The sequence below is a fragment of the Anoplolepis gracilipes genome, chromosome 2 (genome assembly GCF_047496725.1).
Source record: "Anoplolepis gracilipes chromosome 2, ASM4749672v1, whole genome shotgun sequence".
In the NCBI taxonomy this organism is placed as follows: domain Eukaryota; kingdom Metazoa; phylum Arthropoda; class Insecta; order Hymenoptera; family Formicidae; genus Anoplolepis; species Anoplolepis gracilipes.
In genome coordinates this window covers 9,332,932-9,477,110 of record NC_132971.1, presented here as the reverse complement: position 1 = coordinate 9,477,110, position 144,179 = coordinate 9,332,932, and the positions used below count along the sequence as shown (strand labels likewise).

The window sequence follows — 144,179 nt, the reverse complement described above, 5'->3', positions numbered from 1 at the left end:
AACAACAAGCTGAATTAGAAGTTATGATGCAACAATTACAAAATAAAGAAAGGCTCGTTAGGGAACAACACGCTGCTCTAACTATACAGTAAAAGAAATTTGAAATTTCTAAGGAAAGAAGCAGAGCAAAACGCTGCTGTCGATATAAATAGCCTCAGTTCGATATTAAGCTTATTACGACAAGAAGTATCCTCATTAAAAACTTTACCAAATCAATTAAATAATTTAGAACAAAAGGTATCTGAGATGCGACAACAGGGCGAATCTAATTTACACGTACAAGATTATATAAGAAATTTGCCACCCCAGGAGACTATTAACCCCTTACCCGGCAATATAAATATCTCCTCAACTTCCAAACTTCCAATTGACAATACCAATCCGCCTCTTCCATCTGCCTCAAGAAATACCTCTTTGAACATGGACCATATTCAATTGGCTTCACCCATTCGTATTAAAGACATAATCGATTCCATTCCCAAATATGACGGTCTTAAAATGTCCGTATTCCAATTCTGTAAAACGTGCGAACGGGCGTTAAATTTAATTCCTTCATGGCAAGAAGAATATTTGTTACCATTAATAATAAATAAGTTACAAGGACATGCTTACGCGGCAATAGAAGGAATAGAATACCATAATTTAACCGATCTGACTAATCGATTGAAGAAGGTTTTTGGTCCTAATAAGTCGGTTGATCAATATTGCGAGGAACTTGCTAACGTTTATATGAAATCAAATGAAAATATTTTCGACTATATTGAAAGAATTAAAGAATTAAGATCCGCGATCATAGACGGTGAAATCACCATTCACGGTAATATGAGTGAACAGCTTCGCTCTAACATTGAGGCAAGAGCTCTAGAAAGCTTTATCAACGGCCTTCCGCCCGATTTATTGATTCGTGTAAAGCTAGAAGGATATTACAGTTTGGAAGACGCAAACGTTGGAGCTATTCAATTAAGCAAAACCTTAGAAACCGAAAATCATCGTAAGAGAATTGCTTTTCTTACACGACCTGTTCTTACCCCTCGTGCAGACCTTACCTATAGTCCTCGTCTTCTTCAGAACCCTTCGCGTAGCCCAACAGCTTCTCCCATTTCCGCCCCCAGAGTACACGACACGCGTAATAACGTCGCACCTTTTATTAAACTATTAGTTCCTGGACAACCTGGTCCAAATTTTCCCACTGAAAAAATATGTCGTTATTGCAAAACTCCTGGACATTTGATTACAGAATGCCGGAAATTAGCTTATAGGAAATCACTCACCGGGGGGATATGAACCCTTCTAATCAATCTCCTGACAATCAGGGAAACGGTCAGAGCGCTCCGGTACAAGGAGGCATTCGCCGGGACGCTGCTCAACAGGAACGCCCAAACCCCTCTCGAGTCGTGTGATTCGTAGATACAGAAAATCAAAACCTGGAAACACAAAAGTAAATAAACATCGGCTCATAGCAAGCACTTGCGCTCCTATTATTACTTTGTCGTCTCCGGATCTAAAGGACACATGCATCTTTATGAGAGATTCCGGTTCTGATTTAAATTTAATTAAGAAACAATACGTTAATTCTAATATTTTTCCGGATAAAAGAAATATTCAATCATTGCAAGGAATAGCATCCAAACCCATTAACACTTTAGGTGCAATTTATATATCAGTACTAGGAAAACAAACGGAATTTCACATAGTTTCCAACGACATACTTTTCTCACAACACGGTATTCTTGGTAATCCGTTTTTAAAAAATAGAAATGCAAATGTTGATTTTAAAACAAAACACCTACTACTTGAAAATACTTCGATTCCATTCGATGAAGTGGAATATATTAACATTAAACCAAGAACAGTCACCCCTTTCTTCATTAAAATCACGAATCCTGAAATAAAAACGGGATATCTTCCATTAATAACTTCCATCAAAGGAATATATCTTGGAGACGCGATAGTTTCTAATAATATTCATGGCAAAGCTTGCTTGCTTTTTTTTAATACTAATGATAAAAAGTATAACATAGAAATACCTTCATTAACTCTGCAGGAATTTGACACCATTGATACCCAAGAGAATCCATATTCCTCTTGTGGTGCCGACGGAACCCGAGGGTTATCCAAGGCCACAGTTCGTTGTGTCTTTGATCCTGATTCTTCTTACCAATCCTCTTCTTCTCCTGAGGAAGACGAAGATGATTTTCCTACGTCTCATGGAGACTTTTGCAGTGTTGTTGGTTCCCGAGGGCATCAGACGAACATGAACCATCCTTCAATTCAAAATTTGTCTCAGTTAGGCGAGATCATTTTTGAAACACCGCAGAGAGCGCGGAACTTACCCTAAAACTCCTAAGGTTGGAATATTTAAATGAAGAAGAAAGGAATAATCTTCAAACACTGGTTTATAATAATCTAGACAAGATTCCACTTGCCTAATGATAAATTGGGAACCACTCATGTAACCCATCATTCTATTTATACCACGGCAACGATGGGAAATGCAAAGGCACGCAGTATTCCGACCATTATGGAACATGGGACGACGTTGTCGTGCAAGCTGTCACCAGAATATCTTTGAAATCAGCGTATGTGAAACTAAATACTGGAAAAATAATGTTAAAATCAGGAACCATTTGTACACTCAGTGAAGGATTTTGCATCGATTTAGAGAATGGATGTACCTATTGGGATGCCTACCTCTTCGTGTAATTTTCATCAATACGACGTTCTATATGAAGGAGCTGCTATTAAAACCACGGATGATACCAGTGAAGGAAAATCACCTATTGTATACAGCCTGACAACACAAGACATAATCTTTGCTCTGACAAGAACACGGTAACTGCCACTGTGCGGAAACACGCTTCTTCGTACAGAGCATCCCAAACTATTTATACTGGAAACTAAAAAGGGAGACGCTTTCGCCGAAAGAGGAACAATCCCAATTGACAATCTTGATATTTTTGCATGTATAAACTCGAAGTTTGTATATGTAGAGAAACACATACGACATCAAATGACATCTCTTTACCACAATGTCATTCAACAGAAATGCGAGCTGGAAAAAGATGTAATAACTAACACCTTATCATTTGCCACATTACAGCCTGACGAATTCGCTTATCGACTAATAAAAGGACCAGGATACATGGCTGTCACTGCAGGAGAAGCAATTCATGTAATAAAATGTATTCCCATTGACGCCATAATCCGGAGAACAAAAGAATGTTACGCCGAGCTCCCTGTAACAGTAAGGAACGCTTCACTATTTCTAACGCCAAAATCAAGGATACTCACCAAATTCGGAACTCAAAAGGAATGTAGCTTTGAACTACCAACACTCTACCGCATAGATGATACATGGATCCAGCTCACCCCTGATCCACAAGTCATACAATTACCTCCACAACGATTACATACGATGACCTCTTTGAGTTGGAAATACCTCACCCCAGGTCCATTAGCCATTAGTGGAATATATACTAAAAAGTATATAGAAAAGTTACGAGATTATATTATGTTTCCTGCAGAGAAACCGGCACTTCTAAATCTCATAGCCCGTGGGATGACAGGACAAGCTGTCGTACGGAGAAGTCTCTATATACAGTCTGCTAGATGAGGAATCACTCCAGGAAATAGCTTTGAATACTGTCTCAAGAATTTGGGGCGGATTTGTAACCTTCGGATCCGCAACGGCCGAAATTCTAAGTATTCCTAATTATACGACTCATTAAATTGACTATCGACACAGCAATCCATGGAAACGCCCTTCACGCCGTGTACGGATGCAGTCTGCACCTGCTAAGCGCTGTATGGAGCTCTCTCACACACCTCTTACTTCACTTAGCACGAGGACCCGTGAATCAACAAAGAATAGAGCCAGAAGAAGATCAATCTCCCCTGGAGACTCCAATGAATCCCTCACCAGTAACACCAACAGCACCCAAAATCGAGTCAACTATCGTTAATGCAATAGTGGTAAATACAACCACCCCTATTCCCATTGTTTACACTGACCTTCGAGAGCGATTGAACGATATAGAACAAATCCTTTCGATAACATCGGGAATTCGTTCTTAAATAAGGGGGGAGATGTGACGTCCCGCCAAAAATTTCAAATTAAAATTTTCAAAATATAAACGTACCGCTAGAAATATGAACACAAGGTATGAAATATACGTATATCTCTCAAATTCGCGCAATAAAATATTTAATCGAGCAAAATATTATATAGCTATTAAATTGGATATTATTTGCTTACATAGTGTTAACAGAATAATACTGACCCTTATCAGTAAAGAAAATCATATAATTGCAACCATTAGACTACTTTACCATTTGACTCTCTAAATAAGAGTTGAAATTTTCTCTATTAAAATATATAGGAATATATGTTACTATAATATCAGAATCGCTAAAATCCAATAAATAAATTATGCAAACGTAACAATAATACTTTTAAAACCATTATATTAGTATGTCAATACCAAATCATACTAAAAATTGCTTTATCAATTATAAATTTTGCATTTTCTTAATTATTATAATGAAAAAAAATTAGAAAAAGAAAGAAAAATTATTTAGTAAAGCATACCTCAAGAGGAATGCACACATTATATATAAAAGGTTGGACAGAGTTAAAAAGGGTTGAGGCGCCTCTAATCAAACACCCGCATCCTCTAACCCCCCTAGGTGTCCCTTCTCCAGGGTCGCGGGGGTGCAGGTGCGGACACCTGCACCCCATTGCACCGCGATCCAGCGTCTTCGGACGCCCGATGCCGCCCGCGCGGAAGAAGGGTCCTCCCTCCTTCGACCCTTAACGGGCCAAAGGACGGAGGACCTAGCGGGGACGGGTCCCGGTCGAATGCAAAAGCGACCCCGGGGCTCATCCATAACCGCAGCGTGGACCACCGTTAAGTTTTAGTGGATATGCCCGACCATACTAATTGGTCGGGTGAGTCCCACATACCCTCTGGGAGTCCCCGCTCCCAGAGGGATGCGTAAAGCATTTTCCAACGTAAAAAAAGGGTTGAGGCGCCTCAACCCCTTTTTCTCATATTAATTCCATAATAAAATGTAAATCTACATGGAAGACTCTTTTCTCAGTGTAGCCAATAAAGAATTAATAATTTGAAAGCATAATATAACAAGCATTACTGTACACACACACACACACATATATATATATACAGATAGGTATACCTACATTATATATATATTATATATATATATATATATATATATATATATTATATATATATATATATATATTGTTACGTCCTGAGCGGTCGCGAGTGAGGTGCGGTTACGGTGTACACGGATCGCGGTGGCCGAGCGGTAAACCTGTCACGATCAGCGTAGCGGTGCACCGGAAACTAGAGGTCGGGACGTAATGGATAATATGGAGGATGTGAAGTGAGTAGACAATGAGTACAGATTGTTTACGTATACTAATTTTTATGTATTTATCATTATTTTATATTAAACATATATGTACAGTTATATTATATTTTTCAAGACGATTAGACAACTAATTCATGGACGGTTATCGGGAGGCGAATTGATAGGTGCTTCAGCGGACGACAAGATGCATACTCGCCCGAAGAAAGCCTGGGAGGAAATGATCCTCGGTTGCGTAATCCCGAAGTCTATCAACGGCGGGGGCACGGGCCACAGACGGTATTCGATGGGTGGTAAGGGCCTATGTGAGGAAGCGGCGACCCCGCTACTGGATACCGGTGGAGTGACGGCGTCGTGTAGCTGGTCAGGGGTTGATGACTCCGATGTATGGGTTCCCGGTGGAGGGTAAGTGAAATACCCGACGGATGCTGGGCTCTGACTACCTGGTGGCGACGCAGCTGTTCGGACCGTCAGGTAGGAGCCGCCTTGGTATAGTGACCGGATGAGGCGCTTCAATTGGTGAGCACGCCCTGCTCGACGTGACCGACCCATGACGCAGCTAAGAAGGTAAGCGAAATCATAATCAACGCCATAGTTGAATACGCGGAGAGGTATAGACTGGGGTTAGCAATAGTAACGCGAGTGATGAAAAGGGAAAAAGAAAAAGAAAAGAGAAGAAAAAAAAAAACATATCCGTTAAAGTAAATTGCTAAACGAGTTGACTTTACCTTATCTGACGGGTTGCGGGGACAGGGTGAGCCTTAATGAGTTTATTTTAATTTAATATTTATTCTATATTTTAGATCAAGAAGAGCGATCGGAGGAATTGTGAGAGACGCCCTGAGAGAGGCGCGGTTCGTGGACTGAGAGGAGGCAGATCGCCCTGACAGAGGCGCGCTGCACGCTAGGAGGCGGAATGCCTTGAAAGAGGCGCTCCTCGGAGAAGAGAGTCGTTCGCCCTGAGAGAGGCGTGCGACGTAGATAGGGGTAGTCCGGCTCTGAAGGAGGCGCACTACGAAGGATGAAGGCAGAGCCGCCCTGGAAGAGGCGCACTGCTAGAAGGGACGTAGAATCGCTCTGAAAGAGGCGCACTACGTAGGAAGGATGTAGGTCGCCCTGGAGGAGGCGCCCTACGGTGTAGGTAAGAATGGTTATCGCTCTCTGTCTAATGACATTCCCTATGAAGACGTCCGAATAAAATATTAATCTCTTCGATTATAAGTTACAGATATCTGAGGCTCTGGGTATGTCAAGGCGGACGTCGCGGACCTTGCCACTGGTGAGCGGATAAGGAAAAAGAAAAGAAAAAAAAAGAAGAAAGAAAGAAAAAAAAATAAAAGGAGAAGCTATAAGGAATACAAGAACGCCCTGGAGGAGGCGCGCGTCGCCGCTGGATGAAAGAGAGAGCCCGACGTAGGCTTGAAGGAAGGATGACCTCGTCAGATAAGTAGCACTAATTTGCCCGATAATTTCAATATTAAAATTAGAATAGAAAGCTTGTCTTTATATTTACAGGTATGGACTCGAGAGGTTAACGGAGAGAAGAATTGACACCGAAAAGATGACCGACGCCCGGAATGGACAGGGGCCGCGAACTGACACAAGTATGTATATTTCGAGTAATTACACGTAGACAATATGATTAATGATTACACGAATATATCTTAATAATTACGACTACGTACTCACTTCACTAAATTGTTATGTGTTACAGGAACCACTGGGGAACACACTGTCACGCGGGTGTACACGAAAATGTGGATCTACAATATTAGTATTACAACATTAGTTAATAGAACTTTCCTTTGACTATGATTTCGCGCGCAGACTGGTTCCGGACGCGTAAACGATATTATAGATAGGCGGCATTAATAATTGCTTGGAGAGGAAAAGATATAACACTTATATAGTTGATAGGAATAATTTACTGCGAGTGAAAATTAAGATAAAATGTCTTTAAGAGTGATAGATAGAAATCGATATGTATTGTGAGCGCCGTGGAAATCGAAAAAGAGACAGGAAGTATAATAGTGACAGTGGATACAATTAATCAAGAATAAATTTATACGACGGTAAACGTAAGAAACTGAAGGCTAATTAATAGTGTTCGCGATATGCTAGTCTCGAAGTCTCTCTGAGTTAATGATTTCGTGTGAATAATACCGAGTAATGAACTAGAAAACACTGATTCGAAGATACAATATTAATTACACCGTGCGAAAATTTGCCAGAGCGTATGTATGATCGAATGTTATAAGGATAACCGATTATTAAGTCGTATGAATGACTGTCTGTACGTACAATGAATTTACTGGGTACTGTATGAATCGAGTATTGACTGCTGATCGAATACTGATTATGCGAAAACTGAATGGTCGAAACGAACCGTACAACAGATTTTACTGTCGGGCGAAAGCCGAATACTCAATATGATCCGAACTGTCTAATGATCTGAACTGTCTGGGCGAGAACTGAATACTCTGTATCTTGAGCACACGGTGCTCCCGTTTATATACCCGTGGTCTCTGAGGGCTCCCACCTTCTGAATTATAGCGCGCGCAACGTGGTCCGATCCTGGTCATGCTTGTTTGTCACGGGTATCACGCGCCGGGCAATAGTAAGCGGTCACGGTGTTTGTCTGAAATTTTCACGTGATCCGGCGGTTCCTGAATGTTCTAGAAGCTTCGGGACTAGCATTATAATATAATATCTATATCGTTATTTCTAGATATACCGCAATTATTACTAGCGTTACGATAACTTATCTGATTAATTACTTATCGCCGCATTGTATTATAGCGTTGTACTTAAATAATCGTAGAGATACGAGAGCATTTCGCTAATTAACTTATTAATTAACAATTATCTATGATGTCGCATAATGTTATTCGTGGATTACAAGGTGTAAATTAGTCTACAGACGTTAAACTCGCTATTATATAACTATATGTATGTATGTATATCATTATAACTAGTAGTAAAAGGTTTATATATTTATATATATATATATATATATAAGTAATAATGGTATAAATGCACATGTAATATGCCATGATATATTTACAATGAATGGATGAGGAGTGTGTAAGTGTGTATAAATGCATAAATTTAAGACAAGTTTATATTGTGAGAGGTTGAGTGTGTAATTTAAATGATACGCATGGAATATGTATGAATTAGCTATAAGATCCGAGACTATTGCGTTACCATGTATATGATACATTGATTATGTGTATGTTAATATATGAATATGCCTGTAATAAGTTTATAATAGGTTTATTGAGAGTGCTTCGTTTGTGCGTACTAATGCGTCACTATGTATATAAATTATTTATAGAGTGTGTGTATTTGCATGTTACTGGGTGGATAATATGTCTATAATAGTCAGATACTGATTAAACATTGTGTAGATGATAAGTTTATAACGCGCGTACTTTTGTATCACCGGGGATAACTATTGTTATATAATTTTATGGTGTGTTTGTTAAGGAGCGTGTATCCATGTAATTATTTCTGGGTGTTCATTATGCGTTTATACTTGGTTTATGTAGTGTATGATGTGTGTATTATCGTACCACCGTATATATAGGTATGGTCATTTTGTTTATTATGCATATGTATATTGTAATTATCATTCATCCTCAATAAAATGATAAAGAAGTTTTTGAGAATATTATCACGTTCAAGTTATTTCAGACACCTTGTATAAGTAAGAGTTAATTAAGTAATTGTATATATTTGAGTGTGACTATTTAACTTTAGTTATCTTCCAGAGCTTTATTCGTTTTAAACTCTTTATGGGGTATTTATATTGTTTTCACTATAATATGTATATATATATTTATCATGAGTAGTTCGTTTTAATTATTATTGGTTTTAATTGATCACTTAAATATTGTCTGAGCCTCGAGGAGTTCTTGTCAGGTTATTATAATTTGCCTTTAAAACATCTGTGGATCATGATTTCTGCAGCGAGTCGCATATATATATATATATATATGTATATGTGCATGCACCAAGTTATCTCCATGGTTGATATATGAAATAATTATAAATGATAGCTGACCGGATTTTTATTGGCAAACCAAATTGGATTCATAGTAAGGAATTATTATGCAGATGATGGGTTTGATCGAATCTTTTATTATTGTTAAAATTTGAATTTACTGAAATCACTGCGCTACGGTGGAATATGAGTAAAATTGACAAGTTATTATATTTGGGTGACAGAATCGTTAGACATGTACGTTATTGTGGTATTAATTCGGCTTTGGGATATAAAACTGCATTTAATAGTGAAGGCATAATTATATATTGGAGGTGCGGATTAAAATAAATAAATTATTAAAGTTGAAAATATGAGGTGTTCCTGAAGTAAAATGGGTCTATAACAATGTGCGCTTAACTTTTTATGGCGGGGCTGTAGCCCTATAAGTTGCTACCTTTTTTGGTTCCTTATTAAGACGCCAGAAAATATTTAATTAAGGTCACTGGGAGGGTTTTTTATGTGATGTTTAAATCGTTAAAAATTGGGTGCTTTTCGATGTTGCGACAACTTTTGATATATTGAGAAAAGTGATTTAGACTGTGCATAGGAAGTTGCAATTGCACATACGAGTTACTTGGCTTGCTCAGTTTTAATAATTAATGAAAGTTCATATACAGGGTGTCCCGAAAGTACCGATCGGAGTTTATTATATGAAGTTTATGGAATTTAACCAAATGAATCGGTCGGTTGTTAAACACTATTTTATACTAATGTTTGGATAATATGACAATGTTAGTTTATATACCGGGTGTCAATTTATTAAGGTGAACATGTATCGGGAGTTGTATTTCCGCTTATTCGCAATTACGATCTCTTTCCTTGCGTGATTTTAGCTTGTTATATAGATTTACTTTATATTTCTGTTATACCGGGTGGTGGTTAATTCTCGATGCGTGTGTCTATGGTGATGTGTACGTGTATGTTTAGTAAGAGTGATGACGATGAGGTGGAGTGAACATTGGTTTATATTATCGCTATTACTTAATTTACGTTATTCTATTGACACGTACTTAATATTATGTTTCCCTTTTATTTTTCAGGTACTGCAACTAGAGTGACAAAACTAAATGGGTAATAAAATTAAGATGTTCGACCGACTTGGTGGGTCCTTTTTCTTCCCTTTTTCAGGTGCTGAGGAGGCGGACCAGAAGGTGATATACCGGGTGGCCGGAAAATAGGTAAGAATTTTCATTGGACAACTAATTAATTATTTTCCTTCATTTTTAGATAGGTGATAGGGGAGAACCAGTGATGGGGATAAAACAAGAAAAGAGAAGAAAAAGAAGAGAAAGAGAAAAAAAAAAGGATGTTCTAGCCGGAAACATAATAAAAGGTATTTATCGGCTTAATCTATTTTTGATAACAACTATATATATATATATATATATAAAAAGAAAAATGAAAATAAAAGAATTTTATAGGTGCTTAACGCTTACTATGTCTACTTAACAGGTGACGTATGGAGTCAACGGACGGCGACTGGTGTCAAGCGGAGGCGCTGGACGTGACAATATATATATATATATATATATATATATATATATATATATATGTTTATGAAAAGAACTAATCTCCTATGGTAAAGAAAATATAAGGAGCCAAGAGAAAATCATAATTTCATAAATGACAGTAACAAATTGTGAAAATTGAATTATAATAATAACCTCTTCCATATAGATGCTATAATAAAAGTAAAATGTCAATAAGAAATATGTGATACAACAAGAGAGGAAACTAAAAGAAATCCAAATATGAAAATGTAATTATTAAGTAAAAAGAAAATAATTAATGATGTCACGTCCAGCGCCTCCGCTTGACACCAGTCGCCGTCCGTTGACTCCATACGTCACCTGTTAAGTAGACATAGTAAGCGTTAAGCACCTATAAAATTCTTTTATTTTCTTTTTTCTTTTTATATATATAGTTGTTATCAAAAATAGATTAAGCCGATAAATACCTTTTATTATGTTTCCGGCTAGAACATCCTTTTTTTTTCTCTTTCTCTTCTTTTTCTTCTCTTTTCTTGTTTTATCCCCATCACTGGTTCTTCCCTATCACCTACCTAAAAATGAAGGAAAATAATTAATTAGTTGTCCAATGAAAATTCTTACCTATTTTCCGGCCACCCGGTATATCACCTTCTGGTCCGCCTCCTCAGCACCTGAAAAAGGGAAGAGAAAGGACCCACCAAGTCGGTCGAACATCTTAATTTTATTACCCATTTAGTTTTGTCACTCTAGTTGCAGTACCTGAAAAATAAAAGGGAAACATAATATTAAGTACGTGTCAATAGAATAACGTAAATTAAGTAATAGCGATAATATAAACCAATGTTCACTCCACCTCATCGTCATCACTCTTACTAAACATACACATCACCATAGACACACGCATCGAGAATTAACCACCACCCGGTATAACAGAAATATAAAGTAAATCTATATAACAAGCTAAAATCACGCAAGGAAAGAGATCGTAATTGCGAATAAGCGGAAATACAACTCCCGATACATGTTCACCTTAATAAATTGACACCCGGTATATATAAACTAACATTGTCATATTATCCAAACATTAGTATAAAATAGTGTTTAACAACCGACCGATTCATTTGGTTAAATTCCATAAACTTCATATAATAAACTCCGATCGGTACTTTCGGGACACCCTGTATATGAACTTTCATTAATTATTAAAACTGAGCAAGCCAAGTAACTCGTATGTGCAATTGCAACTTCCTATGCACAGTCTAAATCACTTTTCTCAATATATCAAAAGTTGTCGCAACATCGAAAAGCACCCAATTTTTAACGATTTAAACATCACATAAAAAACCCTCTCAGTGACCTTAATTAAATATTTTCTGGCGTCTTGACTAATAAGGAACCAAAAAAGGTAGCAACTTATAGGGCTACAGTCCCGCCATAAAAAGTTAAGCGCACATTGTTATAGACCCATTTTACTTCAGGAACACCTCATATTTTCAACTTTAATAATTTATTTATTTTAATCCGCACCTCCAATATATAATTATGCCTTCAATATTAAATGCAGTTTTATATCCCAAAGCCGAATTAATACCACAATAACGTACATGTCTAACGATTCTGTCACCCAAATATAATAACTTGTCAATTTTACTCATATTCCACCGTAGCGCAGTGATTTCAGTAAATTCAAATTTTAACAATAATAAAAGATTCGATCAAACCCATCATCTGCATAATAATTCCTTACCATGAATCCAATTTGGTTTGCCAATAAAAATCCGGTCAGCTATCATTTATAATTATTTCATATATCAACCATGGAGATAACTTGGTGCATGCACATATACATATATATATATATATGCGACTCGCTGCAGAAATCATGATCCACAGATGTTTTAAAGGCAAATTATAATAACCTGACAAGAACTCCTCGAGGCTCAGACAATATTTAAGTGATCAATTAAAACCAATAATAATTAAAACGAACTACTCATGATAAATATATATATACATATTATAGTGAAAACAATATAAATACCCCATAAAGAGTTTAAAACGAATAAAGCTCTGGAAGATAACTAAAGTTAAATAGTCACACTCAAATATATACAATTACTTAATTAACTCTTACTTATACAAGGTGTCTGAAATAACTTGAACGTGATAATATTCTCAAAAACTTCTTTATCATTTTATTGAGGATGAATGATAATTACAATATACATATGCATAATAAACAAAATGACCATACCTATATATACGGTAGTACAATAATACACACATCATACACTACATAAACCAAGTATAACGCATAATGAACACCCAGAAATAATTACATAGATACACGCTCCTTAACAAACACACTATAAAATTATATAACAATAGTCACCTAATATACCCGGTGATACAAAAGTACGCGCGTTATAAACTTATCATCTACACAATGTTTAATCAGTATCTGACTATTATAGACATATTATCCACCCAGTAACACGCAAATACACACACCCTATAAATAATTTATATACATAGTGACGCATTAGTACGCACAAACGAAGCACTCTCAATAAACCTATTATAAACTTATTACAGGCATATTCATATATTAACATAAACATAATCAATGTATCGTATACATGGTAACGCAATAGTTTCGGATCTTATAGCTAATTCATACATATTCCATGCGTATCATTTAAATTACACACTCAACCTCTCACAATATAAACTTGTCTTAAATTTATGCATTTGAACACACTTACACACTCCTCATCCATTCATTGTAAATATATCATGGCATATTACATGTGCATTTATACCATTATTACTTATATATATATATATAAATATATAAACCTTTTACTACTAGTTATAATGATATACATACATACATATAGTTATATAATAGCGAGTTTAACGTCTGTAGACTAATTTACACCTTGTAATCCACGAATAACATTATGCGACATCATAGATAATTGTTAATTAATAAGTTAATTAGCGAAATGCTCTCGTATCTCTACGATTATTTAAGTACAACGCTATAATACAATGCGGCGATAAGTAATTAATCAGATAAGTTATCGTAACGCTAGTAATAATTGCGGTATATCTAGAAATAACGATATAGATATTATATTATAATGCTAGTCCCGAAGCTTCTAGAACATTCAGGAACCGCCGGATCACGTGAAAATTTCAGACAAACACCGTGACCGCTTACTATTGCCCGGCGCGTGATACCCGTGACAAACAAGCATGACCAGGATCGGACCACGTTGCGCGCGCTATAATTCAGAAGGTGGGAGCCCTCAGAGACCACGGGTATATAAACGGGAGCACCGTGTGCTCAAGATACAGAGTATTCAGTTCTCGCCCAGACAGTTCAGATCATTAGACAGTTCGGATCATATTGAGTATTCGGCTTTCGCCCGACAGTAAAATCTGTTGTACGGTTCGTTTCGACCATTCAGTTTTCGCATAATCAGTATTCGATCAGCAGTCAATACTCGATTCATACAGTACCCAGTAAATTCATTGTACGTACAGACAGTCATTCATACGACTTAATAATCGGTTATCCTTATAACATTCGATCATACATACGCTCTCGCAAATTTTCGCACGGTGTAATTAATATTGTATCTTCGAATCAGTGTTTTCTAGTTCATTACTCGGTATTATTCACACGAAATCATTAACTCAGAGAGACTTCGAGACTAGCATATCGCGAACACTATTAATTAGCCTTCAGTTTCTTACGTTTACCGTCGTATAAATTTATTCTTGATTAATTGTATCCACTGTCACTATTATACTTCCTTTCTCTTTTTCGATTTCCACGGCGCTCACAATACATATCGATTTCTATCTATCACTCTTAAAGACATTTTATCTTAATTTTCACTCGCAGTAAATTATTCCTATCAACTATATAAGTGTTATATCTTTTCCTCTCCAAGCAATTATTAATGCCGCCTATCTATAATATCGTTTACGCGTCCGGAACCAGTCTGCGCGCGAAATCATAGTCAAAGGAAAGTTCTATTAACTAATGTTGTAATACTAATATTGTAGATCCACATTTTCGTGTACACCCGCGTGACAGTGTGTTCCCCAGTGGTTCCTGTAACACATAACAATTTAGTGAAGTGAGTACGTAGTCGTAATTATTAAGATATATTCGTGTAATCATTAATCATATTGTCTACGTATAATTACTCGAAATATACATACTTGTGTCAGTTCGCGGCCCCTGTCCATTCCGGGCGTCGGTCATCTTTTCGGTGTCAATTCTTCTCTCCGTTAACCTCTCGAGTCCATACCTGTAAATATAAAGACAAGCTTTCTATTCTAATTTTAATATTGAAATTATCGGGCAAATTAGTGCTACTTATCTGACGAGGTCATCCTTCCTTCAAGCCTACGTCGGGCTCTCTCTTTCATCCAGCGGCGACGCGCGCCTCCTCCAGGGCGTTCTTGTATTCCTTATAGCTTCTCCTTTTATTTTTTTTTCTTTCTTTCTTCTTTTTTTTTCTTTTCTTTTTCCTTATCCGCTCACCAGTGGCAAGGTCCGCGACGTCCGCCTTGACATACCCAGAGCCTCAGATATCTGTAACTTATAATCGAAGAGATTAATATTTTATTCGGACGTCTTCATAGGGAATGTCATTAGACAGAGAGCGATAACCATTCTTACCTACACCGTAGGGCGCCTCCTCCAGGGCGACCTACATCCTTCCTACGTAGTGTGCCTCTTTCAGAGCGATTCTACGTCCCTTCTAGCAGTGCGCCTTTTCCAGGGCGGCTCTGCCTTCACCCTTCGTAGTGCGCCTCCTTCAGAGCCGGACTACCCCTATCTACGTCGCACGCCTCTCTCAGGGCGAACGACTCTCTTCTCCGAGGAGCGCCTCTTTCAGGGCATTCCGCCTCCTAGCGTGCAGCGCGCCTCTGTCAGGGCGATCTGCCTCCTCTCAGTCCACGAACCGCGCCTCTCTCAGGGCGTCTCTCACAATTCCTCCGATCGCTCTTCTTGATCTAAAATATAGAATAAATATTAAATTAAAATAAACTCATTAAGGCTCACCCTGTCCCCGCAACCCGTCAGATAAGGTAAAGTCAACTCGTTTAGCAATTTACTTTAACGCATATGTTTTTTTTCTCTTTTCTTTTTCTTTTTCCTTTTTCATCACTCGCGTTACTATTGCTAACCCCAGTCTATACCTCTCCGCGTATTCAATTATGGCGTTGATTATGATTTCGCTTACCTTCTTAGCTGCGTCATGGGTCGGTCACGTCGAGCAGGGCGTGCTCACCAATTGAAGCGCCTCATCCGGTCACTATACCAAGGCGGCTCCTACCTGACGGTCCGAACAGCTGCGTCGTCACCAGGTAGTCAGAGCCCAGCATCCGTCGGGTATTTCACTTACCCTCCACCGGGAACCCATACATCGGAGTCATCAACCCCTGACCAGCTACACGACGCCGTCACTCCACCGGCATCCAGTAGCGGGGTCGCCGCTTCCTCACATAGGCCCTTACCACCCATCGAATACCGTCCGTGGCCCGTGCCCCCGCCGTTGATAGACTTCGGGATTACGCAACCGAGGATCATTTCCTCCCAGGCTTTCTTCGGGCGAGTATGCATCTTGTCGTCCGCTGAAGCCCCTATCAATTCGCCTCCCGATAACCGTCCATGAATTAGTTGTCTAATCGTCTTGAAAAATATAATATAACTGTACATATATGTTTAATATAAAACAATGATAAATACATAAAAATTAGTATACGTAAACAATCTGTACTCATTGTCTACTCACTTCACATCCTCCCTATTATCCATTACGTCCCGACCTCTAGTTTCCGGTGCACCGCTACGCTGATCGTGACAGGTTTACCGCTCGGCCACCGCGATCCGCGTACACCAACCACCGTAACCGCACCTCACTCTCGAACGCTCAGGACGTAACAATGATAAGATATAATAATTACAAGAATGAATATTAACTTTTATTATAGTAAAAATAATAAGCCTCTCTTGCTGTAAAATGAATTATAATATAAGAGTACGAAATTATTTTATAAGACAAAGAGTCTCTCATTTTCGTATCAAAAAAATCAATAATTGGATGACAGACAGATTGGAGAAAGACTCGATGAAACCGAATATTATTCTTATCTATCGACGCAGAGATTCGACGAAGCTAAATATTATAACAACTCGCTTTTGAAATTTACCGCTAGATACTAACTTATAAACTTTGCAATTTTCATCGAACCTATTAAGATTATGAAGAGCTCGCCGCTTCTGACGTCTTCGAAGGCGGAGAATTCCCTCACCAGGATCCAAAAATCCATCTCCATCCGAACGAAGTAGTCAACCCGAGAAATCTTGGGTCCACCGGATGCCTGGAGGGAGGCGACCCTGCAGTGGGGACGGACCGAAGGAAGTCAGTCGATCTTGCGGACGAAGTCAGTCGAAATTCAGCAGTCATATTAAACCATCGCAATAAGAAAGTCGTCTCCGAGTCTTTATTCACTGCGTCCTAAAATCAATTTTAACCTTTTGCGGACGACGACTTTTTCGGCAGAGTGAGATAACAGGACGAGGCGATTTTTGCAGATGTGTCGAGTGTCTTACAGGGTACAATAAAATAATCTTATATACAAATTATTTTACAAAAACGTTATATTTTGATAGTTTATCTATATTTACACCTTTAAGAATATAACTTTGCAAAAATTACGATTTGTATTTTAGTTTCGTATGATAATTTATAAAACATTGACCAAGATGCATTCTTGGCTTATCTGGACATGTATCGCAGTATTAGGTCGTCTCATGTCTTCCGCCTGCTTTGTTTCGACTAGAACAAACTTTGCAATCCTTCTTTGTGCCAGTAAGAATTATATGGAGCTTTCCGTTTAGCCGAATTTCGTCAGAATTAGAGGTCGATCTTGAAGCTCGATCTCGCGATTGTCGAAAATCTCCTTTCAATTGGTTTACCAAAATTTTTCGAAAGTGCAAATGTGTAAGTGGCTGATCGTTTCTCTGCCTTTTTACTTGTTTGTAGAGAATATACGAATTAATTAAACAAATTTCCAATCCCTAAAAAAATAGTTTGCGCTACCACTTCAGGGACTTCCTCATAAGCAGTATGTCGAGCCATACTGATCTGCCAGATCAACGCCGCCCATGAATTTGGTATAATTTATGATAGCATTGGGTTTTCTAACCACAGTTTGAACACCATGCCGGAGTATTCGTTCAACGGTACTCATTTCTGCATTATGATAATTTGTCAATAGCGTGACGATCCTCTTATCTTTCCACGCCAGAATCACATTATTATTTCTACGATAGGCTACCATTGATTTTCCTTTTGGAAGTTGTCGTTTTTTTATTGCATCTGGCAACTCTTTTCTATTAGTTAGTATTGTCCCAGTCAAATGACACTTCAGTTTATGTAATTCATTAGCTAAAATGTAACTAGTGTAATCGATCTGTAAACATGTGATGTCCCTGCGCACCTGGAAATTTATTCAATAACATTGTATATAAGTGTGAGGGGATTCTTGTCGATACTGGAAGGTCCGGTCTTATCAATGTTTCTGTTGTAAGGCTGCCATAGTAAGGTAAAATTCCACAAATATAACCCGTATTGGAATCTGCCAGTGTATAAATTCGAATGCCCCATTTATTTGGTTTCTGTGGGTTATATGTAATGAATGAAATTCGACCTTTGAATTTTACGACAGATTCGTCGACACAAATTTCTTCGCTGGGTGTAAAATGATTCAAAAGTCTTGAGTTTATATAATCAAGGTAGCTAGTTATGAGCTGTAAACGTGATGTAGTGTTGCTACCATGTGCCGATACTATTTGTACATGTAACATCCAAAAAATTTGGGTAAATCGATCTCTTGTAAAGGTGTTCGCATAAAATGGAATGTGGCTTATTGGGTCTGTTGACCAATATTCTTTCATATTGGCCAGTGGCATTGTCCCCATATTTACAATCACTGCGATAAACGCCCAAAATTCTTCCTTCGTGACATTGTATCATGTTTGCCAAAGCGACCGTGATGATAGCGCCCTTCCCTCTAATTTTTTTGCAGCATAGTTGTTTGTATCTGTTATTATTTGATCGACTAGCTCGGTAAAGAACATGTTGAAAAAATGCAAAGGTTTTTTCACATTGGAGGATACCTGTGGCCCTGCAGGTCTTTCGCCGGGTGTGAATTTTATTCTGGGTGGTATTTCCCTGGACTCATCACAAGCTGTCCATTCTGATTTATCAGAGGTTTGTGGGGCATCACTGTCACTTTTGGATTCGCTATCTATTACTCTGATTTTTCGGCTTTTTACACCCACTACTATGTCATCATCTTCATCGCTTCTGTCACTTTCTATCCCACTAATTTTTTTATGAATACAATCGATTTCGTCTTGGATCGTATCAAAACAAAATTGGTCTTCACTAGAGCTAATTTCACTTATGAAATCCATTTTTGTCGGGGTTTAAACAAAATCACTCTATACAAAACCTTTCCAAGAACCAATAGTGCGTTCCTATCGGTTGGAGGTAACGAAATCCAACATAAATATCGACTGTCGCCTCTCATCCGCAAAGGGTTAACTTAGTTCGTCAGCTACTTTGTGTCGTCAAGGTAGATCTTTAATAATACTTTATTTTCTCGTCTTCGCGACTCGTCTATTATGTGTGTATTCTAATATTATATTACATATTCTTATATTTTATTTTATTTAAATAGATAAAAGAGAAAAGAAGAAAGAAATAAAAAGTTAGAGCAGGAAAGAAAGCGAAAAAATGCTAAATATAGAAGAAGAGAAAACAGGAATATGTACATATATAAAAAAATACTATATATACATACATACATACATACATATATACATATATATATTGAATTAATGTTCGTGAGCAGGTAGAGCGCATTAAAGAATAGAAAACTCCTGTACCATTTTGCGATTTTCGGAATAATTATTGAGAAATTAATTTACAAAGATCGGCAAATCCGGCGCGAGTATCAACCCGCCACAAAAAAGATGGCGAGAAGGATAGCCCGCCGCAAAAAAGATGGGGAGAAAGACGGCCCACCGCTAGGCCGGTCGCTAAATAATAATCGCTAATCTATTGTTCTTATCAACGCTTCTCGTCTATGCCCCTGATAACGCCGCGAGACAATGGCGCCTATTTACGCCGCGTGCGCTTAGCGACCGTCCTTAGGGCCGTCTTTCTCGCCATCTTTTTTGCGGCGAGCTGATACTCGCGCTGGATTTGCCGATTTTTGTAAATTAATTTCTCAATAATTATTCCGAAAATCGCAAAATGGTACAGGACTTTTCTATTCATTTTAATGCGCTCTACCTGCTTACGAACGTTGATTCAATCTTTATGAGACACCCTGTATATGTATACAGGGTGTCCGAAAAATCGCCTACTCCACTTCGGGAGGTGATTCGGGACCCAAAAACAAGCAAAAAAGTTCATACAAACATAGGTCCGGAAATGAGCCGTTTCCGAGTTATAGCCACTTTTATGTTCAAAAATCGTAATTTAGAATCCGTTTGGCATCCATCTTTCTTAATTATTTCTTAAATTAAAAATTTTTATTTATTAATTTTTATTTATTATTTTTATTTAATTTTTAATTTTCAATTTTTTTTAGATTTTTTTAAATTTTTATTTTTAATTTTTTTTTATTTTAATTTTTTTAGTTTTTTTCAATTTTTCAATATTTGTAAATACGATTACATTATTTTTAAAGTAAACATGAACAGATATATAAATTGAATTAAATAAGGAGTCCAAAATGACCACCTTCAGCACGAATGCAGGCCCTTATTCTTCTATCAAAGGAATTCCGAACTCTTTGAAAATTTGGATTAAAAATAAAAATTAAAAATAAAAATTTTTAAAAATTTAAAAATAAAAATTGAAAATTAAAAATTAAATAAAAATAACAAATAAAAATTAAAAAATAAAAATTTTTAATTTAAGAAATAATTAAGAAAGATGGATGCCAAGCGGATTCTAAATTACGATTTTTGAACATAAAAGTGGCTATAACTCGGAAACGGCTCATTTCCGGACCTATGTTTGTATGAACTTTTTCCTTGTTTTTGGGTCTCGAATCACCTCCCGAAGTGGAGTAGGCGATTTTTCGGACACCCTGTATATAGTGACGTGACGTTTTCTTTCGTCCGACACAAGAGTCAAAAGACCCGATCGGGAAGGGTTTTCGCGGGGCCTGCGTCCTCGAATTATAGAGAAAGCGCCCTGCGAGATTTACTTTTTTAATTGCGCGTTATTTGCGAGTTTGGCGGCAGCAACTTCTAGTTCGACAGCTACACGGGTCCGAGGAGCCTGGTTATGACGGCGAGCGGAGGTGAAGGGATGCGGAGAGATCACGCCCGGTAAGGACCGTACATTTTATTTGATAACTCATAAATCGGCTGCCGTTAAAAGGTTTACATCCGCAGGAGCGTACCGAGAGCGAAGGACCGGAAAGGAACAGTCAAAGGGATGGCCACTCCCGACATGTTGAGCATCGGAGCCCCGACTAATGGAGCTAAAAGGTCGGACTCAACCATGGGATCCGGGGAAGCCAAGGGCACCGGACCGAGCCGACCGGAAGTTGCCGACAAGCCGGGAAGTTGCCTCGCGGGGACCGAAGAATCACAAGATCGATAACCCGAATCGAATGGGCCGCGATAAGAGGCGGCCGTGATTGGCCCTAAGGACCACGATAGCGCCACAGGTGGCCTGATTACATACGATGTCGCCGGCGTGTCTCCCGCAAGCCTCACGCTCGTCACTGTTCGGCGAGCGATCGAGGACGACAGGCCTATCGACCCGACTAGTGAAAATCATCCTGTGCGAGACCGGATGACGAAAAAAAAAGGATTGTAAGGCCGCCAAACCGGTAACTTCTACGATTCGGACGAACGTGCCCTGTTATAATTACCGTAATTTTAGTTGTCGCGATTCACGGGGAGATTATATTTCGCCGTCGCGTATTTGTTGCCGTATCGTTGTTGGAATTTGCGAGGGGCCGCAATTCGTCCGAGTCGTAAAAGGGCAGAACGTCTCTCTCGATAATCGCCGCCGATAGTCACTATTATATTGCCGTATTGCGTACTGTCTAGTTGTCGAAATTTGTTAAATTGTATCCGTCGGGAAGTGAGCTCGTGTACTGCGTGTCGCGTGCGACTTCAACATTCCGCGCCATTTATCGACTCGCGATCGGGGAACAATTCATGTAACGTAATTTAGTCGAATGTAATTTTGTGTACAAGGACATCGAATCTGCGTATTCTGCTTGTTTGGAGAATTTCACACGCCGTATAACACATGCAATAAGTACCGTGGTGATCGATGGCGGAGGTCGATGCGTGCCGACCGCGCATGTTTCCGTGCATTCCCGCAGTTTTATCGTAAATCGGTTAGCGCGATTAACGAACGACTCGTGGCCGAGATCTACAGTCTCTTATTGAATAATGCATCCTTACGATCGCCACGACCTTAATAAGTCGCGAGAGATCTGTGAAAAAGTCTAAATTCCTCTGAAATCACGTGTAATTCGATACTTCTCGGTCGCGACATCGCGCCGTCACGCGTCCTTCACATGCGCCGAGCGTGCGACGTCTAGTTGTCGCATTTAGAATAACTCTCTCGAAAAGGCTTTCTCGTTCCACACTGAGAATTTTCTTATATATTACATTCATTCTACTAATCCTTGTCAAATATATTTATTCTTACATTTAATAATTGTGTCTGTTTTCCAGGAGACTTCTCGCTTGTTACTTAACAAAGTTGTGTCTCCCGGAAAACAGACACAATTATCGATTCTCGATCCCGTTCAGCTCCTAACGCAACTTCCCTCCCTCCACCGCTTAAGTATTGACTAACTGCTTTAGTTGCCGTCGCGATCGTAATTGTTTTACGCTTTTGAGTGGATCAGGCGAATATCGTGTTAATTGGAGACGGCGCGAATTTTTGCGCCTAGCGCCCAAACATTATCGTTCCGATAGAGCAAAACGCCGATTAAATAAGCGATCGCGCCGAAGGTGTGCCGTAGGCCAGTCCATCGGCCAAAATTCGTATAAAAGAGCGTACACGGTAGTTAACCGAAAAATATACACGGTCACAATATATATATACGCGTGTATGTGTGTGTGTGTGTGTTTTTGCATCTTTTATATTTTTAACATTTATTTTATCATGTTTCAGAGAATAAATGAGGCCGTACGACGGGCATTGAACAAAGATATGCCCGTAATGCGTACGTGCCACCACCAACGTACTCATACGTACCCATGTACGCACCAACATTAGCACCAGCATCGCTATCATACGCACCATTAGAAATAAAAAATTCTTATTTCTCTCTCTCTTTTTTTTTCTTTTCTTAGTATATGTGCGCTTATTACTTTTTTTCATCTCACACACACACGCACGCACGCACGCACGTGATGTATATATATATATATGTAAATAAAAAATGATTCAACATACAACTATACGAATCATTGCACAGAAGATGGAAGTATTATTATAAATGATTATAAATAAATATATATATACATATATATATATATTTATTTATAATTATTTATAATAATACTTCTTTATAATACTTTTATATATAGTAAATATATATCTTCCACTTTTTCTTTTTCTTTTTATGTTTTTAAAAAATTTTACAATTTAAATGTATTTTGAATGTATTTTATAATTTAAGCGAAAACTTTTTTTTTTATAAAATTCAAAAGAGCGTCTTTGTTCTTTTATAAATAATATTAGACCATGTGATTAGGATCATGAACTGATAACTAAAAAAATTATAAAAAATTGGATAAGTTTTTAAAATTTATAATTTTAAAAAATGTTTAAAAAATATATTTAATACTTATTTTTATTTACCTGCTCCTGATCTATATTGCGACTATTTCTTCTTTTCTGTAAATTACTCAATCTCTTTTTCAAGCATAGAAATTACTTGTATCCATGAGCAAAATCTACGTCCGCTAATAACATAATAAATTATTTTAATTTCTTTTTATACTAATATTAAAAATATTAAAACTAATATTAAAAAGTACTAATATTAAAAATGTCGATTGACCGTAATATAAACCCCACTATTAAGAGTATAAAGAATATGGACACATGTTGGAATAAAGTATTCCGGAATAAAGTATTCCTGTATCCATGAGCAAAGTATATGTCCGCTAATAACATAATAATAAATTATTTTAATTTCTTTTTATAGTACTAGTATTAAAAATGTCGATTTATCGTAATATAAACCCCACTATTAAGAGTATAAAGAGTACGACGCTTGTTGGAATAAAGTATTCCGGTGGCACGTCAATGTTTAAATTTATGTTTATATTGAATAAATTCACCGTACTCATGTTGATATCCCGAAACATGGGTAAATATGTATATTAAATATCAATGTAAAGTCTTTTTATAAAAATAATAGGAAAAAGTAAAAGATAATATATATATATATATATATATTATATAACACATATCTATTATTTGATTCATCTTGAACAGCTCTCTCTCTCTTTCTCTCCATCCCTCCCTCTCTCACTCTCTCTCTCTCTTTCTCTCTCTCTCATGAATCTAAATTTATAAATATAATAATTATTATATTTATGACTATAGATCTAACGAACAATAATGAATGCATATATACAGGGTGTCCCAGAACAACCTTCCGTCCGTAAAATGACGTATTTCTGACACAATTCTAAGACAATTTTTCCTTTACCAAAATTTGATTTGAAGCGTAGTTTTTGAGTTATAAGCAAAAATAGTTAGCAAATCACACGTCGAGTATAGAAGGCAGGCAGGAGCGGCGCGGCGCACCGCGAGCGCGGGCGCAGTTGACCGTCCGAGTGATTATCGCCGCATGAGTCGCTAACTATTTTATCTTATAACATAAAATTATGCTTTAAATAAAATTTTGGTAAAGAAGAAAAGGTCTTATAATTATGTCAGGAATAAGTGTTCCTTAAAATAACGTTTAATGACCAAAAGTTGTTCCGGATCGCCGACCGTCGGATGATGCAATCAGCTGATTGCTACACGCGATGTGTGTATGCTGAGTGTGTGCGTAAAAGAAAGGGACAGAGTGAGTGAGAGAAAGAGAAAAATAACCGTCTTCGCGACGGTGACGCTTCTTCGATTGTCATCGACATTGTCGTCGACGATCGATATATTGATTTTCCGGCTCAGCTGAGAGACACATCGCGTGTAGCAATCAGCTGATCGCAGCGTCCGACGTTATTTTAAGGAATACTTATTCCTGACGTAATTATAAGACATTTTCTTCTTTACCAAAATTTTATTTATTATTATATTAAATCATTTTACGGACGGAAGGTTGTTCTGGGACACCCTGTATATGTGTAGATTGGCTATTTTGACGACACTACCTTTAATTCACTAATTTTCCTTATTTATAATTGTGGTAAAAGAAATCTGAGTATTTGAAATCTTTACCTTGGGGGTTTAGATTAAAATGACGACTAAAAGGGAATTTAAAATTAATTGTTTATATTTTTAATATAAATTTTTTTAGAGTGCAAATTTTGACCGATTGAGATGTATATATATGTGAGTATACATATGTGTTAAACTATATACATAAGATTCTAATAATTATTTTCTAGTCCCTCAGATCGAGTTTAATTGGTGGACTAAATTTGGTTTCTTAATGTAGAATAGTATAAGAGTGGTAAATCTATAAAGTTATATAGTTTATGGCTTATGGAAGAACATATGGTCTAAGACGTGTCAGAAGTATTTATTATTTTAACAAAGAAATCGGTTATTTATGAATCTTCGGATAAGGGGGTAAGCTATACGATTAATAGTTTAAAATGGAATATAAATTTTATTGTTTAAACAATTATTGTAGCCTGTATTAAGGAATTATATGAGGGTAGGTTAACTATACTAATTGTTATTTAGAAATTTATTATGATGCTTTATAATTAGTAAAATGGATATTTTATTTAGTAAGGCTTACAACTAATATGAAAATAATAATTTTATAATAAATATACAAAATTTATGTATGTATAGGTAGGTTCGTAATTGAGTCTGGTGGAAAAAGGAAGAGTATTACTAGATCGAGCATAAATATAAAAGGATAATGATTATTGATGATCACTATGTTAATTTATTGTTCTGAAGGAAGATAAAATTGATTTAATATGAATTGTTAATTAAATTGATGTAGATTAATTTATAAGTTTTGATCAAGTTATATCTGTATAGTAATGAATATAAGGGAATCAATTATTTTATTTGTATGGGAGATTTTATGGTTCATGAATTCTTTGAATTGATTTCTTATTTTATAATAAAGCAATTATTATTATTATGATTAAGTATATATGTACTAAATAAAATGTGTCTTTGCAGATTTGATATTAAGTGGGAAGGTGTCATACAAAATAAATAAATTCACACTGGAATATGGTTCATTGGAGGCCGGCGATATTATTTATTTAAAAGTCACCGTCTCCGATGGAAGAGGGAAATGGATGGTATAAGAAGGATGCTCCTTATTTATTCATATCATTATTTATTAAGATAAGTATCTTCCTTTTTGTTATATTTTATTTGTTTCATTTCTTATTATAATTAGAAAAATCAATAATTAATAATTTAATATTAATTTTATTGATAAGAATAAAATTTATTGTTTCATAAGAAACTTATACGTTTGTCTTAAAAATTTGAATAATATTTTATTTATCTTAAAGGTCTTATATGAAATTATTATTACCGTTAATAATAAAAAAAATTATAAAATATATATATATATTTATTTTTTGTTTTTATGGGATAAATATATAGGAGCTAAAGGTGGAAAAGTTTATCATATGAGCAGTAATATAAATGTATTAGCTGTAAAAGTATTACTATTATTATGTTTTATTTATTGTATTTTTTTTATATATATACAGGGTATCCCAGAACAACCTTCCGTCCGTAAAATGATATATTCCTGACACAATTCTAAGACAATTTTTCCTTTACCAAAATTTGATTTGAAGCGTAATTTTTGTGTTATAAGCAAAAATAGTTAGCAAATCACGCGTCGAGTATAGAAGGCAGGCAGGAGTGGCGCGGCGTACCGCGAGCGCGGGCGCAGCTGACCGTCCGATGGGTGATTACCGCCGCATGAGTCGCTAACTATTTTATCTTATAGCATAAAATTATGCTTTAAATAAAATTTTGGTAAAGAAGAAAATGTCTTATAATTATGTCAGGAATACGTGTTTCTTAAAATAACATTACTTTAATGACCAAAAGTTGTTCCGAATCGCCGGCCGTCGGACGCTGCGATCAGCTGATTGCTACACGCGATGTGTGTATGTCTGAGTGTGTGCGTAAAAGGAAGGAACAGAGTGAGTGAAAGAAAGAGAGAGAGAGAGAAATAACCGCCTCCACGATGGCGACACTCCGATTGTCATCGACATTGTCGTCAACGACTTCAGACTGATCGATATATTGATTTTCCGGCTCAGCTGAGAGACATATTGCGTGTAGCAATCAGCTGAACGCAGCGTCCAACGTTATTTTAAGGAACACTTATTCCTGACGTAATTATAAGACATTTTCTTCTTTACCAAAATTTTATTTAAAGCATAATTTTATGTTATAAGATAAAATAGTTAGCGACTCATGCGGCGGTAATCATTCGTTGAATGGTCAGCTGCACCCGCGCTCGCGGTGTGCCGCGCCGTTCCTATCTGCTTTCTGTACTCGACGTGTGATTTGCTAACTATTTTTGCTTATAACTCAAAAACTAAGCTTCAAATCAAATTTTGGTAAAGGAAAAATTGTCTAAAATTGTGTCAGGAATACGTCATTTTACGGACGGAAGGTTGTTCTGGGACACCCTGTATATAACAAAATTTTACGTGTTCTATATTCGAAAATAATATTATGAAATGATAAAGAAAATACTTTAATATAATAAAAGTAGTTGACTATAATTCAACATGTGTACATACTGTTTTATTTGAGTGATATTCAATTTTTGAATATGATAAATCAATAATATGAATGTATATAATGTGGTGTGTGTGTGTGTGTGTGTGTGTGTGTGTGTTTGAAATTATGACTTAACTTTATTAATGCTTCTAGCTTTGCGGATTTTCTTGGGCTTTCTTCTCATACACTGGACGTCGTGGATCTCCCTCAGGAATGTCACTAGCAGAGGTTGAGGCAGGACACAGCTCGATTTCAACCAACGGTCCGGGCCAGCCAATAAATTCGAATGTTCTTCGCGAGATGGAAACTTCAACCGAGTCAGATGTAAGAAGTTGGTCGAAAAGTTCTACGACAATTCTTCGATTGTCTGGTACGCTAACTGGATTGTCTTTTATGTCTGTTTCTACTTGGCCGAAACCGTTATCACTATTCAAAATCTGTCTCTGTTGTCGTAAAGCGGCACGTAATTGTCTATGTCGTTTACCTGCGCGACGGGAACCAGGCATTTACTATAAATTATAATCAAAATTTTATTATAATTTGAGAAATTATTATTCATTATAAGCTGACAATCTGGATCAAGCGACATTTAGACAGCTCATCGACTAAGTCTCAGCTCTGCTCGAACTAACACAAGGGGCACGTCACTCTGCTCTATCCCAGGCACGAGTTTTGCTAACGCTCAAGATCCAGACGTACGTTAAATATTAATTGATATTAAATTAATTATAGTAAATACTAGTTGAGGGTGAAGGAACACTATTTTAAAATAATGAACTTGTGAATATTATGAAATAAGCAACTATGTATTTTAAAAGCTTGAAAATTTTACAGAGATTGCAAGTAATGATTATAGATGTTGGTCACAATTCGAATGTAAAAGGTACAACCGCACTGTACCAGAAATTGGAAATTAATTAACAATAAAGTAGTAATTCTAAATTATAATGTAGAGTGAGTCGCAGCTTTAAATTATAATATAAGACGAGTCGCGAAGACGAAAAAGTAAAGTATTATTAAAGATCTACCTTAACGACATAAAGTAGCTGACGAAAATTAAGTTAAGATTTGATTTTAGGACACAGTGAGTAAAAACTCGGAGACAACTTTTCACGACTTGGGACTAACGTTTCGGAGAGATGTTGAAGTGACTTAACCGTTTGAAGATTGGAAGACGACTTGTTAAAATGGCAGGTTGTTAGCGACTTCGTCCCCGGTTAATTGTTTAACTGATGATGTGTGTGGAAAACGACTGTTCACTTCGGATATTATAATGCGACTTGACGGTTTGAAGGAGTATTGGCGACTGTTTAAGATGACGATTGACCGGCGACTGACTCCGTCCGCAAACTCGACTGACGCTCCGCGGTTCGTCCCCACTCTGGAGTCACCTCCCTCTAGGCGTCCGGTGGATCCAAGACTTCCCGGGTTGGCTACTCGTCCGGGTGGAGATGGATTCTTGATCTTGGTGAGAGAACTCTCCGCTTTTGAAGACGTCAGAAGCGGCGAACTCTTCTTAATTTTAAGTTGATATTCAGCGGTGAATATCAAAAGCACGTTGCTGCAATATTTAGTTTCGTCGAGTCGCTGCGTCGAGAGATAAGCATAATATTCGGTTTCATCTGGTCTCTGCGTTGACATAATATTTAGTCTCACTGAATCTCTGTGTCAATAGATAGAATAATATTCGGTTTCACTGAGTCTTTCTCGCCGCCGCCTATTGCGTCATCATGCGAATGAAAGGCTCTTTGTATTATAAAATAACTTCGCACTCTTATATTATAATTCTTTTTACAGCAAGAGAGACTTATTAATTTAACTATTGCAAGAGTTAATATTCATTCTCAAAATTATTATATCTCATCATTAGTATTTCTTGTTTTCTTTTCACTTATTAATTTATGCTTTTATATTTAAATTTCCTTTAATTTTCCTCTCTTGTTGTATCACATATTTCTTATTGACATATTTACTTTTATAATAGTATCTATATGGAAGATTTAATTAATGCAATTTAGTACTGTTATTTTTAATTTATAATTCCTTTCTATCGTGATTCCTTATGGTTTTACTTTAGCATAGGAGGCTAACTCTCTTTTATATATATATATATATATATATATATATATATATATATATATATATATATATATAGACATATATGTATATAGTAATACTTGTCATACGTTATGCTTTTATATTATTACTTTTTCATCAATTACACTAAGAGAAAGTCTTCCATGTAGATTTACATGTTGATGTATAAAATTAACTTAGAAAATATATTAACTTATATGGATTTGCGTGTATATATATATATATATATATCTGAATGCTAGTGTGCGTAATATGCTTTACTAAATAATATTTCCTTTTTTTCTTATTATTTATTATTTTTTTTATTATAATAGTTATGAAATTGTAAGATTTATAATTGATAAAGCGATCGTTAGTATGATTTAATTTTTCTATACTAATATAATTAATTTGCAAGTATTTCTGTTACTATCGCGTAATTTATTTATTGAATTTCAGCGATTTTGATGTTATAGTAATATATATTTCTATATATTTTAATAGAAAGAATTTCAATCAATATATTTATAGTAGTCTAATGTTTGCAATTATATGATTTTCTTTACTGATAAGGGTCAGTATTATTTTGTTAACACTATGTAAGCAAGCGATATTCAATTTAATAACTTTATAATATTTTGCTCGATTAAATATTTTATTAAGCTGAATTTGAGAGATATACGTATATCTCGTAGCATGTGTTAATATTTCTAGCGGTATGTTTATTTTTTTTTGAAAAATTTAATTTGAAATTTTTGGCGGGACGTCACACATTCTTCCACATCCAACAACGAAACCGATGTGATATTTAAATGTCGCCTCCGCAATCAAAACCGAGAAGGGCGAGAGAGGTTTGCGCAGTGAATAATAATACTAAATGATACATCATTTCTTTCATCATTACATTCATCATTCATACATCATTCTGTAAGTAAGCAGATACAATTTATTATTTATACATGTATATATGCATGTATGTAATATATATATATTTGTATTTTATTTCATGGGATTTCCATATCATTTGTTGGTTCATACATCAATAGTATCTTTACTTCTGTATTATCGCAATCATATAACAACTCTTCTACATTATTTGGATCTAATTCTCTTTCTCTGAGTACGCAACATATTGCTAAATAATGCATGAAGCAAGTAGAACATTCTTTTACGGAAGTATAGGTAATTATATCATTTCCGCAAATATAACATCTTTCTTCTTGAAAAATACCACTATACATGCCGTGGAATTGTATAAGTCCGTACGCTTGGAAATTTTGTTGAATTAATCTGAAACAAGTGACGCAATATCGATTATTTTCGACTTTAATATACTAAGTGTTATAACAATGATAAGAGAAAATTCCAGGGCAATGCGTTAAAATATAAGGCGGCTTATATCTATAAGGTTTTTAGAAATTGGAAATTAATTAATAAAGTAGTAATTCTAAATTATAATGTATAGTGAGTCGCAGCTCTACATTATAATATAAGACGAGTTGCGAAAACGAGAAAGTAAAATATTATTGAAGATCTACCTTGACGACACAAAGTAGCTGACGAAACTAAGTTAAAATTGATTTTAGAACACAGTGAATGAAGACTCGGAGACGACTTTCTTATTGCATTGGTTTAGTATGACTGCTGAATTTCGACTGCTCCGTCCGTGAGATCGACTGACTTCCTTCGGTCCGTCCCCTGAGGGGTCGTTTCCCTCCAGACATCCGGTGGACCCAAGGTTTCTCGGGTTGGCTATTTTGTTCGGATGGAGATGGATTTTTGAATCCTGGTGAGGGAACTCTCCGCCTTCGAAGACGTCAGAAACGGCGAGCTCTTCATAATCTTAATAGGTTCGATGAAAATTGCAAAGTTTATAAGTTGGTATCTAGCGGTAAATTTCAAAAGCAAGTTGTTATAATATTTAGCTTCGTTGAATCTCTGCGTCGATAGATAAGAATAATATTCGGTTTCATCGAGTCTTTCTCGCAGTCATCCAATTATTGATTTTTTGATACGCGAATGAGAGACTCTTTGTCGTATAAAATAATTTCGTACTCTTATATTATAATTCATTTTACAGCAAGAGAGGCTTATTAAATTAACTATAGTAAAAGTTAATATTCATCCTTGTAATTGTTATATCTCATCATTAATTATTTTCTTTTCACTTATTAATTATATTTTATGTTTGGATTTCTTGTAGTTTCCTCTCTTGTTGTATCACATATTTCTTATTGACATTTTACTTTTTATTACAGCATCTATATGGAAGAGATTATTATTATAATTCAATTGTCACAATTTGTTACTATCGTTTATGAATTTATGATTTTTCTTTTGGTTCCTTATGCTTTTACTTTAGCATAGGAGACTAGTTCTTTTCCTATATATATACATATATGTGTGTGTATAGTAATGCATGTCATATTATGCTTTCAAATTATTAATTCCTCATTGACTACACTGAGAAAAGAGTCTTCCATGTATATTTACATTTTATTATGAGAGAAAGGGGTTGCGGCAGGTGAAAATATAGACATTTCGATATGTACTTAAGTATGTGTCTGCAAAAAATTTGATACTTAATTATAAAAATGTAAGAAACTATTTAATTACAGTAAATTAAGAGAGATTATTTTGCTATTCTTTTATATTGTAAACTTGTAAAAAATATATTTAATTTTTGTATACCTGGTTAATGTATGAGTTTACAACAAATAATATTTAATTTTATAAACTGTACGTAAGTATATGGCCGCCACTGTATATGTGTGACCTCAACCTTTTTTTTTTTTTTTACGTGAGAAAATGCGTTGCGCCTCCCTCGAGGAGCGGGAACTCTCCGGGAGTATATGGGACTCCCCCCTATTTATCGGGGTATACCCACTAAAACCTCACGGTGGTCCTCTCGGCGGTTGCCGGGTGGGCCCTGGGGTCGCTTTCGCATTCTACCAGGACCCACCCCCGCCTGTCTCCCCCAGATAATCGGGGAGAGATTCTCTGCCTTTTGATGCGAGAAAAAGCCTCAGTAACGCATCAACGACGGCGTTGCGGGACCACCACGCAACCCCGCCGCCTTCCCTGGGGTCAAGGTGCAATGGGAAGTGAGTGTTCCCGCACCCACTCCCCCTTGACCCCTGGGGGGGAAGTGAAAATTAATTAATTCTCACTTCCCCCCGCTAAAGACCGGATCTTATGATCAGGTTGGGGCGAGGAGGGTCTCAAAGATCCCTCGAGTTCACTGCCCGGTAGGGGAGAGGGGGGAAGACTACGTCTAATCCCTTCCTGCTCCCCCACAGCCCCCTCAACCGTTTGGATGAGAGGGCATTGTTACCCCTGGGTGGAGGCACACCACTTCCATTATGGAGGTGGCATCCGAGTCCCCTGGGGAGGAAGGGGCCGACATATCGGTCCCCCCACTCTCCTTTACAGGGGACTCCCACTTCTTCCGGGCCACCTTCGTCGGGGGGAACGCCTTTCCCTCATCCGACGGAGGGGCCCCACGCCTCCCCTTCTTCTTCTTCCTCTCCTCCACATGAGGGCAGGAACACTCCACGCTTTCACCCAGAGCGTGATTAGCGGGGACCCTCAGGTCAGCACACCTGCATTTGAAACACCTCAGGGGGCCACCAGCGCCGCCCCTTCCCTTCTTGTTCCTCTCTTTTTCAAGAGGGGAAGAAGAAGACCGACCCGGAGACCCCTTACCCCTTTTAACGGGGGGGGACTTCTCCGGGACCGGTCTCCCCCTTGCTCCTTCCTCCGCCCCCTTTCGCCGTCACCATTACCCAAGAGGACGACACGGCGGCCCCTTCACTTGGGGCGGAGGAAGGTGGGCGATGGCATGCCCGTAGCTCTTGGTAAAGTCCACTTAGCCCTAAGGCTAGAGCGGACTCCACCTCATTCCTTACAAGACTGCGGAGGGATTCCATATCCACAAAGGAATGTGGAGCCTCCGAAGCCCCTTAAGTCTTCGTTTGGAGACCCACCGTCTTTGTTTCGCACAGGACCCGAGCTTGGACACTCGCGTCCTGTGCCCCTATCTTGCAACGTGCTATGAGGGTACACTGGATTTCGCCCATCAGATCTTCTCGAGCTCATCTAGCCCCTCAATGTTGTCATTGGCCCACATATCCGTCTCACATAGGTCCGCGAACCTTTTGTGAGCTTCCTTATATGCGGAGCCAATCCTCTCCCATAGGGCGATAGCCCATGCCCCCGAGGACCTCACCCCTGAGCCCTCGGGTAGCCCCTCACAGAATGACGACGAGAGGGAAACGGGGACAATCGTCCCCCCGCCGGTCCACCTCATCCACTCCCCGGGGGTATGTGGGACTCCCCCTATAGACGGAGTATACCCACTAAAAACCAGACGGTGGTCCTCTGCATTGCGGTTGAAATGGGCGGGCCCTGGGTTCGCTTTTGCATTGTACCAGGACCCACCCCCGCATTTCCTCCCTTACGAGGAGGAACTCCATCCCATGGTGCGCCATTAAGAGTAACCTCAATGACGCACCGTTGGCGATGTTGCGGAACCACACACAACGCTGCCCCTTCCTTGAGGTCAAGGTGCAATGGGGGAGTAAGTGTTCCCGCACCTACTCCCCCCTTAACCCCTGAGAAGAGGGGATTGTATCCCACCCTTCTCACTTTGGCCGCAGATGTTAGCGGCCCTTTTGGGGCGAGGGGGGCTTAGAGCTCCCCGTGTTCACGGCCCCGATCGGATGTTTGGGGGGAAGGAAATATTGGGGGTAGGCATAACCTGCTCCCCCTCACCCTTACCCCCCCGGGACCGTCATCCGACCCCCTTTCTGGCTTCTTTCGGCTTCTTTCGATAAGCCGGAGAGAGTCGGTACTGGGGGCAAGCCCCCGGTGATCGCCGCCGTCACGCCCCCGCCGGGAGAGGAGCAGACAACTCCCTCTCCCAGGACGTGACCGCAATCACCTTCCCCGTTTTTACAGACAGGGCAGCAAGAATGCATACGGCATCCCTGCATTTTGTGTTCAGGGGATCCACACCTGTAACACAGGCATCCCCTGGACACATTCGAGGTGCACCCGGAGCCCACATGCCCCAAGATGAAGCAGTTTTAGCACCTGGGAAGCCAGGTTAGCCACCCTTCCTAAACCAGGCCCGGGCACCTCCGCTTCTTCCCGCGAAGGTTGAAGGGACGGCCTTGTCCGCACAAGGCTCCATCCCTCCACTCTCAGAAGAGGGAGGGATGGCTATGCCATTTCTTCCACTTTTCCTCTTCCTCCTTTTAGGGCCCACTGTGCCCCCGTCTTTAACTACGGAGGCCCAAGAGCCTCTTCCCACGCCTTCCTTCCCCACAGCAACCTGCGGGCATGGAGGTGATGTTGCTCCGGCTGGCGGAGTAATTGCCAGCCGTACCTCCTTCCTAATAAGGGCGCCGATTCTCTCCCAGTCTACCGGGAGAAGAACTGATGCCCTCGGCCGTGTTGCCCTGTAGACATCACCGGGGACCTCCCCCGGTGAGAGCAACGGTGTGGAGGCTAACTCATCCACCTCCATCACCTCGGTGATATCCGACGTGGCTTCCACCATTTCCACCTCCGCAACCTTTGGGAAGGAAAACCCCTCCTCCAGCGCGGAGGCAGCCTGCCCGGTCATTTTCGCGAACTCAGCGGGAAAGTCTGCGACATCTCGTCGCGAGACTCCCCCCTCCACTGAGTCGCTATCTCCTCGGTAAGAGGAGGTAAAGTTTGCACCTCTACCTCTTTTGTCTCCTTCATGGAGGTCCTCACGCCTCCATCTCTAGAGGCCAGGAAGGCCATCCTTGAGAAGGATCGCATCCTCTCGGCGACCTTTCCCCCCTCATCAGCCATCACCCCGAAATACTCCTCAAGGGATAGGCTGTAATCATCTAAAACGACTGCCGCGGCGTGGAGATGCTCCAACATCTGGAGGCACCTATCACGGTCTCCGCGGCAGTCGTTCATGCGCTACCCAGCTCGGTCGACAATAGATCTTGCCTTGCCGGCCGATGTCTGGAAAGCGCCACCATCAGTAAGCTCCTTCGCTTCGGCCAAGGCCTTCGCGAAGGAGTCATACTGACTCATTACGGCGGTCGCCAGTTTGCCTAGGGACCCCGCCGTCAAATCCCTGGGTGGCCCATCGCTTGATGACGACCCGGAGGGAGCTGGGACAATACCCCCTCCGTGCCGTTACCCGGTATTCGACCCCGAGCACTTATTTTTTTTGTTCTTCAACATCCATCATAGTTGACGCACTCTTAGCACCCTTCGGGGTCACTGGGGGGTTGTGGGCCCTAAGACCCGACAACCACACCGGGATCGCCCTTCGGGTGAGCCCCCCACGGCAAAGTGGTGCGTCGTCATCGAAGGGGACGTTTTTACGCTTTTTTTTTTTACGTTGGGAAATGCTTTACGCATCCCTCTGGGAGCGGGGACTCCCAGAGGGTATGTGGGACTCACCCGACCAATTAGTTATGGTCGGGCATACTCACTAAAACCCAACGGTGGTCTACGCTGCGGTTATGAACGGGCCCCGGGGTCGCTTTCGCATTCGACCGGGACCCGCTCCCGCTAGGTCCTCTGTCCTTCGGCTCCGTTAAGGGTCGAAGGAGGGAGGACCCTTCATCCGCGCGGGCGGCATCAGGCGTCCGAAGACGCCCGGTTCCGCACCGATGGCGACGTTGCGGGACCACCACGCAACGTCGCCTCTTTGCTGGGTCGCGGTGCAATAGGGTGCAGGTGTCCGCCGCACCTGCACCCCCGCGACCCTGGAGAAGGGACACCTAGGGGGGTTAGAGGATACGCCCGCATTCTCGCTCCCCCCTCCTTCTCCGAGAGAAAGGGGCGTTGGGATCCGCCTCCCTCTCTCTTTCGGCCGTCTCCTTCCGGGACATAACGTCCCCACAGAAGGAGGCGGCCGCCCTCTACTGGTCTTCCCCATCTACCATGGTTCGCACCATGGCAGATAGGGAGACCTCTTCCCCTATGGCGCCCCGGAAGGCACGGCGTTGCTCCTCCCACGCCTGGCACTCGGCCAGGGTGTGTTCAGCCGTGTCCACCGGGGCGTCACAATGGTGATACGCGGTCGACCGTTCCCTTCCTATACGGTGCAGGTACTCCCCGAAGCAACCATGCCCCGTGAGCACCTGCACCGTCCTGAAATCCAGGGCGCCGTGTCATCGGTCCACCCAATCGATTAACTGGGCGGATAGCCTCGACGGCGTGTAGACTTGTCCTGGCATTGGACAGGTCCTCTTCCCATTCTGAAAGTTTGCGCCGCCGAGCCTGGAGCCTGAGCCTCGCAACTGCCCTTAGTGGCAGGGGTCCCAGATCCGGATCCCCCCAACGGGCCACGCACATCCGATACATCTCGGTATACGCGCCCACTGCGAAGATCCAGGATATGACCCCGGCCACCAGGCACGCCGCCTCAAAGGCGACGGTCCGATACCCCCGTATGACGCGGATGGCCAGCCTCCTCTGCATACTCCGTAGAGTCTGCAGATTCTTGCTGCTGGCCATCACCGCGCTATGCCACACGGGGGCTCCGTACATTGCTACGGACTGGACCGTCGTCATGTACAGGCGGCGGGCCCCGTTTCCCGGCCCCCCGAGATTGGGCATGAGTCTGCTTAAATCAGCAGACACCGCCCGCACTCGGGGAGCCAGTTTCTTAAAGCAAGGCCCAAAGCTTTACTGACTGTCGAAGATGAGGCTCAGGTATTTCAACTAGGTCCTAACCTCGATCACGACACCCTCGATCTCAATTTTGGATCTGTCTCGAGGCGGTCCCCTTTTGCCGACAGAGGCGAACCACATCGCCTCTGTCTTTGACAGGGCCACCTCGAGACCCATCCTTCTTATGCGGCCGACCACGTGCCTCGCACCCACTCCAGCAAGGCGGATGGTGCTGCTTCAGTCGTCCCCCTAGGACAGAACCAGTGTGTCATTAGCGTAACCTAACACACCAGCTCCTGCCCCGGGAGGAGGGCCCCTCGCAGGACCCAATCGTACCCTAGGTTCCACAGGAGTGGTCCTAAGACCGACCCCTATGGAACCCCACGGTGGACTTCCCTCTCATGAATTCTATGTTACCGTCCCGGATACATGATTTTTCTGTCCCGAAAGTAGTCCCAAATAACTTCTTGGAGATACGCGGAAACCCTGTGGTAATTTAGGGCCCCGCGCACCCCTTCCCAGGGAAGGGTGTTGAACGCATTGGCGATGTCCAGGGATACTGCCACCGCCACCCCTCCCCTGGCCACTGCCCGTTCCGTGAGGGCCTTTACACGCATTATCGCGTCAATCGTTGAAAGGCCCTCACGGAACCTAAACTGGTGTTCTGTCAGATTGAGACCATTCCGGGACAAATGCCTCTACAGGCGGGCAGCTATCACTCTTTCGAGGAGTTTGCCCGCCTCGTCGAGGAGGCATATGGAACGGTACGCTGAAGGAGAGTCCACCGGCTTAGGGGAGCAGCACCATCCGCGCGCACTTCCACTCTGTAGGGAATCTTCCCTGTCTTAAACACTCATCGAAGAGGCTCGACACTAATCCCGATGTGACCTCTGCGGTCATGGCCAGCGCCCTTGCGGGGATCCCGTCTGGTCCCGGGGCAGTTTTCTTGCCCCGGATTTTTTTGATCTCCCGCCTGAGCTCGTCCTCTTTTACCCGCAGGTCTTCGGACCAGGGGACGCGGCCGACCCTCGGATATCTGAAGATATCGTCCGTCTGGACGTCCGCGCCCCCCGGGAAGAGAGTGGATATCACCCTCTCCAAGACCCGCGAGTCCATCCCTTCGGTGAACGGTGGGCCGCACTTAGTTTCTTTCTTATCAATTTGTACGGGCGTCCCCACGGATTACCGTCCACCGTTTGGACGAGTTCTTCCCAGGCGCTAGCTTTGGCCGCTCTGATGGCCCGCTGCAGGGACTTTTTGGCATCATGGTATGCCTCCCGCAACGGTGCCACCGTTTGGGCCCCGTCCCGTCGTCTCATTTGACGCGTGTACCGGCGACACCCCCTGTTACATGCCGAGCGGAGCTCGGCAAGTTCAGGCGTCTACCAGTACACGCATCTCTTCGGGGGAGCGACCCTTCTCCGAGGCATGGATGCGTCACATATTTCTGTGAGTACCCCCCGGAGTCGGGCCGCACCCTCGTCAACATCCTCGACGGGACGGGTCATCTTGCCGATTTGGCAACGGCGGCAGCCATCAGGAGGTCTGCGTCGAGCCTCTTCGTGCACCATCCTTTCGGTGGGGGTGCACTTTCTTTCCCGGTGGGTCTTTTTGGCATGGCACCCATGGACGGGTCGAAGACGCTGAACCTTACATATCTGTGGGCAGACATTGTCTCCGCTCAGTCCACAACGCGCCACCCGGAGACCATGCGCACGACACGGGGGCATTTCAGTGTTATATCTATGATGGACCCTTCCCTGTCACGGACACATGTGAGGACCCGGCTCTGGTTTAGGATCACCAGGCCGAGCTCCTCGGCCCACTCCTCAAGAACTGTGCCCCTCGTATCGGTCACCGGGGAATCCCATGCACCAGATTTGACGTTCGGGTCCCCAGCGATCAGAACAGGACAGGGAAGGGAGCGTCTGACGACGTGCCCAACCCCGCCCAGTACTCTCTCGAGATCGGCACAGCCCCTGTTTGGCGAGGCGTACAACCCCACCACCAATACCTCCCCCCACGTGGCGGCCACAAAGCCCCTCCCACTTGCCACTGGTGCGAAGGGGAGAGAGCCCAGCCACTGGATATTATGACGACCGAGTCGCACTCATCCCCCGCCTAAAGCGTTTTGTTCGGGGGAATGGAGTACGGCTCGGCTGCCACCACCAGATCTATTTTCCACTCCGCTGCGTTCTGACACAGTAAATCTTGCGCCGCGGCGAAGTGATTCAAGTTGGCCTGAAGGAAACGATAGACAGCCATTTACGACATGTCCATCGCCTCCTCCGGACTTCTTCCTTCTTGTTGTTCACTCTTCTCCGTTTCCCCTTCTTTCATGGGGAGGGCAGAGAGCCCAACATTTGTGCCATTCTCACCTTTCTTTCCTTTGATGGGAATAGCAACCTCCGTTGTTGTGCCCTTGGGATTTCCCTTCTTCTTCTTCTTTTTCTTCATTTCTTCCTTCTCTTGGGCCCTTGCCTTGGTGCTTCACTTTGACCTTCTTGGGACTTAAGTCTTGCCCCTTTCTCCTTCCTTTGGCTTGAGGTGGCTTCTTTCCTCTTTTTCCCCCTATATAGGGGAGAAAGAGGGCACGGTCCCCCCATTCTGTGCGTCACTTCTTTGCCCTTGACTGTGCATATCTGGCATTTCGGAGACGCCTCACATCCAGCTGCCTTATGCCCCGGAGGACCGCACCTGTAGCAATTACCGCTATGGTCTTCCGGAGCGTTGCATTTGGCCTTAACGTGGCCAATGCCAAGGCACTTATGGCATTGGAGTGGTCATGACTCCAGCATTGTAACCTTTGTCACGGACCACCCCACTTTTAGCCTTCCAATTTTGGCTATCTTTTTAGCCGCTGCCTTTGGGCATTTAGCCCAAACCATCCACAGACCAGATGGGGTTTTTTTAAGTTCCCCTACCTTAATGTCTGCGGTTTGGGCTTCGCCGATCTCTGCCACTGCTGCTGTGATTCTCTCGGCCGTGGCAGCGTCATCCAGGTTGGTGATCCTAATCTCTGCCAGGTCCTTGAGCCTAGCAACTCGTACCTCGGTTCTTCCCGCCAGGACCTCCTGTATTCTGGCAACTAGGAGGTCCGCCTTTTGACCGCTGCATTTGCCAGGAATCTCCAAAATGAGTCCACCTGTTTTGGTTCTCTTTGGCTTGACATACTCGATCCCTAGCTCTTTTAGGTCAATCTTCCCTATAATTTTCTCCATGACCTGAGCAACGGAGGTTCCATTCTCCGCTGTTCCAGCCTGAGGAAAAACATTTATAGAGACTGCAGCTGTCCTGTTTTTGTTCTTCCTTATCCCTTTCTTCATAGTGGGTGAAACCTCTTTCTCTTTCGGGCTGAGTCCACCACCTTTAGGAATGGATGAGGCCCTTGCAGAGAAAGAAGGACCATCCTTATTGGGGGCATCCTTTTTGTTTCCTTTCTTCCTTGCTACCTCAGCTCATGTTTTGGCTTCTTGAGGAGCAGTGTTATCTTTTACAGCTATATTAGTTGCTGTAGCTACTTTCCTGCTGGCGTTTTCTCCCTTTTTCTTTGTTTTTTGCTGCTGTGTTGTTTTGACAACATTGTTAGAAGGGGATATTTTATTGCCAGTTTCTTTACCTTTCTCTACAGGCTTCTTTTTTTCCTTTTTAGAGCTTGCTTCTGGGACATTTATGGAAACCTCCATTTTTGGATTGGTCGTTCTCTTAAATTGCTTTGGATCCTCTGGCAGCAGCCTAAGTTTCAAAGCCTCCAATCTTGCCGAGTAAAGGTCTCCAGTTTGTCTCATAGACTCACCTAATCATTTTTGGAGGGTCTTCTCCAGGGCTGCCATTGTGACAAAATCTCTGGAGGGACTCGTCTCCATTTGGTCCTTCCTATATTCGCGTCTACAGGATCTAGTAGGGCGTTTAGGAGGGGCCTCTTTGCATCAGAGTGTGAAGTTTGGCTGTGTGTATCTTGCCTCACTCACTCTCTTCAATTCCTCTCTTATTTTTTGTTGTTCGGCCTCGAGGGAATTAATCCTCTCCTTTAAGGCCTCCTTATCCGTTTCAAGGGCTCTCACCTCCTCTGTGGCGGTGAGAGTCGCCAGATTGTTGGCTGCTTTCCTTATATCTTTGCCAGTCTTTTTCAAGAGGCCCACAAAAGTGCTTTTTAGGCCCTTTGAGACTTTTGCCACTCGTTCGCAAGAACTTCTGCGCAGTTCTCAGCTTGTTTCATAAGGACTGGGCGCCTTGCCTTATCCAGTTTATCTGGATCCTTTCCAGCTTTTTTTGCCAGGTTCATGGCCAGAGCGGTTGTAATTTTTCTCTTGGCTTTTTCATTTTCCAAGAGTTTCCTCTCAGCTTGTGCTATGAGTTCTTTTTCCTCTTGATCCAGATCTTTTTTAGCCTTAGCACGGCCAACATATTCACCAGTTTTTATGGGCCTGCCTTGCCTTTTCCCCTTCTCTTCTTGCCAGAAGCAGGAGGGAGTGGGGTTGTTGGTAATATCTGAAATGACGTCTATATCATCTCCCGAATCCTCTAACTTATTAGTTTTTGAGGAAGCTGTATTTTTCTTTTTAGATCTTATTCTGGATTTGTTACGCTTCCTCTCACTCTCCTCATTGTCACTGTTGGAGGATCCGATCCTTAGACTGTTTTTCCTTCAGCTTCCTGCCTTCCTTTTACCGGTGGTGGAACCGATAGTAGGAAATTCGTCCTGATTTAGGACAAAATCAGGTTTGCTGGAAGCTGGACCAGGTTTCGGTCTTTTCAGCACTTTGAGTTTTGAGCCAACAATGGCAACCTGTTTGATTTTTGGGCGATTACCTCCAACCTTCACATTGCCATCGTCGTCAACCACCTCTCCCATTTCTTCTAAGAAACAGGCTTTTTCCTGCTCCCTCTGCACCGACTGCGGCGTTACATAGTCGCAGTCAGTGTGGTTTAAATCCTTAGTTTTTGTTTGTGTGTAGGTATTCATTTTTAATGAATCCCACGCCCCGCTGCGGCTCCACCACCCAGGGTATACCCTCACCCACCGCAGAGTGTCCCGAAACATGACCGGCAACACTCCACGACCGGGCCCCGAGTTTCCCTGGGGGGGTGGTATACGACACGGGCCGGGGGATGGGCATCCCCGGCACTGGTCCCCGGCCCCTTACTGACCCAAGAGAGTTTTTACGCCCCCATGGGCTTTCAGGGGTTCCCGGCCTCCGACCTCCGGGATACCGCAGCGGGTGGTGCCAACCGGGGGGCTCCATGGACGGTTGGGACTGGGTTGCCGCTCCCCGGCCCAGTCTTACCCGCCATGGCATCCAGCGTACCGTGTTACACCCTTCCCGAGATAATCCTCGGAGAGGGCACCGGCGGTGCACCGTTTCGGAAGGGGAAACGGTCACGATACACCGCCGGTGGCACCCAATCTCGCCGCCGGGCCCTGCCTCGGAATACGTCCGTGCGGCCCCGGCAGCTGGACCGACCCGGAGTCGCCAGGCTGTGCCCGTCTACGACCCGCGCCGGTCCCTCCGCCGTCCCGACCCCGACCTCGGAATAAGTCCAAGCGGCTCGAGACGGCCCAGCCCGATAGGCCCGGGAGTTCCGAAACCATACCCGCCCAATGGGTTAGAGAGTTCCGGGGCACCATCGGCCCGCTCAGGCTCTCCCTCGAGACCGCGCACTTAGGGGGACTCCCCTGAGCCGCTTGTTTACGAGAGAAAAGCCTCCCCACTGTGGGACGCCGACCGAGGTCGGCACCCACGTCCCCCCCGAGAGACGCCACGCGGCAGGAGCACCCACACGCGCAGCACCCTCATGGGGAACACCCAGTCGTGTCGCGGGCGGGAAGCAAATCTCCCCCAACGGTGCCGCGCCACCGGGCGATTGCACTCAGGGCCGCCTATCCCTACCAGCGATTGGGACGACACTTAAGACCACCCCGACGGATGAGCGTCGTCCATAAGGAAGTCGCTGGGTCTCCCCTTGTACCCTTGGAAAAGATACTGTGCGTTCTTAGTTCCCCTTCCACCCTGGAGGTCCAACCTGGCCGAAACCTTGTGGGTGTTCCATGGGGTTTCAGGGTTAAGCCTCCTCACCACGACAAGGTGGTGCACGACGAAGAGGACGTTTTTACGTCTATGTTTACCCATCCCATATTTTGGCACACTCTTAGCACCCTTCAGGGTCCCCCGGGGGTTGTGGGTCCTAGGACCCATTTTTTTTTCGCTGTGGAAATCCATCATGGATACCCCCGCCCCCCGGATAGAGGCCGTGGGTTATGTGGGACTCTTTGTTTCCCTTGACTGAACCACAAATGATTTGGCCGGGGGGCCCAAGTCCTACCGCACTAAAACCACAGCGGGTATCACGTCTCGGACGTTAGGTGGGGAGTGCCCAGGATGCTGGTATCCCGTGCCGACTAGGCATCCTCCATCTTTCCTTTTCGGGGGAGAGTGCAATTCCCCTCTTAAGAAGGTTTACACTCTCCCTTCCATTATCTATGGACCGATCACGGTTGCGCCGCGAGGCAATACTAATCCCACGGCACGCCCTCCCAACAAGGTTTGGGGGGCGGGGTAATGGCTCGAAAGCTTTTGCTTGAGCCACCCCCCCCCGCCCCCGGGACTGGTGCAACTCTCCGATACCTTAAAAGGTGCTCGGATTCGGCATTCAGCCCCGAGGGCCCTCACCTGGAGGCCGTTCTCGGAAAGAGTAAGGCCACCTTTACAGTGCTAACGCCCCCATTGCGGTGCCATTACGGCTCCCGGTGCGAGGGCGTTTCGCGCTGCTCCTCTCCGTGAGAAGGCGACAAGCGCCCCGCGCGACAAAGCCCCCAAAAAGAGGGGACCGACCGCCCGAGGCGCATGACGTCCTCCCGGCTCTTCCGGCTGTGACACCCTCCGCTCCCATAGGAGTCAGGCTACGGATTCGGCCATCAGCCGAGGGGGTTGCCCGTCTGGGGGGGAGCCAGGCGAGCAGCGCGGGCGCTCGTGCGCGCCGCGGCCTATCCGCCAGCTCCCCCAATCTTCGTGAGGCCGACGGGGGGAGGGAAGATCTGAGATTATGAGTCTCCATCCTCCCGGCGGTCTCATCCCGCATCTATAACCGACGCAGTTATGGGTGGTGGTCTACCCCTCCCCACCCCCAACGCCGACCCCCGGCAAGTTCAGGGCCGGCGGACGGGGCGGAAGGGGAGGGGCACTTCCCCATCTTTCTCCGACACATTTGCGTCCGATACTGTCTCCTCCTCAAGTTCCCTCCTTCTCGTACCATCCTGTTCTCTTTCTCTTTCCTTCTCCTCCTTCTGTCTCATAACTTTTTTACAGAAGGAGAAGGCTTTCCATTTATCTTTGTCTTGTACTACGGCCCTGACAGGGCCGATAGCGTTAGATCCAGTCCTGTTAAGGCCGCCATTTCCGCTCTCTCCCCCGCCCAGGCAGCACAATCCTGTAATGTGTGCTGGGCGGTATCGAGATGGTGGCCGCAATGGTGGCAACGTGTGGTGTGCTCCTTCTTTATTCGACACAGGTATCCACCGAAGCACCCGTGCCCGGTGAATACCTTGTGTCACGCGGTACGTCACCCCTTTTTTGCCCTGCCAAGCCATTGCTCCAGGCAGGGTCGGATGGCCCCGACGGTCTTCTGGCCCGGCAGCCCCGGATCTTGGAGGCTGTCGGACCAGCTCTCGGTCATTTGCCGTCGGGACTGGGCCCTTATGGCATGCCGCATCCTGTCCGTTATAAATATTCCGTTCTTCTGCAGCCTGCGTGTACGCCGATATATCTCGGCATACCGACGAGCTAACAATTCGATGAGGGGCACTCCGGAGAGTACCCCCACTACGACCCAACTCACTGTACGGAATTCCCTACAAATGCGATTGGCCACCCGCCTTTGTAACTGATGCAGAGTATCCTTTAGCTTGCGGGTGGCCGCCACCCGTTCCGCCCATACGGGGGTCCCGTACAATAGCATTGCATGGACAGTACCGGCGTATTGTCGGCGAACCCTCTCGTCGGGACCCCTAAGATTGGGCAGCAGTTGGTATAATGCCATCGCTGCCCTCTCCACTCTTGGAATTGTCCGTGCTCACCGAAAACCCATTTGCCATCCAAATGGAAGCCCAAATATTTAATATGGCCCCCCACCTCTATAGGGGTATTTTTTACTATAATATGGGCTTTCGGAGACGTCCCATGGGTGCCGTCGTGGAAAAAGACGGCCTCAGTTTTCTGGGGCGCCACCTTAAGCCCGATACCGCAAATCGTACGCATCACACGTGCCACCGCTAGGTTAGCACGTGCTGCTGCTTCTTCCCAAGTGTCACCCCCGGCCATTAACAATGTATCATCCGCGTAACAGATAACATGGCAGCCGGGGGGGTGGATCCGAGGACCCGACAACCACACCGGGATCACCATCCGGGTGAGGCCCCCCCCACCACGTCAAGGTGGTGCGCCGTCGGAGGAGTGTGTGACCTCAACCCTTTTTTTTCTTTTACTTTAGAAAATGCTTTACGCATCCCTCTGGGAGCGGGGACTCCCAGAGGGTATGTGGGACTCACCCGACCAATTAATTATGGTCGGGCATACCCACTAAAATCCAACGGTGGTCCACGCTGCGGTTATGGACGGGCCCCGGGGTCACTTTCGCATTCGACCGGGACCCGTCCCCGCTAGGCCCTCCGTCCTTCGGCCCCGTCAAGAGTCGAAAAAGGGAGAACACTTCTTCCGCCCGATGGCGACGTTGCGGGACCACCACGCAATGTCGCCTCTTCGCTGGGTCACGGTGCAATGGGGTGCAGGTGTCCGCCGCATCTACACCCCCGCGACCTTGGAGAAGGTCACATAAGGGGGTAGAGGACGCAGGCGTTATACGCCCGCATCCTCGCTGCCCCCCTCCTTCTCCGAAAGGGAGGAGCATTGAGATTTGCCTCCCTCTTTCTTTCGGCCGCCTCCTTCCGGGACATAACGTCCCCACAGAAGGAGGCGGCCGCCCTCCACTGGTCTTCCCCATCTACAATGGCTCGCACCATGGCAGATAGGGAGACCTCTTCCCCTATAACGCGGAGGGCACGGCGTTACTCTTCCCACGCCTGGCACTAGGCCAGGGTGTGTTCAGCCGTGTCCAACGGGGCGTTACAATGGTGACACGCGGTCGACCTTCCCTTCCTATTCGGTATAGGTATTCCCCAAAGCAACCATGGCCGGTGAGCACCTGCACCGTCCTAAAATCGAGGGCGCCGTGTTGCCGGTCCACCCAGTCCATGAAGACTGGGCGGATAGCCTCCACGGCGCGTAAGCCTGTGCCGCGCAACTACCTTTTTTTTTTTTTTTTTGCGTCAGGAAATACTTTATGCATCCCCTGGGGAGCGGGAACTTCCCCCTAGTCGGGGTATACCCACTAAAAACCTGACGACGGTCCTACTCGGCGGTTGATGGTGGGTGGATCCTGGGCTCGCTTTCGCATTCTACCAGGACCCACCCCCACCAATCCCCCCGGATGGTCAGTTAATGTGTGAGCCGTTCTTACGAATGGGAAAGGCCCGTGCTACCTCGCCCTTTCAGGCATACGCCACATTTTTACATCCGCTGTCTATCGGAACCGCCCCGAGACGGGCGATGGAAAAATCCAGTAGCGCCTGCAGGTTCGTTTGTACAGGATGGACAGTTTGTGCACGACGAATAAGCCCATCCTTCCTTCCTTAGGGTGACATAAACTCCGCCAGCTGGCATTCGCCACTATCCGACTCCTTCACCCCGCTATCTTATCCGTCGTGCCCACGGGGACCACGAGGAGGCCTGTCCATTTGCATCTCGACCTGGATGAACGCTTCTGACCCTGTCGGGCGGAGGGAATAGTGGGATAGGTGGGCGTATCAAGGTAATGGAGTCCTATCTAATTTCATCTAACGCGACGCGAACGCTGCTCGAGAGCGTGGTTGTCCCGAGAAGATTACGGGATCACACCTTCATACCCCAAGGCTCCGACCTCTTCGGTTGAACAACGGACTTACCTAATATATAATCTACGATTCATATCCCTTCAGTCAAAGGGATTCTCGGCAAAAATCGGTGAACACGTAAAGGGCCTCTGGGCTTGACACGAAGAAGCGTGCCACATCCATTGCCATTCACCTTCCGGTACGACGCTTTGCAGGATCTCTCTCTGCGCGTCAAAGAGAGGACATTCCAGCAAGAAGTGCTAAACTGAGTCAACTCCACCTCCGCAAATGCACACTTCACTTTCCACGAGACTTAATGACGCGAGTCTTTCCCTAAAATCTCCGTGTCCAGTGAGGACCTGTGTGCTCCAATGATTTATTTCCAACGAACGCGCAGCTAGTCTATCTCGCACGTCCCTAAAGAAGGCGAACGTGGTACGACCCTTACTTGAAGAGTTCCATCGAGTCTGCCACATATTTATCGCCTCGTTTTTAATTCCTACCATCGCGGTTTTTCTTTCGGTTCCGGCGGGGATCTCAATATTACCGATCTTGGCGTCTTTTCCCGACCTAACATTATAACGCGCGGCACCTTCGCGAAAAACTATATCTACAGGAGTCGCTCCTCCGACAACGCAAAGTGATTCCCACGAGGCCGTGCGGTATGCGCCAGTCATTGAAATTAAGATTCGACGCTGCAAGGCTTTCAGAATTCTAATATCTTTCTCCGTACACAGGTCGGCCCACCCCGCATAAGCCACTGTCGGTGCGAACACGCCCCGGTAGATTGTGGAGAGTGTCCTAAAACGCAGGCCCCAATGGGCTCTCGCTACTCTACCTAACTTCTCGAACAGCGGCCCGACTTTGCTGTTTAAGTATTCGCAGTGCGATCTAACCTTTAAATTTCTATCCAGGTAGACGCCAAGATACCTAACCGTTCGCTTAAACCCTATTTTTGTTTTTCCGATTTTAATAATTGGCGGTCTATTCTCGAAGTCGACGGTTTTCTTATTTGTTTTTCGCTTCCTATCCGGTCGTGCTCCTCCCCGTCTACCTATCGGATTTCTCGCGATCGCGTCGGATTTCAAAATGATGGCTTCAATTTTACGCTCGGAAATCTGAAGTTTCGCGGACCTACACCATTCTGTTATTATATTAACTACACGTTGGCCTTCTGTCTCGAGTTCCCTTCGCGAGTTTCCGTTTATGACGACCACAAGGTCGTCCGCGTACGCGGCGAATCTATCTGGAATCACGTCTTCCAGTACTCTCAATAGGCCATCGAACATGAGGTTCCAGCAGGCCGGGCCCAGAACGGAACCCTGAGGGCACCCCCTCTCGGCCCGCTTGGACACCTCCGCGGAGCTAAGAGAAATTTTTACACTTCGATCGCTGAAGTAACTCCGGAGTACTTCGAAAATATTACGCGGACAATCTCGTTTCTTAAGGCTATCTAGCACAAGGGACCACCAGACATTGTCAAAAGCCCCGGAAATGTCGAAGAGAAGCGCAACGGCGTACCTCCTTTCGGAGGTAGAGACCATCCGTCGCAACTCCACGACAGCTTCCTCCGTCGACCTTCCGGGCATGAACCCGAATTGTCGACCGGAGACCTTCCCCGGTGCCAGTGACGTGTCTAGCAGACGAGCTTTTATAAGTTTTTCGAAAAGTTTTCCTACTACGGAGAGGAGACAAATGGGTCTGTAGGATTTCGAGTCTCTCTCGTCCTTGTCTTCGCCTTTCAGGAGGACTCGGAGTGAACCCTCCTTCCAGACAGAAGGAAAGACGCCCCACTGGAGACACCCGTTGAAGAGCCTAACTAACTGACCGGGGATTACTTTAAAGGCCGCCTTGTGTACGGCGACCTCGACTAAATCTAAACCCGGATTTATTATTTTTAAAAGTTTTTATCGCGCGGGCCATTTCCGTCTCCGTGAAGAAAGAGGCGTCGGCTGTATCGGGGGCAACTCTACACGCGTTTCTAATTTCACGCTGTTCAAGCGTGTCTTCTATCTCCCGGTCATCTGGGATGTGCACATCCAGGAGGTAACTAGCGGTCTCCCCTAGTGACTTTGTGGAATATTCGCCACACCGGAGTGTGCTTAGCACCCCCTCAACCTGGAGTTTGCTCGCCTGTTGCTTATAAACGAAGCCCCAGGGCTCCCGGTTGCCATGCGATGTGACGAACTTCCGCCAGCTCGCGAGTTTCGCCCGCTTCACCCCCCTACAGTACTGCCTTCGTGAAGAACGATACTCCAGCAGTACCCGGAGGTAAGTAGGGTCCTCTCGCCCTCCCTGAAGGGCACGACGCAGCCTATATATTTTTTTCTTGACTATTGTCAATTTTTTTGTCCACCACAGGTTGGACTTCCTAAATTTGCGCTTCCTGGGCATTGACGCAACACAGGTCTCTGTGAGCACCACTGTGAGCGTTTCTGCCATTTTCTCTACTGCTATTGTGGAGCACAGATCGATAGCCTCCAGTTGCGATCTTGAAAGATCTGTCAGAGTGACAGAGAACTGTTCCCAGCGCCCCGATCGGCACCTGACTCTTTCGGCAATCTCAATCTTATGTCCACGGCCCTGTGGTCACTGGTGGTCCAGTCACACCTTACCTTCCAGTCACAGATGAAATTGTTCATGGAGGGCAACGTCAGGGTTACGTTGATGAATGACGAACCCCTTGTCGTCCAAAAGGTGGGCAGCTGTCCAGCATCGTTGACCACTGACATGCCAAATGCCCTGATGAGGTCCTCGAATCTGGCACCTCTATCGTCTATCTCTTGGGGACCCTAGAGTGACGATCGAGCATTGGCGTCTACACCTATAATAAGTCTCTCCCCCCCTCAATGAACGAAGCACCGTTTCGAGGTGTCTGAGGTGCTTCTCAATCTCGTCGCTGGAAGTAGCACGAGACAACGTAGAAGGAGAAGCTGGGGGCCTGCACTTCCACACAGACACAGTGCGTAGTGCTAAGCTGCGAGACGAAAACCGTATCAAAATTGAGATTACAGATCGCCACTGCTGCCCACGGACGTTGTGAGCGCACTGCGGCAACCTTCATCCCTATGCCTAATTCTACAACTGTGTAAACCGAACCCTGCTTCCCGACGTGTGGTTCCTGCAATAGTAAGACGTCAAGTCGCTTTTCGACTACGAGCCGACGTACTTCACCCGTTACTACAGCCGAACGTCGCATGTTCAGTTGCAGCATCCTAACACCCGTGGACGCACTACCTAAGCTAGAGCTTATCCTACCTAATTCCTGTGGCGCCGGGCCACTCGCTGTGTGGGGTGAGGTTGGGTCCGCGAATCTAACTGTCTTTCGCACCGTTGTCTCAATGTTCGCGGTTCTAAGCGCGGATCTAATCGCGGGCTTCTTTATTTCGCGCGCTGTTTGTTCGACGCCTGTTCCCGATTCTCGCGCTAAATTGTATGTCGCCGACCTAATCGAAGTGACCAAACAACGTTCCAGAACGACGCACGCGGTTCTAGTCACGGTTGTTTCGCGATTTTCTAACGCGGTTCTAGCGGCAGGAAGGCCGCAATCCCAGGGCTGTGCGCCATCGCGTAATGTGTCACGGGCCCACGCGCGCACAGCTCGGTGAGGCGCTCTCGAGGAGGCGGAGGCCGCCACCGAGCACGCGGTCGAGCAGACCCGCGACTCAACGACGGAGACACCCCGCGCTTCCCTACTCGCGGCCGCGCCAGACCGGAAGCGGTCAGCCAGGCGGGCACTCCTCCTCACCACGTCAAAGGTTTTGTTTGCAAACTTCATTTCTATTTTCACGAGTACAGTGGAAGGGGTGGTCGAGCGACGTAGAGCCACCTTTACGCCGCCAAGCCTAAATACACCGGGAGGACGGCAGGTTTCCCGGGACGGACCGTTCGCGACCGCGACGTTTTGCGTCTACGCGATCATGCAGACCCTAAGCACGGTTCCTAATACCTTAGCCTTCAGACGTTACGTGGGCCCGACCTCGACGAAAGCGACCGCGACGACAACGACGACCTAACGACCGCCCAAGCCGACGAAGCCACAGACGGCAACATCTAAAACCCGATTGTACTTGAAAATAAAGTTCCTGAAAATAAATAAAATATTAGTCTCACTCGCACACACACACATACACACTCACACGTGGGAGTCACTGGGATCGGGGTGGTCCCCGCCTCTGGCCCGGCGGGTGACTGAGTACCCATCCAATCCTTCAGGCGAGGGTCCCGACCGGCTCCCACTTTTCCCCACTGAGGGACGTTTCACGGCAGGAGCACCCACCGCTCCGCACCCTCATCCCGCGGGAGCACCCGCATAAAAATTAGGAGAGAGGGAAAAAAAAAGGGAGGGGGACGGCCGTCGACCGTCCAAACAACGCACGAAGTGCGCTCGCTACATAGGAACCATTTGTTCAGCAAGCTGACGCCGACTCTTAGCAATGCTGTCTGGGCACGTTGGCTTCACCTTTCGGTTACTAGAGCCCCCTCACCACGTCAAGGTGTGCCCATGAGAGGGTCCCCGGATGGTCAGGGGGGATTCCCCTACCATGAGAGAACTCAGCGATGCACCATCAACGACACTGTGGGACTGCCGCACAGCACCGCTGCCTTCCCTGGGGCCAAGGTGCAATGGGGAGTGAGTGTTCCCGCATCCCCTCCCTCTTGACCCCTAGGGGGAAGTGAGAATTAACTCTCGCTTTCCCCCGCTAATGACAGGATGTTTAGGTCTGGATTGGAGCGAAGGGGATCTAAGGACCCACCGAGTTCACTGCCCTTTGGGAGAGGGAGGAAAGACTACGTCTATCCTCTTCCTGCTCCTCCACAACCCCCTCATCCGTTTGGATGAGAGGTTGTAGTAACTCCTGGGTGGAGGCACATCTCTACCTCCATTAAGGAGGTGGCGTCTTGGAGGGAGGGACTGATAACTCGGTCCCCCCACATTCTTAAACAGGGGACTCCTCACTCCGGGCCACCTCCGTCGGGGGGGACCCCTCCCCTCGTCCGACGGAGGCGCCCTACGCCTCCTCCTCCTCTTTTTCCTCTCCTCACAAGGGAAGAGGCACTCCACGCCCCCACCCAGAGCGTGGTTAGCGGGGATCTTCAGGTCAGCGCAATGCGCGCACCTGGGCGTCTCTTTACACCCCCAGCCGAGGTGTCCAGGGACGCCACACCGGTAGTACCGGTCGCCCCTCAACACCTCCGCCCTGCATGCGGCGCCGATGTGGCCTCACCTAAGGCATCTAAAACACCTCAGGCCACCGGCGCCGCCTTCTCCCCTCTTTTCCAAGAGGGGAAGAAGAAGACCGACCCGGGGACCCCTTGCCCCTTTTAACGGGGGGGACTTCCCCGGACCGGTCTCACCCCTCTGCTCCCTCCTACGCCCCTTTTTGCCGTTACCTGCGCCCAAGAGGGTTGTACGGCTGCTCCACTAGGAAGGAAGTGGGCAATGTCCTGCTCTGAGCACTTGATGAAGACCACCTAGCCTTTCGGCTAAGGCGGTCTTCACCTCTTCCTTAACAAGGCTACGGAGGGATTCTGCATCCATACATGAATGCGGAGCCTCCGCAGCCTTGGGGATCTTGAAATTAATTTGGAGACCCACATCCTCAAACCTTGGGGGGACAGACACAACCTGCGCCCCCACGTCCGACGTCCTAGTGGGAGGAGGTCGAACCTGCACTCCCACTTTCACACTCTTTGAGGAGGCCGCGCCTGCACCCCCACCTTCCTCACAGAAGTCTCCACTTGCGTGGAGGAACACCCTCATGTCTTCCATCTCAAAGAGATTTTACAAGACCAGAAGGTGATCCTCCAGGGGGCTCTCCAGCCTCTCCACGAGTCTAGTCCTTCGACTGCCGGAGTCTGCCCAGCTTCAAATCCGTGGATTTCCAAGATCCACGGATTTTTCTCATCTAGGCGATAGCCTGTGCCTTCGGGTAGCCCTACGCATGATGACGACCGGGGGGGCAGGGACAATACCCCCCCAAGCCGGTCCGCGGTATTCGACTCCGCGGCGGTTTTCCTCCTTGAGGTCGTCATTCCATTCTTTGGCATACTCTTAACACCCTTCAGGGTCACCCGGAGGTTGTGGGTCCTAAGACCCAACAACCACATCGGGATCACCATCCGGGTGAGCCCCCCAACCACGTCAAGGTGGGGTGCCGTCGGAGGGGTGCACTCCCCGAACAGGGCCGATAGGTGGCCCTTAGTGGTCTGGCCGCGTACACGGTGACGAGTCATTCCGTTTGACCAAACCAGGCGACATCCCCTTTGGCCCCTAGCTCGCCTGGGCCATGTCCACTTTTGGCATCCCTCGGGTGACACTCCTGGCCTACGCCTTTGCCTCCGGTGTCTACCCTCGGAAAGTAGCCATTTGCGTGCGTCTTTCAGTTATTATAGTGATCAAGACGAATCACCACTAGGCGGACTCTTGTATTAACGGTCCGGCCGCACTTCATGGGTCCCCACCTTGACGAGGACTTCCACAGAGCCCTGGTTTCGCAGAATCCCTCCGCTACTAAAGGTTCCCGCTTCTAGTCCCCCATTCAGCAGAGCCCTTCCCCTTGGACGAGTTCCCAGGGAAGGAGTCAAAACACGTACTAGCCCCAACGGCAGTTGGCCCAGAGGGGTCTTCAGTGCAACGACGCCCCAATTCAGCGCGAACTGGTTTCCCCCGGTCAGGCACCAGCCATTTCACAGGATGTTATCGCATTGTCAATGAACATCCTGCCCCAAATGCCACCGTATTTTGTACAAGGGGTAGGCGCACCCCTGTTCGAATCGTGTGTAACATCGGGCGGTAATGTCCTTGAACCCACATCGAGCTTCCTAACCCTTGTCCCCGCCTCCGCGTTTTTATACGAGGGGAAAGGCGGACCCCTGTGCGTACCGTGTATAGCATCGGGACTGCGGTCCTTCAACCTACATCGAGCGTCCTGTTAACCGATCCGTCTTTCGAGATTCCAATACAGGGGAAAGAGCACCCCTGTTGCGGTGTTTGGTGACTTTAGGACTTGAATCCAGCCAAAAATCCCTCCATCACGCACCACCAAAACCCGAATCAGGGGGAGCGACCCTCTGATGCCTTGCCCTGCTGTTAATCCAACAGGTCGAAGTCCTACCCGAACCTTGCATCGTAGGGTGACTATCTCACCTACGACGACCAAAGCGATGCCGGCGAAACCCGTCGCCCCTGAAGAGTCGGCGGACTCCCCGACACCGAGATGACCCGGAAGCAACGACCGTCCCAGGAGGCTAGTCGGCACCCGTAGATCCGCCTCCCCCCAAGAAGCCGTACCCCGAATTGCTCGCTTCCCGTCTTGTTGGGATTTGCGACGCGTAAGCCTTACTTCAGGACCGGCACCCGGGGAGCCCGATCAGCATCGGGTGCCCATCCATCCGATCGGCTCTTCTAAAGAGGACTCCTCCGAAAGGAAGGACGCTCTTCAGACGGGCACGCTAAGGCCCTCGTGTAGTGTCTTCGTTACTCCTCAACCCCCGCTCAGCCACGCTCCGGCTTAAGGGCTTTTGTCCCCGGCGTACTATGTGGCGTTCACCATCATTTCCGCCGCGACCGTCGCGCCTGTAGTAGGGACTGATTCGTACACGTCCGACACTCAGGTATACATGCCGGTGCTGTGCATCCTGCCCGAGCCGGGGTCCAAGAGGAAATCCGACTAAAGGTGCGCTCTTAGCTATCCCTCCACTCCGGTTTCCCGGGGCTTCGGGACAGAGCCTCCCCACCACGTCAAGGTGGCGCACCATCGAGGAGGGCCTCGCAACTACCCCTTTTTTTTACGTTGAGAAATGCATTACGCATCCCTCTGGGAGCGGGAATTTCCAGAGGGTATGTGGGGCTCACCCGACCAATTAATTATGGTCGGGCATACCCACTAAAATCCAACGGTGGTCCACGCTGTGGTTATGGACGGGCCCCGGGGTCGCTTTTGCATTTGACCAGGACCCGTCCCCGCTGGGTCCCTCGTCCTTCGGCCCAAAGGTCGAAGGAGGGAGAATCCTCTTCCGCGCAGGCGGCATCAAACGTCCGGGGACACTCGATGCCGCACCGATGGCGGCGTTGCGGGACCATCACGCAACGCCGCCTCCTCGCTGGGTCGCGGTGCAATAGGGTGCAGGTGTCCGCCGCAACTGCACCCCCGCGACCCTGGAGAAGGGACACCTAGGGGGGGTTAGAGGATACGCCCGCATTCTCGCTTCCTTCCTCCTTCTCCGAGAGGGAGGGGCATTGGAATCCGCCTCCCTCTCTCTTTCGGCCGCCTCTTTCCGGGATATGATGTCTCCACAGAAGGAGGCGGTCGCCCGCCACTGGTTCTCCCCATCTACCATGGCTCGCACCATGGCAGATTGGGAGACCTCCTATGGCGCCCCGGAGGGCACGGCGTTGCCCTTCTCATGCCTGGCACTCGGCCCGGGAGGATAGCCTCGACGGCGCGTAGACCTGTCTTTACGTTGGACAGGCCCTTTTCCCATTCGGCTAACTTGCGCCGCCGAACCTGGAGCCTGAGCTTCGCCATGACTCTTGGTGGCAGGGGTTTCCTTACTTCCGGGTCCGGATCCTCCCGGCGGGCCACGCGCATCCGATACATGTCGGAATACACCCCCGCCGTAAGGATCCAGAGCAAGACCCCGGCCACAACGCACGCCGCCTCAAAAGCGACGGTCCTGTACCCCCGTTTCACGTCCAGCGCCTCCGCTTGACACCAGTCGCCGTCCGTTGACTCCATACGTCACCTGTTAGGTAGACATAGTAAGCGTTAAGCACCTATAAAATTCTTTTATTTTCTTTTTTCTTTTATATATATATATATATATATATATATATATATATATAGTTGTTATCAAAAATAGATTAAGCCGATAAATACCTTTTATTATGTTTCCGGCTAGAACATCCTTTTTTTTTATCTTTCTCTTCTTTTTCTTCTCTTTTCTTGTTTTATCCCCATCACTGGTTCTCCCCTATCACCTACCTAAAAATGAAGGAAAATAATTAATTAGTTGTCCAATGAAAATTCTTACCTATTTTCCGGCCACCCGGTATATCACCTTCTGGTCCGCCTCCTCAGCACCTGAAAAAGGGAAGAGAAAGGACCCACCAAGTCGGTCGAACATCTTAATTTTATTATAATTATCCATTTAATTCTGTCACTCTAGTCGCAGTACCTGAAAAATAAAAAAGAAACATAATATTAAGTACGCGTCGATAGAATAACGTAAATTAAGTAATAGCGATAATATAAACCAATGTTCACTCCACCTCGTCGTCATCACTCTTACTAAACACAAACATACACGTACACATCACCATAGACACACGCATCGAGAATTAACCACCACCCGGTATAACAAAAATATAAAGTAAATCTATATAACAAGTAAAAATCACGCAAGGAAAGAGATCGTAACTGCGAATAAGCGGAAATACAACTCCCGATACATGTTCACCTTAATAAATTGACACCCGGTATATAAACTAACATTGTCATATTATCCAAACATCAGTATAAAATAGTGTTTAACAACCGACCGATTCATTTGGTTAAATTCCATAAGCTTCATATAATAAACTCCGATCGGTACTTTCGGGACACCCTGTATATGAACTTTCATTAATTATTAAAACTGAGCAAGCCAAGTAACTCGTATGTGCAATTGCAACTTCCTATGCACAGTCTAAATCACTTTTCTCAATATATCAAAAGTTGTCGCAACATCGAAAAGCACCCAATTTTTAACGGTTTAAACATCACATAAAAAACCCGCCCAGTGACCTTAATTAAATATTTCCTGGCGCCTTGGCTCATAAGGAACCAAAAAAGGTAGCAACTTATAGGGCTACAGTCCCGCCATAAAAAGTTAAGCGCACATTGTTATAGACCCATTTTACTTCAGGAACACCTCATATTTTCAACTTTAATAATTTATTTATTTTAATCCGCACCTCCAATATATAATTATGCCTTCACTATTAAATGCAGTTTTATATCCCAAAGCCGAATTAATACCACAATAACGTACATGTCTAACGATTCTGTCACCCAAATATAATAACTTGTCAATTTTACTCATTCCACCGTAGCGCAGTGATTTCAGTAAATTCAAATTTTAACAATAATAAAAGATTCGATCAAACCCATCATCTGCATAATAATTCCTTACCATGAATCCAATTTGGTTTGCCAATAAAAATCCGGTCAGCTATCATTTATAATTATTTCATATATCAACCATGGAGATAACTTGGTGCATGCACATATACATATATATATATATATATGCGACTCGCTGCAGAAGTCATGATCCACAGATGTTTTAAAGGCAAATTATAATGACCTGACAAGAACTCCTCGAGGCTCAGACAATATTTAAGTGATTAAGTAAAACCAATAATAATTAAAATGAACTACACAAGATAAATATATATATATACATATTATAGTGAAAACAATATAAATATCCCATAAAGAGTTTAAAACGAATAAAGCTCTGGAAGATAACTAAAGTTAAATAGTCACACTCAAATATATACAATTACTTAATTAACTCTTACTTATACAAGGTGTCTGAAATAACTTGAACGTGATAATATTCTCAAAACTTCTTTATCATTTTATTGAGGATGAATGATAATTACAATATACATATGTATAATAAACAAAATGACCATAACTATATATACGGTGATACGATAATACACACATCATACACTACATAAACCAAGTATAAACGCATAATGAACACCCAGAAATAATTACATAGATACACGCTCCTTAACAAACACACTATAAAATTATATAACAATAGTCACCTAATATACCCGGTGATACAAAAGTACGCGCGTTATAAACTTATCATCTACACAATGTTTAATCAGTATCTGACTATTATAGACATATTATCCACCCAGTAACACGCAAATACACACACCCTATAAATAATTTATATACATAGTGACGCATTAGTACGCACAAACGAAGCACTCTCAATAAACCTATTATAAACTTATTACAGGCATATTCATATTAACATACGCATAATCAATGTATCATATACATGGTAACACAATAGTTTCGGATCTTATAGCTAATTCATACATATTCCATGCGCATTATTTAAATTACACACTCAATCTCTCACAATATAAACTTGTCTTAAATTTATGCATTTATACACACTTACACACTTCTCATCCCACGGCATATTACATATGCATTTATACCATTGTTACTTATTACTACTAGTTATAATAATATACATACATATAGTTATATAATAGCGAGTTTAACGTCTGTAGACTAATTTAGACCTTGTAATCCACGAATAACATTATGCGACATCATAGATAATTGTTAATTAATAAGTTAATTAGCGAAATGCTCTCATATCTCTACAATTATCTAAGCACAACGCTATAATACAATGCGGCGATAAGTAATTAATCAGATAAGTTATCGTAACGCTAGTAATAATTGCGATATATCTAGAAATAACGATATAAATATTATATTATAATGCTAGTCCCGAAGCTTCTAGAACATTCAGGAACCGCCGGATCACGTGAAAATTTCGGACAAACACCGTGACCGGTTACTATTGCCCGGCGCGTGATACCCGTGACAAACAAGCGTGGCCAGGATCGGACCACATTGCGCGCGCTACAATTCAGAAGGTGGGAGCCCTCAGCGATCACGGGTATATAAACGGGAGTACCAGTGCGCTCAACATTCAGAGTATTCAGTTCTCGTCCAGACGGTTCAGATCATATTGAATATTCGGCTTTCGCCCCGACAGTAAAATCTGTTGTACGGTTCGTTCCGACCATTCAGTATTCGATCAGCAGTCAATACTCGATTCATACAGTACCCAGTAAATTCATTGTACGTACAGACAGTCATTTATACGATTTAATAATCGGTTATCTTTATAACATTCGATCGTACATACGCTCTTGCAAATTTTCACACAGTGTAATTAATATTATATCTTCGAATCAGTGTTTTCTAGTTTATTACTCGGTATTATTCACACAAAATCATTAACTCAGAGAGACTTCGAGACTAGCATATCGCGAATACTATTAATTAGCTTTCAGTTTCTTGCGTTTACTGTCGTATAAATTTATTCTTGATTAATTGTTTCCACTGTCACTATTATACTTCCTTTCTCTTTTTCGATTTCCACGGCGCTCACAATACATATCGAATTCTATCTATCACTTTTAAAGACATTTTATCTTAATTTTCATTCGCAGTAAATTATCTCTATCAACAATATAAGCATTATATCTTTTCCTCTCCAGGCAATCAGGTTATTATTAATGCCGTCTATCTATAATATCGTTTACGCGTCCGAAACCTGTCCGCGCGTGAAATTATAGTCAAAGGAAAGTTCTATTAACTAATGTTGTAATACTAATATTGTAGATCCACATTGTCGTGTACACCTGCGTGACAGTGTGCTCCCCAGTCGTTCCTGTAACACATAACAATTTAGTGAAGTGAGTACATTGTCGTAATTATTAAGATATATTCGTGTAATCATTAATATTGTTTACGTGTAATTACTCGAAATATACATACTTGTGTCAGTTCGCCCCTGTCCATTCCGGGCGTCGGTCATCTTTTCGGTGTCAATTCTTCTCGCCGTTAACCTCTCACGTCCATACCTGTAAATATAAAGACAAGCTTTCTATTCTAATTTTAATATTGAAATTATCGGGCAAATTAGTGCTACTTATCTGACGAGGTCATCCTTCCTTCAAGCCTACATCAGGCTCTCTCTTTCATCCTGCGGCGACGCGCGCCTCCTCCAGGGCGTTCTTGTATTCCTTATAGCTTCTTCCTTTATTTTTTTTTTCTTTTCTTTTTCCTTATCCGCTCACCAGTGGCAAGGTCCGCGACGTTCGCCTTGACATACCCAGAGTCTCAGATATCTGTAACTTATAATTGAAGAGATTAATATTTTATTCGGACGTCTTCATAGGGAGTGTCATTAGACTGTTACGTCCTGAGCGTTCGAGAGTGAGGTGCGGTTACGGTGGTTGGTGTACGCGGATCGCGGTGGCCGAGCGGTAAACCTGTCACGATCAGCGTAGCGGTGCACCGGAAACTAGAGGTCGGGACGTAATGGATAATAGGGAGGATGTGAAGTGAGTAGACAATGAGTACAGATTGTTTACGTATACTAATTTTTATGTATTTATCCTTATTTTATATTAAACATATATGTACAGTTATATTATATTTTTCAAGACGATTAGACAACTAATTCATGGACGGTTATCGGGAGGCGAATTGATAGGTGCTTCAGCGGACGACAAGATGCATACTCGCCCGAAGAAAGCCTGGGAGGAAATGATCCTCGGTTGCGTAATCCCGAAGTCTATCAACGGCGGGGGCACGGGCCACGGACGGTATTTGATGGGTGGTAAGGGCCTATGTGAGGAAGCGGCGAACCCGCTACTGGATGCCGGTGGAGTGACGGCGTCGTGTAGCTGGTCAGGGGTTGATGACTCCGATGTATGGGTTCCCGGTGGAGGGTAAGTGAAATACCCGACGGATGCTGGGCTCTGACTACCTGGTGGCGACGCAGCTGTTCGGACCGTCAGGTAGGAGCCGCCTTGGTATAGTGACCGAATGAGGCGCTTCAATTGGTGAGCACGCCCTGCTCGACGTGACCGACCCATGACGCAGCTAAGAAGGTAACCGAAATCATAATCAACGCCATAATTGAATACGCGGAGAGGTATAGACTGGGGTTAGCAATAGTAACGCGAGTGATGAAAAGGGAAAAAGAAAAAGAAAAGAGAAAAAAAAATATATGCGTTAAAGTAAATTGCTAAACGAGTTGACTTTACCTTATCTGACGGGTTGCGGGGACAGGGTGAGCCTTAATGAGTTTATTTTAATTTAATATTTATTCTATATTTTAGATCAAGAAGAGCGATCGGAGGAATTGTGAGAGACGCCCTGAGAGAGGCGCGGTTCGTGGACTGAGAGGAGGCAGATCGCCCTGACAGAGGCGCGCTGCACGCTAGGAGGCGGAATGCCCTGAAAGAGGCGCTCCTCGGAGAAGAGAGTCGTTCGCCCTGAGAGAGGCGTGCGACGTAGATAGGGGTAGTCCGGCTCTGAAGGAGGCGCACTACGAAGGGTGAAGGCAGAGCCGCCCTGGAAGAGGCGCACTGCTAGAAGGGACGTAGAATCGCTCTGAAAGAGGCACACTACGTAGGAAGGATGTAAGTCGCCCTGGAGGAGGCGCCCTACGGTGTAGGTAAGAATGGTTATCGCTCTCTGTCTAATGACATTCCCTATGAAGACGTCCGAATAAAATATTAATCTCTTCGATTATAAGTTACAGATATCTGAGGCTCTGGGTATGTCAAGGCGGACGTCGCGGACCTTGCCACTGGTGAGCGGATAAGGAAAAAGAAAAGAAAAAAAAAGAAGAAAGAAAGAAAAAAAAATAAAAGGAGAAGCTATAAGGAATACAAGAACGCCCTGGAGGAGGCGCGCGTCGCTGCTGGATGAAAGAGAGAGCCCGACGTAGGCTTGAAGGAAGGATGACCTCGTCAGATAAGTAACACTAATTTGCCCGATAATTTCAATATTAAAATTAGAATAGAAAGCTTGTCTTTATATTTACAGGTATGGACTCGAGAGGTTAACGGAGAAAAGAATTGACACCGAAAAGATGACCGACGCCCGGAATGGACAGGGGCCGCGAACTGACACAATTATGTATATTTCGAGTAATTACACGTAGACAATATGATTAATGATTACACGAATATATCTTAATAATTACGACTACGTACTCACTTCACTAAATTGTTATGTGTTACAGGAACCACTGGGGAACTGTCACGCGGGTGTACACGAAAATGTGGATCTACAATATTAGTATTACAACATTAGTTAATAGAACTTTCCTTTGACTATGATTTCGCGCGCAGACTGGTTCCGGACGCGTAAACGATATTATAGATAGGCGGCATTAATAATTGCTTGGAGAGGAAAAGATGTAACACTTATATAGTTGATAGGAATAATTTACTGCGAGTGAAAATTAAGATAAAATGTCTTTAAGAGTGATAGATAGAAATCGATATGTATTGTGAGCGCCGTGGAAATCGAAAAAGAGAAAGGAAGTATAATAGTGACAGTGGATACAATTAATCAAGAATAAATTTATACGACGGTAAACGTAAAAAACTGAAGGCTAATTAATAGTGTTCGCGATATGCTAGTCTCGAAGTCTCTCTGAGTTAATGATTTCGTGTGAATAATACCGAGTAATGATCTAGAAAACACTGATTCGAAGATACAATATTAATTACACCGTGCGAAAATTTGCGAGAGCGTATGTATGATTGAATGTTATAAGGATAACCGATTATTAAGTCGTATGAATGACTGTCTGTACGTACAATGAATTTACTGGGTACTGTATGAATCGAGTATTGACTGCTGATCGAATACTGATTATGCGAAAACTGAATGGTCGAAACGAACCGTACAACAGATTTTACTGTCGGGCGAAAGCCGAATACTCAATATGATCCGAACTGTCTAATGATCTGAACTGTCTGGGCGAGAACTGAATACTCTGTATCTTGAGCACACGGTGCTCCCGTTTATATACCCGTGGTCGCTGAGGGCTCCCACCTTCTGAATTATAGCTCGCGCAACGTGGTCCGATCCTGGTCATGCTTGTTTGTCACGGGTATCACGCGCCGGGCAATAGTAAGCGGTCACGGTGTTTGTCTAAAATTTTCACGTGATCCGGCGGTTCCTGAATGTTCTAGAAGCTTCGGGACTAGCATTATAATATAATATCTATATCGTTATTTCTAGATATACCGCAATTATTACTAGCGTTACGATAACTTATCTGATTAATTACTTATCGCCGCATTGTATTATAGCGTTGTACTTAAATAATCGTAGGGATACGAGAGCATTTCGCTAATTAACTTATTAATTAACAATTATCTATGATGTCGCATAATGTTATTCGTGGATTACAAGGTGTAAATTAGTCTACAGACGTTAAACTCGCTATTATATAACTATATGTATGTATGTATATCATTATAACTAGTAGTAAAAGGTTTATATATTTATATATACATATATATATATATATATATAAGTAATAATGGTATAAATGCACATGTAATATGCCATGATATATTTACAATGAATGGATGAGGAGTGTGTAAGTGTGTATAAATGCATAAATTTAAGACAAGTTTATATTGTGAGAGGTTGAGTGTGTAATTTAAATGATACGCATGGAATATTGTATGAATTAGCTATAAGATCCAAGACTATTGCGTTACCATGTATATGATACATTGATTATGTGTATGTTAATATATGAATATGCCTGTAATAAGTTTATAATAGGTTTATTGAGAGTGCTTCGTTTGTGCGTACTAATGCGTCACTATGTATATAAATTATTTATAGAGTGTGTGTATTTGCGTGTTACTGGGTGGATAATATGTCTATAATAGTCAGATACTGATTAAACATTGTGTAGATGATAAGTTTATAACGCGCGTACTTTTGTATCACCGGGTATATTAGGTGACTATTGTTATATAATTTTATAGTGTGTTTGTTAAGGAGCGTGTATCTATGTAATTATTTCTGGGTGTTCATTATGCGTTTATACTTGGTTTATGTAGTGTATGATGTGTGTATTATCGTATCACCGTATATATAGTTATGGTCATTTTGTTTATTATACATATGTATATTGTAATTATCATTCATCCTCAATAAAATGATAAAGAAGTTTTGAGAATATTATCACGTTCAAGTTATTTCAGACACCTTGTATAAGTAAGAGTTAATTAAGTAATTGTATATATTTGTATATATTTGAGTGTGACTATTTAACTTTAGTTATCTTCCAGAGCTTTATTCGTTTTAAACTCTTTATGGGATATTGTTTTCACTATAATATGTATATACATATATTTATCTTGTGTAGTTCATTTTAATTATTATTGGTTTTACTTGATCACTCAAATATTGTCTGAGTCTCGAGGAGTTCTTGTCAGGTCATTATAATTTGCCTTTAAAACATCTGTGGATCATGATTTCTGCAGCGAGTCGCATATATATATATATGTATATGTGTATGCACCAAGTTATCTCCATGGTTGATAGGAATGTAGCTTCGAATTACCAACACTCTATCGCATAGACGATACATGGATTCAACTTACTCCCGATCCACAAGTCAGACAATTACCTCCACAACGATTACATCCGATGACCTCCTTGAGTTGGAAATATCTCACTCCAGGGCCATTGGCAATTAGTGGAATATACACTGAAACAGATATAGAGAAGCTACGAGATCACATAATGTTTCCTGCTGAGAAACCAACGCTTCTCAACTTCGTAGCACGTGGGATAACAGGACAAGCAGTTGTACCAAGAGAAGTCTCATTATACAGTCTGTTGGACGAAAAGGCACTCCAAAAAATAGCTTCAAATACCGCCTTAAGGATATAGAACGGATTCGTAACCTTCGGGTCAGCAACAGCCGGAATTTTTGGAGTATTTATAGTCGTAAGAGTTATTAAGTTGACTATAGACACAATCCATGGTTATGCACTACAGACTGTATATGGATGCAGTCTGCACCTGCTGGGCGCGGTATGGAGTTCCCTCACACATCTTTTACTTCATCTGGCACGAGGACCCGTAAATCGGCGAAAGCTACAACCGGAAGAAGGACAATCTCCCCCAGGGCAGACGGAATCCTTTTTAGCAATACCAACAACACCAAAAGACGAACACACTATTAACCACACCACAGCGGTAAACACGACCACCCCTATCCCCACTGTCTATCTACGCGAACGATTATATGATATAGAACAAATCCCTACGAAAAACATCGGGAATTCGTTCTTAAATAAGGGGGGGATGTGACGTTCCGCCAAAAATAAAATTTTCAAAAACACAAATATACTGCTTAATTATAAAATGTACGCTATATACATATATATATAAATCGGCATATTACCAAATGCTTGCTTATACAAAAATCATAATTAAGTAATATTATCCTTAATGAATATAAAAATTAATCATACAATCATAGCTATTCAATTATATTATATTAAGTATTAATTAAAAATTAAAGTCAAAGTCTCTTACGGTTATATATATATATTAAATATATATATATTAAATATATATATATTTTTATATATTCATATTAATAAATATAAGTTTTAAACAAATTAACTTCTTATAAAAATTAGACCAAAAACAATACTGACCCTTATCAGTAAAGAAATAAAAAATTATAATCATTAGACTACTATATATTAATTTTTCAAGTAAAAGTTAAAATTCTCTCTACTAAAATATATGGAAATAAACACTATTATAATATCAGAATCATTGAAATTCAATTACATGATTGTAACAGAAACACTTGTAAATTAATTATATTAGAGTCAAATCATACTAACAATCGCTTTATAAATCTTACATTTTCATAACTATAACAAAAAAAATAATAATAGAAAAAAAATAAATATTACACACTAGCATTAAAAAACATATATATATACGCAAATCCATATAAGTTAATATATTTTATAATACTAATGAGCTGATTTTATATCAACATGTAAATCTAAATGGAAGACTTTTTCTTAGAATAATTGACGAAAAAGTAATATTCTAAAAAGATAACGCATGACAAATTATACATATATGTCTATATATATATATATATATATATATATATATATATTCATATGAACGTAAAGGAGAGCTAGTCTCTTATACTAACGTGAAACCATAAGGAATCACGATAGAAAAGAATTATAAATTAAAATAACAGTACCAAATTGCATTAATTAAATCTTCCATATAGATACTATAATAAAAGCGGATATGCCAAGATGAAATATGTGATACAACAAGAGAGACAACTAAAGGAAATTTAAATATAAAAGCATAAATTAATAAGTGAAAAGAAAAGAAATATTAATGATGAGACATAATAATTTCAAAAAGGAATACTAACTCTTGCTATACTTGAATCAATAAGTCTCTCTTGCTGTAAAAAGAATTATAATATAAGAATGCGAAATTTTTTTATAATACAAAGAGTCTTTCATTCGCATGATGACGCAATAAGAAACGGCGAGAAAGACTCAATGAAATCAAATATTATTCTTATCTCTTGACGCAGAGACCCGATGAAATCGAATATTATATTTATCTCTTGAAGAAGAAAGACTCAATGAAACCGAATATTATTCTTATCTATTGGCACAGAGACTCAGCGAGACTAAATACTATCTCAACGCAGAGATTAATGAAATCGAATATTATTCTTATCTATTGACGCAGAGACTAGTGAAACCGAATATTACTCCTATCTCTCGACGCAGCGACTCGACGAAACTAAATATTATAACAACGTGCTTCTTGATATTCACCATTGAATATCAACTTGAGATTAAGAAGAGCTCACCGCTTCTGACGCCTTCGAAGGCGGAGAGTTCCCTCACCAAGATCAAGAATCCATCTCCACCGGATGACATAGCCAACCCGAGAAGTCTTGGATCCACCGGACGCCTGGAAGGAGGTGACCCGAAAGTGGGGACGGAGCGCAGAACGTCAGTCGAGCTTGCGGACAGAGGCAGTCGTTCACCACCGGTCATCTAAAACAGTCGTCTTCCTACCTTCAACCTAAAAGTCGCTAACCATCATTTTAATAAGTCGTTCATCATAAGTTAAACAGTAGACGTGAAGAAGTCATCCTAAGTGATAGAATCTCTGAGTCTTTGTTTGCTGCGTCCTAGAATATAATTCAACTTAGCTTTTCTGACTACTACTTTGTGTCGTCAAGGTAGAGTCTTTTAATATTTTAAGATTTATCTACTCCGCGACTCGTTTTAAATTAACTTAGATTTAACTATATTACCATTGATATCTTTAATCTCGGTACAGTGCGGACGTACCTCTCCTTTTAATTAATAACATTATTATAGCAACTTATATACTTGCAACCTTGTAAAATTATTTTGATATTTGAAATATATCAGCTTATTCTTGCATTACTTCAAGTGAATTGTTAGATCCAGTGTTCCTACATTCCAGAGCCAACATTTACTATAAACAATTAGATATTATACAAATTATTACTACAATATTAACTAAATATCAAAGTCATTAGAATCTTATCATTTACTCTATCTGGATAAAGCGATAGCGAGTCCCGAGTCTGGGAAAGAGCAAAGTGACGTGCCCCTCGTTACAGTTCAGGCAGAGCTGCGACTTAGTCGATGAGTTGTCTGGGCGTCGTTTAATCCAGATTATTAACAAAAGTTAATTTAGCAAAATAAAAATAATTTACGATAATTTATAGTAGATGCCTCGTACTCGCCGCGCCGGTAAAAGGTACAAACAGTTACGCGCCGCCTTACGCCAACAACGGCAACTTCAAAACCAAATTAATGCTTCTGATCCAATAACTGGAAATAGTGAAGAACTTATTATAGACATACCAAATAATCAAAGAATCGTTGTTGAACTCTTCGAGTGGCCGCAGGCCTTAGAGCCAGTTGACATCCCCAGCACCCGAAGAACCTTCGAATTCATTAGATGGCCTGGACCACTGGCGCAGATTGAACTATTTCTTCCTGAGATCTCTGTCGCAGACATCCCCGAATCTGATCCACGAAGAACAGCACGCGAGAAGACACAGGAAAATTCACAACAATAAAATATTAAAGTAAGTCACATATATATATATATATATATATATATATATATATATATATATATACATATTTATAATTTTTTTTATATCGCTTAATATTATTTTAATTCAACATCATTTTAATTGCACGTTAGTAATCATATTACTACTTTATCTTTATATCATTAAAATTATAAAAAAAAAAAAAATAAATAAATAAAAATATAAATAAATTTTTTTATTTGCAATTGCTTTCACTATATTAAAGCATTTTCTCTATCATTTAATAATATTATACTTTTCATTATATATAATATAATATAATAAATAAAACATAGTAATAGCAATACAATTGTAAGTACACATATATATATTATTGTTCATGTAATAAACTGTTCCACCCTTAGCTCCTAGATATAACTCGCAAAGAAATAAAAAAAAAATTTTGAAGCAACGTATACATATATACACATATTTCACTAAATAATTAACCATAACAATAAATCTTCATAATAAGGTTTTTAAGACAAATAAAGTATTAATAAGAATCTTTTTAAGCATACGTATAAGTATTTGTGAAAACAATAAACTTTTTCTTTATTTATAGATTAATATTAAATTATTAATTATTAGTCTTTCTAATTATAATAAAAGAAAAAAATAGAAATATATATAAATGAAAGAAAGATTCGCGATACTTATCTTAATAAATAATGTCATAAGGAGCATCCTTCTTATAACTGCCACTTTCCTTCTCCATCAGAGACGGTGACTTTTTAAATAAATAATAGCACCGGCCTCTAATTAACCATATTCCAGTGTGAATTCATTTATTTGTACACCATCTTCCCTTGAAAAAAAAAACAAAAATTAAAACATACTTTATTTAACACATTATTATTATTTAGCATATTATTATCATTTTATTATTAAATAAGAAAATCCATTCAAAGTATTCATAAGTCACAAAATCTGCTACATAATTTAAACATAATCAATTCTTTCTCATACTCATTACTATATGAGTATAACTTGTCCGAAATTATATATTAATTCATATCAAAGTAATTAACGAATTATATTGAGATAATTTTATCCCTTTCAAGAACAACCAATAAAGATAATATATATATATATATATATATATATATATATATATATTTATTATACTCTCGACTTTATATACTATTTAGTAATTATTTTTTTTTCTAGACTCGATTACGAACATACCTATAAATACATAAATTTGATATATTTATAATAGAATTTAACATTCTCTTATTAGTTAGCCTTACTAAATAAAACATTAATTCTATCAATCGTAAAATACCATAATAAATTTATAAATAACAATTAGTATAGTTAACCTACCCTCATATAATTCCTTAATGCAGACTACAATAATTGTTTAAACAATAAGATTTATATTTCATTTAAAACCATTAATCATGTACCTTATCTCCTTATTTGAAGACCCATAGATTACCGCCGATTTCTTAATTAAAATAATAAATATTCCTGACAACACCTTTAGTCATATGTTCCTCCATAAGCCATAGACTATATAACCTCGTGGATTTACCACTCTTACACCATTTTAAATTGAAAGATCAAATTCAGTCCACCAATTAAACTAGACCTGAAAAACCAGGAAATAATTATTAAAATCCTTCATACACATATATTTATAAACAATCTATTTGTTAACTAACAATAATTTATAAACAATATCATATTTTTCTCATCAAAATTTTAGTCAAGTTATTATAATTAGACTCCTTTGTAATTACAAAATATTATTTTTCTTACATAATTTAATTTACAAATTACTTGTAAAATCAAATAATAACGAATCTATTGGAGATACGAAATTAGAAATTGTCTCAGTTATTCTATCCTACTTGTAAATTAATAATTTCTAACAAATTTTCCTCCTCATGATTAATTAACAATAACGTTATGTAATAACAATAAAAACCATAAAATTTTATTACAAAATAAATAAATAATTAACGAAATTTCCAATTTGCTTGAAACTTTGAGAATACACCTTTTAGCCAATTTTACACATTTTGACCGCCATTTTGAATTTTTTATTTCCGGACCTAATGATCCCAAATACCCTTAAAACTTTTTATTACCACTAAACTAAGATTTATGCAAAACTTGGACTAAATTAAGACGACTTTAGAATTTTGCTATTCAATGAATCACAATTTTGCACCTGTAAAGGTACTACTTTAACTGGTTTATTTTATGCAGTATTCCCTGTATATCTTATAACCAAAATTTAGTAAACTCATCCTTAATTGGTTACAAAATATTTCCATTTGTTTATAAAACGTCAGCCATCTTGTTCTTTCTGGTTCATCCTGGGAAGATCGGACCAATTCCATTATAAAGGACTTGAAATGACGATAATCTTCTGTCCTTAATCTCGCCTCTCTAAATCAGTCCTCATAATAATTAATTAAATGAATTAATTATAAGAGTTATAGAATTTCTTAAATAATAAGCTAGGATAATTCTTAAACAGTCATTACTAAATAATAAAGACAAAATCCTACTTTAGAGCCACCCTATATACAAATCTCATATACCGGGTGTCAAAGAATCATTGATCATAGAAATTTAAATTTTCAATATCTACAATACACTCAATACGAACATAAAATTTTTATCTCTATCTCTCTATATTAGCCTCAAATAAATTGATAATCAATGAAACCAAGAGTAACCGACGCTGAAATACAACAAAATTCTTCCCAAGAAGCTGACACTATACTAGAAATATTAATACAATTCTTGGAAGAAAATAAAGAAAAACATTATTTATAATTTAGACGATATTATTATTGAGCTTATGAACCGAGCTTCAATTATAGTGGTTCTCGATCAGAAAAAAAATCCCCTGATTATCAAAAGGGTCAAGACTTAGCTCTCGGCGGCTCCCTGGGTATAGCCGGTTTAAACAGATTGCCCTAAAAAACTAAATAGAGAGCAACCCTGGTATCGACACTGAGGTGGACGATAACAGTGGATCGCGAGACGTGCGAGCACGTAACATTTTCCTAACTTCATCTTAATAAGTCACTTCAACATCTCTCCGAAACGTTAGTCCGAAGTCATGAAAAGTCTCTGTGTCTTTATACATTTACTGCGTCCTAGAATCAATTTTAACTTAATTTTCGTCAGCTACTACTTTGTGTCGTCAAGGTAGATCTTTAATAATACTTTACTTTCTCGTCTTCGCGACTCGTCTTATATTAAAATTTAGAGCTTCGACTCACTCTACATTATAATTTAGAATTACTACTTTATTGTTAACTAATCTCCAATTTCTGGTACAGTGCGGTTGTACCTTTTTCATTTGAACTGTGAACAACATTTGTAATCATTACTTGCAACCTCTGTAAAATCTTGTGGGCTTTTAAAATACATAGTCGCTTATTTCAGAATACTCACAAGTTAATTATTTTAATACAGTGTTCCTTCACCTCCAACCAGTATTTGCTATAATTAATTTAATATCGATTAAATATTTAACGTACGTCTGGATCTTGAGCGTTAGCGAGTCCCGTGCCTGGGATAGAGCAGAGTGACGTGCCCCTCGTGTTAGGTTCGAGCAGAGCTGAGACTTAGTCGATGAGCTGCTTGAATGTCGCTTGATCCAGATTGTCAACCTGAAATGAATAACTTTTTAAATTAGAATAAAATTTTGGTTATAATTTATAGTAAATGCCTGGTTCTCGTAGCGCCGGTAAACGACATAGACAACTACGTGCCGCTTTACGCCGACAGAGACAAATTTCAAACAGTGATAACGGTCTCAGTCAAGTAGAAAAAAACAATCCAATTAACGTACCGGACAATCAAAGAATTGTCGTAGAACTTTTCGATCAGCTTCCTGCATCTGACTCAGTTGAAGCTCCCATCTCGCGAAGAACCTTCGAATTTATTGGCTGGCCCGAACCTTTTGAACCGGTTGAAATCAAGCTGCATCCTGCCTCAACCACCGACATCCCTGAGGGAGATCCACGACGTCCAGAGTACGAGGAAAGGGTCCAGAAAAATCAGCAAAACTAGAGACATTAATAAAGGTAAATCACTATTTTAAATACATACACGCACATGCGCATATGATCAAGCAAGAAAATACTACTATTTTTAATAAAAAAAAAAAACGCACTCATATTCCAACAAAATATAATAAAAAGAAAAGAAGTCCGAATTGAACTACTATTTTTAACACATCGTGTTTGACATTTATATGACATCTTACTACTCTAACAATTTCAATTTCGCAAAACAATTATAATTACAATTTAGACATATGCTTCTACGATTAATGCAATAAACTGTTCCACCTTCAAGCTCCGAAATAAAAATCTTTTATACAGTTAACTAGACATACATACAATATATATATATATATATATATATATATATATCATCCTTTTGAATAACGCACAATTCAGACTATTGACTTTTAAAATTACAAATTGACTCACATTCTGATACTACTCTCAAAAATTATAAAGTTAAAATACTATACCAAGAAATTTGCAAACTTAGAATAAAATAAAATAATCGATCTATCAATGTAAGAGAATTAACTACTCGTTACACTTAATTTAATAATAAAAATAACGGAGCATCCCTTGTTTAATCTCTTTTTCCTATTTTCCATCGGAGACAGTGATTTTGACAACAATAAATTATATCACTGGCCTCCACCACACCATATTCCAGTGTACATTTCTTTATGACACCTCACCACAGTGCTGAACCTGCAAAAAACCATACTCTTGTTAATATATATAAATATCTACATAAGAGCAATAAAAATTTTTAATGATTCTTTCTTATTACGTGAATAGATGCATCAACGATATTTATGAAAAATAAAATCATAGTGCAACAGTTGACTTTCTCTTAAAGAAAGAGATATCTACATTCAATATAAATCCAAATCATTTAAATTTCTCAATTTAACTTTGTTCTTCGTATTAAAGCAGTCATTAATTACTGGGAAATTTGCTCTTACATTATACAAGTCGTAAATTAAACTTTCAAAATCAGTATATATTTGGAATTGCTCCGACGGTGAATTCTACTATAGAACAACAGTAAGTACTTAATCCCTCACCATTACTATCACAAACCATCCTAATCCCTATCTCAATTTTAATATAATTGAAAATTTGTCAAATTAATCACAATCTATTTATGATTTCAAAGTTGAGATTTTCCAGTCATAATTATTGCCCCAACTAAAAATCGAATAAATTCAGAACTATTGCAGTTATAATTTTAGAATTTTATTTTCTCACATCTTTAATTGACACGAGTCATTGTGCGTCACGTTTATTGCATACGCGATAATGGTCATGGTGTCATGGAGTTCCTAGAACTTCCTCAGCCTCTCGTTAGTGCCGAGTGAATTGTATTCTGACCACCAGACTATATCAAATATATAATAACGAGATTCAACGCGTTTGCTTAACGTTTTTAATCATTTTTAAATACATATGTCATAAATTTAACCTTTTTATTTTCAACTTTCTTAAATTTTATTTTCTTCTTATCAAATAAAATAAACTAAATGAGGCCTCAGACAACTGATTCTGAATTTCAACAAAATATCCTTTCGTTGACCCTGAAGTCATATTAGAAACTTTAATCCAATTTATAGAAGAAAATACAGAAAATATTATTTACAATTTAGACAATATCATAAAAGAGTTTGTAAATCAAGCCTCTATTATCATCATTCCAGATCAGTAAAAAAATCCCCTGATTTATTAGTTCCTAGTACACATTGATCCTGCTCTCGGCGGAGTCCTGGGGAATGAAGGAAAATAATTAATTAGTTGTCCAATGAAAATTCTTACCTATTTACCGGCCACCCGGTATATCACCTTCTGGTCCGCCTCCTCAACACCTGAAAAAGGGAAGAGAAACCACCAAGTCGGTCGAACATCTTAATTTTATTATAATTACCCATTTAATTCTGTCACTCTAGTCGCAGTACCTGAAAAATAAAAAGGAAACATAATATTAAGTACGCGTCGATAGAATAACGTAAATTAAGTAATAGCGATAATATAAACCAATGTTCACTCCACCTCGTCGTCATCACTCTTATTAAACATACACGTACACATCACCATAGACACACGCATCGAGAATTAACCACCACCCGGTATAACAAAAATATAAAGTAAATCTATATAACAAGTAAAAATCACGCAAGGAAAGAGATCGTAACTGCGAATAAGCGGAAATACAACTCCCGATACATGTTCACCTTAATAAATTGACACCCGGTATATAAACTAACATTGTCATATTATCCAAACATCAGTATAAAATAGTGTTTAACAACCGACCGATTCATTTGGTTAAATTCCATAAGCTTCATATAATAAACTCCGATCGGTACTTTCGGGACACCCTGTATATGAACTTTCATTAATTATTAAAACTGAGCAAGCCAAGTAACTCGTATGTGCAATTGCAACTTCCTATGCACAGTCTAAATCACTTTTCTCAATATATCAAAAGTTATTGCAACATCGAAAAGCACCCAATTTTTAACGGTTTAAACATCACATAAAAAACCCGCCCAGTGACCTTAATTAAATATTTCCTGGCGCCTTGGCTCATAAGGAACCAAAAAAGGTAGCAACTTATAGGGCTACAGTCCCGCCATAAAAAGTTAAGCGCACATTGTTATAGACCCATTTTACTTCAGGAACACCTCATATTTTCAACTTTAATAATTTATTTATTTTAATCCGCATCTCCAATATATAATTATGCCTTCACTATTAAATGCAGTTTTATATCCCAAAGCCGAATTAATACCACAATAACGTACATGTCTAACGATTTTGTCACCCAAATATAATAACTTGTCAATTTTACTCATATTCCACCGTAGCGCAGTGATTTCAGTAAATTCAAATTTTAACAATAATAAAAGATTCGATCAAACCCATCATCTGCATAATAATTCCTTACCATGAATCCAATTTGGTTTGCCAATAAAAATCCGGTCAGCTATCATTTATAATTATTTCATATATCAACCATGGAGATAACTTAGTGCATGCACATATACATATATATATATATATGCGACTCGCTGCAGAAGTCATGATCCACAGATGTTTTAAAGGCAAATTATAATGACCTGACAAGAACTCCTCGAGGCTCAGACAATATTTAAGTGATCAAGTAAAACCAATAATAATTAAAATGAACTACACAAGATAAATATATATATATACATATTATAGTGAAAACAATATAAATATCCCATAAAGAGTTTAAAACGAATAAAGCTCTGGAAGATAACTAAAGTTAAATAGTCACACTCAAATATATACAATTACTTAATTAACTCTTACTTATACAAGGTGTCTGAAATAACTTGAACGTGATAATATTCTCAAAACTTCTTTATCATTTTATTGAGGATGAATGATAATTACAATATACATATGTATAATAAACAAAATGACCATAACTATATATACGGTGATACGATAATACACACATCATACACTACATAAACCAAGTATAAACGCATAATGAACACCCAGAAATAATTACATAGATACACGCTCCTTAACAAACACACTATAAAATTATATAACAATAGTCACCTAATATACCCGATGATACAAAAGTACGCGCGTTATAAACTTATCATCTACACAATGTTTAATCAGTATCTGACTATTATAGACATATTATCCACCCAGTAACACGCAAATACACACACTCTATAAATAATTTATATACATAGTGACGCATTAGTACGCACAAACGAAGCACTCTCAATAAACCTATTATAAACTTATTACAGGCATATTCATATATTAACATACACATAATCAATGTATCATATACATGGTAACGCAATAGTCTCGGATCTTATAGCTAATTCATACATATTCCATGCGTATCATTTAAATTACACACTCAACCTCTCACAATATAAACTTGTCTTAAATTTATGCATTTATACACACTTACACACTCCTCATCCATTCATTGTAAATATATCATGGCATATTACATGTGCATTTATACCATTATTACTTATATATATATATATATATATAAATATATAAACCTTTTACTACTAGTTATAATGATATACATACATACATATAGTTATATAATAGCGAGTTTAACGTCTGTAGACTAATTTACACCTTGTAATCCACGAATAACATTATGCGACATCATAGATAATTGTTAATTAATAAGTTAATTAGCGAAATGCTCTCGTATCTCTACGATTATTTAAGTACAACGCTATAATACAATGCGGCGATAAGTAATTAATCAGATAAGTTATCGTAACGCTAGTAATAATTGCGGTATATCTAGAAATAACGATATAGATATTATATTATAATGCTAGTCCCGAAGCTTCTATAACATTCAGGAACCGCCGGATCACGTGAAAATTTTAGACAAACACCGTGACCGCTTACTATTGCCCGGCGCGTGATACCCGTGACAAACAAGCATGACCAGGATCGGACCACGTTGCGCGCGCTATAATTCAGAAGGTGGGAGCCCTCAGCGACCACGGGTATATAAACGGGAGCACCGTGTGCTCAAGATACAGAGTATTCAGTTCTCGCCCAGACAGTTCAGATCATTAGACAGTTCGGATCATATTGAGTATTCGGCTTTCGCCCGACAGTAAAATCTGTTGTACGGTTCGTTTCGACCATTCAGTTTTCGCATAATCAGTATTCGATCAGCAGTCAATACTCGATTCATACAGTACCCAGTAAATTCATTGTACGTACAGACAGTCATTCATACGACTTAATAATCGGTTATCCTTATAACATTCGATCATACATACGCTCTCGCAAATTTTCGCACGGTGTAATTAATATTGTATCTTCGAATCAGTGTTTTCTAGTTCATTACTCGGTATTATTCACACGAAATCATTAACTCAGAGAGACTTCGAGACTAGCATATCGCGAACACTATTAATTAGCCTTCAGTTTCTTACATTTACCGTCGTATAAATTTATTCTTGATTAATTGTATCCACTGTCACTATTATACTTCCTTTCTCTTTTTCGATTTCCACGGCGCTCACAATACATATCGATTTCTATCTATCACTCTTAAAGACATTTTATCTTAATTTTCACTCGCAGTAAATTATTCCTATCAACTATATAAGTGTTATATCTTTTCCTCTCCAAGCAATTATTAATGCCGCCTATCTATAATATCGTTTACGCGTCCGGAACCAGTCTGCGCGCGAAATCATAGTCAAAGGAAAGTTCTATTAACTAATGTTGTAATACTAATATTGTAGATCCACATTTTCGTGTACACCCGCGTGACAGTGTGTTCGCCAGTGGTTCCTGTAACACATAACAATTTAGTGAAGTGAGTACGTAGTCGTAATTATTAAGATATATTCGTGTAATCATTAATCATATTGTCTACGTGTAATTACTCGAAATATACATACTTGTGTCAGTTCGCGGCCCCTGTCCATTCCGGGCGTCGGTCATCTTTTCGGTGTCAATTCTTCTCTCCGTTAACCTCTCGAGTCCACCTGTAAATATAAAGACAAGCTTTCTATTCTAATTTTAATATTGAAATTATCGGGCAAATTAGTGCTACTTATCTGACGAGGTCATCCTTCCTTCAAGCCTACGTCGGGCTCTCTCTTTCATCCAGCGGCGACGCGCGCCTCCTCCAGGGCGTTCTTGTATTCCTTATAGCTTCTCCTTTTATTTTTTTTTCTTTCTTTCTTCTTTTTTTTCTTTTCTTTTTCCTTATCCGCTCACCAGTGGCAAGGTCCGCGACGTCCGCCTTGACATACCCAGAGCCTCAGATATCTGTAACTTATAATCGAAGAGATTAATATTTTATTCGGACGTCTTCATAGGGAATGTCATTAGACAGAGAGCGATAACCATTCTTACCTACACCGTAGGGCGCCTCCTCCAGGGCGACCTACATCCTTCCTATGTAGTGTGTCTCTTTCAGAGCGATTCTACGTCCCTTCTAGCAGTGCGCCTCTTCCAGGGCGGCTCTGCCTTCACCCTTCGTAGTGCGCCTCCTTCAGAGCCGGACTACCCCTATCTACGTCGCACGCCTCTCTCAGGGCGAACGACTCTCTTCTCCGAGGAGCGCCTCTTTCAGGGCATTCCGCCTCCTAGCGTGCAGCGCGCCTCTGTCAGGGCGATCTGCCTCCTCTCAGTCCACGAACCGCGCCTCTCTCAGGGCGTCTCTCACAATTCCTCCGATCGCTCTTCTTGATCTAAAATATAGAATAAATATTAAATTAAAATAAACTCATTAAGGCTCACCCTGTCCCCGCAACCCGTCAGATAAGGTAAAGTCAACTCGTTTAGCAATTTACTTTAACGCATATGTTTTTTTTCTCTTTTCTTTTTCTTTTTCCTTTTTCATCACTCGCGTTACTATTGCTAACCCCAGTCTATATGAAGAAAATCTTAATAAAATTTTAAAATTTATTGAATTAATTATTTTAAAGGCGGAGATAAATGCAGATGTTAAAATTATAAAATATAGTAAAAAAATTGGAGGGTTAATAAGTGAAATTATGTATAAAGGAATAATTTTTTGAATTGTTAAAAAAATAAATAATGAATATCAATCTAAAAAAATAAATTTAATAAATTAAAAAAATATTTTTATTAATTTAAATTAAAAATTAATAATGATAAAATTAGTATTATTTATAAAATTTATTTTTAAAAATTTGATAATAATTAATAATTTATATTTAATTAAAGAATTAGGCAAAATAAATTTATTTAATATATTTAAATAAAATTAAGTCCACCTGTTTAATAAAAACATGGTTTTTAGAAAATAATTAAAGATTTATTCTGCTCAATGATGTGTATTAAATAGCCGCAGTAATTTGACTGTGCTAACGTAGCATAATCATTTGTCTTTTAATTGGAGGCTGGAATGAAGGAATGGATGAGATTTAAGCTTTTTAAATTAAATAATAAAAATTTAAATTTTGAATAAAAATGTTCAAATAATATTATGGGACGATAAGACCCTATAGAATTTAATATAATTTTTATTAAAATACATTAGTTTTTAAATTTAGTATAAAATTATATTTAGTTGGGAGGATTAAAAAATTTTATAAACTTTTTTAATTTTATTTAATAGATAATCATATATTTATGAAAATATGAATAAGTTTTAAAAAAAATTATTGAAAAATTAATTACCTTAGGGATAACAGCGTAATATTTTTTTTAAGATCATATTATAAAAAATGATTGCGACCTCGATGTTGAATTAAAATAAAAATTAGATGGAAAAATTTAATTATTTAGTCTGTTCGACTATTAAAATTTTACATGATTTGAGTTTAGATCGGCGTAAGCCAGATCGGATTTTATCTATAATTAAAGTGTAAATAAATTTGTACGAAAGGACTTTTTATTTGAAATTTTTTTTAAATTAAAGAATAATATTAATTTTATAAAAATTGTAGATTACTTTGGCAGAATAGTGTAATAAATTTAGAATTTATAAATATATAAAAATAATTTATATAAGTAATAATTAAAAATATTTATTATTATTTAGTTTTAAATTTATTAAATTTATTAATTTTATTATTAATTTTATTGTTAGGGATTGCTTTTTTAACTTTATTAGAGCGGAAATTTTTAGGATATGTACAAATACGTAAAGGTCCTAATAAGGTCGGGTTAGTTGGTATTTTGCAACCTTTCAGCGATGCTATTAAATTATTAAATAAAGAATTATTTTATGTTTATAAATCTAATTATCGATTATTTTATTTGACTCCTTTAATGAGATTTGTAACTATATTATCTATATGATTATTATATCCGTTTGCTACTAATTTTTATTATTTAAATTATTCTATTTTATTAATAATTATTTTTATATCTATTGGCGGGTATTTCATTATTTTTATAGGATGGTCAGCAAATTCAATTTATTCAATAATAGGGTCTATGCGATCTGTTGCTCAAATATTATCTTATGAAGTAAGGTTTATTTTAATTATTTTAATTTTAATAATTATAAGAGAAAGATACTCTTTTTTGGATTTTTATAAATATCAAATTTATATTTGGTATTTAGTTAGTTTATATCCTTTATTTTTGTTATATTTTATTAGAATTTTGGCTGAGTTAAATCGTAGCCCTATAGATTTTATTGAGGGCGAATCAGAGTTAGTTTCAGGGGTTTAATATTGAATATTTTAGGGGGGGATTTACATTAATTTTTTTATCTGAATATGGTATGATTATTTTTTTTAGATTTATTAGAATTATTTTATTTACTAATTTACTTTTATATTCTATGTTAATATTTGTTATAATTAATTTAATAAGATCTTTGATTATTTTTATGCGAGGATTATTACCTCGAATGCGGTATAAATAAAAATATATTATTAGATTTATTAAATTAATATAAACATAAATTAAAATGAAAGAATTTAAAATCATTAAAATAAAAATAAAGTAAAAATTTGAATTTAATAAAAAAATATAGATTATAGTTCATTTAAAAATAAAAAACGTTAGTGGGGGAATTCTGACTAAATTAAAAATTAATAACAAACAAATTAAATTAAAATTAATTGAAGGAAAGTTATTACTTAAAGAAAATCTAAATGAAATTTTAAAATATATAAAAATTATAATAATAATTAATGGGATAAGTGTATAGAATATTAAATATGAAAATCAGATTAGGGTTTTAAAATAAATTAAAATTAATATTTATCCGGTCAATCGAAGAAAACATTTGGTTAATTGAAGAAAATCTTAATAAAATTTTAAAATTTATTGAATTAATTATTTTAAAGGCGGAGATAAATGCAGATGTTAAAATTATAAAATATAGTAAAAAAATTGGAGAGTTAATAAGTGAAATTATGTATAAAGGAATAATTTTTTGAATTGTTAAAAAAATAAATAATGAATATCAATCTAAAAAAATAGCTACAGAAGGGATTCATGAATGAAATGGGGGGATCCCTAATTTAATTATAATAGAGATAAAAAAATTGATTATAATAAAATTTATTTGTATATATATAAAATTATTAATAATTAAAGTTAACATTATTATTAAGGAAGCTAAAGCTTGAATGAGATAATATAAAAAAATAATTTTTTTATTTTTTAATTTAATTGATAAAAAACAAATGAATAAAAAATTATTAATTTCCATAATAATACAAATTATTAATAAATCGTATAAAAATAAAGAAATAAAAGAAAAATAAATTAAATAAGACATTAAAAAAAATTTTATGAATAAATTATGATGCATATAAATAAAATTAATTTTTTAGTTGTATTAAACTTTGAATAAATATTGAATATTAATATTATATTTTAATGTATTATAAAGCATAAAAATTTTTGAAATTTTTTGAGATAGTTTAAATCTATTAAATATAAAAAAATTAATTTAAATGAAAACATATATAAATTATGTATGATTTATTCTATCAAAATAATCCTTTTATCAGGCATATCATTAAATAAATTTTTAGTTATTAATAAAATTTAAATAGCAAAAATAATTAATTAAATAAGAGAAAGATAAAATTTCTATATTTAGGGTATGAACCTAAAAGCTTAGAGAATTAGCTTACTTACTTTAATTAAATAAATATAAATTAGTATAATATTTTTGAAAATTGACTATTAATCATTAGTTAAAATTAAATATGATAAGTAAATTTAATTTAAAAAAAGGTTATAAGTAAATTTAAATAAATAATTTAAATTAAATTTGTATTAGTAAAAATAATAAAAGAATTTATTAAAATTAAAGTAGTTATAAAGATTAATTAATAAATTAAATAATAAAATATTATAAATAAAATTATTATAAAAATTGATTTTTTAAAAATAATTAGTTATTATAGAATTAAAAAAGTATAATTAGTTAAAATAAAATTCAGAGGGAGAGAGTAATTTTATTTAAATTTAATAATTGACTATTTTAATTATATGTATTTATAAAAAAAAAATATATTATTAAAATTAAAATTAAAAAACTTATCTATAAATAAAATAATTAATAATAATTAAAAATCTTATTTATATAAATTTAAGGAGAGTATTTTATAGAAAGTAAAAAAAATTAAAAATTTAAGTTTTTATTTATATATACATTAATATTATTTAATAATTATTATTTAATGTTAATAAAATATTTTAATTATTTTTATAAATATATAATTAATTATATATATTTAAAATATTTAATTAACATTAATTATTTAATATTAATTAATTAAAACTTATTAATCATTATTTTTAATTTAAAATATTTTTTTAATTTATTAAATTTATTTTAATTTTAAAATTATAATTAAACTATGCTAAAATAAATAAATTATTAAATTTTTTCAAAAAATTTTAAATTTTAAAACCATTTTTATAAAATTTTTATAAATAATATTAATAAATTTTTTAAATTTTAAAATTAATTTATAGATTATCCCATAAATTTTTAATATAAATCAATATATTTATTGTAAATAAAAATTATTTTAAACTTTAATAAAAATTTACATATTTAAATTTATATCTAAATTAAATTTATATAAAAAAAAATTAAATATCAAAAAAATTGATTAAAATATCTTCTCTAAATAAATATTAAAAATAATTTTTTTATATTAAATTTTATTTATTTATTTAACTCTTTTTCTTTCGAGAAATTTATTTATCAATAATTTTTTTTAATAAACCCTGATACAAAAGGTACATTCAACTAAAATTACTCTAAAAAAATTTTTTTATTTTCATTTACATTACATTATCATTAAAATTAAAATAATTATTTTAAAATTTTTTACTAAAACTTTTTTTTTTTTAATATAATTTTATTTAATAATTTATAATATTTTTCTTATATTTATTTATTATTAATAATTTATTTATTAATTATAATAAAATTTAAAAAATTTTTAATTAATCTTTTCAATGTAAATGAAAAATTTTTATTTAAACTAAAATTTTTTTTTATTCTAAATACATTTTCCAATATATTTACTTTGTTACGACTTTTTCCATAAATTTTTATTAATGAAAATGACGGGCAATTTGTACATATTTTATTTAAAATTCAATTTAAATATTTTTTTAACTTTACAATTAAATTCAATATTTATAAAACTTTAAAAATTTATTTCAATTAATTAAATTAAATGTAACTCATTTAAATCTTAACTATTCTACATTTTGATTTGAATTATAATTATAATTAATTTTTAAATTATTAATCTTTTAATATAATTTTTTAACAACAATATATAAAAATTAAATTAAGTAATTCTATTCGTGGATTATCAAATTAATCAACAAGTTCCTCTAAATCATAAAATACCGCCAAATTTTTTATTTTTAATGATTAACATTTAATATTTAATTATATTTTATTTTCATTTAAATAATAGGGTATCTAATCCTAATTTATTATATAAATTTTTTTAATTTTATTATTAATTTAAATAAAATTATTTAACTTTTAATATCTATTCATATTTCACCATAAAAAAATAAATTAGTTAAATATATTTATTTATTTATATATTTTATATTTATATATAATTATTTAAATTTATTTTTATTTAAAGTATAAACCGCAATTGCTGGCACTTTATTTATTAATAATAAATTATAATTTTCTATTATAAATTTTTATTTAATTAATTATTATAAATACTAATTTATATATTATTAAATTATTTAAATTTTATATAATTTTTTAAAATTTTATTTATACTTTAAATTATAAAATAAATTAAAAAAAAAAATTAATTTTGTAATTATATTTATTAATTATTAAAAACAAATTATAAAAATAATTTAAATTTAAATTTAATATGAATATAAAATTTAATTTATAATATACATAAAAAAAAAAATTAAATAATATTCCCCCCCCCTTTTTTGTATTATTATCATTATTATTAATTATTAATAATTATTTAAATATATTAAAATATTTTATTAATAAATAATTTTTTTTTTCTATATTTTAGGTTTTTAATATTTTAAATTAAAAATAATGATTAATAAGTTTTAATTAATTAATATTAAATAATTAATGTTAATTAAATATTTTAAATATATATAATTAATTATATATTTATAAAAATAATTAAAATATTTTATTAACATTAAATAATAATTATTAAATAATATTAATGTATATATAAATAAAAACTTAAATTTTTAATTTTTTTTACTTTCTATAAAATACTCTCCTTAAATTTATATAAATAAGATTTTTAATTATTATTAATTATTTTATTTATAGATAAGTTTTTTAATTTTAATTTTAATAATATATTTTTTTTTTATAAATACATATAATTAAAATAGTCAATTATTAAATTTAAATAAAATTACTCTCTCCCTCTGAATTTTATTTTAACTAATTATACTTTTTTAATTCTATAATAACTAATTATTTTTAAAAAATCAATTTTTATAATAATTTTATTTATAATATTTTATTATTTAATTTATTAATTAATCTTTATAACTACTTTAATTTTAATAAATTCTTTTATTATTTTTACTAATACAAATTTAATTTAAATTATTTATTTAAATTTACTTATAACCTTTTTTTAAATTAAATTTACTTATCATATTTAATTTTAACTAATGATTAATAGTCAATTTTCAAAAATATTATACTAATTTATATTTATTTAATTAAAGTAAGTAAGCTAATTCTCTAAGCTTTTAGGTTCATACCCTAAATATAGAAATTTTATCTTTCTCTTATTTAATTAATTATTTTTGCTATTTAAATTTTATTAATAACTAAAAATTTATTTAATGATATGCCTGATAAAAGGATTATTTTGATAGAATAAATCATACATAATTTATATATGTTTTCATTTAAATTAATTTTTTTATATTTAATAGATTTAAACTATCTCAAAAAATTTCAAAAATTTTTATGCTTTATAATACATTAAAATATAATATTAATATTCAATATTTATTCAAAGTTTAATACAACTAAAAAATTAATTTTATTTATATGCATCATAATTTATTCATAAAATTTTTTTTAATGTCTTATTTAATTTATTTTTCTTTTATTTCTTTATTTTTATACGATTTATTAATAATTTGTATTATTATGGAAATTAATAATTTTTTATTCATTTGTTTTTTATCAATTAAATTAAAAAATAAAAAAATTATTTTTTTATATTATCTCATTCAAGCTTTAGCTTCCTTAATAATAATGTTAACTTTAATTATTAATAATTTTATATATATACAAATAAATTTTATTATAATCAATTTTTTTATCTCTATTATAATTAAATTAGGGATCCCCCCATTTCATTCATGAATCCCTTCTGTAGCTATTTTTTTAGATTGATATTCATTATTTATTTTTTTAACAATTCAAAAAATTATTCCTTTATACATAATTTCACTTATTAACCCTCCAATTTTTTTACTATATTTTATAATTTTAACATCTGCATTTATCTCCGCCTTTAAAATAATTAATTCAATAAATTTTAAAATTTTATTAAGATTTTCTTCAATTAACCAAATGTTTTCTTCGATTGACCGGATAAATATTAATTTTATTGTAAACCCACAATTTTATTGTGGGTTTACAATAAAATTTTTAAAATTTTTAAATCTTAAAGATTTTAATATTTTAATTTTTTTATTAAAAATTTCTTTAAATTTGCAATTTAATATTTTAATTAAACTATAAAATATATAAAAATCATTATTTTTATAATATATAATATCAGAAAATTAAAATTTTCTTAAATAAATTTACAATTTATTACTTAAATCAGACATGATATTTATTATTATATTATATCACTTAAATTTAATAAATAATTTTATTATCAATAAAAACATTCTATGAATAAGTGACTTTATTCAACTAATCATAAAGATATCGGCATTCTATATTTTCTATTTGCAATTTGAGCCGGGATAATTGGATCTTCTATAAGAATAATTATTCGTTTAGAACTAGGATCATCTAATGCACTAATTAATAATGATCAAATTTATAATTCAATAGTTACTAGACATGCATTTATTATAATTTTCTTTATAGTTATACCATTTATAATTGGGGGGTTCGGAAATTTTCTTGTTCCTTTAATACTTGGCTCTCCAGATATAGCCTATCCTCGAATAAATAATATAAGTTTTTGACTCTTGCCTCCCTCACTCTCTTTACTTTTATTAAGTAATTTTATTAATGATGGAACTGGAACTGGGTGAACAGTCTACCCTCCTCTAGCCTCTAATATATTTCATAATGGTCCTTCAGTAGATTTAACAATTTTTTCTCTTCATATCGCCGGAATATCTTCTATTCTAGGGGCTATTAATTTTATTTCTACAATCTTAAACATACATCACAAATTCCTTTCAATTGATAAAATACCTCTTTTAGTTTGATCGATTTTCATTACAGCAATTCTCCTACTTCTATCTCTCCCAGTTTTAGCCGGAGCAATCACAATACTTTTAACAGATCGAAATTTAAATACTTCATTTTTTGATCCATCAGGTGGGGGCGATCCCATTCTTTATCAACATTTATTTTGGTTTTTTGGTCACCCCGAAGTTTATATTCTTATTCTTCCAGGATTTGGGCTAATTTCCCACATTATCATAAATGAAAGAGGAAAAAAAGAAACTTTTGGTGCTTTAGGAATAATCTATGCCCTAATAGCAATTGGATTCTTAGGCTTTATTGTTTGGGCTCATCACATATTTACTATTGGATTAGATGTTGATACTCGGGCTTATTTTACTTCTGCAACAATAATTATTGCAATTCCAACAGGAATTAAAATTTTTAGTTGAATTACAACACTTCATGGCACAAAAATTAATTATAATTCCTCTCTTTGATGGGCTATAGGATTTATTTTTTTATTCACAATAGGAGGATTAACTGGAATTATATTATCCAATTCCTCAATTGATATTATTCTTCATGATACATATTATGTTGTTGCCCACTTTCATTATGTTCTTTCTATAGGGGCCGTATTTGCTATTATTGCTAGATTTATTCACTGATTCCCTCTTATTACAGGATATTCTTTAAATAATTATTTTTTAAATATTCAATTTATCTCAATATTTGTAGGCGTTAATTTAACATTTTTTCCTCAACATTTTTTAGGATTAAGAGGCATGCCTCGACGATATTCAGAGTACCCGGACACTTACCTTTCATGAAATATTATTTCTTCAATTGGTTCATTAGTTTCCATCATTAGATTAATTTTTTTAATATATTTAATTTGGGAGGCTCTATCGTCTAAACGCCTTGTCTTAAACATATTTTATTTAAATCCTTCATTAGAATGATTAAGAAAATTTCCACCTGTTAATCATAGATATAATGAAATTCCTTCAATTTAATTAATATTTATTAACTTAAAAAATTTTAATATGGCAGATTAGTGCAATAGATTTAAACTCTATATATAAAGATAAATTCTTTTATTAAAAATAAATACCTGAATAATTTCTCTTCAAAATTCTAACTCGCCTACATATGATATAATAATTTTTTTTCATGATTTTACTATAATAATTTTAATTTTTATTACTTTACTAATTCTTTTTATTATAATTTCAATAATTAATAATAAATTTATTAATCGATTTATACTTCAAGGACACACTATTGAATTAATTTGAACTATTTTTCCAATATTTATTTTAATTTTTATTGCAATCCCATCAATTAAAATTTTATATTTAACTGATGAAATATTTAATAATAAAATTACTCTAAAATCTATTGGACATCAATGATATTGAAGATATGAACTCTCAGATTTTTTGAATATTGAATTTGATTCATTTATAATCCCCACTAATGAATTAATCTTTAATGAATTTCGCCTATTAGACGTAGATAATCGTTGTGTCCTTCCTTATAATTATCCCATTCGTATTTTAACAACTTCTATAGATGTAATTCATGCCTGAACAGTCCCATCTTTAGGAATTAAAATAGATTCTACACCTGGACGATTAAATCAATCAATATTAATTATGAACCGACCAGGTCTTTTTTTTGGCCAATGTTCAGAAATTTGCGGCATAAACCATAGATTTATACCCATTGTTATTGAATCAACAAACTTTTTTAACTTTAAAAATTGACTCCTTTGTTTTAATTAAATAATTAATAACTATAAAATATAATTTTTACATTCATTAAATGACTGAAAGTAAGTTTTGATTTTTTAAGTCAAATTATAATAGATTTAACACCCTATTTTTAATGTAAAGAATTAGTTTAATATTAAAAACATTAAATTGTCAGTTTAAAAATATTTTTATTTTTATAAAAATATTCTTTTATACCACATATAATACCTATAATATGAGCAATAATATTAATTTTATCTATATCTTCACTTTTTGTAATTTTAAGTATTATTTATTTTTATCCTATCAATTTAAAAATTAGTTATAATAATAAAATTTTAAATGATCCTAAAAAATGAACTTGAAGATGATAATAAATTTATTTTCTATTTTTGATCCCTCAACTAGAATTGACCTTTCTTTAAACTGACTAAGAACTTTAATTATTTTTCTTATTTTTCCATACCAATATTGACTTATTCCCTCTCGTCTACATATATTTTTTAATTTTTTATTAAATTTTCTAATAAAAGAATTTAAAATTTTAATTAATTATTCCTACTCTAATTTAATTATTTTTATTAGCTTATTTTTATTTATTATTGTAAATAATTTCATAGGCTTATTTCCCTATGTCTTTACATCTTCTAGTCACTTAAGTTTTAGTCTTTCTTTATCCCTATCCCTATGGATTTCTATAATATTATTTAGAATTTTAAATTATACTAATGACTTCTTTTCACATCTTACCCCTCAAGGAACCCCATTCATCCTAATGCCATTTATAGTTATTATTGAATCAATCAGTCTAATTATCCGGCCTTTTACACTAGCAATTCGTTTGACAGCTAATATAATTGCAGGCCACTTACTTTTATCATTACTTGGGTCCTCTGGACAAATTATCAGTAATTTCTTTATTTTTTTAATTATAATTTTTTCTCAACTTTTATTATTTATTCTTGAATTATCTGTATCAATTATTCAAGCCTATGTATTTACTATCCTCTCTACATTATACAGAAGAGAAGTTTAATTAATTTAACTATTTCAAATAAATAAATAAATAAATAAATAATAATTATAATCAAATTTCTTAATATTATCATTATGACAAAATTACACCAAAATCATTCCTTTCATTTAGTATCAGTTAGACCTTGACCTATCATTATTTCTTTTAGATTATTTAATAACTTAATTTCAATAATTATATGATTTCATAAATTAGATTATTTAATCATAATTTCTATTCCTTGTACTTTATTATGTATATATCAATGATGGCGAGATGTAACACGAGAATCAACATTTCAAGGATCCCACACAATTAATGTATATATTGGTCTTCGCTTAGGAATAATTTTATTTATTATTTCAGAAATTTTTTTTTTTATTTCCTTCTTCTGAGCTTACTTTCACTCTTCCTTAGCCCCTTCCATAGAAATTGGTCAATTATGACCACCCTTAGGAATTAAACCATTCAATCCATTTGATATCCCTCTAATAAATACTATTATTCTTTTATCCTCTGGCATGACAGAAACCTGAGCACATCATTCTATCTTAAATAAAAACTTTAATGAAAGACACCAAAGTCTCTTATTAACAATTATACTTGGAATTTATTTTACCTCCCTACAAATAATTGAATATTTTGAATCTCCTTTTTCAATTGCTGACTCTATCTATGGATCAACCTTTTTTTTAGCTACTGGATTCCATGGAATTCATGTAATTATTGGAACATTATTTCTTTCAATTTGTCTTCTTCGTATAAATTTTCTTCATTTTAGAAGATCCCACCATTTTGGCTTTGAAGCAGCAGCCTGATACTGACATTTTGTAGATGTTGTTTGATTATTTTTATATATCTCTATTTATTGATGAAGATACTAAAATATTATCTAATTTAAATTAATTTATTACCTTATATAAATTTATATAGTATATTTCATATTACATTTAATTTCCAATTAAAAAAATTAATAAAATTTTAATATAAATAATTTTAACTTTTATTTACATAATTATATTTTTTATTATTTTATCAACTCTAATTTTATTAATTAATTTATTTATCTCATCTAAATCATTATCAAATCGAGAAAAAATTTCACCATTTGAATGTGGATTTGATCCCCTATCTAATTCTCGACTCCCATTTAGAATTCAATTTTTTTTAATTAGTTTAATTTTTTTAATTTTTGATATTGAAATTACCCTATTAATTCCACTAATTTACATATTATATTTTATAAATAAAATTATTATTTTTTCTTCATTATTGTTTATTTTTATTCTAATTTCTGGCCTAATCATTGAATACTTAGAAAAATCAATTGATTGAAAAACTAATTAAAATCTTTAATTCTTATATTAATAAATTTATTCTTTATTATTAATAAATTTTATATAGGATTTTAGTTAAACACGAAAGAATAACATTTAAATTGCAATTAAAAATTAAATATCTTAATATTTAAATCTTAATTTTTCTTTTAAAGTAAATAATTACATTTAATTTCGACTTAAAAATTTGATTAATTTTAATTAATCTAAAAGAGCCACTTCAAGTAAAGTTTTTGAAATAATACTTCTTGAGCTTCTAACTCAATATTTAATGAAAGATTTCATTTTATTTCATAAATTTAATAAATGCTTAATTAAAATTATTAACTAAAACCAAAAAAGAGGTAAATTATTGTTAATAATTATATTGAATTTATAAAATTCTAGTTAATTTTTCTTTATTATTTATTATATTAATTTATATAGTTTAATTAATAAAACCTTATATTTTCATTATAAAAATAATAAATTTTTTATTTATAAATAAATTATTTAAAAATAAAATCTTATTATCTTAATATCTTCAATATTATGCTTTAAAAATTTAAGCTATTTAAATATAAATCACTTTAAAAATTAATTAATAAAAAAAATAATCAATAAAATTAACACTGAAATAAAAATAAATATATAAATTTTGAATAATTTTATTTTAATTACTAAACTATTTATTATTCTATAAATAATTTTCTTTCCTATAAATTCAACTCATATTTTATCTATCTCATAAATATTTAATCTTCAAACTATAATAGGACTATAAATTCATATATATATATAATTTATAAATCATATTGATCTAAAAAAATAACTAAATATTAATATATTAATTAAATTTTTAATAAATACAACTAATCTTAACAATACCCCCACAAATAATAAAAACATTGTAGTTATTTTTACATCTACATTCATAAATAAAAAATAATTATCAAAAAAAAATATTCACATTAATATAGATCCTCTAATTAATCTTAAAATTAATAAAACAAATATTGATAAATTCATTAATTTATCTTCTTTATAATAATAAAATCTTGAATTTTTAAAGGAACCAAAATAAACATAATACATTAATCGTAAAGAATATGATACAGTAAAAGAGATTGACAAAGTAATTATTATTAATAAAAAAATATTAATATTATTCAAATAAATAATTTCTATAATTAAATCTTTAGAATAAAATCCGGCTAAAAAAGGAACTCCCATTAAGGCCAATCTAGAAATATAAAATCTTATTATAGTAAATGGGATAAATTCATTTAAATTACCACATAACCGAATATCCTGATTATTATTCATTAAATGAATTATAACCCCCGCACACATAAATAATAATGACTTAAAAATTGCATGAGTCAAAAGATGAAAAAAAGCTAAAAAATTAAACCTTAACCTTAAAATTATTATTATTAACCCCAACTGACTTAAAGTAGACAAAGCAATAATTTTTTTTAAGTCATTCTCAAAATTTGCCATTAACCCAGATATAAATATAGTAAAAACTGAAATATATAATAAAATTTTCTCAATACCCCTGCTCATCAAATATTTATTAAAACGAATTATTAAATAAACCCCGGCAGTGACCAAAGTTGAAGAATGAACCAAAGCTGACACTGGGGTTGGGGCTGCTATAGCTATTGGTAACCAAACAGAAAAAGGAATTTGAGCACTTTTTGTAACTGCTGCTAAAACAATTATTCTTAAAATTAACTTAGAATTCCTTATAAAACTTAAACCTCAACTTCCAAATATAAATATTAATCCAATTCTTATTAATAATCCAATATCCCCAATTCGGTTGCACAAAACTGTTACTATACCAGAATTATATGATAAATAATTCTGATAATAAATCACTAAACAATAAGAGGTTAATCCTAAACCATCCCACCCAAATAAAATTCTAATTAAATTAGGGCTAATAATTATTAAAATTATTGATAAAACAAATATAATTACTAATTTAATAAACCGATCAATAAACATATCATCACCCATATAAATTATTCTATATAATATGATTATTGATGAAATTAATATAACTACCCCAATAAATAATGATGAAACTCAATCAAATAAAATATAAAATTCTACATTAATTGAATTAAAATTAAAAAATAATCACTCCATCATATATCTTAAATTCATTAAATTTAGATATAACCTTATAAAAAAAAATAATATAAAAATAATTATTATAAAAAATGAATAAATAAATAAATTTATAATAATCTAAGATAAATTTTCTCTATATCATTAATTTCACAAATTAATATTTTATTTTAAACTACTTAAATTAAGTAAAATTATAATAAAATAAAATAAATAATAAACATTTAATTATTTATTAAATTAATATTATTAATAATAACTAATATAATAAAATTAAATTAATGCATTAAACTTAAATTTAAGATTATTAAAATTAAAGGAATTAAATGAATCAAAATAATCATATAATCTTTTAAATAGATTATTGAAAATTTTTCCTCAAAATAATTAAACCCATGCTGAATATATGAATATAAATATAATGAATAAGCACTCCTAAAAAAACAAATCATTATTATATAAATAATAATAAATATCTCCCAGCTAATTAAAACTCTAATTATAAAAATTTCCCTAAAAAAATTTAAAGAAAAAGGAAAAGAAAAATTAGAAACACATAATAAAAACCATCAAATTCTTAAAGATGGAAAAATATTTAATATTCCTTTATTAAAAAAAATCAATCGACTCCCTGACCGCTCATAATATAAATTCACCATAAAAAATAAACCTGATGAACATAAACCATGCGAAATTATTAAAATATAAGCACTAATAAATCCTAATTTTATTATTGTTAATATTGAACATATTATTATATTCATATGTACAACGGATGAATAAGCCACCAAACTCTTCATATCAATTTCAACTAAACATAAAATACCAATAAACAATCTCCCGACAATCCCAACTCTAAAAATTACATATCTATACTTATTCCTTTGAATAATAAATATTATAATAAAGCGTAATAGACCATACCCGCCTAACTTTAATAAAATAGCGGCTAAAATTATTGATCCATAAACAGGTGCTTCAACATGAGCTTTAGGTAATCAAACATGAAAAATAAAAATTGGTAATTTAATAAAAAATGCTATAAAATAAACCAGATAATCTCAAAACCCCATATTAATTATTATATTTTTTATCAATAAATTAAAATCAAATGTTATATTATTCTTATAAATTTCAAATAAATAAATTAATAAAGGTAAAGAAATAAATATTGTATATATTAAAAGATAATAGGATGCTGAAGTTCGTTCAAAATTTAACCCTCAATAAATAATAACAATAAATATAGGAATTAATCTTAATTCAAACATTAAATAAAATAATATCAAATTTATAGAAGAAAAATAAATAATTAAAATTAATAATATAATTTCAAATATTAACATCTTTTTCTCGTAATTTATTTTAATTAATCTATTATACCCCTCCTCCAATTGAATAACTATCCTTATTAAAGCCAAAATCCAAAATCTTAAAACTAATAAAAAAAATGAATAAAAATCAAATCCTATAAAGATCCTAACCATAATTCAAATATCATCTTTAAATATAAATTTAAATAAAAATAAAAATCTAAAAATAAAACATGAATTATAAAAAAATATAATTTTTTTATTTTTTATTAATAAAATTATAAATATAAAAAAAAATAAAAATTTTATCATATTAATTCAAAAATAAATAATAAATTTTATTATACTATAGTTTATATTAAAACATTAATTTTGTAAATTAAAAATATTTATTATAATAAATTAGTATAAATTATTAAATATTTTAATATAAAATAAATATTATAAATTTTTAATTTTTTAATTAAAACTTATTAATATTAAATAAATAATATAATTCATTTCCATGAAAACGAACAATAATTACTAATAAAGTTAATCCTAAAACTCCTTCACATACCCTAAAAACTAAATAATAAATTATAAAAATTTCCAAATTAAACATCCTAAAAATTATAAATATAATTATTGATAAAATTAATACTATTAATTCAATTACTATTAAGATAACTAATATAAATTTATATATAAAAATTAATAATAATAAAATAATTATATATATATACATATAAATTAATAAATCAATATAAATAATTATATAATCCATTATATTAATTATATAATTCAAAAAAATAAATTTATTTATGCCATTAATCTCCAAAATTAATATTCTTTTTCTAAACTATTTTTTGAAATTAATTAAAATTTTCATTAATTTTTATTGATATATTTTCAATTTATTTAATTTAATTATTAAACTATTTTTTTTTCAATTCCTTATTTATGAACAAAGAATTACTTACTTTTACCATTTTAATTTTTTTAATATTTTTTATTATTTTATTTTTCTTAACTACTAATAATAATTCTATTCATCCTATTTGAATAATTATCTCTATTTTAATTTTTAGAATACTTATTTGCATAAATCTTTCAATTTGACAATCTAATTACATTTACTCTATTATATTATTCCTAATTATAATTAGAGGCTTATTAATTATTTTTCTTTATTTTACAAGATTAATCTCAAATGATCAAAATAAACTTAATAATTACAATTTTTACTTACTTATATTATTCATTTTAAATTGATTATTATTAATTAGATTTATATATTTCAATTTTCCTTGATCTAATTTATTTAAAAATAAATTTAATTATAATGATTCAATTATAATCTTAAAATTTAATGAAATAAATTTTCAAAATATTATTAATCTTTATGAATACCCATATAATAATATAACTATTAGCTCAATATTCTACCTATTAATTTCATTATTTACTATTATCAAAATTTGTTCTATTAAATTATTTACCATACGTAAAATCAATTAAAAATTTATTTATGAATAATAACATTTATTAATGACTCTCTGCTTAAACTTCCAACACCAATTAATATTTCTTATTGATGAAATTTTGGATCATTACTAGGAATATTTTTACTTATTCAAATTTTAAGGGGGTTTTTTTTATCCATACATTATTGCCCTAACATAAACTATGCTTTTGATAGAATTATTCACATCATTCAAAATGTAAAATTAGGATGATTACTACATAATATTCATATAAATGGAGCTTCAATATTTTTTATTTGCTTATATCTTCACATAAGACGAGGATTATACTATAATTCTTATAAACTCTTCAATACCTGAATAATTGGGGTAAGAATTTTCCTAATTTCTATAGCAACAGCTTTTTTAGGATACGTTTTACCATGAGGCCAAATATCATTCTGAGGGGCAACAGTTATCACTAATTTAATTTCTACAATTCCCTACATAGGAAATATAATTGTCCAATGAATCTGAGGAGGATTCTCTATTAATAATGCAACCCTAAATCGATTTTATTCTCTTCATTTTATTCTTCCCTTCCTAATTATAATAATAGTTATTTTGCATCTATTTTTCCTTCACTCAACAGGGTCTTCTAATCCTTTGGGGACTAACAGAGATCTTTATAAAATTCCATTCCATATTTATTTCACCATAAAAGATAATATTACTTTTATGATTTTTATCATAATTTTTTGAATCATTAATTTAGAATATCCATATATGTTTAGTGATCCTGACAATTTTCTCCCCGCAAATCCTATGGTTACCCCTATTCATATTCAACCTGAATGATATTTTCTCTTTGCTTATGCTATTCTTCGATCAATTCCTAATAAACTAGGGGGTGTAATTGCCTTATTAATATCAATTTTAATCCTATATACCCTCCCTCTTCTAACCCCTAAATTCAATTCATTAATAATTTATCCTATTAATCAATTATTATACTGAATTTTTTTAAATACATTTATCCTTCTTACTTGAGCTGGTGCCCAAGTAATCGAATACCCATTCATCAGAATTAGTCAAATTTTATCAATTATTTATTTTCTTTATTTTATTCTCATATTTACTGTAATAAAAATCTGAGATATTATTCTATTTAAATAAAAATTTATTTGTATCATTTATATTTAATTTATTTTAGATAATTAATAAAACCCCACCAGTTAATGATCTTGATTAATAAGTTTATGTTTTGAAAACATAATAAAGAAATTTAAAATTTTCTATTAACTTTAAAAATTACTTATTTTAATTTCAAACAACATAACATGTAACATAATAGAATAATTTTATAATTTACCTTTTAATTTTTATTACTTTTATTTAACTTACAAATTTAATTAATTTAATAAATTATTTTATTAGCTAATATTATTACCTCACTCCCTATTATAAAACAATAACTATTATAAATTTTATTCTTAAAATTAAAACCAAATACATTAAAATAATGGGCAAAATAATCTTTCAACATAAATATATTAATTCATCATATCGTATTCGAGGCAATAACCCACGCATAAAAATAATCAAAGATCTTATTAAATTAATTATAATAAACATTAATATAGGATATAAAATCAAATTAGTAAATAAAATAATTCTAATAAATCTAAAAAAAATAATCATTCCATATTCAGACAAAAAAATTAATGTAAACCCCCCACTAAAATACTCAATATTAAATCCCGAAACTAACTCTGACTCACCTTCAATAAAATCCATAGGTCTACGATTTAACTCAGCTAAAACCCTAATAAAATATAACAAAAATAAAGGATATAAATTAATTAAATACCAAATATAAATTTGATATTTATAAAAATCTAAAAAAGAATATCTTTCTCTTATAATCATTAAAATTAAAATAATTAAAATAAATCTTACTTCATAAGATAATATTTGAGCGACAGATCGTATAGATCCTATTATTGAATAAATTGAATTTGCTGACCATCCTATAAAAATAACGAAATACCCCCCGATAGATATAAAAATAATTATTAATAAAATAGAATAATTTAAATAATAAAAATTAGTAATATACGGATATAATAATCATATTGATAATATAATTACAAATCTTATCAAAGGAGTTAAATAAAATAATCGATAATTAGATTTATAAACATAAAACAATTCTTTATTTAATAATTTAATAGCATCACTAAACGGTTGCAAAACACCAATCAATCCTACTTTATTAGGACCTTTACGTATTTGAATATAACCTAAAAATTTTCGTTCCAATAAAGTCAAAAAAGCAATTCTTAATAATAAAATTAATAATAAAATTAATAAATTTAACAAATTTAAAACTAAATAATAATAAATATTTTTAATTATTACTTATATAAATTATTTTTATATATTTATAAATTCTAAATTTATTACACTATTCTGCCAAAGTAATTCATAATTTTATAAAATTAATATAATTCTTTATAAAAAAAAAATTTCAAATAAAAAGTCCTTTCGTACAAATTTATTTACACTTTAATTATAGATAAAATCCGATCTGGCTCACGCCGATCTAAACTCAAATCATGTAAAATTTTAATAGTCGAACAGACTAAATAATTAAATTTTTCCATTTAATTTTTATTTTAATTCAACATCGAGGTCGCAATCATTTTTTATAATATGATCTTAAAAAAAATATTACGCTGTTATCCCTAAGGTAATTAATTTTTCAATAATTTTTTTTAAAAAACTTATTCATATTTTCATAAATAAATGATTTATTTATTAAATAAAATTAAAAAGTTTATAAAATTTTTCTGTCCTCCCAACCAAATATAATTTTATATTAAATTTACAAACTAATCTTATATTAATAAAAATTATATTAAATTCTATAGGGTCTTATCGTCCCATAATACCATTTAAACATTTTTATTCAAAATTTAAATTTTTATTATTTAATTTAAAAAGCTTAAACTTCATCCATTCCTTCATTCCAGCCTCCAATTAAAAGACAAATGATTATGCTACCTTAGCACAGTCAAATTACTGCGGCTATTTAATATTTATCATTGAGCAGAACAAATCTTTAATTATTTTCTAAAAACCATGTTTTTATTAAACAGGTGAGCTTAATTTTATTTAAATATATTAAATAAATTTATTTTGCCTAATTCTTTAATTAAATATAAATTAATTATTATTAAATATTTTAAAAATACATTTTATAAATAATACTAATTTTATCATTATTAATTCTTAATTTAAATTAATAAAAATATTTTTTTAACTTATTAAATTTATTTTAATTTTAAAATCATAATTAAACTATATTAAAATAAATAAATTATTAAATTTTTTCAAAAAATTTTAAATTTTAAAACCATTTTTATAAAATTTTTATAAATAAATAATATTAATAAATTTTTTAAATTTTAAAATTAATTTATAGATTATCCCATAAATTTTTAATATAAATTAATATCTATTATAAATAAAAATTATCTCAAACTTTAATAAAAATTTACATATTTAAATTTATATCTAAATTAAATTTATATCAAAAAAAACTAGATATCAAAAAAATTGATTAAAATATCTTCTCTAAATAAATATTAAAAATAATTTTTTTATATTAAATTTTATTTATTTATTTAACTCTTTTTCTTTCGAGAAATTTATTTATCAATAATTTTTTTTTAATAAACCCTGATACAAAAGGTACACTTAATTAAAATTACTTTTAAAAATTTTTTTATTTTCATTTACATTACTATCTTTAAAATTAAAATAATTATTTTAAAATCTTACTAAAACTTTTTCTTTTTAATATAATTTTATTTAATAATTTATAATATTTTCTACACTTTATTATTAATAATTTATTTATTAATTATAATAAAATTTTAATAATTTTTAATTAATCCTTTCAATGTAAATGAAAAATTTTTATTTAAACTAAAATTTTTTTATTCTAAATACATTTTCCAATATATTTACTTTGTTACGACTTTTTCCATAAATTTTTATTAATGAAAATGACGGGCAATTTGTACATATTTTAATTAAAATTCAATTTAAATATTTTTTTAAATTTACAATTAAATTCAATATTTATAAAATTATAACAATATTTTTAAAAATTTATTTCAATTAATTAAAATTAAATGTAACTCATTTAAATCTTAATTATTCTACATTTTGATTTGAATTATAATTATAATTAAATTTTTAAATTATTAATCTTTTAATATAATTTTTCAACAACAATATATAAAAATTAAATTAAGTAATTCCATTCGTGGATTATCAAATTAATTAACAAGTTCCTCTAAATCATAAAATACCGCCAAATTTTTTATTTTTAATGATTAACATTTAATATTTAATTATATTTTATTTTCATTTAAATAATAGGGTATCTAATCCTAGTTTATTAAATAAATTTTTTTAATTTTATTACTCTTTAAATAAAATTATCTAACTTTTAATATTTATCTATATTTCACCATAAAAAAATAAATTAGTTAAATATTATTTATTTTATATATTTTATATACACTTATAATTATTTTAATTTATTTTTATTTAAAGTATAACCGCAATTGCTGGCACTTTATTTATTAATAATAAATTATAATTTTCTATTATAAATTTTTATTTAATTAATTATTATAAATACTAATTTATATATTATTAAATTATTTAAATTTTACATAATTTTTTAAAATTTTATTTATACTTTAAATTATAAAATAAATTTATAAAAAAAAATTAATTTTTAATTATATTTATTAATTATTAAAAATAAATTATAAAAATAATTTAAATTTAATATTAATATAAATGTAAAATTTAATTTATAATATATACATAAAAAAAATTAAACAATATTCCCACCTTTTTTTATTATCATTATTATCATTATTATCATTATTATTAATTATTTATAAATATTTAAATATATTAAAATATTTTATTAATAAATAATTTTTTTTTTTTTATATTTAAATTTTTAATATTATAAATTAAAAATAATGATTAATAAGTTTTAATTAATTAATATTAAATATTTAATGTTAATTAAATATATTAAAAATAATTTATTAATTATATATTTATAAAAATAATTAAAATAATTTATTAAAATTAAATAATAATTTTTAAATAATATTAATGTATATATAAATAAATACTAAATTTTTAATTTTTTATTTATAAAACCCCCTTTCTCTTTAAATTTATATAAATAAAATTTTTAATTATAATAATTATTTTATTTATAAATAAATTTTTTAATTTTAATTTTAATAATATATTTTTTTTTTTTAAAATACATATAATTAAAATAATCAATTATTAGATTTAAATAAAATTATCGCCCATCCCAAATTTTATTTTAACTAATTATTTTAATTAATTTTATAATATCATTATATTAAAAAATCAATTTTATAACAATTTGTTATCTATAATATTTTATTATTTAATTTATTAATTAATCTTTATAACTACTTTAATTTTAATAAATTCTTTTATTATTTTTACTAATACAAATTTAATTTAAATTATTTATTTAAATATAGAAATTCTATCTTTCTCTTATTTAATTAATTATTTTTATTATCTAAATTTCATTCATTAATTAAAAATTTATTTAATGATATGCCTGATAAAAGGATTATTTTGATAGAATAAATCATACATAATTTAATATATATGTTTTCATTTAAATTAATTTTTTTTATATTTAATAGATTTAAACTATCTCAAAAAATTTCAAAAATTTTTATGCTTCATAATACATTAAAATATAATAATTAATTATAATATTTAATGTTTATTCTGTCAAAACTTAACATAATTAAAAATTTAAATTTTGAATAAAAATGTTTAAATGGTATTATGGGACGATAAGACCCTATAGAATTTAATATAATTTTTATTAATATAAGATTAGTTTGTAAATTTAATATAAAATTATATTTGGTTGGGAGGACAGAAAAATTTTATAAACTTTTTAATTTTATTTAATAAATAAATCATTTATTTATGAAAATATGAATAAGTTTTTTAAAAAAAATTATTGAAAAATTAATTACCTTAGGGATAACAGCGTAATATTTTTTTTAAGATCATATTATAAAAAATGATTGCGACCTCGATGTTGAATTAAAATAAAAATTAAATGGAAAAATTTAATTATTTAGTCTGTTCGACTATTAAAATTTTACATGATTTGAGTTTAGATCGGCGTGAGCCAGATCGGATTTTATCTATAATTAAAGTGTAAATAAATTTGTACGAAAGGACTTTTTATTTGAAATTTTTTTTTTATAAAGAATTATATTAATTTTATAAAATTATGAATTACTTTGGCAGAATAGTGTGATAAATTTAGAATTTATAAATATATAAAAATAATTTATATAAGTAATAATTAAAAATATTTATTATTATTTAGTTTTAAATTTGTTAAATTTATTAATTTTATTATTAATTTTATTATTAAGAATTGCTTTTTTGACTTTATTGGAACGAAAATTTTTAGGTTATATTCAAATACGCAAAGGTCCTAATAAAGTAGGATTGATTGGTGTTTTGCAACCGTTTAGTGATGCTATTAAATTATTAAATAAAGAATTGTTTTATGTTTATAAATCTAATTATCGATTGTTTTATTTAACTCCTTTAATAAGATTTGTAATTATATTATCAATATGATTATTATATCCGTATATTACTAATTTTTATTATTTAAATTATTCTATTTTATTAATAATTATTTTTATATCTATCGGGGGGTATTTCGTTATTTTTATGGGGTGGTCAGCAAATTCAATTTATTCAATAATAGGGTCTATACGATCTGTGGCTCAGATATTATCTTATGAAGTAAGATTTATTTTAATTATTTTAATTTTAATGATTATAAGAGAAAGGTATTCTTTTTTAGATTTTTATAAATATCAAATTTATATCTGGTATTTAATTAATTTGTATCCTTTATTTTTGTTATATTTTATTAGGGTTTTAGCTGAGTTAAATCGTAGACCTATGGATTTTATTGAAGGTGAGTCAGAGTTAGTTTCGGGATTTAATATTGAGTATTTTAGTGGGGGGTTTACATTAATTTTTTTGTCTGAATATGGAATGATTATTTTTTTTAGATTTATTAGAATTATTTTATTTACTAATTTGATTTTATATCCTATATTAATGTTTATTATAATTAATTTAATAAGATCTTTGATTATTTTTATGCGTGGATTATTGCCTCGGATACGATATGATGAATTAATATATTTATGTTGAAAGATTATTTTACCCATTATTTTAATGTATTTGGTTTTAATTTTAAGAATAAAATTTATAATAGTTATTGTTTTATAATAGGGAGTGAGGTAATAATATTAGCTAATAAAATAATTTATTAAATTAATTAAATTAATTAAATTTGTAAGTTAAATAAAAATAATAAAAATTAAAGGGTAAATTATAAAATTATTCTATTATGTTAATGTATGTTGTTTGAAATTAAAATAAGTAATTTTTAAAGTTAATAGAAAATTTTAAATTTCTTTATTATGTTTTCAAAACATAAACTTATTAATCAAGATCATTAACTGGTGGGGACTTATTAATTATCTAAAATAAATTAAATATAAATAATGATAAAAATAAATTTTTATTTTAATAGAATAATATCTCAGATTTTTATTACAGTAAATATGAGAATAAAATAAAGAAAATAAATAATTGATAAAATTTGGCTAATTCTGATGAATGGATATTCGATTACTTGAGCACCGGCTCAAGTAAGAAGGATAAATGTATTTAAAAAAATTCAGTATAATAATTGATTAATAGGATAAATTATTAATGAATTGAATTTAGGGGTTAAAAGAGGAAGGGTGTATAGGATTAAAATTGATATTAATAAGGCAATTACACCCCCTAGTTTATTAGGAATTGATCGAAGAATAGCATAAGCAAAGAGAAAATATCATTCAGGTTGAATATGGATAGGGGTAACCATAGGATTTGCAGGGAGAAAATTGTCAGGATCGCTAAATATATATGGATATTCTAAATTAATGATTCAAAAAATTATGATAAAAATCATAAAAGTAATATTATCTTTTATGGTGAAATAAATATGGAATGGAATTTTATAAAGATCTCTGTTAGTCCCTAAAGGATTAGAAGACCCTGTTGAGTGAAGGAAAAATAGATGCAAAATAACTATTATTATAATTAGGAAGGGAAGAATAAAATGAAGAGAGTAAAATCGGTTTAGGGTTGCATTATTAATAGAGAATCCTCCTCAAATTCATTGGACAATTATATTTCCTATGTAGGGAATTGTAGAAATTAAATTAGTGATAACTGTTGCCCCTCAGAATGATATTTGGCCTCATGGTAAAACGTATCCTAAAAAAGCTGTTGCTATAGAAATTAAGAAAATTCTTACTCCAATTATTCAGGTATTGAAGAGTTTATAAGAATTATAGTATAATCCTCGTCTTATGTGAAGATATAAGCAAATAAAAAATATTGAAGCTCCATTTATATGAATATTATGTAGTAACCATCCTAATTTTACATTTTGAATGATGTGAATAATTCTATCAAAAGCATAGTTTATGTTAGGGCAATAATGTATGGATAAAAAAAACCCCCTTAAAATTTGAATAAGTAAAAATATTCCTAGTAATGATCCAAAATTTCATCAATAAGAAATATTAATTGGTGTTGGAAGTTTAAGTAGAGAGTCATTAATAAATGTTATTAAGTTTTTATTCATAAATAAATTTTTAATTGATTTTACGTATGGTAAATAATTTAATAGAACAAATTTTGATAATAGTAAATAATGAAATTAATAGGTAGAATATTGAGCTAATAGTTATATTATTATATGGGTATTCATAAAGATTAATAATATTTTGAAAATTTATTTCATTAAATTTTAAGATTATAATTGAATCATTATAATTAAATTTATTTTTAAATAAATTAGATCAAGGAAAATTGAAATATATAAATCTAATTAATAATAATCAATTTAAAATAAATAATATAAGTAGGTAAAAATTGTAATTGTTAAGTTTATTTTGATCATTTGAGATTAATCTTGTAAAATAAAGAAAAATAATTAATAAGCCTCTAATTATAATTAGGAATAATATAATAGAGTAAATGTAATTAGATTGTCAAATTGAAAGATTTATGCAAATAAGTATTCTAAAAATTAAAATAGAGATAATTATCCAAATAGGGTGAATAGAATTATTATTAGTAGTTAAGAAAAATAAAATAATAAAAAATATTAAAAAAATTAAAATGGTAAAAATAAGTAATTCTTTGTTCATAAATAAGGAATTGAAAAAAAAATGATTTAATAATTAAATTAAATAAATTGAAAATATATCAATAAAAATTAATGAAAATTTTAATTAATTTCAAAAAATAGTTTAGAAAAAGAATATTAATTTTGGAGATTAATGGCATAAATAAATTTATTTTTTTGAATTATATAATTAATATAATGGATTATATAATTATTTATATTGATTTATTAATTTATATGTATATATATATAATTATTTTATTATTATTAATTTTTATATATAAATTTATATTAGTAATTTTAATAGTAATTGAATTAATAGTATTAATTTTATCAATAATTATATTTATAATTTTTAGGGCAATTAATTTGGAAATTTTTATAATTTATTATTTAGTTTTTAGGGTATGTGAAGGAGTTTTAGGATTAACTTTATTAGTCATTATTGTTCGTTTTCATGGAAATGAATTATATTATTTATTTAATATTAATAAGTTTTAATTAGAAAATTAAAAATTTATAATATTTATTTTATATTAAAATATTTAATAATTTATACTAATTTATTATAATAAATATTTTTAATTTACAAAATTAATGTTTTAATATAAACTATAGTATAATAAAATTTATTATTTATTTTTGAATTAATATGATAAAATTTTTATTTTTTTTTATATTTATAATTTTATTAATAAAAAATAAAAAAATTATATTTTTTTATAATTCATGTTTTATTTTTAGATTTTTATTTTTATTTAAATTTATATTTAAAGATGATATTTGAATTATGGTTAGGGTCTTTATAGGATTTGATTTTTATTCATTTTTTTTATTAGTCTTAAGATTTTGGATTTTGGCTTTAATAAGGATAGTTATTCAATTGGAGGAGGGGCACAATAGATTAATTAAAATAAATTACGAGAAAAAGATGTTAATATTTGAAATTATATTATTAATTTTAATTATTTATTTTTCTTCTATAAATTTGATACTATTTTATTTAATGTTTGAATTAAGATTAATTCCTATATTTATTGTTACTATTTATTGAGGGTTAAATTTTGAACGAACTTCAGCATCCTATTATCTTTTAATATATACAATATTTATTTCTTTACCTTTATTAATTTATTTATTTGAAATTTATAAGAATAATATAACATTTGATTTTAATTTATTGATAAAAAATATAATAATTAATATGGGGTTTTGAGATTATCTGGTTTATTTTATAGCATTTTTTATTAAATTACCAATTTTTATTTTTCATGCTTGATTGCCTAAAGCTCATGTTGAAGCACCTGTTTATGGATCAATAATTTTAGCTGCTATTTTATTAAAGTTAGGCGGGTACGGCCTATTACGTTTTATTATAATATTTATTATTCAAAGGAATAAGTATAGATATGTAATTTTTAGAGTTGGAATTGTTGGGAGATTGTTAATTGGTATTTTATGTTTAGTTGAAATTGATATGAAGAGTTTGGTGGCTTATTCATCCGTTGTACATATGAATATAATAATGTGTTCAATATTAACAATAATAAAATTAGGATTTATTAGTGCTTATATTTTAATAATTTCGCATGGTCTATGTTCATCGGGTTTATTTTTTATGGTGAATTTATATTATGAGCGGTCAGGGAGTCGATTGATTTTTTTTAATAAAGGAATATTAAATATTTTTCCATCTTTAAGAATTTGATGGTTTTTATTATGTGCTGCTAATTTTTCTTTCCCTTTTTCTTTAAATTTTTTTAGGGAAATTTTTATAATTAGAGTTTTAATTAGCTGGGAGATATTTATTATTATTTATATAATAATGATTTGTTTTTTTAGGAGTGCTTATTCATTATATTTATATTCATATATTCAGCATGGGTTTAATTATTTTGAGGAAAAATTTTCAATAATCTATTTAAAAGATTATATGATTATTTTGATTCATTTAATTCCTTTAATTTTAATAATCTTAAATTTAAGTTTAATGCATTAATTTAATTTTATTATATTAGTTATTATTAATAATATTAATTTAATAAATAATTAAATGTTTATTATTTATTTTATTTTATTATAATTTTACTTAATTTAAGTAGTTTAAAATAAAATATTAATTTGTGAAATTAATGATATAGAGAAAATTTATCTTAGATTATTATAAATTTATTTATTTATTCATTTTTTATAATAATTATTTTTATATTATTTTTTTTTATAAGGTTATATCTAAATTTAATGAATTTAAGATATATGATGGAGTGATTATTTTTTAATTTTAATTCAATTAATGTAGAATTTTATATTTTATTTGATTGAGTTTCATCATTATTTATTGGGGTAGTTATATTAATTTCATCAATAATCATATTATATAGAATAATTTATATGGGTGATGATATGTTTATTGATCGGTTTATTAAATTAGTAATTATATTTGTTTTATCAATAATTTTAATAATTATTAGCCCTAATTTAATTAGAATTTTATTTGGGTGGGATGGTTTAGGATTAACTCTTATTGTTTAGTGATTTATTATCAGAATTATTTATCATATAATTCTGGTATAGTAACAGTTTTGTGCAACCGAATTGGGGATATTGGATTATTAATAAGAATTGGATTAATATTTATATTTGGAAGTTGAGGCTTAAGTTTTATAAGGAATTCTAAGTTAATTTTAAGAATAATTGTTTTAGCAGCAGTTACAAAAAGTGCTCAAATTCCTTTTTCTGTTTGGTTGCCAATAGCTATAGCAGCCCCAACCCCAGTGTCAGCTTTGGTTCATTCATCAACTTTGGTCACTGCGGGGGTTTATTTAATAATTCGTTTTAATAAATATTTGATGAATAGGGGTATTGAGAAAATTTTATTATATATTTCAGTTTTTACTATATTTATATCTGGGTTAATGGCAAATTTTGAGAATGATTTAAAAAAAATTATTGCTTTGTCTACTTTAAGTCAGTTGGGGTTAATAATAATAATTTTAAGATTAAGGTTTAATTTTTTAGCTTTTTTTCATCTTTTAACTCATGCAATTTTTAAGTCATTATTATTTATGTGTGCGGGGGTTATAATTCATTTAATGAATAATAATCAGGATATTCGGTTATGTGGTAATTTAAATGAATTTATCCCGTTTACTATGATAAGATTTTATATTTCTAGATTGGCCTTAATGGGAGTTCCTTTTTTAGCTGGATTTTACTCTAAAGATTTAATTATAGAAATTATTTATTTGAATAATATTAATATTTTTTTATTAATAATAATTACTTTGTCAATCTCTTTTACTGTATCATATTCTTTACGATTAATGTATTATGTTTATTTTGGTTCCTTTAAAAATTCAAGATTTTATTATTATAAAGAAGATAAATTAATGAATTTATCAATATTTGTTTTATTAATTTTAAGATTAATTAGAGGATCCATATTAATGTGAATATTTTTTTTTGATAATTATTTTTTATTTATGAATGTAGATGTAAAAATAACTACAATGTTTTTATTATTTGTGGGGGTATTGTTAAGATTAGTTGTATTTATTAAAAATTTAATTAATATATTAATATTTAGTTATTTTTTTAGATCAATATGATTTATAAATTATATATATATATGAATTTATAGTCCTATTATAGTTTGAAGATTAAATATTTATGAGATAGATAAAATATGAGTTGAATTTATAGGAAAGAAAATTATTTATAGAATAATAAATAGTTTAGTAATTAAAATAAAATTATTCAAAATTTATATATTTATTTTTATTTCAGTGTTAATTTTATTGATTATTTTTTTTATTAATTAATTTTCAAAGTGATTTATATTTAAATAGCTTAAATTTTTAAAGCATAATATTGAAGATATTAAGATAATAAGATTTTATTTTTAAATAATTTATTTATAAATAAAAAATTTATTATTTTTATAATGAAAATATAAGGTTTTATTAATTAAACTATATAAATAAATATAATAATAAAAAAAAATTAACTAGAATTTTATAAATTCAATATAATTATTAACAATAATTTACCTCTTTTTTGGTTTTAGTTAATAATTTTAATTAAGTATTTATTAAATTTATGAAATAAAATGAAATTTTTCATTAAATATTGAGTTAGAAGCTCAAGAAGTATTATTTCAAAAACTTTACTTGAAGTGGCTCTTTTAGATTAATTAAAATTAATCAAATTTTTAAGTCGAAATTAAATGTAATTATTTACTTTAAAAGAAAAATTAAGATTTAAATATTAAGATATTTAATTTTTAATTGCAACTTAAATGTTATTCTTTTGTGTTTAACTAAAATCCTATATAAAATTTATTAATAATAAAGAATAAATTTATTAATATAAGAATTAAAGATTTTAATTAGTTTTTCAATCAATTGATTTTTCTAAGTATTCAATGATTAGGCCAGAAATTAGAATAAAAATAAACAATAATGAAGAAAAAATAATAATTTTATTTATAAAATATAATATGTAAATTAGTGGGATTAACAGGGTAATTTCAATATCAAAAATTAAAAAAATTAAACTAATTAAAAAAAATTGAATTCTAAATGGGAGTCGAGAATTAGATAGGGGATCAAATCCACATTCAAATGGTGAAATTTTTTCTCGATTTGATAATGATTTAGATGAGATAAATAAATTAATTAATAAAATTAGAGTTGATAAAATAATAAAAAATATAATTATGTAAATAAAAGTTAAAATTATTTATATTAAAATTTTATTAATTTTTTTAATTGGAAATTAAATGTAATATGAAATATACTATATAAATTTATATAAGGTAATAAATTAATTTAAATTAGATAATATTTTAGTATCTTCATCAATAAATAGAGATATATAAAAATAATCAAACAACATCTACAAAATGCCAGTATCAGGCTGCTGCTTCAAAGCCAAAATGATGGGATCTTCTAAAATGAAGAAAATTTATACGAAGAAGACAAATTGAAAGAAATAATGTTCCAATAATTACATGAATTCCATGGAATCCAGTAGCTAAAAAAAAGGTTGATCCATAGATAGAGTCAGCAATTGAAAAAGGAGATTCAAAATATTCAATTATTTGTAGGGAGGTAAAATAAATTCCAAGTATAATTGTTAATAAGAGACTTTGGTGTCTTTCATTAAAGTTTTTATTTAAGATAGAATGATGTGCTCAGGTTTCTGTCATGCCAGAGGATAAAAGAATAATAGTATTTATTAGAGGGATATCAAATGGATTGAATGGTTTAATTCCTAAGGGTGGTCATAATTGACCAATTTCTATGGAAGGGGCTAAGGAAGAGTGAAAGTAAGCTCAGAAGAAGGAAATAAAAAAAAAAATTTCTGAAATAATAAATAAAATTATTCCTAGACGAAGGCCAATATATACATTAATTGTGTGGGATCCTTGAAATGTTGATTCTCGTGTTACATCTCGCCATCATTGATATATACATAATAAAGTACACGGAATAGAAATTATGATTAAATAATCTAATTTATGAAATCATATAATTATTGAAATTAAGTTATTAAATAATCTAAAAGAAATAATGATAGGTCAAGGCCTAACTGATACTAAATGAAAGGAATGATTTTGGTGTAATTTTGTCATAATGATAATATTAAGAAATTTGATTATAATTATTATTTATTTATTTATTTATTTATTTGAAATAGTTAAATTAATTAAACTTCTCTTCTGTATAATGTAGAGAGGATAGTAAATACATAGGCTTGAATAATTGATACAGATAATTCAAGAATAAATAATAAAAGTTGAGAAAAAATTATAATTAAAAAAATAAAGAAATTATTAATAATTTGTCCAGAGGATCCAAGCAATGATAAAAGTAAATGACCTGCGATTATATTAGCTGTCAAACGAATTGCTAGAGTAAAAGGTCGGATAATTAGACTGATTGATTCAATAATAACTATAAATGGCATTAGGATGAATGGGGTTCCTTGTGGGGTAAGATGTGAAAAGAAATCATTAGTATAATTTAAAATTCTAAATAATATTATAGAAATTCATAGGGATAGAGATAAAGAAAGACTAAAACTTAAGTGACTAGAAGATGTAAAAACATAGGGAAATAAGCCTATGAAATTATTTACAATAATAAATAAAAATAAGCTAATAAAAATAATTAAATTAGAGTAGGAATAATTAATTAAAATTTTAAATTCTTTTATTAGAAAATTTAATAAAAAATTAAAAAATATATGTAGACGAGAGGGAATAAGCCAATATTGGTATGGAAAAATAAGAAAAATAATTAAAGTTCTTAGTCAGTTTAAAGAAAGGTCAATTCTAGTTGAGGGATCAAAAATAGAAAATAAATTTATTATCATCTTCAAGTTCATTTTTTAGGATCATTTAAAATTTTATTATTATAACTAATTTTTAAATTGATAGGATAAAAATAAATAATACTTAAAATTACAAAAAGTGAAGATATAGATAAAATTAATATTATTGCTCATATTATAGGTATTATATGTGGTATAAAAGAATATTTTTATAAAAATAAAAATATTTTTAAACTGACAATTTAATGTTTTTAATATTAAACTAATTCTTTACATTAAAAATAGGGTGTTAAATCTATTATAATTTGACTTAAAAAATCAAAACTTACTTTCAGTCATTTAATGAATGTAAAAATTATATTTTATAGTTATTAATTATTTAATTAAAAGAAAGGAGTCAATTTTTAAAGTTAAAAAAGTTTGTCGATTCAATAACAATGGGTATAAATCTATGGTTTATGCCGCAAATTTCTGAACATTGTCCAAAAAAAAGACCTGGTCGGTTCATAATTAGCATTGATTGATTTAATCGTCCAGGTGTAGAATCTATTTTAATTCCTAAAGATGGGACTGTTCAGGCATGAATTACATCTATAGAAGTTGTTAAAATACGAATGGGATAATTATAAGGAAGGACACAACGATTATCTACGTCTAATAGACGAAATTCATTAGAGGTTAATTCATTAGTGGGGATTATAAATGAATCAAATTCGATATTCAAAAAATCTGAGAGTTCATATCTTCAATATCATTGATGTCCAATAGATTTTAGAGTGACTTTATTATTAAATATTTCATCAGTTAAATATAAAATTTTAATTGATGGGATTGCAATAAAAATTAAAATAAATATTGGGAAAATAGTTCAAATTAATTCAATAGTGTGTCCTTGAAGTATAAATCGATTAGTAAATTTATTATTAATTATTGAAATTATAATAAAAAGAATTAATAAAGTAATAAAAATTAAAATTATTATAGTAAAATCATGGAAAAAAATTATTATATCATATGTGGGTGAGTTAGAATTTTGAAGAGAAATTATTCAGGTATTTATTTTTAATAAAAGAATTTATCTTTATATATAGAGTTTAAATCTATTGCACTAATCTGCCATATTAAAATTTTTTAAGTTAATAAATATTAATTAAATTGAAGGAATTTCATTATATCTATGATTAACAGGCGGGAATTTTCTTAATCATTCTAATGAAGGATTTAAGTAAAATATGTTTAAGACAAGGCGTTTAGACGATAGAGCCTCCCAAATTAAATATATTAAAAAAATTAATCTAATGATGGAAACTAATGAACCAATTGAAGAAATAATATTTCATGAAAGGTAAGTGTCCGGGTATTCTGAATATCGTCGAGGCATACCTCTTAATCCTAAAAAATGTTGAGGAAAAAATGTTAAATTAACGCCTACAAATATTGAGATAAATTGAACATTTAAAAAATAATTATTTAAAGAGTATCCTGTAATAAGAGGGAATCAGTGAATAAATCTAGCAATAATAGCAAATACGGCTCCTATAGAAAGAACATAATGAAAGTGGGCAACAACATAATATGTATCATGAAGAATAATATCAATTGAAGAGTTGGATAATATAATTCCAGTTAATCCTCCTATTGTGAATAAAAAAATAAATCCTATAGCCCATCAAAGAGAGGAATTATAATTAATTTTTGTGCCATGAAGTGTTGTAATTCAACTAAAAATTTTAATTCCTGTTGGAATTGCAATAATTATTGTTGCAGAAGTAAAATAAGCTCGAGTATCAACATCTAATCCAATAGTAAATATGTGATGAGCCCAAACAATAAAGCCTAAGAATCCAATTGCTATTAGGGCATAGATTATTCCTAAAGCACCAAAAGTTTCTTTTTTTCCTCTTTCATTTATGATAATGTGGGAAATTAGCCCAAATCCTGGAAGAATAAGAATATAAACTTCGGGGTGACCAAAAAACCAAAATAAATGTTGATAAAGAATGGGATCGCCCCCACCTGATGGATCAAAAAATGAAGTATTTAAATTTCGATCTGTTAAAAGTATTGTGATTGCTCCGGCTAAAACTGGGAGAGATAGAAGTAGGAGAATTGCTGTAATGAAAATCGATCAAACTAAAAGAGGTATTTTATCAATTGAAAGGAATTTGTGATGTATGTTTAAGATTGTAGAAATAAAATTAATAGCCCCTAGAATAGAAGATATTCCGGCGATATGAAGAGAAAAAATTGTTAAATCTACTGAAGGACCATTATGAAATATATTAGAGGCTAGAGGAGGGTAGACTGTTCATCCAGTTCCAGTTCCATCATTAATAAAATTACTTAATAAAAGTAAAGAGAGTGAGGGGGGTAAGAGTCAAAAACTTATATTATTTATTCGAGGATAGGCTATATCTGGAGAACCAAGTATTAAAGGAACAAGAAAATTTCCGAACCCTCCAATTATAAATGGCATAACTATAAAGAAAATTATAATAAATGCATGCCTAGTAATTATTGAATTATAAATTTGATCATTATTAATTAGTGCATTAGATGATCCTAGTTCTAAACGAATAATTATTCTTATAGAAGATCCAATTATCCCGGCTCAAATTGCAAATAGAAAATATAGAATGCCGATATCTTTATGATTAGTTGAATAAAGTCATTTATTCATAGAATGTTTTTATTGATAATAAAATTATTTATTAAATTTAAGTAATATAATATAATAATAAATATCATGTCTGATTTAAGTAATAAATTGTAAATTTATTTAAGAAAATTTTAATTTTCTGATATTATTTATTATAAAAATAATGCTTTTTATATATTTTATAGTTTAATTAAAATATTAAATTGCAAATTTAAAGAAATTTTTAATAAAAAAATTAAAATATTAAAATCTTTAAGATTTAAAAATTTTAAAAATTTTATTGTAAACCCACAATAAAATTGTGGGTTTACAATAAAATTAATATTTATCCGGTCAATCGAAGAAAACATTTGGTTAATTGAAGAAAATCTTAATAAAATTTTAAAATTTATTGAATTAATTATTTTAAAGGCGGAGATAAATGCAGATGTTAAAATTATAAAATATAGTAAAAAAATTGGAGGGTTAATAAGTGAAATTATGTATAAAGGAATAATTTTTTGAATTGTTAAAAAAATAAATAATGAATATCAATCTAAAAAAATAGCTACAGAAGGGATTCATGAATGAAATGGGGGGATCCCTAATTTAATTATAATAGAGATAAAAAAATTGATTATAATAAAATTTATTTGTATATATATAAAATTATTAATAATTAAAGTTAACATTATTATTAAGGAAGCTAAAGCTTGAAATGAGATAATATAAAAAAATAATTTTTTTATTTTTTAATTTAATTGATAAAAAACAAATGAATAAAAAATTATTAATTTCCATAATAATACAAATTATTAATAAATCGTATAAAAATAAAGAAATAAAAGAAAAATAAATTAAATAAGACATTAAAAAAAATTTTATGAATAAATTATGATGCATATAAATAAAATTAATTTTTTAGTTGTATTAAACTTTGAATAAATATTGAATATTAATATTATATTTTAATGTATTATAAAGCATAAAAATTTTTGAAATTTTTTGAGATAGTTTAAATCTATTAAATATAAAAAAATTAATTTAAATGAAAACATATATAAATTATGTATGATTTATTCTATCAAAATAATCCTTTTATCAGGCATATCATTAAATAAATTTTTAGTTATTAATAAAATTTAAATAGCAAAAATAATTAATTAAATAAGAGAAAGATAAAATTTCTATATTTAGGGTATGAACCTAAAAGCTTAGAGAATTAGCTTACTTACTTTAATTAAATAAATATAAATTAGTATAATATTTTTGAAAATTGACTATTAATCATTAGTTAAAATTAAATATGATAAGTAAATTTAATTTAAAAAAAGGTTATAAGTAAATTTAAATAAATAATTTAAATTAAATTTGTATTAGTAAAAATAATAAAAGAATTTATTAAAATTAAAGTAGTTATAAAGATTAATTAATAAATTAAATAATAAAATATTATAAATAAAATTATTATAAAAATTGATTTTTTAAAAATAATTAGTTATTATAGAATTAAAAAAGTATAATTAGTTAAAATAAAATTCAGAGGGAGAGAGTAATTTTATTTAAATTTAATAATTGACTATTTTAATTATATGTATTTATAAAAAAAAAATATATTATTAAAATTAAAATTAAAAAACTTATCTATAAATAAAATAATTAATAATAATTAAAAATCTTATTTATATAAATTTAAGGAGAGTATTTTATAGAAAGTAAAAAAAATTAAAAATTTAAGTTTTTATTTATATATACATTAATATTATTTAATAATTATTATTTAATGTTAATAAAATATTTTAATTATTTTTATAAATATATAATTAATTATATATATTTAAAATATTTAATTAACATTAATTATTTAATATTAATTAATTAAAACTTATTAATCATTATTTTTAATTTAAAATATTAAAAACCTAAAATATAGAAAAAAAAAATTATTTATTAATAAAATATTTTAATATATTTAAATAATTATTAATAATTAATAATAATGATAATAATATAAAAAAGGGGGAGGGGAATATTATTTAATTTTTTTTTTTATGTATATTATAAATTAAATTTTATATTCATATTAAATTTAAATTTAAATTATTTTTATAATTTGTTTTTAATAATTAATAAATATAATTACAAAATTAATTTTTTTTTTAAATTTATTTTATAATTTAAAGTATAAATAAAATTTTTAAAAATTATATAAAATTTAAATAATTTAATAATATATAAATTAGTATTTATAATAATTAATTAAATAAAAATTTATAATAGAAAATTATAATTTATTATTAATAAATAAAGTGCCAGCAATTGCGGTTTATACTTTAAATAAAAATAAATTTAAATAATTATATATAAATATAAAATATATAAATAAATAAATATATTTAACTAATTTATTTTTTTATGGTGAAATATGAATAGATATTAAAAGTTAAATAATTTTATTTAAATTAATAATAAAATTAAAAAAATTTATATAATAAATTAGGATTAGATACCCTATTATTTAAATGAAAATAAAATATAATTAAATATTAAATGTTAATCATTAAAAATAAAAAATTTGGCGGTATTTTATGATTTAGAGGAACTTGTTGATTAATTTGATAATCCACGAATAGAATTACTTAATTTAATTTTTATATATTGTTGTTGAAAAATTATATTAAAAGATTAATAATTTAAAAATTAATTATAATTATAATTCAAATCAAAATGTAGAATAGTTAAGATTTAAATGAGTTACATTTAATTTAATTAATTGAAATAAATTTTTAAAGTTTTATAAATATTGAATTTAATTGTAAAGTTAAAAAAATATTTAAATTGAATTTTAAATAAAATATGTACAAATTGCCCGTCATTTTCATTAATAAAAATTTATGGAAAAAGTCGTAACAAAGTAAATATATTGGAAAATGTATTTAGAATAAAAAAAAATTTTAGTTTAAATAAAAATTTTTCATTTACATTGAAAAGATTAATTAAAAATTTTTTAAATTTTATTATAATTAATAAATAAATTATTAATAATAAATAAATATAAGAAAAAATATTATAAATTATTAAATAAAATTATATTAAAAAAAAAAAAGTTTTAGTAAAAAATTTTAAAATAATTATTTTAATTTTAATGATAATGTAATGTAAATGAAAATAAAAAAATTTTTTTAGAGTAATTTTAGTTGAATGTACCTTTTGTATCAGGGTTTATTAAAAAAAATTATTGATAAATAAATTTCTCGAAAGAAAAAGAGTTAAATAAATAAATAAAATTTAATATAAAAAAATTATTTTTAATATTTATTTAGAGAAGATATTTTAATCAATTTTTTTGATATTTAATTTTTTTTTATATAAATTTAATTTAGATATAAATTTAAATATGTAAATTTTTATTAAAGTTTAAAATAATTTTTATTTACAATAAATATATTGATTTATATTAAAAATTTATGGGATAATCTATAAATTAATTTTAAAATTTAAAAAATTTATTAATATTATTTATAAAAATTTTATAAAAATGGTTTTAAAATTTAAAATTTTTTGAAAAAATTTAATAATTTATTTATTTTAGCATAGTTTAATTATAATTTTAAAATTAAAATAAATTTAATAAATTAAAAAAATATTTTTATTAATTTAAATTAAAAATTAATAATGATAAAATTAGTATTATTTATAAAATTTATTTTTAAAAATTTGATAATAATTAATAATTTATATTTAATTAAAGAATTAGGCAAAATAAATTTATTTAATATATTTAAATAAAATTAAGTCCACCTGTTTAATAAAAACATGGTTTTTAGAAAATAATTAAAGATTTGTTCTGCTCAATGATGTGTATTAAATAGCCGCAGTAATTTGACTGTGCTAACGTAGCATAATCATTTGTCTTTTAATTGGAGGCTGGAATGAAGGAATGGATGAGATTTAAGCTTTTTAAATTAAATAATAAAAATTTAAATTTTGAATAAAAATGTTCAAATAATATTATGGGACGATAAGACCCTATAGAATTTAATATAATTTTTATTAAAATACATTAGTTTTTAAATTTAGTATAAAATTATATTTAGTTGGGAGGATTAAAAAATTTTATAAACTTTTTTAATTTTATTTAATAGATAATCATATATTTATGAAAATATGAATAAGTTTTAAAAAAAATTATTGAAAAATTAATTACCTTAGGGATAACAGCGTAATATTTTTTTTAAGATCATATTATAAAAAATGATTGCGACCTCGATGTTGAATTAAAATAAAAATTAGATGGAAAAATTTAATTATTTAGTCTGTTCGACTATTAAAATTTTACATGATTTGAGTTTAGATCGGCGTAAGCCAGATCGGATTTTATCTATAATTAAAGTGTAAATAAATTTGTACGAAAGGACTTTTTATTTGAAATTTTTTTTAAATTAAAGAATAATATTAATTTTATAAAAATTGTAGATTACTTTGGCAGAATAGTGTAATAAATTTAGAATTTATAAATATATAAAAATAATTTATATAAGTAATAATTAAAAATATTTATTATTATTTAGTTTTAAATTTATTAAATTTATTAATTTTATTATTAATTTTATTGTTAGGGATTGCTTTTTTAACTTTATTAGAGCGGAAATTTTTAGGATATGTACAAATACGTAAAGGTCCTAATAAGGTCGGGTTAGTTGGTATTTTGCAACCTTTCAGCGATGCTATTAAATTATTAAATAAAGAATTATTTTATGTTTATAAATCTAATTATCGATTATTTTATTTGACTCCTTTAATGAGATTTGTAACTATATTATCTATATGATTATTATATCCGTTTGCTACTAATTTTTATTATTTAAATTATTCTATTTTATTAATAATTATTTTTATATCTATTGGCGGGTATTTCATTATTTTTATAGGATGGTCAGCAAATTCAATTTATTCAATAATAGGGTCTATGCGATCTGTTGCTCAAATATTATCTTATGAAGTAAGGTTTATTTTAATTATTTTAATTTTAATAATTATAAGAGAAAGATACTCTTTTTTGGATTTTTATAAATATCAAATTTATATTTGGTATTTAGTTAGTTTATATCCTTTATTTTTGTTATATTTTATTAGAATTTTGGCTGAGTTAAATCGTAGCCCTATAGATTTTATTGAGGGCGAATCAGAGTTAGTTTCGGGGTTTAATATTGAATATTTTAGGGGGGGATTTACATTAATTTTTTTATCTGAATATGGTATGATTATTTTTTTTAGATTTATTAGAATTATTTTATTTACTAATTTACTTTTATATTCTATGTTAATATTTGTTATAATTAATTTAATAAGATCTTTGATTATTTTTATGCGAGGATTATTACCTCGAATGCGGTATAAATAAAAATATATTATTAGATTTATTAAATTAATATAAACATAAATTAAAATGAAAGAATTTAAAATCATTAAAATAAAAATAAAGTAAAAATTTGAATTTAATAAAAAAATATAGATTATAGTTCATTTAAAAATAAAAAACGTTAGTGGGGGAATTCTGGCTAAATTAAAAATTAATAACAAACAAATTAAATTAAAATTAATTGAAGGAAAGTTATTACTTAAAGAAAATCTAAATGAAATTTTAAAATATATAAAAATTATAATAATAATTAATGGGATAAGTGTATAGAATATTAAATATGAAAATCAGATTAGGGTTTTAAAATAAATTAAAATTAATATTTATCCGGTCAATCGAAGAAAACATTTGGTTAATTGAAGAAAATCTTAATAAAATTTTAAAATTTATTGAATTAATTATTTTAAAGGCGGAGATAAATGCAGATGTTAAAATTATAAAATATAGTAAAAAAATTGGAGAGTTAATAAGTGAAATTATGTATAAAGGAATAATTTTTTGAATTGTTAAAAAAATAAATAATGAATATCAATCTAAAAAAATAGCTACAGAAGGGATTCATGAATGAAATGGGGGGATCCCTAATTTAATTATAATAGAGATAAAAAAATTGATTATAATAAAATTTATTTGTATATATATAAAATTATTAATAATTAAAGTTAACATTATTATTAAGGAAGCTAAAGCTTGAATGAGATAATATAAAAAAATAATTTTTTTATTTTTTAATTTAATTGATAAAAAACAAATGAATAAAAAATTATTAATTTCCATAATAATACAAATTATTAATAAATCGTATAAAAATAAAGAAATAAAAGAAAAATAAATTAAATAAGACATTAAAAAAAATTTTATGAATAAATTATGATGCATATAAATAAAATTAATTTTTTAGTTGTATTAAACTTTGAATAAATATTGAATATTAATATTATATTTTAATGTATTATAAAGCATAAAAATTTTTGAAATTTTTTGAGATAGTTTAAATCTATTAAATATAAAAAAATTAATTTAAATGAAAACATATATAAATTATGTATAATTTATTCTATCAAAATAATCCTTTTATCAGGCATATCATTAAATAAATTTTTAGTTATTAATAAAATTTAAATAGCAAAAATAATTAATTAAATAAGAGAAAGATAAAATTTCTATATTTAGGGTATGAACCTAAAAGCTTAGAGAATTAGCTTACTTACTTTAATTAAATAAATATAAATTAGTATAATATTTTTGAAAATTGACTATTAATCATTAGTTAAAATTAAATATGATAAGTAAATTTAATTTAAAAAAAGGTTATAAGTAAATTTAAATAAATAATTTAAATTAAATTTGTATTAGTAAAAATAATAAAAGAATTTATTAAAATTAAAGTAGTTATAAAGATTAATTAATAAATTAAATAATAAAATATTATAAATAAAATTATTATAAAAATTGATTTTTTAAAAATAATTAGTTATTATAGAATTAAAAAAGTATAATTAGTTAAAATAAAATTCAGAGGGAGAGAGTAATTTTATTTAAATTTAATAATTGACTATTTTAATTATATGTATTTATAAAAAAAAAATATATTATTAAAATTAAAATTAAAAAACTTATCTATAAATAAAATAATTAATAATAATTAAAAATCTTATTTATATAAATTTAAGGAGAGTATTTTATAGAAAGTAAAAAAAATTAAAAATTTAAGTTTTTATTTATATATACATTAATATTATTTAATAATTATTATTTAATGTTAATAAAATATTTTAATTATTTTTATAAATATATAATTAATTATATATATTTAAAATATTTAATTAACATTAATTATTTAATATTAATTAATTAAAACTTATTAATCATTATTTTTAATTTAAAATATTAAAAACCTAAAATATAGAAAAAAAAAATTATTTATTAATAAAATATTTTAATATATTTAAATAATTATTAATAATTAATAATAATGATAATAATATAAAAAAGAGGGAGGGGAATATTATTTAATTTTTTTTTTTATGTATATTATAAATTAAATTTTATATTCATATTAAATTTAAATTTAAATTATTTTTATAATTTGTTTTTAATAATTAATAAATATAATTACAAAATTAATTTTTTTTTTAAATTTATTTTATAATTTAAAGTATAAATAAAATTTTTAAAAATTATATAAAATTTAAATAATTTAATAATATATAAATTAGTATTTATAATAATTAATTAAATAAAAATTTATAATAGAAAATTATAATTTATTATTAATAAATAAAGTGCCAGCAATTGCGGTTTATACTTTAAATAAAAATAAATTTAAATAATTATATATAAATATAAAATATATAAATAAATAAATATATTTAACTAATTTATTTTTTTATGGTGAAATATGAATAGATATTAAAAGTTAAATAATTTTATTTAAATTAATAATAAAATTAAAAAAATTTATATAATAAATTAGGATTAGATACCCTATTATTTAAATGAAAATAAAATATAATTAAATATTAAATGTTAATCATTAAAAATAAAAAATTTGGCGGTATTTTATGATTTAGAGGAACTTGTTGATTAATTTGATAATCCACGAATAGAATTACTTAATTTAATTTTTATATATTGTTGTTGAAAAATTATATTAAAAGATTAATAATTTAAAAATTAATTATAATTATAATTCAAATCAAAATGTAGAATAGTTAAGATTTAAATGAGTTACATTTAATTTAATTAATTGAAATAAATTTTTAAAGTTTTATAAATATTGAATTTAATTGTAAAGTTAAAAAAATATTTAAATTGAATTTTAAATAAAATATGTACAAATTGCCCGTCATTTTCATTAATAAAAATTTATGGAAAAAGTCGTAACAAAGTAAATATATTGGAAAATGTATTTAGAATAAAAAAAAATTTTAGTTTAAATAAAAATTTTTCATTTACATTGAAAAGATTAATTAAAAATTTTTTAAATTTTATTATAATTAATAAATAAATTATTAATAATAAATAAATATAAGAAAAAATATTATAAATTATTAAATAAAATTATATTAAAAAAAAAAAGTTTTAGTAAAAAATTTTAAAATAATTATTTTAATTTTAATGATAATGTAATGTAAATGAAAATAAAAAAATTTTTTTAGAGTAATTTTAGTTGAATGTACCTTTTGTATCAGGGTTTATTAAAAAAAATTATTGATAAATAAATTTCTCGAAAGAAAAAGAGTTAAATAAATAAATAAAATTTAATATAAAAAAATTATTTTTAATATTTATTTAGAGAAGATATTTTAATCAATTTTTTTGATATTTAATTTTTTTTTATATAAATTTAATTTAGATATAAATTTAAATATGTAAATTTTTATTAAAGTTTAAAATAATTTTTATTTACAATAAATATATTGATTTATATTAAAAATTTATGGGATAATCTATAAATTAATTTTAAAATTTAAAAAATTTATTAATATTATTTATAAAAATTTTATAAAAATGGTTTTAAAATTTAAAATTTTTTGAAAAAATTTAATAATTTATTTATTTTAGCATAGTTTAATTATAATTTTAAAATTAAAATAAATTTAATAAATTAAAAAAATATTTTTATTAATTTAAATTAAAAATTAATAATGATAAAATTAGTATTATTTATAAAATTTATTTTTAAAAATTTGATAATAATTAATAATTTATATTTAATTAAAGAATTAGGCAAAATAAATTTATTTAATATATTTAAATAAAATTAAGTCCACCTGTTTAATAAAAACATGGTTTTTAGAAAATAATTAAAGATTTGTTCTGCTCAATGATGTGTATTAAATAGCCGCAGTAATTTGACTGTGCTAACGTAGCATAATCATTTGTCTTTTAATTGGAGGCTGGAATGAAGGAATGGATGAGATTTAAGCTTTTTAAATTAAATAATAAAAATTTAAATTTTGAATAAAAATGTTCAAATAATATTATGGGACGATAAGACCCTATAGAATTTAATATAATTTTTATTAAAATACATTAGTTTTTAAATTTAGTATAAAATTATATTTAGTTGGGAGGATTAAAAAATTTTATAAACTTTTTTAATTTTATTTAATAGATAATCATATATTTATGAAAATATGAATAAGTTTTAAAAAAAATTATTGAAAAATTAATTACCTTAGGGATAACAGCGTAATATTTTTTTTAAGATCATATTATAAAAAATGATTGCGACCTCGATGTTGAATTAAAATAAAAATTAGATGGAAAAATTTAATTATTTAGTCTGTTCGACTATTAAAATTTTACATGATTTGAGTTTAGATCGGCGTAAGCCAGATCGGATTTTATCTATAATTAAAGTGTAAATAAATTTGTACGAAAGGACTTTTTATTTGAAATTTTTTTTAAATTAAAGAATAATATTAATTTTATAAAAATTGTAGATTACTTTGGCAGAATAGTGTAATAAATTTAGAATTTATAAATATATAAAAATAATTTATATAAGTAATAATTAAAAATATTTATTATTATTTAGTTTTAAATTTATTAAATTTATTAATTTTATTATTAATTTTATTGTTAGGGATTGCTTTTTTAACTTTATTAGAGCGGAAATTTTTAGGATATGTACAAATACGTAAAGGTCCTAATAAGGTCGGGTTAGTTGGTATTTTGCAACCTTTCAGCGATGCTATTAAATTATTAAATAAAGAATTATTTTATGTTTATAAATCTAATTATCGATTATTTTATTTGACTCCTTTAATGAGATTTGTAACTATATTATCTATATGATTATTATATCCGTTTGCTACTAATTTTTATTATTTAAATTATTCTATTTTATTAATAATTATTTTTATATCTATTGGCGGGTATTTCATTATTTTTATAGGATGGTCAGCAAATTCAATTTATTCAATAATAGGGTCTATGCGATCTGTTGCTCAAATATTATCTTATGAAGTAAGGTTTATTTTAATTATTTTAATTTTTATAATTATAAGAGAAAGATACTCTTTTTTGGATTTTTATAAATATCAAATTTATATTTGGTATTTAGTTAGTTTATATCCTTTATTTTTGTTATATTTTATTAGAATTTTGGCTGAGTTAAATCGTAGCCCTATAGATTTTATTGAGGGCGAATCAGAGTTAGTTTCGGGGTTTAATATTGAATATTTTAGGGGGGGATTTACATTAATTTTTTTATCTGAATATGGTATGATTATTTTTTTTAGATTTATTAGAATTATTTTATTTACTAATTTACTTTTATATTCTATGTTAATATTTGTTATAATTAATTTAATAAGATCTTTGATTATTTTTATGCGAGGATTATTACCTCGAATGCGGTATAAATAAAAATATATTATTAGATTTATTAAATTAATATAAACATAAATTAAAATGAAAGAATTTAAAATCATTAAAATAAAAATAAAGTAAAAATTTGAATTTAATAAAAAAATATAGATTATAGTTCATTTAAAAATAAAAAACGTTAGTGGGGGAATTCTGGCTAAATTAAAAATTAATAACAAACAAATTAAATTAAAATTAATTGAAGGAAAGTTATTACTTAAAGAAAATCTAAATGAAATTTTAAAATATATAAAAATTATAATAATAATTAATGGGATAAGTGTATAGAATATTAAATATGAAAATCAGATTAGGGTTTTAAAATAAATTAAAATTAATATTTATCCGGTCAATCGAAGAAAACATTTGGTTAATTGAAGAAAATCTTAATAAAATTTTAAAATTTATTGAATTAATTATTTTAAAGGCGGAGATAAATGCAGATGTTAAAATTATAAAATATAGTAAAAAAATTGGAGAGTTAATAAGTGAAATTATGTATAAAGGAATAATTTTTTGAATTGTTAAAAAAATAAATAATGAATATCAATCTAAAAAAATAGCTACAGAAGGGATTCATGAATGAAATGGGGGGATCCCTAATTTAATTATAATAGAGATAAAAAAATTGATTATAATAAAATTTATTTGTATATATATAAAATTATTAATAATTAAAGTTAACATTATTATTAAGGAAGCTAAAGCTTGAATGAGATAATATAAAAAAATAATTTTTTTATTTTTTAATTTAATTGATAAAAAACAAATGAATAAAAAATTATTAATTTCCATAATAATACAAATTATTAATAAATCGTATAAAAATAAAGAAATAAAAGAAAAATAAATTAAATAAGACATTAAAAAAAATTTTATGAATAAATTATGATGCATATAAATAAAATTAATTTTTTAGTTGTATTAAACTTTGAATAAATATTGAATATTAATATTATATTTTAATGTATTATAAAGCATAAAAATTTTTGAAATTTTTTGAGATAGTTTAAATCTATTAAATATAAAAAAATTAATTTAAATGAAAACATATATAAATTATGTATAATTTATTCTATCAAAATAATCCTTTTATCAGGCATATCATTAAATAAATTTTTAGTTATTAATAAAATTTAAATAGCAAAAATAATTAATTAAATAAGAGAAAGATAAAATTTCTATATTTAGGGTATGAACCTAAAAGCTTAGAGAATTAGCTTACTTACTTTAATTAAATAAATATAAATTAGTATAATATTTTTGAAAATTGACTATTAATCATTAGTTAAAATTAAATATGATAAGTAAATTTAATTTAAAAAAAGGTTATAAGTAAATTTAAATAAATAATTTAAATTAAATTTGTATTAGTAAAAATAATAAAAGAATTTATTAAAATTAAAGTAGTTATAAAGATTAATTAATAAATTAAATAATAAAATATTATAAATAAAATTATTATAAAAATTGATTTTTTAAAAATAATTAGTTATTACAGAATTAAAAAAGTATAATTAGTTAAAATAAAATTCAGAGGGAGAGAGTAATTTTATTTAAATTTAATAATTGACTATTTTAATTATATGTATTTATAAAAAAAAAATATATTATTAAAATTAAAATTAAAAAACTTATCTATAAATAAAATAATTAATAATAATTAAAAATCTTACTTATATAAATTTAAGGAGAGTATTTTATAGAAAGTAAAAAAAATTAAAAATTTAAGTTTTTATTTATATATACATTAATATTATTTAATAATTATTATTTAATGTTAATAAAATATTTTAATTATTTTTATAAATATATAATTAATTATATATATTTAAAATATTTAATTAACATTAATTATTTAATATTAATTAATTAAAACTTATTAATCATTATTTTTAATTTAAAATATTAAAAACCTAAAATATAGAAAATAAAATTATTTATTAATAAAATATTTTAATATATTTAAATAATTATTAATAATTAATAATAATGATAATAATATAAAAAAGGGGGGGAAATATTATTTAATTTTTTTTTTATGTATATTATAAATTAAATTTTATATTCATATTAAATTTAAATTTAAATTATTTTTATAATTTGTTTTTAATAATTAATAAATATAATTACAAAATTAATTTTTTTTTTAAATTTATTTTATAATTTAAAGTATAAATAAAATTTTAAAAAATTATATAAAATTTAAATAATTTAATAATATATAAATTAGTATTTATAATAATTAATTAAATAAAAATTTATAATAGAAAATTATAATTTATTATTAATAAATAAAGTGCCAGTAATTGCGGTTTATACTTTAAATAAAAATAAATTTAAATAATTATATATAAATATAAAATATATAAATAAATAAATATATTTAACTAATTTATTTTTTTATGGTGAAATATGAATAGATATTAAAAGTTAAATAATTTTATTTAAATTAATAATAAAATTAAAAAAATTTATATAATAAATTAGGATTAGATACCCTATTATTTAAATGAAAATAAAATATAATTAAATATTAAATGTTAATCATTAAAAATAAAAAATTTGGCGGTATTTTATGATTTAGAGGAACTTGTTGATTAATTTGATAATCCACGAATAGAATTACTTAATTTAATTTTTATATATTGTTGTTGAAAAATTATATTAAAAGATTAATAATTTAAAAATTAATTATAATTATAATTCAAATCAAAATGTAGAATAGTTAAGATTTAAATGAGTTACATTTAATTTAATTAATTGAAATAAATTTTTAAAGTTTTATAAATATTGAATTTAATTGGAAAGTTAAAAAAATATTTAAATTGAATTTTAAATAAAATATGTACAAATTGCCCGTCATTTTCATTAATAAAAATTTATGGAAAAAGTCGTAACAAAGTAAATATATTGGAAAATGTATTTAGAATAAAAAAAAATTTTAGTTTAAATAAAAATTTTTCATTTACATTGAAAAGATTAATTAAAAATTTTTTAAATTTTATTATAATTAATAAATAAATTATTAATAACAAATAAATATAAGAAAAAATATTATAAATTATTAAATAAAATTATATTAAAAAAAAAAAAGTTTTAGTAAAAAATTTTAAAATAATTATTTTAATTTTAATGATAATGTAATGTAAATGAAAATAAAAAAATTTTTTTAGAGTAATTTTAGTTGAATGTACCTTTTGTATCAGGGTTTATTAAAAAAAATTATTGATAAATAAATTTCTCGAAAGAAAAAGAGTTAAATAAATAAATAAAATTTAATATAAAAAAATTATTTTTAATATTTATTTAGAGAAGATATTTTAATCAATTTTTTTGATATTTAATTTTTTTTTATATAATTTTAATTTAGATATAAATTTAAAAAAGTAAATTTTTATTAAAGTTTAAAATAATTTTTATAGGATGGTCAGCAAATTCAATTTATTCAATAATAGGGTCTATGCGATCTGTTGCTCAAATATTATCTTATGAAGTAAGGTTTATTTTAATTATTTTAATTTTAATAATTATAAGAGAAAGATACTCTTTTTTGGATTTTTATAAATATCAAATTTATATTTGGTATTTAGTTAGTTTATATCCTTTATTTTTGTTATATTTTATTAGAATTTTGGCTGAGTTAAATCGTAGCCCTATAGATTTTATTGAGGGCGAATCAGAGTTAGTTTCGGGGTTTAATATTGAATATTTTAGGGGGGGATTTACATTAATTTTTTTGTCTGAATATGGTATGATTATTTTTTTTAGATTTATTAGAATTATTTTATTTACTAATTTACTTTTATATTCTATGTTAATATTTGTTATAATTAATTTAATAAGATCTTTGATTATTTTTATGCGAGGATTATTACCTCGAATGCGGTATAAATAAAAATATATTATTAGATTTATTAAATTAATATAAACATAAATTAAAATGAAAGAATTTAAAATCATTAAAATAAAAATAAAGTAAAAATTTGAATTTAATAAAAAAATATAGATTATAGTTCATTTAAAAATAAAAAACGTTAGTGGGGGAATTCTGGCTAAATTAAAAATTAATAACAAACAAATTAAATTAAAATTAATTGAAGGAAAGTTATTACTTAAAGAAAATCTAAATGAAATTTTAAAATATATAAAAATTATAATAATAATTAATGGGATAAGTGTATAGAATATTAAATATGAAAATCAGATTAGGGTTTTAAAATAAATTAAAATTAATATTTATCCGGTCAATCGAAGAAAACATTTGGTTAATTGACTCTCCGCGTATTCAATTATGGCGTTGATTATGATTTCGCTTACCTTCTTAGCTGCGTCATGGGTCGGTCACGTCGAGCAGGGCATGCTCACCAATTGAAGCGCCTCATCCGGTCACTATACCAAGGCGGCTCCTACCTGACGGTCCGAACAGCTGCGTCGCCACCAGGTAGTCAGAGCCCAGCATCCGTCGGGTATTTCACTTACCCTCCACCGGGAACCCATACATCGGAAACATCAACCCCTGACCAGCTACACGACGCCGTCACTCCACCGGCATCCAGTAGCGGGGTCGCCGCTTCCTCACATAGGCCCTTACCACCCATCGAATACCGTCCGTGGCCCGTGCCCCCGCCGTTATAGACTTCGGGATTACGCAACCGAGGATCATTTCCTCCCAGGCTTTCTTCGGGCGAGTATGCATCTTGTCGTCCGCTGAAGCACCTATCAATTCGCCTCCCGATAACCGTCCATGAATTAGTTGTCTAATCGTCTTGAAAAATATAATATAACTGTACATATATGTTTAATATAAAATAAGGATAAATACATAAAAATTAGTATACGTAAACAATCTGTACTCATTGTCTACTCACTTCACATCCTCCTTATTATCCATTACGTCCCGACCTCTAGTTTCCGGTGCACCGCTACGCTGATCGTGACAGGTTTACCGCTCGGCCACCGCGATCCGCGTACACCAACCACCGTAACCGCACCTCACTCTCGAACGCTCAGGACGTACCAAGAGATAGGCATGATATTCGATTTCACTTGTCTCTGCGTTGTTACGTCCCGCCGCTGTCACCAGTTGTTACGTCCTCTGCGTTCGCGAGCGAGGTGCGGTTACGATGGTTGGTGTACGCGGATCGCGGTGGCCGAGCGGTAAACCTGTCACGATCAGCGTAGCGGTGCACCGGAAACTAGAGGTCGGGACGTAATAGATAATAGGGAGGATGTGAAGTGAGTAGACAATGAATGCAGATTGTTTACGTATACTGATTTTTATGTATTTATCATTATTTTATAATAAACATATATGTACAGTTATATTATATTTTTCAAGACGATTAGACAATTAAATCACGGACGGTTATCAGGAGGCGAATTGATAGGTGCTTCAGCGGACGACAGGATGCATACTCGCCCGAAGAAAGCCTGGGAGGAAATGATCCTCGGTTGCGTAATCCCGAAGTCTATCAACGGCGGGGGCACGGGCCACGGACGGTATTCGATAGGCGGTAAGGGCCTATGTGAGGAAGCGACGACCCCGCTACTGGATGCCGGTGGAGTGACGGCGTCGTGTAGCTGGTCAGGGGTTGATGACTCCGATGTATGGGTTCCCGGTGGAGGGTAAGTGAAATACCCGACGGATGCTGGGCTCTGACTACCTGGTGGCGACGCAGCTGTTCGGACCGGCAGGTAGGAGCCGCCTTGGTATAGTGACCGGATGAGGCGCTTCAATTGGTGAGCACGCCCTGCTCGACGTGACCGACCCATGACGCAGCTAAGAAGGTAAGCGAAATCATAATCGACGCCATAGTTGAATACGCGGAGGGGTATAGACTGGGGTTAGTAATAGTAACGCGAGTGATGAAAAGGAAAAAGAAAAAGAAAAGTGAAGAAAAAAAAACATGCGTTAAAGTAAATTGGTAAACGAGTTGACTTGACCTTATCTGACGGGTTGCGGGGACAGGGTGAGCCTTAATGAGTTTACTTTAATTTAATATTTATTCTATATTTTAGATCAAGAAGAGCGATCGGAGGAATTGTGAGAGACGCCCTGACAGAGGCGCGGTTCGTGGACTGAGAGGAGGCAGATCGCCCTGACAGAGGCGCGCTGCACGCTAGGAGGCGGAATGCCCTGAAAGAGGCGCTCCTCGGAGAAGAGAGTCGTTCGCCCTGAGAGAGGCGTGCGACCTAGAGAGGGGTAGTCCGGCTCTGAAGGAGGCGCACTACGAAGGATGAAGGCAGAGCCGCCCTGAATGAGGCGCACTGCTAGAAGGGACGTAGAATCGCCCTGAAAGAGGCACACTACGTAGGAAGGATGTAGGTCGCCCTGGAGGAGGCGCCCTACGGTGTAGGTAAGAATGGTTATCGCTCTCTGTCTAATGACATTCCCTATGAAGACGTCCGAATAAAATATTAATCTCTTCGATTATAAGTTACAGATATCTGAGGCTCTGGGTATGTCAAGGCGGACGTCGCGGACCTTGCCACTGGTGAGCGGATAAGGGAAAAGAAAAGAAAAAAAAAGAAAGAAAGAAAAGAGAAAAAAAAAAATATATATAGGAAGAAGCTATAGGGAATACAAGAACGCCCTGGAGGAGGCGCGCGTCGCCGCAGGATGAAAGAGAGAGCCCGAAGTAGGCTTGAAGGAAGGATGACCTCGTCAGATAAGTAGCACTAATTTGCCCGATAATTTCAATATTAAAATTAGAATAGAAAGCTTGTCTTTATATTTACAGGTATAGACGCGAGAGGTTAACGGCGAGAAGAATTGACACCGAAAAGATGACCGACGCCCGGAATGGACAGGGGCCGCGAACTGACACAAGTATGTATATTTCGAGTAATTACACGTAAACAATATGATTAATGATTACACGAATATATCTTAATAATTACGACAACGTACTCACTTCACTAAATTGTTATGTGTTACAGGAACCACTGGGAAGCACACTGTAACGCGGGTGTACACAAGAATGTGGATCTACAATATTAGTATTACAACATTAGTTAATAGAACTTTCCTTCGACTATGATTTCACGCACAGACTAGTTTCGGACGCGTAAACGATATTATAGATAGGCGGCATTAACAATTGCATGGAGAGGAAAAGATAATACGCTTATATTGTTGATAGAAGTAATTCACTGCAAACGAAAATTTAGATAAAATATCTTTAAAAGTGATAGATAGAATTCGATATGTATTGTGAGCGCCGTGGAAATCGATAAAGAGAAAGGAAATATAATAGTAACAGTGGATACAAATAATCAAGAATAGATTTATACGACAGTAAACGTAAGAACTGAAGGCTAATTAATAGTATTCGCGATATGCTAGTCTCGAAGTCTCTCTGAATTAATGATTTTGTGTGAATAATACCGTAATGAACTAGAAACCACTGATTCGAAGATATAATATTAATTACACTGCGCGAAAACTTGCGAGAGCGTATGTATGATTGAATGTTATAAGGATAACCGATTATTAAATCGTATAAATGACTGTCTGTACGTACAATGAATTTACTGGGTACTGTATGAATCGAGTATTGACTGCTGATCGAATACTGATTATGCGAAAACTGAATGGTCGGAACGAACCGTACAACAGATTTTACTGTCGGGCGAAAGCCGAATACTAAATATGATCTGAACTGTCTAATGATCTGAACTGTCTAGGCGAGAACTGAATACTCTGATTTTTGAGCACACGGTGCTCCCGTTTATATACCCGTGGTCGCTGAGGGCTCCCACCTTCTGAATTATAGCGCGCGCAACGTGGTCCGATCCTGGTCATGCTTGTTTGTCACGGGTATCACGCGCCGGGCAATAGTAAGCTATCACGGTGTTTGTCCGAAATTTTCACGTGATCCGGCGGTTCCTGAATGTTCTAGAACCTTCGGGACTAGCATTATAATGTAATATCTATATCGTTATTTCTAGATATATCGCAATTATTACTAGCGTTACGATAACTTATCTGATTAATTACTTATCGCCGCATTGTATTATAGCGTTGTACTTAAATAATTGTAGAGATATGAGAGCATTACGCTAATTAACTTATTAATTAACAATTATCTATGATGTCGCATAATGTTATTCGTGGATTACAAGATCTAAATTAGTCTACAGACGTTAAACTCGCTATTATATAACTATATGTATGTATGTATATCATTATAACTAGTAGTAAAGGTTTATATATTTATATATATGTAATAATGGTATAAATGCACATGTAATATGCCGTGATATATTTACAATGGATGGATGAGGAGTGTGTAAGTGTGTATAAATGCATAAATTTAAGACAAGTTTATATTGTGAGAGGTTGAGTGTGTAATTTAAGTGATACGCTTGGAATATGTATGAATTAGTTATAAGATCCGAAACTATTGCGTTACCATGTATATGATACATTGATTATGTGTATGTTAATATATGAATATGCCTGTAATAAGTTTATAATAGGTTTATTGAGAGTGCTTTATTTGTGCGTACTAATGGGTCACTATGTATATAAATTATTTATAGAGTGTGTGTATTTGCGTGTTACTGGGTGGATAATATGTCTATAATAGTCAGATACTGATTAAACATTGTGTAGATGATAAGTTTATAACGCGCGTATTTTTGTATCACCGGGTATATTAAGTGACTATTGTTATATAATTTTATGGTGTGTTTGTTAAGGAGCGTGTATCTATGTAATTATTTCTGGGTGTTCATTATGCGTTTATACTTGGTTTATGTAGTGTATGATGTGTGTATTATCGTACCACCGTATATATAGGTATGGTCATTTTGTTTATTATGCATATGTATATTGTAATTATCATTCATCCTCAATAAAATGATAACGAAGTTTTGAGAATATTATCACGTTCAAGTTATTTCAGACACCTTGTATAAGTAAGAGTTAATTAAGTAATTGTATATATTGAGTGTGACTATTTAACTTTAGTTATCTTCCAGAGCTTTATTCGTTTTAAACTCTTTATGGGATATTTATATTGTTTTCACTATAATATATATATATATATATATGTATTATGAGTGGTTCATTTTAATTATTATTGGTTTTAATTGATTACTTAAATATTGTCTGAGCCTCGAGGAGTTCTTGTCAGGTCATTATAATTTGCCTTTAAAACATCTGTGGATTATGATATCTGCAGCGAGTCGCATATATATATATATATATGTATATGTGCATGCACCAAGTTATCTCCATGGTTGATATATGAAATAATTATAAATGATAGCTGACCGGATTTTTATTGGCAAACCAAATTGGATTCATGGTAAGGAATTATTATGCAGAAGATGGGTTTGATCGAATCTTTTATTATTGTTAAAATTTGGATTTAATGAAATCACGCTGCGGTGGAATATGAGTAAAATTGACAAGTTATTATATTTGGGTGACAGAATCGTTAGACATGTACGTTATTGTGGTATTAATTCGGCTTTGGGATATAAAACTGCATTTAATAGTGAAGGCATAATTATATATTGGAGGTGCGGATTAAAATAAATAAATTATTAAAGTTGAAAATATGAGGTGTTCCTGAAGCAAAATGGGTCTATAACAATGTGCGCTTAACTTTTTATGGCGGGGCTGTAGCCCTATAAGTTGCTACCTTTTTTGGTTCCTTATGAGTCAAGGCGCCAGGAAATAATTAATTAAGGTCACTGGGCGGGTTTTTTATGTGATGTTTAAATCGTTAAAAATTGGGTGCTTTTCGATGTTGCGACAACTTTTGATATATTGAGAAAAGTGATTTAGACTGTGCATAGGAAGTTGCAATTGCACATACGAGTTACTTGGCTTGCTCAGTTTTAATAATTAATGAAAGTTCATATACAGGGTGTCCCGAAAGTACCGATCGGAGTTTATTATATGAAGCTTATGGAATTTAACCAAATGAATCGGTCGGTTGTTAAACACTATTTTATACTAATGTTTGGATAATATGACAATGTTAGTTCATATACCGGGTGTCAATTTATTAAGGTGAACATGTATCGGGAGTTGTATTTCCGCTCATTCGCAGTTACGATCTCTTTCCTTGAGTGATTTTAGCTTGTTATATAGATTTACTTTATATTTTTGTTATACCGGGTGGTGGTTAATTCTCGATGCGTGTGTCTATGGTGATGTGTACGTGTATGTTTGTGTTTAGTAAGAGTGATGACGACGAGGTGGAGTGAACATTGGTTTATATTATCGCTATTACTTAATTTACGTTATTCTATTGACGCATACTTAATATTATGTTTCCTTTTTATTTTTCAGATACTGCAACTAGAGTGACAAAACTAAATGGGTAATTATAATAAAATTAAGATGTTCGACCGACTTGGTGGGTCGTTTCTCTTCTCTTTTTCAGGTGCTGAGGAGGCGGACCAGAAGGTGATATACCGGGTGGCCGGAAAATAGGTGAGAATTTTCATTGGACAATTAATTAATTATTTTCCTTCATTTTTAGGTAGGTGATAGGGGAGAACCAGTGATGGGGATAAAACAGGAAAAAAAAAGGAAGAAAAAGAAAAAAAAAAGGAAAAGGATGTTTTAGCCGGAAACATAATAAAAGGTATTTATCGGCTTAATCTATTTTTGATAATAACTATATATATATATATGTATATATAAAAAGAAAAGGAAAGTAAAAGAATTTTATAGGTGCTTAACGCTTACTATGTCTACTTAACAGGTGACGTATGGAGTCAACGGACGGCGACTGGTGTCAAGCGGAGGCGCTGGACGTGACACCCCCCTCCTTAAAAGTGGAGCAGCGTGAAATGATGCGACGGTGAGCTCGTTGAACTCGGCTTACGGTGCGGTTGATAGACGGTTGATCTTTCGTTCCAAGTGCAAGTAGGCTTCTCGCAGGTTGGCGATCTCTGAAGATATGGCGGGAGTCCTCTCCTTGGAAGAGTGGTGAATCGTCATCGTATCCGTGGATTCATGAGAGATGTCCTTCTGGATTCGGTGATCTATCATTGGGCGCGATAATGGAGAATTGCTGAGTGTCTTGGCAGGTGTTTCCTGTTTGGTTGGTTTTTGAGAGTTGGCACTATCATCAGTCATTAACATATCATCATTTGTTAATATGTTTTTATTTTTCAGGCTCGAGTTTCGATAGCTTAACTTTCTTGCTAGGCTTTTCAAGATGATAAATAAGGTGAGTATTATAATTCCACCAATAACTGTTGTTGTTACCGAGACCTCCACGATGTATACAGGGCTCGAGTGGTCTGGTCGTCCTGGAGAGTCGTCTGTGCTTGGATTCTGTACGTCCGAGTGCTCGTGAATCTCGTTTAACTCGTCGATATGTTGACCCCATGGTAGCGTTCTTGATTGGAGGCCTTGAGGATCGATAGCAGACACTTTCAACTCTGGAGTGAATACGTACCATTTGTTTCTCATTTTGTACATTGCCGTAGCAAGCGGATCGCATTCAATTTCTGTGCCTTCGCCAGATATAACGCGTGTTCTTGGCTTTAGGTACATGGGCTTCCCGTCTATTATTACTGGGAGCTCCTGGAAACAGCTTTCCGTGGCCCTGATCCGTGCAGGTACAGGAGTACATCGAAATACTTGTACAGCTTCCCCTCGTACGCGCGCTGAGTATCCTGGTGTTTTTGTGACGGCGTACGCAAATGATGGAGGGTCTTGGTGAGCCATGGCGGTCAAGGCGTGTAATTTTGTTACTTCCGTGAGGCATTTCCTCATGACAAGGTCTTCGTAGGTATTTTCTACGCTCAGGTCTGTCTTTGTGTTACTCTTGTACGAAAAGTACGAGTGGTGAGATCGGTGCACCTTATTTACGGATGGTTGATTCTTTACGTAAGAGTCGTTGATTTCCCGTATTACTAGTCGGGGGTTTTCGGTCTGTATCACAGTGGCGTTGCAGACGTCGTGACGCGCTCGAGCAAACGCGAGCAGGTTGGTGTTTTCTACCGTTAAGGCGTATGCCGTGGGACGTCCCGTAATTTGTAGTCTTTTGGCAATTCCTCTATACAAGACGGTATGCCGTAGTTGAGTGCATCCTCCGTGAACAAAGGGGGACCAGAAATTATGAAAGCCCTCTTCGTCGGTGCATTCAAGGTCGATGTATGTGCAACTAGCACCACTAGGTAAGAATATCTTGGTTTCCATCGTGTCGATCTTGACAATGGTCCGTTTGAACGTTATGTGCAAGTACACGTTTATGACGCGTTTTGTTTTCAGGTCGTCTGATGGCAGGTTGTGGGCGCTGACGGTTTCGGTCGGCGGAATAGTGCGGCTATTCACGCGGTTGGCGGAAAGGCCGTCAAGGGTCTGGTTCCCGAATTGCAGTTTCCCTTGTGCGTGTATGTGCATGCATACAGGAGCAGATACAGATAAGTAATGTCGTTTATTGCTGGTAGGTGTTGTAGATTCCCTCGTGGTGTGGTCCGTGTGGCTGATCACGTAGTCTATCTCTATGCGGCAGCTTAGTACGTCCGCTGTGGTGAGTCTGGGCTTCGCGAGGATCTCCACGCTCACATCTCGGGTGATTGGAAGCTTCCCGTGTAATCGACAGGCGTTGTTATCGAGCAGCGAGATTGTGGTCCCGTTGTCGCACGGCGTGTTGCAGTCGTAGCCTACGAGGGCGTTGCAGTCCTGGGTTGCCAGATACGCTAGGAAGACGATCAGTGAGGCCATTGTGAACTCTATGTTGATTCTGCTTAAGAGAAAAATGTAGAACAGTACGTTCCGGTCTGAACCAGAAAATGGAGAAGATAACTGAGTAATCCAATCTGAAACAGAAGAAAGGTAGTCATCCTGGTTCGCCGTAGTGGGCTTTCCGTAGTCTATTGACGTGCACTATTCGCGTTGATTTATTAATTTGAATTCGCACGTTTTCGTGGTCGAGGATTTCGATAATGCGGTACGGGCCGTGATATTCTTTTCCGAATTTATCTGTTTTACTCTCGTTTAATAGAAAGACGTTATCGTTTGCGTTGAAAGTCGTCGGGTTTACGCGTTTGTCGTAGTAATTTTTGGAGCGCTCTTTAGCCCTAATGAGATTAGCTCTAGCGACTTCCTGTATATCACAGATTTTTTCGAACAGGTTTGTTAAGTAGGAGTGATATGTTTCAGGATCTTCTTCGGGGTTGTGTCCCGATGGAACTCTGGCGACACGTCCGAAGATCAATTCGTGAGGTGTGTACCCGGTACCTTCGTGTACTGAGGTATTATACGAAAAACTGGCACGCTCAATGAGGTCGTCCCATGCTTCTTCCTTATTGACGAAGCACTTCAGGTATTCCATTAGAACGAGGTGCGACCTTTCGAGTGACCCATTAGATTGTGGATGGTGAGCAGTCGTTCGGAAGTGTTGGATACGGAACTTTTTGGTTACGCTTTTCATGAGTACACCGGTAAAGTTCGTCCCTTGGTCGGTGAGTATGCTTCGGGGGCATCCAAAACGACAGATAAAATAGTGGATAAAGGCGTTCGCCGTGGTTTCGCCTCTAGCGTCTGGTAGTGGTGCGTATACTGAGTATTTTGTGAGGAGATCTTGCATCGTTAGAACGTATGAGTTGCCGCTAGGAGTGGTTCTGAGTGGTCCTACTATGTCGAGAGCCACTTTGTCGAAGGCGCGTCCAGGTGTGTCGGTCAATATCATTGGTTGTCGAGTCTTCCTTCTGACTAGTTTCATAGATTGACACGTTCGACAATTCCTGATGTAGTTTAATATATCGCCTTTCATTTTGTTCCATGTAAACCTTTGTTTAATTCGCTGGTACGTCTTCGTGACGCCCTTGTGTCCACCGACGGCAGATTCGTGATTTTCGCGGATTATCGCTGTACGGTCCTCTACCGGAGGGGTGACGGTTGGTCCATGACATATGCTGATGGTGACGGGCCTTTCGGAGAGTATCGCTTGCAGTGTCTGTAAGACTCGATCCCATGGTATCGTGTCGAGGCTGGGTGTCTCTCGTATGCTAACAGTATGTAGTTGTAATTCCGTCATCACGTCGAGGGTTGATCTGAAACATTCCTTTAAGATTTCTTCGTCCAATAATGTTGTTCTTTTCTCTTTTGCAGGTAGTACTATAATGTGTCGTCCCGCGTCTATGGATGGATAGACTCGCGCTCTTCCGAGCATTAAGTCGTCTAGCGGAGGTAGGTATCCATCTTGCTGTAATTCCATAGCTCCTTTATCGAAGGGGTGTTTATCAACGGTGACCAGTATGATTGTGTTATCGTTGCAATTCAGTAATGGTATGTTGCGTTTTTTTATACGGCATCTTGTGCTATGGGTGGTTATTAATTCTGGTCTCATTTGCAGAGTTTCTTCTTCGGGAAGAATTTCCAAGGTATCGAATTCCTTATCGCTGTTGTCGTCAACAGTGGTTTCGTCCGGCGGTTCTGTCACGGGGTCGGGTGGAGGTTCTGGGGGTATAGAAGGTAAGTGTGATATTGTTTTTCCTCGTGACTGAAATTGCGCTACGTTATCGACGCGTTCATTGTTCGTCTGTTCGTCAAGGAGGTCCAAGAGTCCTTTCGTAATTAACGGTGGTGATTGTTGGTTATTCGTGAAACGTGGGGAAGGTGAAGGATGGGAAGACGTGGGGGGAGGTGGACCGGATGATAGAGGTTTACTGTCGAATATTTCCTCAGAAGAGTCGGAAGCTACAACATACGGCCGTGAGGTGATTATTTCACTCTCGACCGTAGACCTTCTGGTAGGTACTTTCCGACGCCTTTCATCATCAGAACTGTCATCGTCAGTGCTTGTAATTAGGTCTCGTACTTTCTGAGGGAGACGTATGCGTTTTTTTTCGATCGGGAGAATGGAAACAGTAGCGGTTATAGGATTTCTGGACAGGGCATCGGCATTTTTGTTCGTGACACCTGTCTTGTATGCGACTGTATATTCGTATTCTTCGAGTTTCAGGCGCCATCGCATAAGGCGAGAGGTCGGGTCCTTCACTCGGTTTAACCAGGCGAGCGGTTGGTGATCCGTCACGAGCGTAAACTTGCGCCCGTAGAGGTAAGGTCTGAAGTGTCCGACGCAATAAATTATGGCTAGCAGCTCTTTCTCTGTTGTCGAGTAGTTCCTTTCGGCTGAATTGAGTACTCTGGACGTATACGCGATTGGCAAGTCATGGCCGATTGTTCCTTGGCTTAGGACTCCAGCGATAGCGTAGTCAGATGCGTCCGTAGTGAGCAGGAATTCTCGCGTGAAATCCGGGAATTGCAGTACCGGTTCTTCGCAGAGTCGTCTTCGAAGAGTCTCAAAAGCGTGTTGTGTATTTTCGTTCCATGAGAAGGTACTGTTTTTCTTCAGGAGGTCCGACATTGGTTTAGCTATTCCTGAAAAATCGGGGATGAAGCGGCGGTAGTAGCCTGATAAGCCTAGAAATTGTCGTACGTTTTTCAGACTCCTTGGAACTGGAAAGTCTTTAACAGCTGAGACTTTCTGGGGGTCAGGGCGTACGCCAGTATCTGTAATTACGTGCCCGAGATAGACGACTTCATGTCGCAAAAACTCACATTTATCTGGTTGTAAAGTGAGATTGGCGGTTTTTAAACGTTTCATTAATTTATCCATTTTAATGTCATGTTCCCGTAACGAGCTTGCGTATATCACTATGTCGTCCATGTACACCAAAAGTTCTATACCTTGCAATCCGGTCAATATTTGGTCCATTAATCGTTGGAAAGTGGCCGGTGCGTTTCTGAGTCCGAATGGCATCCTGGAGAATTGGTAATGGCCATGTGGTGTAGAGAAAGCTGTTTTGTGCGCATCCTTGGGATCCATTGGGATTTGATGGAACCCACTGGCGAGGTCGAGGACGGAGAAATATTTTGCACTGCCCAACTGGTCGAGGATATCGCTGATATTTGGCAGAGGGTAGGCGTCTCCTAGCGTTTTTTCGTTGAGCCTTCTGTAATCGATGACCATTCGCCATCTCCTGTTTCCAGTTGAGTCCGGTTTCTTCGGAACGATCCAGACGGGGGAACTGTACGGTGAAGTGGATGGTGTCACTATATTTTTCTGAAGGAGCTCGTTGACCTGTTTATTTATTTCTTCTCGATGTATTGGCGGAAATCTATACTGCTTCGTGTGTATAGGTATCTCGTCCGAAGTGATTATTTTATGGGTGATTGTTGAAGTTTGGTCCAGATATTCTCCTGGTACGTAGAATCTGTCATTGTGTCGTTTTATTAGTTCAAAAATATTCTCTTTTTCTAGGTCGTTAAGATGATCGAGGCGCAAGAGTCGTATTATTTGAGTAATTCTGTCCGGTGTAGAGTCTTCCTTATGATTGTGTTCGCGCTGGGTGAGTATCTCGGGTGAGTTCCTTAAGTTTTTCCAATGTATCTTCTCGTTTACCATATTAACTATTTGCATTTTGTGTATGTCGTTGTATTTCGCAAGATTAGATGCACGCTGATCGATGAGAGTGAAATGATGTATATTATTATTTGTTTCAGGTTGCTTATTTGTAGCTACGCACAAAGGGGGTGAGTCATCCGCTTTTGCGGGGTTTAGAGGAAAGTAAGGAAGAGCAATTATAGAAGATTGACCGCCTGGGCCGAGACCAGAGGAAGGGGTTCGCACCGACGCGAGAGCGGCATCGTCGTTCGCCGGCGGAGATAAGGATCCCCTTTCTGTGTAAGTAATGTGAGAATGATTTGTGATAATAGTATTAGAATCAAGGGACGTGTGCGTAGAAACGATTGTAGCTTGAAGTGTTGCATTTTTTGTAGGAAGGGATGGGGGATAATCGGGAGAGGTATTGGGATGTCGACCTAGGTCGACGCCGCACCTTGGTGCGACAAGGGGAAGGCAGTGCTCCTGCCCGTAGAGATGATAGTCGGGATCGACGTTTTGTGTTGGTGTATTAAGAAGAGGAAGAGAGGGGGTAAATGTATTTTGGTTTTGTAGCGTATTTTGTTTGTTAAATGATGAGTTTGATTGTTTGTTGTTTTCAATGTGTATCTTGGTCTTTGTGTTATTGTGTAGTTTGTTTGGTTGTTTATTTTTGCATGTAGTAAAATTATCTTGACTTGTTGCAGGTGCAGTGCGTGCTTCTTGGGTGCGAAGGCTTTTGCTCGCTTGAATTTTGACGGGACTATTGCCCGATGGGCTAGAGGGTTGCCTCAGAGGCTCCCTGGAAGGGGGGTCCTGTGATATTTTTGTTACTTCTGTTAGCGTAACGGTAGGTATTATAATTTCTACTTCTTCGTCTAATGTATTCGTGATGCCGATATATGCCTTGTCGTTGATACACGTGACAAGTGCATCTCCGGCGAAGACCGCGTCGCGGGCGCGTATCGGGGCGAGATAACCCGTTTTAATTTCCGGATTAGCTATGCGGACCGTGATTCCCAGCTTCATACGTGAGGGTATGACAATGGACTCCTTGTCCTTGAATGGAAACGCGCAGTCGCGCCACGTGATTAACTTATTACCGTAATTAATGCACGCGTTATGTTCAGTGAAGAACGACGAACCTAATATGCCCTGTGTGATTATAGGGAATTCGTCGGCTACCACGTGGAAAACTACTGGGGTTTCCGAAACGTATGCTATGGCGGATCCCAGAGTGGTGACAACATTTTCGGTGATACCCGTTAATTGGATAGTCTCCTTGTTGTTGATTTGAATATCGGATTTAATGCAACCTTTCTTTATTATATTAGGCTGTGCTCCTGTATCGAGCATGAAGGCTGTTGGTCCTCGGAAAGACGGTGATGCGAGCTCGACGGCCGGTACGTTTCCGGTCGTCTCCTCGGAGGACGTGAAGGGATCTGGTTTCCCTTCCATGCAGAGGGTGGAGCGGATTTGGAAAGGGCCTCGGGACGCTCCGTTGACCGAGACCTCTGTTCGGTTTCCCGAATTTCGCGGAGGTGGATTATTCATATTACTATTAGCGTGCGTATTATGAGAGTTATTGGAATAATTATTATTATTATTGTTATTGTACTTTTCGCGATACTGTCGTTTACGGCACTCGTGTATGAGGTGTCCGATCTTTTGGCAGTACCCGCAAATTTTTCGTTCGTGTGCATTCCCGGGACCGGGCGGCGTATTCGCTACCGCAGTCTGATCGCGTTGGAGAATTTGCGTCACGGGGGCCGGTGCAGCGTTACTATTGTGATTATTGTTACCGTTCGCGTTTCGAGTGCTCTTGTATCTTATCTCCTCTCTTTCTAGGCGTTTATTAATTGTGACCACTTTAGAGCAGGCGTCGGGGAGGCTACTATATCCTTCAGCGCGAAGTTCTATTCTATATTCGCGTGGAAGTCCTTCGTAAAACGCTTCTAACGCGAAACCTTCTATTCCGGCAATCTCATTTTCGGATAACGGTCTACCGAGTTGGACTTGATCTCCTTCAATTATGGCCGTTTTCAGATCCTTAACACGCCCGATGTAGTCAAGTATGTGCTCGTTCGGCTTTTTGTATGCCATGCTTAATTGTCCGCGATAATAGTTCGAGCTTCTAGCGGGACCGAAAGTTCGCCTGAGGCAGTCGAGAAATTTTTCCACGGTCGGGTGGATTTCATCCTCTACGGCTAAATATGCGTGGTGCGTTAATTTATTTCGTAGCATACGGACAAATAATGCTTCGTCTACCAACGGTACCGATTCTTTTGCCCTTTTGCATGCCCTAGCGAATTGTAGCACGGGGATGTTATGCCCGTCGTATTTCGGCACCAGTTCGAGAGCGTCGCGCAGATATGATTTCGGATATCCCATAGGATAATGAGAACCGTCGATTCCGGCGGCTGAGGTCGTGGGCTTGATATCGTTATACGAGGCGTTCGACATGTTAAACGATGGAGGCGCGTTATTTGTTACGTCCGCTGGGCTCGAGGCCTGCAAACCGGGTAGATTTTTAGCGAACGCGCGCATCATGTTTTCCAACATTTCAGTTCGGATTTTTAATTCTCTTTCTTTTTCGCGTAGATCTCTAAAAGCTTCCTCATGGTTTTCGCGTTCTATGTTTCCCGAGAGATCATCGGATTGAGCCATATTTAAAGGTAAGTATTTATTATCGATGGTATAGCAGGACTCGCGGTTGCGAACGATTGTGCGTATATAATT

General features: G+C 33.1%; 1 protein-coding gene and 15 pseudogenes across 1 annotated transcript; 10 read left to right on the top strand and 6 right to left on the bottom strand.

Annotated features, from left to right (window-relative positions):
- Nucleotides 1-2,665: 2,665 nt before the first annotated feature.
- On the top strand, nt 2,666-4,078 carry LOC140674637 (uncharacterized; annotated as a pseudogene).
- A 75,961-nt stretch (nt 4,079-80,039) lies between these two features.
- LOC140674370 (cytochrome c oxidase subunit 1-like) lies at nt 80,040-87,856 on the top strand (annotated as a pseudogene).
- A 1,031-nt stretch (nt 87,857-88,887) lies between these two features.
- LOC140663070 (ATP synthase subunit a-like) lies at nt 88,888-89,745 on the top strand (annotated as a pseudogene).
- A 215-nt stretch (nt 89,746-89,960) lies between these two features.
- LOC140674361 (cytochrome c oxidase subunit 3-like) lies at nt 89,961-90,615 on the top strand (annotated as a pseudogene).
- A 1,202-nt stretch (nt 90,616-91,817) lies between these two features.
- Nucleotides 91,818-93,075, bottom strand: LOC140663066 (NADH-ubiquinone oxidoreductase chain 5-like; annotated as a pseudogene).
- Nucleotides 93,076-93,427: 352 nt separating this feature from the next.
- LOC140674279 (NADH-ubiquinone oxidoreductase chain 4-like) lies at nt 93,428-94,495 on the bottom strand (annotated as a pseudogene).
- A 1,475-nt stretch (nt 94,496-95,970) lies between these two features.
- Nucleotides 95,971-97,068, top strand: LOC140663071 (cytochrome b-like; annotated as a pseudogene).
- A 300-nt stretch (nt 97,069-97,368) lies between these two features.
- Nucleotides 97,369-101,328, bottom strand: LOC140674271 (NADH-ubiquinone oxidoreductase chain 1-like; annotated as a pseudogene).
- A 979-nt stretch (nt 101,329-102,307) lies between these two features.
- Nucleotides 102,308-103,488, top strand: LOC140674265 (NADH-ubiquinone oxidoreductase chain 1-like; annotated as a pseudogene).
- An 84-nt stretch (nt 103,489-103,572) lies between these two features.
- On the bottom strand, nt 103,573-104,764 carry LOC140676353 (cytochrome b-like; annotated as a pseudogene).
- A 1,237-nt stretch (nt 104,765-106,001) lies between these two features.
- LOC140663067 (NADH-ubiquinone oxidoreductase chain 4-like) lies at nt 106,002-107,310 on the top strand (annotated as a pseudogene).
- Nucleotides 107,311-107,671: 361 nt separating this feature from the next.
- LOC140663065 (NADH-ubiquinone oxidoreductase chain 5-like) lies at nt 107,672-108,903 on the top strand (annotated as a pseudogene).
- Nucleotides 108,904-110,101: 1,198 nt separating this feature from the next.
- On the bottom strand, nt 110,102-110,828 carry LOC140663072 (cytochrome c oxidase subunit 3-like; annotated as a pseudogene).
- A 148-nt stretch (nt 110,829-110,976) lies between these two features.
- Nucleotides 110,977-111,769, bottom strand: LOC140663069 (ATP synthase subunit a-like; annotated as a pseudogene).
- Nucleotides 111,770-114,281: 2,512 nt separating this feature from the next.
- LOC140674255 (uncharacterized) lies at nt 114,282-125,070 on the top strand (annotated as a pseudogene).
- Nucleotides 125,071-126,952: 1,882 nt separating this feature from the next.
- Nucleotides 126,953-128,968, top strand: LOC140674248 (NADH-ubiquinone oxidoreductase chain 1-like; the record flags this gene model as incomplete). The annotated part of the gene is made up of 2 exons (XM_072907645.1): nt 126,953-126,975; nt 128,467-128,968. Coding segments are annotated over 2 exons (525 nt in total), but the record flags the coding sequence as incomplete, so codon positions are not given.
- Nucleotides 128,969-144,179: the final 15,211 nt, after the last annotated feature.